At 32.2% G+C, this 127,758-nt stretch overlaps 6 protein-coding genes across 7 annotated transcripts; 3 read left to right on the plus strand and 3 right to left on the minus strand.

Annotated features, from left to right (window-relative positions):
• Positions 1-2,114: 2,114 nt before the first annotated feature.
• Positions 2,115-9,252, minus strand: Alg11 (ALG11 alpha-1,2-mannosyltransferase). Its single transcript, XM_072526520.1, has 5 exons — positions 9,031-9,252; positions 8,745-8,975; positions 7,856-8,088; positions 7,457-7,674; positions 2,115-2,913 (listed from the first exon to the last, which is right to left on the minus strand). The coding sequence occupies exons 1-5, from the start codon at positions 9,051-9,053 to the stop codon at positions 2,170-2,172; spliced, it is 1,449 nt and encodes a 482-aa protein (XP_072382621.1). The 5' UTR covers positions 9,054-9,252; the 3' UTR covers positions 2,115-2,169.
• Positions 9,253-14,032: 4,780 nt separating this feature from the next.
• On the plus strand, positions 14,033-45,622 carry LOC140437173 (ciliogenesis-associated TTC17-interacting protein). 2 transcript variants are annotated; one of them, XM_072526522.1, is made up of 7 exons: positions 14,037-14,354; positions 28,274-28,492; positions 31,130-31,367; positions 36,886-37,141; positions 43,900-44,023; positions 44,084-44,244; positions 45,415-45,622. In XM_072526522.1, exons 1-7 carry the CDS (start codon positions 14,096-14,098, stop codon positions 45,586-45,588), a joined length of 1,431 nt encoding a protein of 476 aa, XP_072382623.1. In that variant the 5' UTR covers positions 14,037-14,095; the 3' UTR covers positions 45,589-45,622. The 2 variants fall into 2 exon arrangements, with proteins under 2 accessions (XP_072382624.1, XP_072382623.1); XM_072526523.1 differs by lacking the exon at positions 31,130-31,367 and having other exon boundaries at positions 14,033-14,354; positions 36,933-37,141.
• On the minus strand, positions 31,210-84,340 carry lt (vacuolar protein sorting-associated protein light). The gene is made up of 15 exons (XM_072526521.1): positions 84,211-84,340; positions 84,000-84,128; positions 83,554-83,836; positions 79,070-79,268; positions 78,860-79,014; positions 78,416-78,740; positions 73,380-73,589; positions 71,622-71,897; positions 67,170-67,356; positions 66,575-66,761; positions 56,564-56,704; positions 51,566-51,702; positions 47,467-47,611; positions 47,238-47,358; positions 31,210-31,347 (listed from the first exon to the last, which is right to left on the minus strand). The coding sequence occupies exons 1-14, from the start codon at positions 84,229-84,231 to the stop codon at positions 47,243-47,245; spliced, it is 2,511 nt and encodes an 836-aa protein (XP_072382622.1). The 5' UTR covers positions 84,232-84,340; the 3' UTR covers positions 31,210-31,347; positions 47,238-47,242.
• An 8,884-nt stretch (positions 84,341-93,224) lies between these two features.
• Positions 93,225-94,353, plus strand: LOC140437175 (splicing factor YJU2). The gene has a single exon (XM_072526524.1). The coding sequence runs from the start codon at positions 93,314-93,316 to the stop codon at positions 94,244-94,246; it is 933 nt and encodes a 310-aa protein (XP_072382625.1). The 5' UTR covers positions 93,225-93,313; the 3' UTR covers positions 94,247-94,353.
• Positions 94,354-96,516: 2,163 nt separating this feature from the next.
• BORCS6 (BLOC-1 related complex subunit 6) lies at positions 96,517-101,755 on the plus strand. Its single transcript, XM_072526525.1, has 2 exons — positions 96,517-97,280; positions 101,269-101,755. The coding sequence occupies exons 1-2, from the start codon at positions 96,890-96,892 to the stop codon at positions 101,643-101,645; spliced, it is 768 nt and encodes a 255-aa protein (XP_072382626.1). The 5' UTR covers positions 96,517-96,889; the 3' UTR covers positions 101,646-101,755.
• Positions 101,756-118,246: 16,491 nt separating this feature from the next.
• LOC140437177 (luciferin 4-monooxygenase) lies at positions 118,247-120,239 on the minus strand. Its single transcript, XM_072526526.1, has one exon. The coding sequence runs from the start codon at positions 119,958-119,960 to the stop codon at positions 118,323-118,325; it is 1,638 nt and encodes a 545-aa protein (XP_072382627.1). The 5' UTR covers positions 119,961-120,239; the 3' UTR covers positions 118,247-118,322.
• Between the last annotated feature and the right edge of the window lie 7,519 nt (positions 120,240-127,758).

Below are 127,758 nucleotides of genomic sequence, written 5' to 3' on the forward strand. Positions count from 1 at the left end.
CCAAGTATGTACATATATTGTCAGAAAATAAAACATTTTCATTTTTACAAAATGTTTTATATTTTTGACTCCCTATCAGCCCATTGTACTCGTATGAGTACACCTTGCATAAAACGCGTGAAAACTTTTAAATACCTTGGCACCACAATCAATGACCAATCGGATCCACAACAAGAGATAAAAACCCGAATACAAATGGCAAGACAAGCTTTTGTGAAATTCAGACCGCTTCTATGTAATCAAAACCTACATTTCGAAATACGCTACAGAATGGTCAAGTGCTACATATGGTCCATCTTGCTTTATGGCATGGAAACGTGGACTTTGAAAAAAACATCTATCAACAAACTTGAAGCATTTGAAATGTGGTCATTAAGAAGAATGATGCGCATACCTTGGGTGGATAGAGTTCGAAACGATGACGTCCTTAAGAGAGCCGGCGTGGAAAGAGAACTCTTTAAATTAATTAAAAGACGCAAGATTGGTTACCTTGGGCACATATTGAGAGGAGCAAAATATGAAATACCTCAGTTAATCCTACAAGGGAAGATCGAAGGTAGGAGAGGAGCCGGCCGCAAACAATTATCCTAGTTAAGAAATATTAAAGAATGGACAGGAATACACAATACAGGCGAGCTGTGTCACGCCGCCAAGAACAGAATTCTAGTAATGAGATAGTCGCCTACGCACTTTGGTGTATGGCATGTTAAGAAGAAGAAGAGTACACCTACTTTTTGCTAAAAATCGTGTAAATTTGTAAAAAAAAATAGTGAATGTTATTATTATATTAATGTGTCCATAGAGGTGTCGCTGTCTGCCTCGAGCTGGAAGTCTGGATCAATTTTTCTAAGAATTTGATTTCTTACTCGGGTGCATCTACATTTGATTTTTCGTTCATTTAGTTTAGAGCATATTTTTGTCAATAGATGTATGACTTCGGAAATTTCAGTGGTATACATCCTTGCAATGCTTAGTGCGTCAGAAGATCATGTACAGTTTTCGAAGAAATCGATTAATTTTTCACAGTTGTGATAACTGGAATTTTGGTAGCTAAATAATTCATCTGTTAATTTTAGCATTTCCTTTAGCGTCTTTTTTGGTTTCTTGCATTGCTTTAATTTACTTTTTCTCTTTGTTTTTTGGTAATGCAAAAATATATTCTGATGAAACTGTGAGTTTTGTGGTACTGGATATTTCTATTTGGTTAGTTATGAGTTTTGTGCTTAGTGTTTCATGTTGCACATGTTTTACATGTATATCTGACTCTCCACGTAGCGTAAATGGACTCTTCTAACTGTTTACAGCGCCTTACCAAGGCGCTTCTGTAGTAGAAGCAGCTACTACGAATACGCTATTTCGTGGCGTCGTGTCGTAGCGTTACTTCCGTGATGCTCGCCTTAGCATTTTTCTATAGAGAAAAAGTAATACAACGCCAGTATAGATGCTGCACTACAAAAAAATTAATAATTCATACAAACCCCTCAGAATTTTCCAAAAGTCCGCCAGTCAGTCTTAAAAGTGATTAAAATAAGAATCGGATATTGTTAATAATTTTTTAACAGTATAATAATCCAATATCGAATGAAATTTTATGAAACCACACCAACCAAGAAAATGTCATAAAACAAATAAGGCGAAGAAAATGAAGATGGCTGAACCACACACTCCGTAGATCTCTAGATGGCATTCCCAGGCCAGCCCTAGATTGGAACCCTAAAGGCCGACGGAAAGTCTAAAAAAAAAACTTGGAAAAGGATAGTGCTGCATGAAGAGAAAAAATGGGAAAACCCTGGCTTGAAATCAAACCACGGGCGAGAAATAGAGCTTTTCTAGGAATGCCATAATGGTCTAATTTCATAGTATCATTAAACTTATGTTGCATGCTTACAATGATGGCCAAAAAACGACTGAAAATCTAAGGCTGAAAAATCTAATAGCAAAACAACTATGTAAAAAGTGTAAGTAGAGAAAAATCAACTTTATAAACCTAACTCCAAATTACCAACATTCAAGCTACAATAACATTGACGTTCATAGAGTAGAAATTTAAAAAAAAAAACAGAAAAATAAAATAGAAATACAATATGGAGTAAGTAAAACACATGTAATTCATATATCACACTTTATTATGACTTATGCTATATGTACATAACGCTATTTGTCTAAACTTCACTTAAACAGAGGTTCAATAGCCCTCAAAAATTCTTCATGAAATTTTTGATTGCTAAAACGGTCGGTTGAAGCCCTTGCCTTCGCTCTAATCTCATTAATCTCGGCATCGTCCAATTGCAAAATGAATTTAATTATGTGAGCAAACTCGTCAGGAGTTTGAGCTAAAAACCCTAGTCTGGATCCTTCTGAAGTTTCTATAATATCCAATAAAGGTCCGCCTGATCTATGCGCCACCATTATGAGACCTGCTGCCATCTGTTCGACTACGCCAATACCAAAGTGTTCGTCGAGCATAGTGTGGATACCTATCCAGGAATTTTTTAATTCCTCTAGTAAATCACCATAATTAATGTTAACCTTAAATTCTACGTTGTTTTCTAGGCTTAAATGCTTACTAAAGTCTTTTAAATCTTTCACTCTCCTACTGTCTTCTGCATTTCTACAACTACCACATAAAACTAAAGTTATGTTGTTGAATACCTCTTCTGGCACTATTTCACGCAGCTCATATAATGCTTGCAGTTGTAAAGGATGGTCCTTCTCAGGTCTAAATTGAGCCAGAGACATTATTCTAATATTTTTTGGTCGAGTTTTATCTCTTTGGAGTTTTTTGAGATGATCAGTCTCGCAAGGCGGATATACAAGGTGAAGGGGTCTGTTCCAAAGTGAGTTAAGATGTTCCATGGTGAATGTTGAGTTTACTAAATTTATATCAGATGATTGGCCTGCTAAAGAATACGCCTAAAATGGAATAATAAAGATATTAAAAAAAAGTTTTTAGCAAATATTAAACAACTATGATTTTATAAAAATAAATTAACATTATCATATACAAGGTGTCTCATGGTAGATTTTAGTTCTCACTTTACGTCGATCTTGTTCGAAGTTCCAGGGAAACGGTACCTATTTCAGCAGTGTAGTCGACACATGCAGATTTTAATTACCATGTAACAATGGACAAAGACTCAACGTGCCTAGATAGTTGAGTTAGCAAAAACTATTCGAATGTCTCCCAATATTGAGAGAGTTCGATATGCTGTGAATCGTAATCCTTGGCGTTTACTTTGCAAACATGCACAAGCGCTTAATTTGTTTCGTGCCAGTGTCTAGCGTATTTTAAAGAAGAATTTAAGTTTTCACCTCTATAAAATTCAGTTAAGCTAATAATTGATCACTTACTGAGGATAATTTTTTCTAAGATGACTGGTTTTTGGGATAAAGGTGGCTTATATGGGATTACTTTTAGTGACCATGCTCACTATCACCTTAATGTATATTACTCCAGTCACTCGGGGCTATTCACCTTCCAATTTTGTCGGACTGAACCGATTCACATGAAATTTAGTGAATTGATGAGAAAGTGCTCAAATAACAAAAGTTATATAACGCTGATCTGTGCTTGCGTCCCAGGGGTGGTAATTACGGTAATCGATAGAGCATTAGGTTTTTTAAGTCAATACTGTTTGAGCTATTTTGGTTGAAAACATCGAATTTTCATTGAAAAAAATCACGTTTTTAAACGGTTGTTTATGAATAACTCCAAAAATATGCCTTTGATCGAAAACATATGAAAAAGAAAAATGAAGCTCATAAAACAAGAATAAGAAATATTTTTGACGAATATATGGATCAATATTACAACGTTAAATTGTAAGGGTTGATTTTTCATAATAATAATATTATAAACGTTTTTTATAGTCCATGAAAAGACCTTTAAAATGAGCACCACAAAAAGTCATTTGCATGTAAACTGAATAAGTTACTACTCATAAAAGATGGACTCTTCAAATATTTTAAGGAAAAAAGGGCATTATTATTTTCCTAAATTAATCGTTTTTCTTCTACATTACACTTTATTTTAGTGTTCTTCATTAGATCCAGGACTTTGACAGGTTTAAAATGCATTATTTTTTAAAAAAAGTTATATTAAATTTGACAAGTTTACATCCAAATTTTCATCTAAATCCATGCAGTCAGACAGAATTGGGAAGTAAGGTTCTATTTTCTGCCCGAGTTACTGGACTATATATCAACAAGCACAATGCTAACTATTGGTGTTCTGAAAATCCAAACGGACTACACCAGAAACAGTTACATTTAAGAAAGGTGACAATTTGGTGTGGCATTTTTGTATGACAGGGATCATCTTACTTTCTTGAAGATGCTAGGGGGCACATGCTAACTTTCAACAGTGCACAATACACTGCCATGTTATGAAATTGGCTAGGTATAGAATTGGTTAATTTTCCAGGATATAATCCAGGCAACACATGGTTCCAGCAATACGGTACTATGCCACACACAGCAAACGCTTCAATAAACACCCTGACAGATATGTTTCCAGGCACACTATTTTCACAAAAAGCGATATTCGTTTTCCTTAATATCTCCAGATCTTATCCCTTTAGGTTTTTTTCTGTGGGGGAATTTAAAGAACATCACCTATGTTAACTCACCAGCCACCACCAAAGAGCTGAAGCCAAATTTTTGCAACACTATTAACAACATTCCAGTGGATACATGTGAGTGTGTCTTTCTCAATTTGTAATCCATATTTGCAAGAGTGTTACATGCGAGGTGATCAACATCTAAGAAACATGTATTCAAGAAATAAAATCAGCATATTCTGTTTCTCTAATTTAATTCTAACGGGTTCCTAACCATGTTTTATTGATTTAAAAATTAAAATCTACTATAAGACACCCTGTATATTAAATTAAAATAAACAGAGGGACAGTATATACTAATAAAAATAACTTCCATAATTTACAGTTTATTATACTCTAAGTATTTAATACATATATATTTAAAAATATCTTTTTGTATAAAACTGGAAATCATTGCAATACTGTTAAAAGTAATTAATGTTTATAATTTTTGAGAGGTTTCATCCGTCGATATTACTTTTGGCAATCATTTAACAATCCAAAGTGATTAACTATCATCTTGTTTTATAGTACTAACTTGACTTTTAAATTAAAATTCCAGATAGAAGGTATGTTTTTGCTCTACTAAGTTAGTAGAGCAAAAACATACTTTCTATAAGTTTTAAACCTTTTTCTTCAAGAGTTCATCTTTACTGTTACAATATCTGCTCTAATTATATTTTAATATTTCTTATTAACACATCATCAGCATACATTAAACATCAAAGAATGTTGACTTTCTCAGATAATTGTTAGATCATGTTAGAGACATCTAGTGAAATGTGTTAGATCATGTCAGATAACTGTTAGCTTATGTCAGAGACATTTTACTAAACCAGAATTAACCTTAGGTTTTTGACATTTTCACATAAGAAATGACAGGGTGCATCCACTAATGTGCTAGAAACAGAATAGCTCTTTTGCTTTCAAAAAGAAAAATAATCCTCTATAATAACCCAAAAAAAAACGGAAGTAGAAAATGCAATCAAACAAAGCAAAAATGGGAAAACCCCAGGCCATGACCAAATATCATTTGGCTGGCTTAAACTTCTAAATGACGAGAATATATCAGAGCTAACAAACATTTATAACTACATTTACGAAACTCAAAGAATTTCATTAGAAAATAGTCACCCTAATACATCATCATGTAAAGAATTTATACTAATTAGTCTCATGAGTCACTCTACCAAACTGCTTCTCAAGATAGTTCTCAATAGAAATAAAGAGAAATATGAAAAAACAATTTAGTTTACATGTTAACATTACTCTAATGATCATGATCATGGGAAATGCAGAAACCAATTTATGCCTGCCTCACAAGTTTTCGATGTGTCTTTGATTTAGTTCAACACAATAGGCTATTTGAATATCTAGAGATAATGAGAATAGATAATGGAGATTTAAGGCTTGTACCAAATTTATATTGGAAACAGAAAACCTTTATTCCAGTAGACTATAATGAGATCAGCAAAATTTTCATTCAATGAGGAGTCAGACCAGGTTGTGTTGTCCCCAACTGTGTTTAATATATATTCAGAAATAATATTTAAGAAGCTTTGAAGGACAATGTGGAATTCAAATTGGGGGAGAAACTAGACTAAAAGTGGTTGGTAAACAAGACTTTGATCCTATGAAAATAATATTCAACAATGAGCTTATTGCAAAAGTTAACCATTTTAAATACTTAAAAATCTGGATAAATATCACACTAAATCCTGAAGAAGAAATTACAATTTTCTCAGCAATTCCCAGCTGAAATAACAACTAAGAATTAAGTACCTAAAATATTATGTGTATTCTGCATTACTATACGCATGTGAAACTTGGAGCATGGAAGTTTTTATGATGAACAAGTTAGAAGCCTTCGAGATAATATGGTCTTACTGTAGAATGATAAAAATATCGTGGATTCAACCTATTTCAAACATAGAAGTATTAAATAGAATAGGTCAAGGCAAAGATGACTTAACAAAAATGATAAAAAGGAGAAACCTTGAATACTTGAAATATATAATAAGAGGTAGTGTCATTGAGTGCCATAGTCTGAGAACTAGTACGCACTTTGATGCGCACTGCCTCGCCTCGAATTTTCTTATTGGCTGGTTAACCTGAAAATACCATATAAATAGTTAAACACTTATAAATATCGGTGATTTTCAAGCCAGCCAGGTCAGTCCTTCTCGGGCTCCCCTAGAGCATAGCGCTCTAGGGGCTCTACTTACTGTTTTCTTAGACTCTATGGCTGAGTTTCGTTCTACTGTACCTATTGTTTTATTTCTACCCTAGTAGTGGTTATATACATAATACCTTGTCTTTTTAAAGACGGGGTAACATCAAACAGAGCGTTTTTCGTGGTTTTTAAGGGTTTTAAACCCTTATTTATCCCCGAAAAGATGACAGTAGCAGATACTAGAATGCAGCTAATACTCAACAGAAAGTTAGAGGGAAAGAAGGGAATTGGTAGGAAGAAAAATATTCGTGGCTCTGAAATCTTTGTCAGATTAGCTTATCAGTAGATCAAGTATTATATGCCGCACAAGATCAAGAAAATATCTCAAAATGTCATGTGGCTTCTTCTTCTTAAGGTATCTTTTCCCTTACTGAAGGTTGACGATAATTACAGCAAATTACTATCTATTTTGAGCTGTTCTTAATAATGAATGCGTGTTCATAATTGTCCTAATTGCTTCAGAAATGAGCATTTTCTCCTCCATTTGTACTATTATAGTAGTAATTCCATCTTTAAATGAACATTAGATACACTGTTTTTGTTCTACTAAGCTTTAAATATTTTTCTTAACAAAACTATACATTAGAAAAAATGTAAATACAAAATGTTGGTAGTCTACACTTACCCAAGCAAATATATGATAATATACCAGTTTTCCCATGGTAAGAATAGGACTTCTTGCTATTATACTCCTATTGTTATATAAGGACTGCCTGTTGGACACTCTTTTCAACATGTCATTTGTAATAATTGGATAATGTATGTAGCAACCTGTCTTGCAACCACCAATGTATTTGAAGATTGGAATGACAAATGTAAAGCCTGTGGTTTCAATAAAAATATCTAAAAGAAATAATAAACATATAAGTAGAGCATTGGTACTTCAAAAAATGAAAATAAATGTGCTTATTTTTTTATTATCATTTGTTAGATGCTTTTGTTTGTTAGGTAGAAAAAGAACCATGAAACAAGAAATGGATTCAAAAAATCTAAAAACAACATTACAATTAAATTTTTATATTACCTGGATTTAACCTATTCAAGGCTTCAAAGCCTAAGAATACAGACCCCAAAGCCTGTCCCAAAAGAGTGAAATAGGGGTACATATTTGCCTCAAGCCATTTTCTCCTATGGAGATAAATAAATTTTATATTTTTTTCTAGATTCACATTTAATCTGGTTCTAACTTTATCTAAGATTTCTTCTGGAGTTGCTTCTACATCACCTGTGTAAATATAAAACTCTGCTTTAGGATACCTAGAATACAGAATGACATAATTATAAATTACATTTAATAAGTGGGAGTATCAGTTATATTTGCAAAAAGCCACATATAGTGTATTAACCGTAAATTCACATTAATTGGTTCTATATTTCTATGGATTTAGAGGCAATGTGTTTAATGGCAATATATTGACCAAAACATGAAAATATATATATAATTTTAAAAAGTATTGCTAATATTTATGCTGGTAGATGGAAACAAGTTGTGACAGTTTTAGGAAATCTTTGGAGTAGTTTTTGCAACTGATATATGGACATGAAGCATTTAATTTTAAATTATATACCCTATAGAGCCACAATATATCATAACATCAACTGAGCTGAAACACTTAAGGACAAAACTGAGCTTAAGTAATAAGTAATAAACTAGAAGGCCAAAACTTAGATTAATAAGTACTTAATGTTTTCAACTTGAAAATTGAGTCCCAAAATTTAAATGATGTAAAAAATGTTTGAAGGTGGTGATATAGGTAAAGATGATAAATTCATGTTCATTATAGATTAATAGAAGTTTATGTGAAATTATTATAAAGTTAATAAAAAGATACTAAACCAATGCGTCTTAAGGTAAAGTAAGTATATAATTTCCAAATTACTTAATAATAAAATAAATATAAAATTTTTCATACTTTTTCTGAAGTGCTTGTAATGCTACCCATAAGACTTTTTCTCCTCCACCTCCCGCATTACAGTAGGGATGAAATATGCCTACCCTTAATTTACTGGAAAGATTCTTTAATTTATCTACACTGTATTTTCTTTTTAAATATAAGTAATACACTGGAACAACAATTCCGACAGAAAGTACCACAAATATTACGGCAGCAAGTATTAACTTAATAATAAAAAGCAGGAACTGTCTAAAAAAAATAAGAAAAATAATATGAAATGTTTAAATTGTTAATGATTACTTACATCATTTTAACTACCCCACGCATCTTGCATACGATAAGATTTACAAAATTACAAAAAAATTATAGGTATGTATGAGTCATATTTAACAAAATATTGTTAAAATAATTTTTGTATAAGTACATCAGTCTTAAAAATATTGACGTGCATATTTTCCATAGGTAAAATATCTAATAATTTGACACACTTGACACTGACAACTTGTGCACGTTGACTGACGTTGACCTTGATTGACAGAAGTCTAAATGTTTGACAATCAAGGTTGCAACTCTTCCCTGCCTTCAAAATAATCCAGATCAAAATCATCATCCACTGATCTTTTACTGGTGATAAACATTGAAAGTTATTTTAAAATTTTCTTCAGTGTGCTACCCTTAAAGAAAGTAATAATGTTAGGCACGCTTGGATTACAATTTAATAGCTCATTATAGTTTACAACTCTATAACAATTAATGTTTTAGATCAGATCTCATAGAAATAACTCTTCAGACTATGTACCAAACAGTTTGCCTTTTATGAGAAGGAAAGATTAATAAGGAGGCCCAATACTTGGTTTGCATTTACGCAAAATTCCACGCTCTTAGAAGAACTAATTATTATCATCGACTAACACAGAAATAAAAACTTATCTACTGTTGGCGGTGAAAACGTTATTATTATAACAATATATTTTCTGCTTATGGTATTGAGTGACATTGCAGTATCGTAAATATTCTATCATTTGTTCATCGAATATTAATCTTAAATTTAGTTTAATGTAGGATTGTTTCAGTTTTCAGTAATAAGTCAAATATTTTACCTAGGTTGGTACTCTTTCTACATCGGCAGACATATTTTCCCAGAGTCATAGTAACAAAGAATATATTTTTTTATGGATGCATGTTACATAATGCGCCTATAATCTTTGGCCATAAGATAGAAGAATGAAAAAGATTTACTTTACAAATTGAAAGTAAAAAACTAAAATAATAAAATATATTGAAATATAATACAAATACTAATAAAATTAAAAAGAAACAAAAAAAAATCGGTTGCCTGTAAAGTCGGTTTTACGGGCGAAGATTTTACGTGACAACGTCTTTTTCTCGGTAGAATATTTATTGATATGAATATTATTAAATTGCACAATAGGAACAAGGAATTGAATGTAAATAAGAATTGCACAAATTTTAACTATAGAAATATATTTTGTTTACTAAAACATTGTACATGTAAACTTAAACTTAACTAATTTCTATTTGAGTGATTCAACGCGCCTAATTCTCTAGTGCTGCGCGCGCAGCGGACCGATCATGTTTGAGTGGGAGAGAGACGCAAGGCATTCGCCGGTCCGGCGGGCCTCTCTCTCGTTCGGTGACTCATCGTAACAGACGTGAGCGGGCGTTACACTTTTTCATGAGTGACTCCGAGCCACAACCTAATTTAAGACGTTGTCACGTCAAAAATAATGTAGACCTAGAAAAGCGTAATATACTTTTAGTCGAGTCGTCAGAGATTTTACCTCTAAAAATTATAGAAACCAGCTGAATTTTCTCTAAATGTAAATTTTGGGACCTCAAAAAATATGAAAGAAAGTTTACCACTCTTACCCCCGGATTCCCCCTAAAACCACCCCATAAGGGGGAAAACGGAAAAAACCGATTTATCAAGAATCTGTACGCAGTAGACAACAATGTTGTAAATAAAAAATGTAGCGTGATGTAGCTAAAATAATTCTAAACAGAAATGTTCATTTCTATATTTCAATAAAATTTGTATCAACTCGACGGTAAAAATTCGATATCTTTTGATCAGAGTATCCTATCGACAAAAATTTAAAATGTATTTTAAAGGCGAAGAGCACAGCTTTCTTATGCAATATTTGTATTTTTAAAAATTAGGTCAAATAAATAAACATGGCGCGATTTTTCCCATTTTTTACGATTCTCATGAGATCAATAAAATTACTGGGTGCTGGGTGAATTGAATAGCTCTGTAACTATTCGGTAGCTCTGTAGTGCCGGTCCAAAGGACGGATAAATAAGGAAGGTTAAAATCAGGAAGGGCATCCGGCAGTAAAAACCTTGCTAAAACCATTTAAATATAAAGGAATATGGAAAATAGTTGAGAAACTAGGGCGTTATCCGTGGGCGACGCGCAGTTGCAGCCTCCCGTGACCCCTGCGAAAAGTGAGCTAGGGCTATCCCTTAGAGGAAGGAAGGGACCAAAGAAACTAGTGCTGAGAGTTACAACTCTCAACGTCGTAAGCATTGCAGGTAAAGAAAGGGAGCTCGCCGATTTCATGCAGAAAAAAAGGATTCGTGTACTTTGTGTGCAGGAAACTCATTGGAAAGGTAATAAGTCAAGAGACTTTGGAGATGAATGCAAATTAATATATATAGTAGTTCGAATAGTCACGACAGAAATGGAGTACAAATTATTTTGAACGAATGGAAAGAATATCTTGTAAGGGTAACCAGAAGAAGTGATAGAATAATAAGTGTCCAACTAAAAACAGGCAATACCAACGTGAACATCATATGTGCATACGCCCCACAGACAGGGTGTGAAGAACAGGAAAAGGAAGAATTTTGGAGGGCCCTTCATTGCGAGATGCTCGAAATTCCTATAGATGAAAAGTGTTTTATTTAAGGTGATTTGAATGGACATATTGGTAGAGAAAGAGCGGGAATAGAAAGAGTTCATCGAGGTGTGGGGATGGGAATAAGAACTGATGAAGAAAATAGTGTGATTGACTTTGCAATGACATGGGATTTGGCTGTCATTAATACGTTCTTTATGAAGACTGAAGACCAGTATGTTACTTATGGTAGCGGGGAAAAGGAAAGTCAGATAGATTTTGTGCTATGTAGAAGTCAGCTAAAAGAGGTTACCAACTGTAAAGTGATAAAGGGTGAGTGTGTAGCTAGTCAACATCGACCGGTGATAGTGGATACGGAGATGAAGGTGAGGCGAAAAGGAAAGCAAGTAGGAAACGAGAAAGTAAAGTCGTGGAAGTTAAAGGATAAGGATTTGGCAATAGTCTATGAGTAGAGAGCTGGAAGAGCTTGAGAATAAAGATGAGGTAAATGACTGGTGTAAAACCAACAGTAAAGTTTAGATGCGAGTGGGAGAGGAAGTGCTAGGAAAACCATGGTAAAGAGCCTGTTAGAGAAAGAGACTTGGTGGTAGAACAATGAAGTGCAACAGAAGGTTGAAGAGAAGAAATAGGCTAGAACGAGGTATGAAGATCTTTATGAAGAATTGGAAACACCCGAATGGATGAAAAGATTGTACAGCATTGATAAAGCAAGGGATTAAGTCATCAAAGAACTTGACCCACGTGCAACAGATTAAGAGTGCGGATGAAAGAGTGTTAAGAACCGATGTTAAGATAAAGCAAAGATGGTATGAGTACTTAAAAAAGTTGCTAAATGAAGAACACTAGAGGAGAAACAGAAAAAACGGGATCCCAAATGAGAATATAATACCGGGGATAGCGAAATATGACTGAAATATTTAACGCCTTGACCAACTGGTCAAGGCGTTAAATAAGATAAAAATGGTAAGGCAGTAGGACCTGATGGTATACCTGTGAAGGTTTGAAAGGCTGTAAGAGAGGAAGGGATTGATATTTTGTGGCAAATGATGAGTAGGATAAATAAGGAAGAAAGGATGCCCAATGCATGGAGAGAGCGTGTGATGGCATCATTGTTTAAATATAAAGGGGACATTCAGGACAGTAAGAACTATAGAGGGACAGAGAAAGTAAGCGAGGGGGCTCCTTGGTCAATGCTCTTTACCGATAATATCGTGTTAGGAGAGGAGAGCAAAGAAATGTTGGAGAGTAAACTAGGATGAGTAGGAGAATTTAAATACCTTGGCTCCAACATAACGAAAAATTGGACACAAGATAAAAAAATAGCTCACAGGATACAGGCTGGTTGGTTTAACTAGAAGCGAATGAGCGGGATACTTTGTGATAAAAAAATCGGGGAAGGGCTGAAAGGAAAGTTATACAAGATTGTGGTAAGACCTGCATAGGTGTGCAGCAGTGAAGTGTGGCCTGTAAAGAATATTCAGAAAAATTCAGACTTGATTAGGGAAAGAGCCAGGTGACTACAGTCTTAAAAAAGATTCAAGAACAAAGACTGCAATGGTTTGGTCATATCAGACGTAGAGATGAAAACTATGTGGGACGAAAGATAGAGCTGTTAGAAGTTGATGGAAGGGGAGGTAGAGGAAAACCGAGAAGAAGATGAAAGGACTGTGTGGCAGAAGACTTAAAAGAGAAATGTTTAAGTGAAGAAGACCCGATGAGTAGAAATGTGTGGCGACGAAGAGTAAGAAACAGAAACCCCTGAAAAGGAAAAAGCCGAGGAAGAAGAAGAAGAGAAATTAAGCTGAAGCAATACAGAAAACGAAGTAAGACACCAAGCTACGAAAGGTTTATGCCATTACATTCCATACAATACATTCCATTATAACGAACACTGCAGAAACAAGACCTGAAACAAATAGAACGAAACAAATCATGGGAACAACAGAGATGAAAATATCAAAAAGAATAACCGACAAAACTTTATATGATAGGGTAAGAAGTAAAGACAGAAGGCTTAGATTAAACATATTTACAGAATGACATTCTTCATAAAAATAATACTAAGGGAGAAGATTCGGATAAATATAAAAGATTTGGCCGCTCAAAAAGTGGTCAAAATTACACTTTACTTGATATTCTAAAGAGGACCTCACCCAAGAAAAAGATTCAAAATGTGTTTGATCTTAGAATAAGTATATGCCCTCATTTCTTCTATAGTGTACGAAAAATGTTTATTCATGAGTCAAAAGTATCTGCCATCTTAAAATAGTAAATACACTGTTCTAGATAAATTTAATCATCGCGTTTATTCCATATACAGTACCATGATGTCATATAACTTATCAAGGCGTAAATATTTGAACTTCAAATAAATATGTCATTTGTTAAGTAATTATGTTAGCTCTAATTCAGTAGCTATCTTCAAATAATTAGTTTACGTCAATTAGATTTGACATTTTAAAAATTAAATGAGGTAAAAATTCTACCATGTCAACTTTAGCCCAATCTTTTGAAGCACGAGTTCTTTCGTATCTGAAAGCTCAAGAACACCTTAACTGGGGAGAAGCATTCGAAGAGATCGAGGAGGAGGAATCACCCGAACAGCATGTTCAAGCTATCTTGCAAGAAATTTTGTTAAAATTAAATAAGAAAATTGTATGTCAAGATCGATATGATAACTTGAAAGAAAATCACAACCAGTTTCCTTTGTTCAATTTGGAAGATATAATACCAGACTTTTGTATTGGTAAGTGATATATTTTTTATACTTTTTTATACAAATTTTTTATACAAATTTTTGAAGCGGTTTTTCACGTTAGACACTAAAAAAATCAGAACCAGAATGATTTTGTTATTATAGGTATCGCTTAACTACAATAATTTGCTTATTCATAAAACCCTGATGGAACGTTTTGTTCTGAATTCCATAAATTTCCTATCTCATTCATAACTATATTTTCGAGTTTAAATAATCAATTTATTGATTATTCTGATTATTCTTTATTACCTTCATTTGAAAGATATGTAAAGGGTTAACTGCTTTGATGCAATGTTCACGCATTCAATATTCTTCTATCAACTTTCCACATTTTCGCACACTTTTCCCAAATTTCAGGAGTAGTAGTATTCAATGCCTCTTACCATGTTTCCCAAATTGCTACATCACTGTAACCGTGATGATGAATATAGATATCGTAATAAATTTTGCATTCGTATTCCCAAATATGTTCAATGGGATTGAATTCGCAATGGTATGTCCAAACCTATGTATATTCTTGTCTACTATAAATATTTTTGGTTTTTCGGTACTCGTTAACCATTCTTTTATTTTATGTATTGTCCAGGAATTTGTTGGTTGCTTATTTAAAATTTCCGAATTGTATTTGGCATTAACCAAAACTATACAAGATGGTTGATGTAAACTTGGAAGCATTTTTTCGTTCAACCATTTCACAAACATCTCCGTATTCACGGTATCGTGATATTCAGCCAATTTTGATTTTGACGAAAACACAAGATCTGCTCCATCAATAAAACCATGTTTTCCACCCGCATGCAGTATAATACATCTCTTTTCCTCAGTATCGGTGTGTTTTATGGATTTTATACTCTTGTCTTGCCAAATCCGTTTAATTCCATCTTTATTAGCAAAAATCCACGTGTCGTGTAAATAAATAACAAACGAAGCCTTTTTATAAAATTATTTTCTTAAAAACTCGATTCTTTTATGAATAACACTAGCTTTTTCACACAAGGCTTTTGTCTTGTCTCCCATTTTGAACCTAAACCCAATCTGTTTGAAAACTCTCCCTGGGATCATATTTTCGAATTCATTCGAGCATATTCCGCATACGAAATTAGAAGATATTCACTCGAATTCCAGTTTTTTTTTTGTATTTTCAAATACTGCGTGTACGAATTTTTTCATATACGGCGACTCGAATGGATCTGAACCATTGTAATTTCGATGCTATGTAGTATACGATCAAAGTAATTGTTGTCATTTCAGTTGTCACTGAGCCAGTATATATCATAGTTTTTTTTTATGTACTATGGTATATATCAGATAAGATTTCAGCTGATAGTTTTTAATTGTTGTTGTATACAATATTTTTACATTGAACTTTGTTTTCAATGGCTGATTTTTACCCTGGAAATTTCGAATGTATTTCTATCTTTTAATTATTTTAACACCAGCTCTACCGAAATATGTTCTTTCTTTTGACGCATACCTATTATATACAGTGGTCGGCAAAAGTCAGACAACAAATTTGCATCAAGAGAAAAATGTAGCGCCAAAATGAATTTATTTAAAGAAATTACAAAGGTATTCGAAAAAGGGTTACTGTAAGTGTTTATACCCAAATCGGGTATTTAAAGTTCTCCCGATAGTCGCACTGCAGATTGGTTAAGCTGCTCAACAAACCCAAGCGCTACTGTTTACAATTTTCGTTAGTTGTTACAGATACCGGTCGTACACAACGCGCGCGTTGGCAACAGAGCCCGTTTTTAAGAATTTCTGGTACAGTCTGTCCCAAACCTTTCCCTCTATTTATATTTTTGGGATAAGTACGAATTTCTACCACTTCGAGAACTTTTACGGAATAGAAGTGGGGATTTTTAAAAAGAATATGAAATGTTTTAAGTATTATGGAACGTTCTTTATCTTGGCCGAGTTCTGCTACCACGAAATGACGTCGCGGCTATTAAGTCCTTTATCTCTTAATATTTTAATTTGCTTGTAATGATGTGCTGTATCAAATGCCTTTTTATAATTAATAAAAATGGCGCAGACACCTTTGCATTGATCTCCACATTTCTGTACCAAAACATTCATTGTAAATGAGCTTCTCTAGTTGCTTTTCATACTAATTCAAAAATACAATAGAATCAGTTTAATCAGCATTAAGTCTGTTAATCAGTAAAATAATTTTCCAGATAATACTGGATATCAAATATATGTAGACGGTCCCATTCAACACATTTTGTATTGTAATATCATCATCATGGTGATACAGCTCTTAAAGAGTCTCGACCTTCTCAAGCTTTCTGACCTATTCTGCTTTGTCCCTAGCTTGAATTTTCAAGTTGCCAAAACGGATCTTATCAGCATCCTTTGTTACCCCGTGTATCCACCTCAACTTTGTACTGCCCCGTCTTCTTATTCCCACCAGCTGATGTTTGATTCCGGGGCCCGGGCTATATGTCCTGCCCACTGCACGCAGACGGTTTCGCTTGATTACAGACGTAATATATTTTCCATCAAACTTATGCTTGTAGATATTCTGCAGTTCAAAGTTATATTTACGCCTCCATATTCTGTTTTCACAGACCGCTCTGAATATTTTGCGTAGTACCTTTCTTTCAAAAATCGATAGAGGATTCGCCTGTTTTGGTTAGGGCTGAGAACGGGGACTAAACAGTCTTATACGAACTTTTTGAGACAGACGTTTTTAGCTAAGTACTTTGATATAGAATGATAACACTTATTTGAAATTATGATCCGCCTTTTTATTTCGTCTGATGTGTTTAGTATGATTGGGATTAATCGATGCTCCTAGATATATTAACACTTTGACCGCTTCGAAGTTTGGGTTATTAATAATTAGATCTGTATCAATATTTCAGTCAGCATGAATTTGGTTTTATTTTGATTTGTCCCCCTGGTTCTTGTTATAATGTCCACGTCGTCAGCATATGCTAGAAATTAAACTGATCTATTAAATATTGTTCCCCTGCTATCTAAATTAGCATCTCGTACGAATTTTCCTAAGACTATGTTAAAAAGCTGACACACCAGAGCGTCTCCCTGTCTTTAACCCCCTACGTATTTCAAATAGGGTTGACGAGTCGCTCTGAATTTTTACTGCTGATAGCATCTTGGCCATTGTCATATTTATCACGCTTATGAGTTTTTAGGAATTCCTAACTCATTCATAGTGTTGTGAAGACATGATCTTACGACAAGATCTAGGCCTGAAACCTGCCTGATATTCTTCTATTAACGCTTCGGTATAAGGCTTCAATCTCTCGTGCAAAATGTTTGATAATATCTTGTATACTTACTTTATTCAGTAGTTATTTCGCGATAATTATTGTATTCTAATTGGTTTCCTTTATTGTGTAGCGGGCCTATAAAACTAACGCTCATTCCTCAGGCATTTGTTCCTCAGACCAAATTTTACAAACTATTTTTTGCATTACATTGGCGGTCTGCTATCCACAGTGTTTAAATAACTCTGCCGGGATACCATCATTTTTTTATACATATTTTTAGTTCTTCTATTGAGAAGGGTTCCACAAATTCCTTATTTCGGTACTCCAGTTCTATGTTCTTAGTGGGTTCCCCTTCCAGTAACTCTCAAAAGTGTTTTAACCATCATAACAAGATATCATCTTTGTTGGTAAGCAATTTTTTCCATTAGGGAGGATTTCCATGCAGCCGGAATTATTAATTATATTGTTTAAATAAAAGGTTTTAACAGGGATTACACTCTTCTGGCCCTGGGGTCGATAAGGACATTTTTGTTGACAACACAAGGTAGACCTCGGATACTGTAGGTATAAACATTTAGGAAAAACATGAATAGTAAAATAAAGATAATCTTATAATTGAATTTTCGCTATTTTAACGAAGAATAACAAGCAATAATAAATCTCTTTTCTAACTAAACCCAGCAGATACATATTGTATGGGCTTTTGATTTTTAATTTTAGAAATATCCTGAAGAGTTCAATAAATTGCGCTCTATATTGTATGCACCAAAAGAAGATTTAGATCTAGATCTCCAGTTATGTTACAAACCTCACAAAGATCGCTCTGGAGTATTTTGATCTTATGCAAATGTGCTGAATAATGTGCGTAACCAAACTTCATTCTACTGATAGTAGTTCTACTTCTACGGTTGTAATACTATTTGCTGTACCAAGGATTTCTTCTTAATTTGGTTTCTAGTTTTGTATATCGAATTGGATTTGTAAAACAGCACTCTTGCCATAAGTATGTCCACTTCTTCAACATTTTTTGTTTTGATAAATTTATTTGTTTTTCTATTGATAATTCACAATTTATTTCTTCCCCGATTTGTATACTTTCTTTGACAATGTTATCTACGACTTCATTGTTTGTTATGCCTGCATATGATTTGACCCAGTAAAATTTAATATTTTTATTACGATTAAGTAATTTTTTAAGTATATTTCGCATGTTAATTATAATTTGATTGGATGTATTGGAATTGGATTCTAAGTTTTTTAAACTGAAAGTGAATCTGTAAAAATAATTAATTTTAGTAATCTTCTTGTACATGTTTTAAAATAGTTTTGTATTGCTATAGCTTCAACTGTAAAAATAAATATATGTAACTTGAATTTTTTATATCTGATTGGGTATTACAAAGGCGCAATCTGTGCCGTCAGTATTTTTTGACCATCGGTATAAATTATGTAGAAGTTCTGATGCTGTGCCAAAATTTGGCGTATAACTGTATCATTATATGATGCTAATTGAGAGTAATCAGGAATATTTACAACACATAGAGCAAAGTAGCTGAATTAATCAATTTGTATTTCTGTTGTTTGTTATGAAGCCACATTTCTTGGTCCTTCACAAATAGGAGGAGAGTTTTTTATTCTCCATAAAGGGTTAGTTAAATCACATTCATTTATCTTGAATATATTGCTAATGATAGGTGACTCTTTCCTTTGTAATTGAATCATCATTTTTTCAGCTAAAAATGATCTAAGTCCTAAGGGAGGTTCGTTGGCTTCTACTCTAAGGGGTTGGTAAGCAAGTTGTCATCCTTATCATTACAGATGTTGATTCTCGCCTTGAAATCTTTTCTAATAATGTTTATTTTTTGATAGAACTTTCTTGTTTCTCCTTAACTCATGACTTTCGAGCCGTCCTAATATGTCGTTTTCTGATTTTATCTTCTTTTTTTCGGTGTATAGGTTTCTCAACTCTCCTGAAGTTTTTGTACCTATCTATTTTTGTCCTAGTTCTTCCTTGTTGCGTGGTCCTAGATGCCACGTTCTTCTCATCTGTTATTTTTTTGCACTCTTGGTCGAACCAGTCGTTTCCCTCTTGGCTTCGGGATATTCCCAATGTACTTTCGCCTGCTAATTTCAAAGCCTCCTTGCAATTGATCCACATTTCCATGCTTGACTCGTCGACTGTCCAGGTTCGCTCTAGGGTTTCTTTTATAAGTGACACAATATTTGTGCCTCTGTAACTTCTAACGTCCATTAGGTTTGTATGTAGTAACATGGTTCTTCAAATATTTGACATCTCTGTATATAATTTCATTTTAATGATGGTTTTTTAGAAGCTTTTACTAACGCAGTTATGAAAAAACAAATACAAAGTATTATATTAATATATATTCAATTCAGTACCAAAAAATAAAACAAAACGGTTATAATTTACATATCACTTGGCTTAAAAACTAACGGCTACATACAATCGAGATACAATTCAAATAACGTAAAAGTGAAATAAAAATCATATACACACTAAAACAGTAACAATTATTGTGATTCATATACAAGACAATAAAGTAAAAATTACAAAGTGGTTTACAGTCTAACAAGATGATCACTTACTGTCATTTGAACAGTGTTAGAACTAACAATATACTAACGGTGACAATTCATAACAAAATATATGACAGAACAAATATTTAATTTAATCTTTATTTTATTTAAAAACTTGGTGATGTCACAAACATACATTATTAGTTATTCACTTATTAATTTATCTGTATAATATGAAAAAAATTTCAACTAATATCTTATTTAGAGTACACATATTTATTATCGTGTACGTTAATGCAGTTTACCCGCATCATCTACCGTCGTTTAGTACCATCCACATAAAACGATTCCACTAAAAGTTTAATAAAATTTCGCCCTCCATTTATAATATATAAAATATATCTATATTATTCTGTAACTAGTTTTTTGAAACCATCATAACTTGACATCTTACTGATACAGACTTTATTTGAGTGTAATTAGGATCATTTCCGGCATAAAGATGGCGATATTATTCTGTAAATAGTTTTTTGAAACCATCATAACTTGATATCTTACTGTTACAGACTTTATTTGAGTGTAATTAGGATCATTTGACGGGCAGAGATGAAGCAAGAAGACACTCTGTACACCTTACTATTTATAGATGATCAAGTGGTTATAGCCAACGATGAGTAAGATATCTCTTTTATGACGAGGAAACTACTGGAGGAATATTCAAAGTGGGGTTTGAAAATAAAATTACAAAAAACCGAAAACTGACAAATCAGAACACGTCAGGAATATGTATATCTAGGAAGCGTTATATCATGTGAACGAACGAACAAACGTGAGATATACAGAGTATAATATCGAAAGAGAAAGCGGCAATCCAAAGACTAAACTCAATAGTTTGGTCAACAAAAATTAGATGGGAAATAAAATTACCAATATACCGCTCCATTTTAGAACATATAACAACGTACGGTTCAGATTGATGGGAACTTAGCAAGACAAATAAGGAAAAAAATGAGATAGTGGAAATGTAATTCCTCAGAATAGCAGGGAGAAGATCAAAGCTGGAATATAGAAGAAATGAAGACCTTATGAGAGTGACAGATAAGATCACCGATGGAATAATAATCTGACAGCTTCTATGGTATGGACAAATGGATCTAATGAATCACACTGGATGGTTAAACAGAGCGTTAAAAATATCATCCTGTAAATAGAAGAAAACGTGGACGATCAAATATCACATGGAAAACGGGAATCGAAGATGCAACGAGGGAAATAAACCTGGAAGAAAGCGGTTGACAGGATAGGAGATGATGGATGTTCAGAAGTGTATCCTTTTCATGGAAGTCAATGAAGAAATAGTATTGTATTTCAAATAGATCGGACTTATTGATTATAAAGAAAAGATTCCTGTAGCTGAAGGTATGGATGCAAAAATGGAGATTATGGGGATTCATTTACGATACGAAAAGTAAACTTATAAAAATCCCTTGGCAATGTAAACATTGTACCGAAAATCTACCGTTATATCTGTATTTGTTTCCAAATATGCCATGAAAACTTGCACTAAACTTATTTTATTTATATTTTATAGAACCCTGTGAAAGAAATGGTTATATTTTTTCTTGATACAAATTCAATTTTGCCTAAAGCCCAGGCTGAATTAAGAATGGAAAGAGAATGTGCAGACAGTATTTTACTTTTAACGCAATATTCCAAATGCATTTATGATGAAAAGGCAGAAAACTATGTGACATTTGTAGACTATGAAGGTATTATATAAGCAGATAGGACATTGCCACAATAATCATCAAATGTAATAATAATTTAAGTGAAAGACATAAAATTACTGTAGAAGTATACAAGGCTACTTGTTACATCCATACTAATTTCTTAATTGATCCGGATTTAGAAAATGATTCTATCTTGAAGGTTTCTCCCGTATGTCAATAATAATAGTATTGTCGAATTAATTATGCTATTATACGCTAATTATGTAATTATAATTGTAAATCTTCCCATTGATCTAGACATAAAGTTGGCTACTTTAATTTTTAACCGTAATTACAAATATGGAAAATACTAAAAAATGAATTAATTTTTAATAACGGGGCTTTGGATTATACAAAAAACTACAATTTTTACTATGGTAGTTACATATTTTAAATGGTGGCTAATTTTACGTAACGCAACCGCCAATTAGGAGGAGGTGAGCGGTAGATTTGAACTATTCGCAGATGACCTCATTGTATATTGTCAATGAAAATCTACAACTGCAACCTTATCTATATTACAAAATGCTGTCGAGTCCCTTACTAATATGGTCAGAGAGAACTGTCATCAGGTTCTTTCCAATACATATAAAATAATTTAATTCACCAGAAGGTACAACTGCTCATAACCAAAATAACACTAAACAGAGTAAATTAGAGTTAATTGATCATTACAAGTTTTTAGGCCTAAATGTCTATATCAAACTCACCTGGTGTCGTCATATCGATGAAATAAAAGGCAACTGTTTAAGCCAAATGAATTTGTTAAAAACATTGTCTCGCCATCAATCCTTGTGCCAAGATACAAACTTATTAAATCATCAACAAACAAATAATATCATTTTTCGACAAGCTTTCAAGGATATTGTGAATTCATCCTATTATGATAAGCTGCTTTAAACCGATGCATCCCAAAATACAGATGGTGTTGGCTGTTCTGTAACTACGATTGATACAGTAATAGGACCATGCAGATATCTAACGTTTGTAGCGTGTTTTCCGGGAAACTCTTCAGTATTTCAAAAGCTCTCGAATTCCGTTTCGACAATCATCCTTATCCGCAATTTACTCGATAGAAAATATTTTCACTCAGCTACACTTAGTGCAAAAAATACTAGAATCAATCCATCACCACACTTACCAGGGGACTACAATAACAATAAAATGGATGCCTTCTCATTATCGGCATCTAAGGATATAAGATGGCTGATAGCGCTGTAGAAAAAGCATCTACATTCAACTTACCCATGTAAAACATACAACTTGAAGAAGATATAAAATCAAAATTCAAAAGAAATGTCCAATACAAGTGGCAAGAACTCTGGATATCAAAAAACACAAAACTCAGAGAAATACAATCAAGAGAAGATAACAATACGAAGGTTGAGGATAGGACACACACGTTTGACACATGGTCATCTTATGTCCTCTACAGATCAACAGTTATGCTTCCATAGACGATATTCCTATTATTGTCAAGCACATCCTTACAAATGCCAACACTACCAGGCAACTCGTATTGCCAAAACATGCGAGCCGATTTAAAAGCCTAATATATTTTTGAAAGACTGCATAATTGTTTAACAATATAATGTAACCGCTATAACGTAAATATACATAATTACTATTGTAAACCTCTGCTTCCGTGTCCATCACCACAGACATCGAGACACGTTAATTCAAAATAAAAAAATAAAACCTTTGGAATGATATATTCAGGAATACTTCAGCGTGTCTAAAAACATTGGGACAATATTGCAAATATACATGTAGTTATTAAAGACGGTTATTTTCAATTGCTTGTCAACGTATCTTTTCTATAGTCCTTCACTGTCCTTTGACGTTGAGAGAAACTACATTGTTCAATTTATACTACACGCCTAATAGCCCGATTCAGATCCTTGTTTAAAAAATTGTATTAAGAGATTCTATGTTCAGTTTACAATTTACAACACCATGAAACTCTGCTACAATTAGTTTTTCGCTGCCTAATCCAACTGCAAAGATCGATGTAAGAGATATGGGTTCTAACATGAATGACTCAGTTGTAATATTAAAATATACTCTATTTAGTAATTATGAGAATATATTCCAAATAGTGTAGTTTTAAATCTGTGGAAAATTAGAGAAATTTGAGAAAATGAGTGTCTTTTGTGAAATGGGTGATATTTATTTTTTCTTTTCCATTTTTCTGTACTTTGACTTTGGAATTTTATTCTTGTGTGGAATTTATAACTTAATATGTTTTATATAGATGGTACTTACAACAAACGTCTTTTATGATGAGGTGTGCGAAATGAGGTATTTTCACCTCGAGTTAATATATTTTTCCGACCGACAATAGCATCTTACAAGATTGTTTCGTCGACATTCATTCCTTGGAGTATCTGCAAGATGTTACTTTGTGTTAAGTGTTAGTCAGTGGTATCTGCTATTTAGGGCTAAACTGGACTAAAATAATACTTCAAGTAACTGACGTTTGCAGTATATGTAGGCATTGTCATATATACATTGAAAATATTGTTTATCTATTATCATATACCATAAAGCAAAGTCAAAGAATAAATAAATTGTTATATTCAATGTTACTCTCAGTTTTATTTTATTATGTACGTCTTAAGATTTAAGTTGAAATTTTTGGAATCTAATGTATTTTTAAAGCAGGTAAATTAATAACTGTTGTATTACCAGAATAATATTGGATATAGTATTAAGGATATTCTTTCTTTTCATACTTCAATTTAAGAGTTAAATTCAATCCATTTGGGGCAACGCTGCTTATTTTGTAATCGTGGCATCACCGCAGATTTAATGTAAATATATGTGTCAAAAATTTGTTTTAGATTAAACAAAAAAATAAATTTATTATTGGTGAAAAACTATATTTACATATACAGCTGCTTTTGAGCAAATTGAAATATATTTATTTTGTAAAGCACACTCGCACACAAGTTTGATATTTAATATTTCTGCCAAATGGAAGGCTACAACAAAACTTTCCCTCATCTTATTTTTATTCAAGTAAGCCTTATGTTTACTACTATCGCAGGTATAAGTAAAATACAAGCGAAAATGTCAAAACCTTGAATTTGTTTTATAGAAGACGAGACTCTAGATATATACAAATCAGCCGATTAAAACAAACTGTTTAGTCCGTTATTTATATGTCTCTGTTCCCCAGCCAATTTGTCCACACTCCTGTAACTATCGAATATCTAGTGACCAAATCAAGTTAGAGATTATTTATTTTGTGTAACCAACAACGTTTTAAAACTTGAATTTATATATTAAATATATCATGAACCGATTCGTTTGATTTGGTAAGACCAAACTCCGCTACTATTCCGTCCATGGTAGACACATATTTTTGTTTATTTTTTTAGGTACTAAAAGGCGATGTGGTTAATTTCTCGGCTTCGCTCAGAGTTTGCACACTACTCGCATGATTTTTCCCCTTACATAAAACATTAGTTAGCAGACGCCATGTACACTTACAAGTCATGCCAGGCAGGAGTTGACTATAGGCAGTGGATTAGTTGTAGGCAGTAGATCAGTTGGGATGCGCGTGACGTTGAAACTGGAAAACATTGAGTAACGTGTAAAAGAAGATTTACCACCGAGCAAAACTAATTTGTGTGTACTAAATATGTATGGCTACCCTTAAACACATCTAGCACCAGGAATTGAACATAAAAAAGCTTTGAGTAACATTTGCATGTGATTTTCCGACAAGTACAACACAAAAGTTTTAAGAAAAATAAAACTTTTGCATCTACACATTACAATGGATGAAACATGAATTCACTACTACACATGTGAAATCAAACCAGTCTAAGCATTCTTTTTTCCGATCGACTATATCGAAAAAGGCACAACCGTAAGTGGAGAATACTATTCCAAACTTCCAAAAGAAATTAAACGTAACCATTCGAGAAAGTTGACCCGGAAAAAACATTCGTTTTCGTGAGGACAGTTCACCATACTACAAAAGTGTTTTGTATATGGGAAAATTATGGAATCTACACTCTACTTTACAGATTTGGTCAGCGTTTTCCGTCCAATCAAAAAATCACTGCAACTGTAGATGAGTACTTTGGCACATTTCCAGGGCATCATTACACAGTGGAATAATGGCATTGGTACGTCCCTGGATGATATATATTACTATGAGAGATTATATTAACAAATAAAACGCCTAAAAAATAAATTATCGTTTTCACTGTCAGGTCGAGAACCAATTAAACCACAACTGTATTTTATTTATGCATTGTTTCAGTTTGTGCAATTAATATTTTCCTTGTTTATTTTTGTTTATGTCTACTGCTCTTTAGCTCTTTTAGTCCCACTGTAGCAAGTTGAATTTCTTTATTACGTGCCTGTATTTTTTGTTAACTATGTCTTGGGATTATTAATTGTTATCGCTTCGAATACGTATAAGCGTTTAAATGACCCTTGTTCTTAAAATACCTTTTTCGTAATAAATTATGTTTGGGGCTATAGTATTCCATAAACGAATGTTTTCTTTTAAATCACTTCATTCAAGTATTAATCACGCATAATTCCTCTTAAAGTTTTATTGGTTTTTAGTTAAAACGTAAAACAATTTTAGTTGCCAGTTATTATTTGTATCAAGTTGAATTGAGACGTGCATATTTGTAGTTTAGTTACGATCGAGAAACTCACAATTTTGTGGTTTTTAATTAATTGCAATAGTAAGAGAACCTCTTTTTTTTTTCGTTTATTTATAGAGTCCGACTGGCAATTCAATTTTTTGCCTCTTGCATTCACAGAATTATTTTATATCTGATTTCTGCCGACTGGGTTAACCACCCTTGGAGTATGATGTAATTCACTACTTGTTCCTTTGGATTCCAACATCTGTTTTTCTCCAGGCCTCTGGGTATGTTTTCAAAGGCCAACAAACTATTGTAGAGTGAAATATTTTATAATTATAATGTTTTTTTGCTGTTAGAGACAGTAACTTTTATTATTTTTTGTTGAGAGTTTATTTTTAGTTTTTTTTTAAGTATGTTACTAAATGTAACGTTAATTTTAGAATAAAACGGAACAATTTCCAATGAAATTCGTTCAGATTACAGTCAAATATTTGATTTTAATTTTTTTGTTGAGATATTAAAGTTTTAAATAAAGTAATTTCCGTATTTTTTATTATTTAAATTATATAAAAGAGTGCAATATGTTTAAAGTATAAGATTATTGATGACAATATGTGTCATTATTTGTTTTTTTTTATTAATGTGTATTTATTAATCAAAATTTTGAGTATTTTGAGTATTAATAAACAATGTTTATTGTTTATTTTTTACAGTTTATCTTTTTACTTCTGTTATGAAAGTTTTCTTTCTTTTGTCTTTTTGTCTTGTCTTTAAATGTTTAGTGTAATTCCTTACACTTTCATTTTTGTCTTTTGTGAATTCTAGGAATACATTTCCTGAATTTTGTTTAATATTTAGTATCTTTTGTCTTGAGATACATTTTAGTTGAGCTTTTTTGTAAGATTTATTGTTTTAATAATTCATACGACGTTGTTGAGAATTTTATTACTTTTTCTTACGTGGAATGGATATGACTATTGTTGAGTATCTATTAAAGGAATAAGAAATTACGCATTGAAGATTTGTTGCATGCAGTCACAAAGAGATTGTACTTGTTTGATTTGTTACGCTTTACTTTTCTTTTGTGAAGTACTTTATATTTTTGGTAATTTATATTTCGTCTTCTTTCTTTATCATCTATATCCTTACCCATCCCCAATGAAGCTCCCTGACTTAACGAAAAGCTTTTTATTATCAACTTGTGTCAGCTTTTTCGCGACATTACTCATGTCAAGTTAAAATTGACTTCTATACGTTGTAATATCATTAGAATAAATTAAGTAGAAATTATTAATAAAGTAAACTGCAAAAATTATAAATATACAGTAGATCCAACACTAATTTAAAATAAATTATGTATAGCTTTCATATTTTTTGCTTTTAATTCTGTTTTATTAATCAATTGCAGATGCATACACATACTTCAAGATACTTAATTGTGTTGTACTTACTCATTCCTAGGAATATTTCAAAAATAAACGAATTTACAAAATTTAGAAAATATTACATATTTACAAAATAAATATTCACAAAATTGTTTGACATATCCTATTTTTCAAAATAATGTTTAAAAATTGTCAAGTGTCACATTCCAAATCAATGAGCGTTTTTAAGAACTGATAAAAATATATGAAACGAGAACCAAAAGTAAAAATTAACAATTAATCGTTTTTTATTCCCAATTATCGTTTTTGTACTATGTCAACTTTTACTTAGATTTAAAATGTTAACTGTAATGATTTCAGATGAGGATATGATTAAACAACTGACCTTTTCCGAAACTTTAGTAATTAGCGAACTAGATGGCTACGAAAATTCGGAAGAGACTGTGCCAAAAGCAGTCGGATCCCTAGTTTTAAATATACTGGCTGAAGATGCAATTTTACCCCATAATATTAAGAAAAAAGCAATAGATGCTGATATAGAAAAGGAAGTAACGCAAACATTGCAACGGGCAAAGCAAGGTAAATTTTTTGTGTTTGGTATAACCTCAATCTACAAAGGAGTTGTTTAGACGTACAGTGATAAAGTTGGAACAGATAAAAGTCAAGTCATAATAAACTCTATTAATGTTTTTCTTTTAGTTCAAAGAACTGTTTGTACGTCTTAAACATATCTATAAAATTTTATTTGAAACAAGAAAATCTCATGTGAATGAATTTTTTTGCTTTTTCTTTTTAGTTAAGTAATTAGCTCAAACGAATTTTGATTGTAGTTACGTAAAAAGATATAACACACGTCAAATATTATCAATGACTGGGCAAAATTCTTGAAATATGAAACTATTAGTGTTTGCATTAACATTAATATAATTAACAAGAATAAAATAAAAGGACCATGGAGGAGCAAAACCAAAAAATAATAAAAAACTGTAATAGAACAATAGTTCAGTGGATAAAGTTGTGCCTCATGGCATGGAGACCTTCAGTCAAATTAAATATATATGTAGTACAGACGCTTATAGAGGGGTACCTTTTATGAAGACGATGTCCTCCATTTTAAATGTAACTAAACAAAGTTTGTAACCCGATCAAAAGAGTGCTGTTAATCAAATTGTTGCACAATTCATACAAACTAGGTAAATTATTGTAAAGAAATTATTGTAAAAACAAGGTTTGGTTGAGTGGTAAAACACTCTCTTATAGATCTGCAATAAAAACCCAGATCAAGGAATTTTATTTTATACTGTTTTATTTTTATATTACAGCATATTACAACGATATTTATTATATTATTTTATATGTACGAATTTATTAAAAGTAAATTTTATGAAATATATTTCTTTTCTTGCACTAAATTTCATATGATCTATAAAGTAACTCCAATGATCAGATAGTCAATATTGTCATGCATGCAAACAATCGCGATCAACATTCACTTGTTTCCAATCATTAACTTTGGTCGATATTCATTGCTTTATTAATCATGCAATAATTTCAATAAAGCAAAGCTATTTGATTTATAACTTTATAAATGAAATTTATATTTATTTATATATCAAATTAACCATACTATTATAATTAAAACTGAAATATTAAACCAAAAAGTAAAAAAAAAATGTTCATGTGGGTCTCGATCGTACAAATAAGAGCCGAGCGCCCCGCGAAACCTTCATCTCACAACCATTACCAAAAGTTTATATATGAACTGCATATAAAATTGCCTATCAGCGACTGTATCGACCGGGTTACAAACCTTGTTTATTTACATTCTGACACCGTCTGCATCGAAGGACACTTTTTTCATAAGGATTGGCCTTATATAAGCGTTTATATTAATTTGTAAACCTATTAATGTCAACAAGATTATTTTATATAGTAAAAGTGCGGAAAAAATGTATAATATTGTACGTAAATTGTAAAGTTACGAAAAGTTAAAACGTAGTTTGATTATTCTTTATGTTTTGTCTTATATTTGGCCGATATTTTTGTAGAGTATTGGTAAAATTTTATCTTTCCTTAATGCTAGGTACTTTTTTGCAGGGATAAGCAAAAAATGAGCCTTTATTCGGATATTTGTAAAAAATACTTTTGTCACAAATTTAACAGTGAAGTAACATTTGATTTAGTTCTAAAAAGCGACTTTACGGATCACTGAGATTGATTTTCAAGTGTCTAGTGCTGTAGCACGCCACTACGAAGGTTTCCTCCCGAAAACTGTCATCATAGTGACTTTTTTGCAACACAGTAATTGCACTCAACAAGAAGTGATCAACTGTTCAACGTTTCCCAGAATGTGATTAGTCGGAATTGAAGTCGTTTTCAAGAAACTATCAGAGCTAATATACGGCACGGAGGTGATCGAGAACTGACTACACCTAGAAGACAGGACCATTTTGTTGTTATGAGATACAGAAAAAATCGTAGATTATCGGGTTTTAGGCTTCAGCCACACACTGGCATCACTTTCACTTTACACCGCTATTATTGTGTTACTTTTTATTTTTGAAGTTTTAAGTTCTACTAGACAAATTTTGAGTTATATTAGATATCTTCCACTTGGTTGGTTTGTTGTTGTCTGAGTTTAAAATTTTTCACACATGAGTTTCACACGTATTACCCAGTATCCATAACATGGCAACAAAATTTCACATTAAAAATTAAAAATAAAATGAGATACTAGTTTAAAAAATAAACTGTATTGGGAATGCAATTTTTTTAAGTCGCTGATTTGAAAAAAATAGAGTAAAAATTATATAATTTCCCTAGTGCCTATTTTTTCCTTTTGCTTTACTTGGCCTCGTCTGAAAGCACTTTCATACAAAATTTTAAATTTATAATTGTGAATATTACCCCACTAAAATTTCATCATTAAACGATTAAATTGAAATTTGGTAACACGTTGGTTGCTTTATATATTAACAAAGTTTTGCCATTGCCAGTTTATAATAAATAAACTTTATTGTTATGCTCTGAAATTAAAATATCGAAATTTTGTTTGCCAATGTGTATTTGTCAATGGTATTTTCATCCTCTTTAAATGTTAAAATATTCAATTATTTCTCTTGGTGCAAAAATTATGTTTTCTACTACCTACACACAACTTTTAACTCAATATAGGCAAACAAACGGTTGACCTATATAAGTTTGAAATGGTTTTAGTTGCTGGACCATTGATTAAAAAACCTGGCACAAAGCTCGTCGAGGTGGACGAAGTAGAAGAGCAGTTGCGAAAAACTCTCATCGAATACGAAAAGTCCTTGAAAGAGGAAATGATGGCAAACGCTACAAAGTTTACGGTGCATGTTTCGTCACAGTTCAACTCAGGATTCAACGGAGGCTCCCGTATAACGGCTTGGGTTGACAGGAATTTTCATACACTGGAAGAAAAAAGAACAGAGTAATTACAATATTTAGTCTTTAGAAAATAATATTAAAAATTTTTAGAACCAACTAGCTAGCTATAATTTGACCATATTTCATAATTTGAAAAGTTATTTTAAAAGGACCGATTTTAGCCGCATTGGCTAAGTAGTTAATCACCGTAGTATATATGTTTGTTGGTACACCATAAACATTAACTAACATCTCGCAGATACGCCACTGCAAGAATTTCGAGCTTCTCATCATTCCGCTAGTCGCAGGAGATCGGTAATTCGAGGAGAAAATTCGTCACTCTCACTTACTTACTCCGTAGCGTTACAACCCTTCGTCGGTTTTAGCCGACTTAGAAACATTCCTCCATTCCTCTCTGTCATCTTTCTTACTATACCAGCTTTGCTATTCTTTTGTCACAATGCCTTTTGAGGAGTCCTCAATCCACTTGAGGAATCCACTGGAGTCTTCTTGACATTATTTCTTTTATTTTTAGCGTCTGGATACAGTTCTTCGGGCTCTTTGTTAGTTTTTATTAGTATCAGTCCTTGCAGGCCCAAAGATCTTCCTTAGATTTTTCTTTCCCAAACACGTAGTAGCTCTTCGTTTGCTTTGTTATCGTCCACATTTCACTACCATACATCACTAAGGATCGTATGACTGTTTTATATAGTTGTATCTTTGTTGGTTGTTTCGATTTTATCAGGTTTTGAAGAACATCTGGTGCCTGCTTTTATCCTATTGTTTATTTCTTGTGATCTGTTATTATCTTCAGTTATTGTTGGTCCAAGATACTTAAATTCTCTGACGCGTTCAAAGTTAAAGTTATCGATGGTGATGTTCTGTCCGATTCTATCTGTGTGTTTTTGGATTGTGTAATTTATGAAAACTGCAAGGAAATCTATAGTACTCATCCGTTATGGATGTTAGATATTAGCATCGCTATTCTGACGTTTTTGACTTCTGTCCTAAAAAGTCCTGTATTAATTTAGTTTCATATGTTGTGCAGCGAGAATATCCTTTTTCTTCCAGGCCCTCTTCTTCTGTACACCTTACCCAGCAAAATGATTTGAAGCAGGTTATATAGTTATCCTTTGCGCATTATATGGCCTAGATATTCCTTCTTCTTTGAGTACCGTGCCGAAATTAGGCGTGGGTAGCTTTCATCACTATTTGCTGATATTGTTCTCGATCTTGCGAGGCATGTAACAATTCATCTGCTGATAAACCAGTCCATTGACGAAGATTTCGGAGCCATGAATATTTCTTCCTACCAATTCGTCTTTTTCCCTCGATCTTTCCGTTAAGTATTAGCTGTAGTATCCAGTATCTGCTCTCTCTCTCTCATTAGATGACCCAGATATTCAAGTTTTCTCTTTTTTATCATCTTTGTCAAGTCACCTTCGCCTTGACCTATTCTGTTCAAGACTTCTATGTTTAAGATGCGTTAAACCGATGATATTTACAGCATTCTACGATACTACCACATCTCGAAGGCTTCTAATTTATTTATCATATTAACCTTCATGGACCAGGTTTCACATCCATATAGTAATACAGGATACACGTATCTCGTTTATCCAACTTCCAAGGTATTTAAAATGGTTATTTTTTGTAATCGGCTCATTGTTGAGAATTAGTCGCATAGATAGATATTCCAGACTGCGTCTTTTTATTATTTTGATTATTTCTCGATATTTTCCTAGTTTTTTTTTTAATCTAAAAAAATAGGACACATTTAATATGCGTGCATAGCACCACGCTTCTAGTTTTTTCATCGATGCCTCAGTTGAAGTTCACAATTCAATTCCATGCAGAACAACAAGGAAGACGTAGTACCTCAAAAAAATTATTCAATTGTATGTCTTGACTTTTAAAGATTTTTTCATATTGGCGAGTGTTCCTCTTATCTTTATCTTTATTTCACTCAAATGTTCCCATTCGTACCCAAGTACCAAACAGTTTGTGGTCTGTGTTACCGATTGTTGATTAACTAATAGTTGTCCAGGTGTTATCTTATTTTTATTTATAACCATCATCATCATCTTTGGCTCGACAATCCTCTGCATCTTGACGTGCTTAAAGATTCGTCAGCATTCTGTTAGCTTTCTGTTGCAATCTTCTGATTTTTAATACCTTAAGTCGGTTTCAACTCCGTCTAACCACCTAGTTCGTGGTCGGCCTCTGTTTCTTGTTCCTACACATATTCCTGTGGTTAGCTTTAGCAATTGTGTTGTCTGGCATTCGTATTATGTGTCCAACACTTATAAGGTAATATTTTGTTTTTTATATAACTAGTGACGGAGTCTACTAATTTCTTCTAGTGTACAATGATTTCCACTTCGGAAATCGTTCTAAAAAAAACATCATTAATATGCGGAAGAAGTCCACAATACACGTTGTATATAGAGACAGCTTTACATCTAGGCCATGCAATTCTCTTGCTGTGCAAGTTCGTCTTGCATGGCACATTTTTTGCCTAGCCTAATCTGTTTACATCAGAGCTATTTTTGTGCAATTTTGAAATACCACTTTCACTGTTCCCAACAAAAGAAATATATCAAAGCATTAACTTTGGATATTTCATTTGAAAATTTCAGTCCAGCATTAAATATGTTCAAATATAAATCAAAAATTCCCACTACTCTGAGCCGCGTAATGTGGGTTACCTAATATGAATTTGAATCGGGAAAATTACTGACAGACTTACGCATGACGTCCGACATCGGATAATCATTTTTTACTAAAATAGATGTTATAATAATTATTTCTCTTCTAAAAACGGGTTGTCATTAGAACAGGCAATTTTAGTTCTATCATATAATGATTTAATGACTCCCTTTTTAACATTTATGTTGGGATTTGATTTATAATTTAGATATATGTTGATATGCGCAACAAAAAATATTAAAAGCCAGAGCTTTTCGAGGAACTAACCATCATTTAATAAATAATTTTTATAGAACTGTGCTGAATAATGTATTTCGAAACGGGGAAATTATTCATTTATTGATATTACAAAGAAAAGGTCTCTAAAACGTTTTTAAGCAAGCCAAAAAAATCACATTACAAGGCATGAATGAATCAAATATGTAGCACATTTTTTTGTAGATGTATTATTCAAAAACAAACTGAAGTTATTACTATAAACAGGGATGTGTATAGCTGGGGCTAAGCTTAACTTAAATAAAACAACGATTAGATAGAAAAAAAAATCACAAATTTCATTAAAATTATCTATATTTTTTAAATGTTAATATAATTTGGTACATTGATTTGTATAATATGTAATATTTTCTAAGTTTTTATACAAATAAATAGTCTATGTATAAATGTACCATTAGATGAAACTTTGAAAACATTTTAGGACCAAATTACAAAATGATAGATTAACAACTAGAACCAAATAAATGTGTCAGCTATAACGGAACTATTGACATTATCTACTGACAACACTTATTTTCATCTAAACAATGATTTCTATAAACAAAATTTTTAGGCTGTGCTTTAAATCCATTATTAGCTAATATATTGATGGAAGATTTTAAAACAAATATTCCTAATCAAAATTTAAAGTCCACAATACGTTGGAAATATGTAGATGATCTGTTGGACACACTTCTGATTAATATACATAAAAGATGTAAAAGAGGAGTCAATAAAACTTACAATGGAAAAGAAATAAAATTAATCGTTGCCTTTTCTGGATGTTTTAATCTCAAAGAAAAATAGTGGATATGGGACTCATGTATAAAAAAACCAACACATATGAACATATATCTAAATTATAAATCAAATCACAACATAAATGTTTAAAAGGGAGTCATTAAATCACTATATGATAGAACTAAAATTGCTTGTTGTAATGACAATTCGTTTTGAAAGAAAAATAATTATTAACATCTATTTTAGTCAAAAATGATTATCCGATGTCGGACGTCATGCGTAAGTCTGTCAGTAATTTCCCCGATCCAAATTCATAATAGGCAACCTACATTACGCGGCTCAGAGTAGTGGGTCAGGCTCTAGACATTAGTAAAATTATTACATCCACTAAACTATAAATTTTGTTATATTGGCAACATGAATTTTGGCGATAAATTGCATCAAAATAGAATAAAACATAGAACACGAATGGAAATATTGCGTGTGCATGCGCAGTTGCATAATCTGTCTTACATAGCGTAAAAATTCCATAATGTAATGTCGGATTAATAGATTTTTCACCTCTGAAAAATTTTGTCAACGACGTTTCCTTTGGCTATTTTCGCCTTCCATATTTGTCAGAACTTTCTAAAAATGTATTAACCGCTTCAGGTTAACTATAGTACTGATCAGTAATATATCAGTAATCGCAAGAACAAAATCGTTATCAATAAACCAATAATTGTTGATAAACCAATAATTGTGTTTGGGAGCAAACTAAAGCATCCATTGTTTTATGTTTAAATGTAGAGTTTGAGTGTTAATAAAATCAATGATTTATTAAATGACATTGAAGTTTTTATAATTTTTTTTTGTTTGAAATATGGAACCCTTCAGCGTCGATCATTCATTTCTATATATCTGATTTTTATCTAGCGACCAATTATTGTCCTCAGGTATTGGAGTGATACTGCAATCTGGGTAAAAAACACTTTGTCTTGTAATGTAATAAAGTCTTGAAAAATATTTTACTGATAAGCATTTTGAAATAAATGGTATTTCAGCTAAAGTATATTTAAATAAAAAGTTAGTATGTATTGTTAAACTTCTATAGATATCCTTCTGGTAATATTAATAGTTTCGTAATGTTAATAGTATCGATCATGTTTTCAAATTTTACTTGGTAAGGTTAGAGTTATATGAATTGCTAATTAACTTAACTAATTAAAAAACAGATCTTATGTTCCAGGGTTTATCACAAAATTTTTAATTGATGCCATAACTTCCCCTCTAACATATCTTCACGTAAATTTGATTTTGATAAGTTTAGCCTAACCTAATTATTTATTTAATTTGAGCATACTGTATGCATATTGTGCCTTTTGTTAGTCCATGTAATCCGATATCTAAATTATTCATATTGTTCTGAAGCTATTTTCTTGTAGCATGTTAAAGTTATTACTATTTAAATGGAATAAGCCACAATTAAAGATTAAACTACGTTTATTGACGTTTCAATTTCCACTTCGGAAATCTTTCTCAAAATACAAACCTTTTTTTTTGTATTGTTTGTATTTTGAGAACGATTTCCGAAGTGGAAATTGAAACGTCAATAAACGTACTTTAACCTTTAATTGTGGCTTATTCCCATTTAAATAGTAATTACTCTAAATTATTCAGTTGCATTATGGCCCATCCCACATATTTGTGTAGAAATTTCTTAGCGCTGGGAGAGAATGGTAGTACATACAAGTAGAGCTACCTCTAATTCTTAAAAAAAATTGTAAGCCACTGGAAGACCAAGAATAACTCAAAATGATCATCACCATTTCCTGGAATTTGGTGTCTACAATTTCGAAACTAAACTATATTTATTAACACACCGCGATTTTCAACAGGTATTTCCAAGACGAGGGAATAATCAATGAAAAATCTCTTTACGTAGGTCTACAACATAGAAAATACTACGTCAGACATTGTAGTTCAAAGGAAGAAACTGATAATCGGAGATATTACAGTCTAGCGAAGTGTCAAGATCTTATTTGTGAAGGGGCGAATTTTATCTTAATGAGATATTTAGCCATCACAAGATATGAGGGACAATTCGAATTAACTACAACATATATTAATGGAGATCTATGCAGAAACCATTATGTAAGTACTTTTAACAATTAATAACATTTAAGCGACTGTCGAAAATTTCACGACAATAATTATGCGCCAAGCACATTAAACTGTTACACTACATTATGAAAGGAAAAATTATTAAATTTACCTGATCTTGAGCACGTGTTTTTTAATGTGCTGTCTTTCTGACGTTTTTATTAAAAACTTTGAAAGATTTTTAAATTTTACTTTTTAAATTTTAACGTAAGTTAAACATTGTAACTATATTGTAAATAGTTACTTATCTACTGTAGCATAGCTCTGATGATGGCTTTGTAAGCCGAAAGCGTTCAGCTAGGAATTAAATATTTTACACACTTTTAAAATACCTTTCTTTTCAATTCATTCGATTGTCACAAGTGCGTACAAAACATATCAGTCTTTTCCACTATTATTTACTTAATCTGAAAACAGTGTAAATTCATCGAATAGAGTTTATCTTCACTATTACACTTAAAGTACTATTACCGTCTAGAATGCTAAAAAATAACACATTTTCAACAATTTTTTTTGTAGCTTATCTATTACATATGGCAATCAAACTTTTTTTATATTATTATACAAATTTTGAAAATTACAAAAAATGTGTGTAATCTTTTTTTTATTATTGCTGTATTTTAAAGATTTCTCTTCCAAAAATTACTGCTCCATGGCGGATAGTTAATCTCTGAAAGGGCAAATGTGAAAAATAAAATTCGGCAAGCAAAAAAAGTGCCCTTACGTGATAGTTTACCAGAAAAATAGAAAATTCTTAAAAAAATCAAAATGGCGGACATTTGACAAAGTTCAATAACAAAAATTTTAATATCTTTTTTTGTCAAATTGTGGTAAATTACCATAAGGAAAACCAAAGCAAACAAAATGTTTCAAGGTTTATTAAAATCGACCAATTTAATTCCGAGATTACTGAATTCTTTTACGAAAAATTTTTGGCGCCATCTTTAAAATAAACGTACAATTGAAAATAACAAAAAAATTTTTTTATAATCTTCAAAAGTTTTGTAATGATATTAAAGAAGTTTAATTGTCATATATAATAAATCAGATACAAAAAAAATTGTTAAAAAGGTGTCATTTTTTTAGTATTCTAGATGGTAATAGTACCTTAAAAAACAGTCTCTATTAAGTCCAATGAAAATTTTCAAGAAAGTCATTTAGAGCTAAGTCTTATATGGGAAATTCAATTATTACATGTTTTACAGTTAATGGCAAGATTACAACTTATACATATTAGTGGACGATCTTTCTTGATGAGTTTTGTGAGTACGTTGTGTCCTAGTCATCGAGCAAAAAGACAAAAGAGGGAATCTAATCGTTATGAAAAGGAGACCAAAATTCATAAAAGTCCGCCTCTTAATATGGCGGACATATCCGGAAATGCAACGGCGCCAAATTTAAATTTTACGACATTTCAAAATATTCATACTGTGGGGTAGGGGTTCTAATTTATCTAATGGAATTAGTACAAAGTTTGAAAACTTTAATATAATGATTGTTTTAATTAGGAAAATATTTCATATTTCAGAATGAGTCTTAGACGAGAAAGTTTCATTTAAATAATAACGATAATAGTCTAAAATGTGACACAATTGTTAAAAAACTTCAATATAAATAAGCTTTCATGTGACAGTTGGGACAAACAATGACATAACCCAACTAAATTTGATTTCTTAAACAAGGAAAGTGACTCTCTTTCCTTGTTTAATGTGGTCTCTCAAAATGGCACTTCCCGTCTAACAATATTTTTGCCCCCACTACCCTTACATTCCCTCTTCTGTCTTTTTGCTCGATGGTCCTACTTGAAGTGTTTTAATTGTTATCTGTGAAAAACGAGTAAGATAGTTTTTACATCATTGTCCAAAATTTGTTTTGACTTCTTCTAACTTTAATGATTTTTCTTCCCAATGCTTAGTTCACTGACTGATTAATTTATGTTTAGAATATAGCTTGAAAGACTCTGCTAATGTGTTCTCTGCTCTCGGTTCTTGGTCATTTCTGGGGCACTTTTAAAAGACTATTCATTTCCTTTTATCCTTATATGGAATAGTACCCAATTTTTCGTTTTTCAACTGCTTTATATCTTGCTTATATTTCTCCAGTTAGCACAGTGGATTCTGCAGATAAGTTGAAACTCTGTATGGAAATACATTATTGTTATTTTATAAATTCCTTTAGTGTTACTATTCAGGATCGTATGATAAATTTTTTCTATTATTAGTAAAAGTTTTTTATATTGCTTCATTCTTATTTTAAAACTTCTTTATATTCTAACATTATGATACTACTATGTTTTATGCGTGCGTCTGCCATAAGACTAACACTTTAATCTTCATGTGAATTTTGCTGTAGTTTACTTAGTAGGAACTGCTATAATGGTTTCAATTTCATTCTATTTTTCTGTTCTACATGATGACTATATATTTTTTAATTAACGCGTTCCTTAGATATGTATTTTATCTTTTTTAACTTGATATGTGATGATAAACCCCTGAGAATAAATGTATGTAACACAAGACCACCTCTTCGCTTCTTCAGTTTCTCTATTAATAGGCTATTGCTAGTGTCACAAGCGACTTGTTTCTCTCGTTTTAATTTTTTTCTGAACCATATTTCTCGAGTTTCATTACTCTATTAGCTTGAATAGTCCAATTTATGGCGTTTATTATTAATATACTACAGTAGAACCTCGATAAGTCGAAAACCTCCAAAACTCTAAAAAAATGTTTTGTTCCCTTCACATTAGGCCCCAAAACCTCCATTACTCGAAATCTCAACCCTCTATTAGTTGAAATAATCAGTGAGTCCCTGCAAGCCATTTTGGTGCATATTTTTCCTCTATTACTCAAAATATTAAATTGGACCTCTGTATCTCGAACATAGCAATGTTTTATTTTACAACATTTACAACTCGATTATTTGAAAGTTATTACATACCTCTAGAGTTCGGAGAAAAATAAGTAACCGACTTCAAACTATTTTAGCTCTGCGTAATCGGGTGTCTATACAAATATTCCTACTGTATAAAATTTGTCTTTTGTAACACAGATGGTGCTGTAGGTCGCTTCAGTGAGATTGTCGGAACACGTGTTTTCTGATCTAGTTTATTGTGAATTTACACGTTGGCAAGAGACGTTCGTAAACAGCGAATTTCTGTGATTACATTCAATTAAAGTAAGTATTTGGATAAGTTATAATTTTTTCGAGAAATTTCGTAATAAATATCAAACAAACAGTTGAAACTTTAGTAATAATGTTGTAAAATACATCATCATCATCATATAACGGGGGTCCTACGGCGATTGCCGCTTCCCGCATTTCAGCCTCCATCTTTTCCTATCTCTCCAATCTCCCTCTTCTAAGCCTCTAGATTGCATTGTTTTTGTAATTTCTCTTCTCCAGGAATTTGGTGGTCTTCCCCTTTTCCTTCTTTCTGGTGGAACATACATTAAGGCTTTCTTTGGCCACCGCTCCTCCTCCATTCTCATCACGTTACCATACCATTGTAATTGCCTTCCTTGTATTCTATCTGAAAGAGTATCTCTAATTCCTGTACGGTTTCGTATTTCCTCATTCCTGATTCTTTCCATTCTCGATACTCGACATGACCTTCTAAGATAATCCATTTCCACAACGTCTACTTTATCTCGTTCATTCTTTGTCATCGTCCAACATTCGGCACCATATGTGGTAATTGGTTCTACAATTGCTCTGTATACGCGAAGTTTGGTATGCATCTTTATTTTATTAGACCACGGTAATGAATTCAGTATTCGGATGCATTTTTTCCCTTGGGTTATTCGGTTTTGTACATCTATCTTAACTCTGCCATCTGCTGATATGATGCTTCCTAGATATTTATACTGGTTGCAGCCTTTTATGATTGCGTTTTCAAGCCTCAGATCTGTGGTATTTCCTCCAATTTTTAAATATTCTGTTTTGCTTATGTTTACAGTAAGCCCCCATTTGGCATATTCCTCAAATAATTTTCGATTCATATAATTTATATCTTCCTCATCGGTTGCAACCACCACCTGATCATCTGCAAACAACAATGTATACAGAGTTTCTTGTCCCACTTCGATGCCCATAAATCTACATTTATTTCTCCAATTCCTCAATGCTTCTTGGACGTATATTTTAAAGAGTGTCGGTGACAACCATAAACTTATTATTTGAGGTGTATTCATAGTGACTGTGATCTCAGTGTTGCCATGTGGTAACGCTAGGTTAATACGCTACTATTTAATTATTTCTACATAATTTTTTTTCAGACGGGGTTTGACTTTAAGAGGAAGCTCTCCAAATAGCATATGAAGATGATTTAGATGTGGATCAGGTATTCATTGAACCTCCTGATCCCAATATTTTAACAGACGAAGAGTCGGGAGGGGAAAAAGATGATTTCGATATAAATCCATTACCAGGACGGCAACTCTCTGCAAATGCTGAGGTTATATTACACAACAACCAAAGAATAGGTGTTGATATTGGCATCGATGGTAGGGTCAACAAAGAAGATGAGTCATGTACTACTCCGTGCATTAAGTTAGACAAAAACTTTTCTTGGATATCTGGGGATTTAGAGATTTCACAAAAATATAATAAAATAATGATTCCTGATAGTAAACATGAACTGTACAAAAATATGAGTCCAACTGAACTATTTGAACTTTTTTATATAAGAATGTGATGAATTTGTTTGTAGAGGAATCAATGAAATATATTTCTTCTAAAAATGCACCTGATTTTGCTGTAACCAAGGATAAAATAAAATGTTTCTTGGGTATCTTACTGGCGTCTGGCTACAATCCACATCCAGGTAAAAGATTTTATTGGGATTCACAGGCTATCACATCAGGCTATTAGTCAATCAATGAGAAGAAACCGGTTGTTTGAAATAATGAAATACATCCATTGTGCAGATAATAATAACATGGATGTAATGGACAAAGTTTATAAACTAAGACCTCAAATGAGTCTACTAAAAACAACATTTTTAAACTGTTTTATTTCGGGTGAGAAGCCAAACTATGACGAGTCCATGGTGACGTAATACGATCGCCATGGACGTAAGCAGTTTATTCGAGGTAAACCGATTAGATTCGGATTTAAAAGTGGTGCATAATGCTGCTTCAGGGTACTTACTCAATTTTGATATGTATCAAGGCAAAGACCGTAAGTCTACGAATGTAGACAAACAAGTTTTTGGAAAGTGCTCTGAACCTTTCATCTCTATGCTGGATGAAATTAAAAAAAAAAACAACTTTCTATTTAATTTCTATTTGGAAAAGCTATTTACCAGCATGAATTTACTAAAATATTTAAGAGTAAAAGGATACAACGCTGCAGTAACTATCAGAGAGAATAGAGTACCAAAGACCTGCCCTCTTACATCTTCAAAAGCTTTACGTAAAACGAAACGTAAAGGAGAATATTTTTCTTCGATTGAAACGAATAATGGCATTATATTGAACAATAATGCAGTGACAATTGCTTCGAATGCCTATGCGGTGACGCCTTGGTCTCAAGCAAAAAAAAAAATTCTAAAGCCGAAAACAAACATATTCAAGTAGAAAAACCTTTTGCCATTACTCAGTATAATAGTGCTGGTGGGTGATATTTACATGGTGGATTGATGTATCGATTGTAAATGCTTGGATTATTCAACGACCATATATGTGGTTACAAAAATGTCACAACTGGACTTCAGACGTAAAATTGCAAATATATATCTATCTTGATATGGAACTGCGCCTCAAGGTATGGAAGACCAGCTACATCAAGAAATAGTATTTCCTTAAACAAAATTAATGATGATTTGAGGTACGATGGAAGAGATCATCTGTTGAAACCCACAAAAAAAAAAAGAAGGTGTGCAGGTGGTGGATGTTATGTCGGGTTATGTTTGGAATGTACTTTTATATTTCATCAAAAATGAGTAACAAACCTAAATAAATGTTTTTAGCATGCATGTGTAGTAATTTTCTGAAGTAGTCTGTGCGATCTCATAAAGACATATGGCAACATGCATTTTTGAAAAATTACAAATCTTTTTTTGAAAATAATAAATATTATGGTTTAATTCAACTCAATGGGAATTGACTTCAGCAAAAAGTAACACCAAAGTAAGTAGACCAAAATTAGTAAGAATGAATCTCAACCTCGTTATGTCGAATCAAAAGTCGAAAACTCAATAACTCGAATTTTTTGGCGTCTCTCTTGATGTTCGACTTTTAGAGATTATACTCTATTTGAATTTGAGCTTAACTTGAAGAGTGCAAGGATCTCATTTTTACAAATGAATTCCTTTGATTTTTTAACAATTATTATTGTGTTATTTTGCGAGATCTCACGTAATCAATAATGTTTAAAAATATCTGTTTTTAACAATAGCTGGAAACGATTTCTAGGCATATTCTTCATAAAAATGTGGTATGCTTCAATATTTTCAAAGTTATTTGCTGATATTGTTGTTTGAGAAAATGTTATCAATTAATTACCTTCAGAGCTTTATAACTCATTCTCACTTGCAGAAAGCAGTTGCTCCCATAATTTAGTAATTGTTTCTTGTTGTTTCTAATTGTTTCTAATTGTTTCTTGTTGTTTTTCATAACTCAAAGCCGTGGAAATAAAACTGCCCGCTTGATAAAAGCAAACTTCACTCAACGTAACAGCGAGTACCGTGTCTTGTCTTCAGGCCATAGCGTATAGAGGTCATCAATTAATATCTACATATTATTTTGCAGGAGTGTACTGGTCCCATGAAAGGGAAGGTAAACAACAAAGAAACCGAGATTTGTAAAATATATAGATACATCGTTGAAAAATGCGGTATAGAACATCTAAGTGTCACAGTAATGACTGTCTATGGTAAGGTATTGTATACAATATAGTATTCGATGTTCTATATATACATTCATTACTTTTTAGGAAGAATAGTAACACAAGAATGGGATGGTTGTCGTTATATATTAAATATGAATCCTTTACAGTTTGTAGGTACTGGAAAACCAACCCTTTATGACAGAAAAAGTCTTGAAAATACGTGGTATGATGATTTGGAACTATTCTCAAAGTATATGGATACGAAGGTAAATATTTAAATAAATATCTTGGTAAAGTATCGTAAAGACACAAAAATAAAACAAGGTCGCTCAAAGATCCTGGAAAAGTTCGACTTTAACACTACTTGAAGTGATAATCGAGTAGCTGCAGAGGTTGAACTAAACAGGAATACACGCCATAATCAGTGTCCAGAAATGTCACAGTACAGATATACTTATGGTAAAGATTCTTAAATTTTTTACTCAAGAGTCACAGCTGGTTTGGGACTAGAATGGGTTTCTTAAGAAACTAGCAGTAAACAAAATAACTTTATAATCATGATCCACAAGGAAACAAAGTTCCTGTATTTGGCTGTATACCATATATTAAAAAATTTTGAATAAAATCCTTTATAAAAAGGTATATAAAAAACCCAGTTGGGCTATGTTGCATTGACAAAACGTTTTCGGAATAAATATTCCATCATCAGTGTCAAGTTAATACATGGATGTAGCCACTAAATATGTGGGTAAAAACCCTTTAAAAATTATTAAATAAGATTTGATTTACATTATGTCTAATTTACAGTTAAGATGTTAAAGTTACCGTTGGATTGGTAACATGGTGACATATGACTCTACATTAGTTGCGAGTCCTGAGACGGTATGTCTACGAGGACTTTGTCAAAGCAACTGATTGAAATGACAATGATTGTCATTTCAATCAGTTGCTTTGACAAAGTCCTCGTAGACATACCGTCTCAGGACTCGCAACTAATGTAGAGTCATATGTCACCATGTTACCAATCCAACGGTAACTTTAACATCTTAACTGTAAATTAGACATAATGTAAATCAAATCTTATTTAATAATTTTTAAAGGGTTTTTACCCACATATTTAGTGGCTACATCCATGTATTAACTTGACACTGATGATGGAATATTTATTCCGAAAACGTTTTGTCAATGCAACATAGCCCAACTGGGTTTTTTATATACCTTTTTATAAAGGATTTTATTCAAAATTTTATAATCATGGTTTTTCGTACACCCTTGATAAGATTTTTTGTTGTGGTGTCGGAGGAGATCGGGAATTACAATTACTTTGTACAAGGCAATGTTGCCGATTTTAGAGCTTTATGTAGTGTACAATATCTAATCCAAAACTTAACGTATTGTATAACAAAACCTTGAATAAAAGAAATTTTTTGTTTTAGACCGAAGCTGAACTAAAAATGAAATCATATATGCACGAGCACCCAGAAGTAAAGAATATTATTGCAGATTATTTGAACAATATCCTACTTTTAAAGCCGCACAATATTTTACCGTTCACTATGGACTTCTTCCAAAGTCTGTGTCCTGTGAAAATTGCTAGAATGAAATATTAGACAAACATTTACAGATTAAAAAATAAAGGCAATACAACAATCCAAAATTTATGTACCCTTCATTTTTATATTACTTTTGACAAACATTTTGTCCTTTTGTGTTGTTATGTTAGGTTTTATATTTAATTTCTTATAATTGAATATTTTTATGTAAGAGTAAGGCTTATATTGATTGCCATGTAAAAACAATTTATCGAATCTCAATTTAGTATTCGAACACTATATCAGAAATGGCTATAACAAAAATGTAATAAACAAATTTTGTACCCTTTTTAAGGGTTTTTACCCTTTTATTTTAATTAGTGGGGTGACTTATGTACACCTGGTGAGTATTTAAGCACATTGCTTTTTTAACCTTAGTCCAAATTTAACCTTTACGTTTGCATTCACTAAAGTGGTAATGATCGGAACATTCTTTTACATTAGGTTTTCGATATTGTATTGAATTTGGATAAAAGCCATTCTTAAAGAATAATACAGGTACTGTATATTGTGTTTAACAGATGTAATACTATTGTAATAGATTTGTTGTTCATGCGTTTTAACATTTCTGTAGGGATTGTTGCTTTTCCATTTTTAGCATTTTTTATTGCGTTTTCTACTTCTTCTTTTGATATATCAGGATCGGTTTCACTCTTTAGTTGTGGAAGGTTGTTTTTATTGTTGAAAATAATTCATTTATATATTCAGTCCATCTCTGTAGTTTACTGTTGAGATCTGTGATTATCATTCCATCTCTGTCCTTAAATACACCGATGTGGCTTTTCTTCCGAATCCTTCTATGCCTTTTACTTTTTTGTACATATTGAAGCTATCCTATTTTCCGTTATAGTTTTTCATTTCTTTGCTTTGGTTTTTAATCCATAATTCTTGGCATCTTTTTATTCTTCGTTTGACGTTTGTGTCTAATTCTTTGTACTTTTCCTGATAATTTTTTACTGCTCGCCTTTGGTCCATCAACTTGGTCGTCCACACTTAATTTTTCTTGTGTGCTTTGGTTCGATATTTCTTGTCCACTGCTTTTATCGTTGTATTTATACAATTTAACTCTTCACCTATGTCAGTTATATTGTTTATTTGATCTTTTATATTACTGAAAATTTGAGCCAGTGGGGCGACTCTCTGTGATGTGCCGATTGAGCACAAATAGTGTAGGTATATATGTGTGTATGTGTATGTTGTGTTGCTGCATGTGTATTATGTTCAATCAACAAATCTACAGATAATGACATAGTTGCACGTATATCGTGTTCTCAATTGATCCGAGGGTGTTTATTTGGTAATACCTTGATCACACCTATCATATGATCCTATATACCCATAGGATGTTTTGAGTCTGCTCTACATGGAGTATTGAAGATCTCAAACCGGCACGGGCAGCATGACTTAAATCTGGAATGAGTGTATAAAATATTGTATAACAATAATGATTCTATAAAATATTTAGGATTACATATAGACAGTAAAGTGAATTACGAGCCACACAGGCATATTGGGTCGATCTGCAAAATAGCTAAATATGACGGCAATCTCGGCTAGCTTACACTGATATGGAGCAAAGCAACACAGACTACAGCATCTCGTAGTTTTTTAACATATGCCGTTTTACAAAGGTGGTATTTTGTTATTCTGCTTACATATATACTTACTTTTATTACTTTTGCTCTGTTGTATAACAAATTCCACATTTACTCATATTTTCAGGTATACATTGCAAATGAAAAGTATGCTTGCAATTATAAACAGCAATATCTACAGCTCGAGATGGATCTAGAAGTAAATAAAAAAGTGATTATTCATTTGGACAATAAGAACAAAATGTTTATTCAATGAAATGATGGATTAGCGATTAAAATCATAAAATGTATCAATCCGTACCTCTCTCAACTATTTTTCTAGTACAGCACGCGCAAACCAAATCCTCCATCACAGCTAGACCTCTCTGATGAACTTTTACAAGTTTCTTTTGTAGATTAAAATAATCAGAAACTAAAATTTTCTTACAGCCTTCTTGTACAGAAACCTAAAACAAACTCTTTTTATTATTTTCTGAAAGTATTCCGTTCTAAATAAACTTGAATGGTAAGCAAATGAACTGAAAATGAAATGAAATGAAATTAGTAGTCGAACCTAGTGATACAATGGTCCCGTCTTAGGTGGTTTAAGTGTCTGAAGGACTCATAAATGGTCCCGATCTACCATAACCATACGAACCTATTTTTTATACACACTCACTCCAATATATATAAAAATGTTGATTTAAAAGTTCTCTCTAGAAATTATAACGGAACAGTTTAATAGCATCTTACAGATACAGTTCGAACTTTATAACAAAGAACGGTGTCTTTTACAGGTACCGGCCACCACTTAACGATAAATTGAACTAAGTGGGGTGACTTCTCTTTGCTTTTATACAGCAGATTCACAATTTCAAAAAAGCAACAGTATTATTGTCATAGACATAATAAGAATAGACAAGGCATAGTGAGCAAAATAGTGTAACGCGGAGCACTCGATCGGTAGTATATCTATCTCTTCAGTAACGCTTGCGCATTACGCATATGCCGCTTTACTCTGTTCATAGATATAATAGTACGGGAGATAGCGTTGTGTTTTTGTAGGAATTTATTACTCAATAAATATTCTTTGTAACAGTTAAATAGTGTTCGATATTCAGCAAAATGGACGCCTGTGGCCGCACCTGCGTTGGAGTTATAAGTACATCTGAAGAACGTATAAAAAATTTTGTCTTAATAAACAAAAATTTATGTCAAAATTTCTTTATAAAAGGTATAATATTAAAAACCCTATCGGGCTACATCGCAAACCGTTTTCGGAATTAATATTCCATCATCAGTGCTATCTAGATGTACATCTTAAAAGCCACTAAATACATGGGTAAAAAGCCTGTAAATGTTGTTGAATTAACTTTGAATTACATTATTTAATTTTATAAACTATGATGTTTAAGTTACAACAGGAATGGATAAGATGGCAACGTAAGACTTCACTGGAGGTTGATAGTCCTGAGACGAAGTGTCTACGAGGACTTGTTGATAGCAACTAATTCCGAAAACGTTTTGTGATGTAGCCCGATGGGTTTTTTAATATTATACCTTTTATAAAGGAATTTTTAAATACATTTTTTGTGATACATAGCATACAGCCAGCTAGAGAAATTTAGTTTCCTTGCGGATTTTGTCTTAATAGTCCAGTCGTGATGGCATTTGACATTGTATGGCGGGCTACCCCAAAATTTATTATTCTAACCTTTAGGGAAGATTAATGGTTGTGTAAATTAAAAATTCACGAATGATTTCCGCCACATTGAGTTTAAAGGAGAACGGTTTTTGTTCAATATCTTCGCCATTTTCAACTTTTCGACAAAGATGGTACTGAAATTGTGGCAAATGTGATTTACTACGATTTCCTTTTTACAATTTTTTTTGTGCGGTCGATATTTTCCGAGTTAAAATGAAAAATAATGTTGCGATTGACGCCCATTTTGCTGACTATCGAACATTATTCAACTGCTACAAATAAAATTTATTCCGTATCAAATTCCTACGAAAACACAACGCTACTTCCCGTATGATCTGTTCATCGGCTATTTCACGTTTTCTACCACTGTAGTCAAAGTTCATCTCGAATATTAGTCATAGACATAATAACAAGATTCTTATTATATCTACGATATTAATTTGCTAGATCAGGCGCATATGACAGACAGACAAAGATATCCAGACCACTCAAAGTGATCATCGGCGTTACACCTCTATTAACAGTGAGACCCATACCTTACCTAGTCTATTCCTCATATGTCTATATGTACTACTATTTAGTATAAGAATTGGAAAGTATGGTTGGTCTATTTTGAAGATTATGGGTTTACAATAAAAAGGATCAAATTTTTGTCATAAAGTAGACAACTGTTTTTTTATGGGATAGTCCACTATTGCGCTCCTAGCCTCATTTAATAGGAGTATCGCTATAGCTATACAGAAATGTGTGAGCATACATCGCCAGCTGACTGGAGATATATGCGCGCTCTCTCTCTCTCTCTCTCTCTCTCTCTCTCTCAAGACTAGCAAACGTGCAGCGGTGGACAATTGTTGTACCATGACGAGTGATAATCTTCTTTTTCAATTACATTTTCTGGTAAGGTTAAATCTTTTTACTTTAAGCTATGTTTTTGGCGGATCGATAACGTCTAGAGACTTTTCTGTAAAATTTTTGCAAGAAAACCCAGAACAAGATTTTCAACAATTATGGTAGTTTTATAGAAAGTTTGAATTGCTATTAAAATAATTATCTTTTTTTTGTTGTAAGATTTTAGGATTATAGAAATTATATAAAAATATTTTGTAGTAAATAAAATAGTCTTTATTTTTTATATCAAAAATATAAAAAAATGTATGGCAGAATGGCGAAGAATGCTTGAAAACGTCGAGAAATTTTTATGTTCAATTTAAAATATACAGTTTCATTTCCGGTCACAATATGAATACTCGTACTGGGTAAAATACCATAATGTATGATATTAAAATCTTTAACTTCGAAGGAAATTTCTAGGATCACAGATTGACTCGTACAATAAAGTAAGCCAGGAAATCTCAAAAATGATTATGGCAGGAAACGGGGCGTATTTTGCTAACGTAAAGCTATCAAAGTCCACATTGGTGTCCAAAGAATCCAAAATTTAGCTGTATAAAACTTTGATAAGTCTAGTTGTCACCTTTGCTACTGACACCTGGTGCGTGTCAAAGGCGGATGAGTTCTAGCTTGGAATTTTTCAATGGAAACTATTTCGAAGGTTCTATGGAGCGGCGAATAAGAATATCTCGTGTAAAATTAGAAATAATTTTGAACTTTAAGAGTTGGTAGGTGAAAGGCATATTTTTTAGGTTTGTATAGAAAGTCATGTAAGTCAAGAAGACTGACGTGACTTATGGAATATGGAAAGAACGCCCCAGAGAGCTCCAGAGAAAAATTAAAAATTTTTGTAGCCGTTTATAGATTTATATTTTTCACTTTCATTAGTCATCTTTTTTCATTAAAAGAAATCTGCAATAGGAAGTTTATTTCAGCTATTGACAATGAGTGGTAGGTATTTTTATGTAGTTTGTTTTCGAAAACAACTCTGTTAAAATATTCTCAAGCTCAGTAATTCGACTATATCCATATACTTCAGAACTTTTGAAAATACTTGTAATAGATCACACACAGTCGAATAAGGTTTAACTTTGAATGACCTTGTTAATGAATTTTTTACATTATTGGCAAATATGTCTCCAACATATGTTCTACAAAACTGGTCAAGAGGTCCTAAACATGTCGTAGATTATCTTATTTTCTTATATTTTGATTTAAAGCAGAGAATTATAAATATTAAATTGGGTAGTGTTATATTTGTTCCGAATTCTTGTGTGGGTATGACTAAACTTTCAACGAATGGGAGGCTTATTGGTGGCTTGCTCTAATTACGATTTTTTCGATAACTCGATACTATATTAGATAAGGAGTGAAAATAGACTTACTACACGAGTTGTGTACCATTATTTAAATACAAAGTATAAGAATGATAGATTGAACTTCGCATTTTCGCAGTTTCAGATTATTAGATGAAAACACTAATTACATCAGAACAAGTGGTTGCCTTTTTATTCCCTCGATTTAAAATTCCATATCAAAGTGAATGTATTTAAAGCAAAAATTTAAAATAATTTGAACAAAAAATTACATTTACAATTTAACAAACTCTTTATTTTTTAGTTGTTATTTAAAAAGTTTAAAAACGTCAAGGTAAAATATATTTTAACCTTTCAAACAAATGGCACTAAAAGTCGAACCAAGATAAAATTAATGCGCAAAACATTTTGGTAACAATTTGGTTATTTATTAGATAGAATTTGACTTAGTGTAAATATTATTGGTTCCATTATGGATTTCTTAATAATATACGAGTAGAAAAACGTACCTGTAAATTATATTGATTTAACATTTTAACCAAGGAATTTTTAAGGCCTGGAATTTTGGTGTCTTTCTTGATTTTTAAAATCAGCATAGTAGGATCTACGTATGACCCAATACTTTGCAATAAAAATGTCACAAACTCTGTAAGAAAAATATTTATATTGTAAATAGACAGTTGAAAAAATTTACCATAAACTAAAAATAAGGTATAAAGACAGAAATACTTGTGATTAAATAAGCAAATACTCAAAATGAAAATAAATTAAATTTCAGGAATACACAAGTTTATGGACCAACACAATTCTCAACATGAATTCAAAATAATAAACTTAAATGAATAACCCATAGTTAGCTTGGTAAAAATATATGGGGTGATTCTTTGGGAGTACCAATTAGATGTTTTAGAGAAACTTGACATAATTAAAGGGGTATGTTCACGCCGCAGTTAAAATGAATGGGATTCAAATAAATTAACGTTTAACAATTCTTTGAGTAGATGACAGCACATACATCATATTCTAATATTTTAATTTTCCCGACATTTAATTCTCTGAACAGCGACGTTGTTGTCAACGTCAGGTACTGGAACTTACGATCGGTACAGTTCGCTTTTGTTCGCATTGAAGAATACTATCGGCAGTATTCTTCAATGTAAGTTATTAGCCAAGATAAGTTAAAGTTTTACAAATTCTAATTTTTGGATTAGGTGATTGGATCATTCGATATAATTTTTGCATCGTGTTGTTGTTTATTTACCTTTGAGGTTAAGTTGCTGTTTTGATTTTGAATCTTGTTTTTTTAGTTTTATAAACATTTTAAATAGTGTATTATAATTATAACAGTCTTGCTTCCTAATATTGATTGAGTGAATATTTTTTAACAATTCTAAGTATTGCAAATAGATGTAAACACTAAAAAACGTATTCATTCTTCTATACACATTTTTAATTTATTTCAAACGTTAACTGATTTTTCAAATTAAAATTTAATAAAAATAATCATATTTTTCTTCATTCTCTTTTGTTAGAAAATTATCAGAATAGAAAAAGCTAATGTAATATAAACAAAATTTTACTAATCTCTCTAATCAATAACAAATACCTTTTTTGTATTATTGTACTGTTCTCATTAGTCAAACAACATTGTTAACGCTTAATTCTTTTATTGTACATTACCACTTAACATAGATGTATCATCCGATCGACCACGTCGTCTCCTTTCTTCACTATCAATTGTCAACTAGTGTTACCAACTCACAATATTCATAGCTTACTATACTACATCTCCCTAATTAACTTGAATCATAGCTATCACCACAATCAGTCACAAAGTCTTTTAAATAAACTGGTTGTCTTCTTATCCGAGTACCACGACTCAATGTTTCATTGTTATTATTAATATTTTCCGCACTACCTATGTCACTATATAAAATATTCTCAATATTAACATTTTGATCTTCATCATTTATAATAATAGGTTTATATGTGAAATCTCTTCCCAACGTTTGAACATCTATTAAAAAGGATTCAAATGGTTCATCTATTCTTTGTGTAGGTTCATAAAACAGGTGCCTACAATATAAAATATTTTTCTTTGGGTTGCATACCTCTTGAAACTTATCTAAAACAGCTGCATAGGTCTCTTCATTTTCTTCGAACTTGAAGTTGTTATATGTTCTTAGACCGTCGTCTCCAATACAATTTAGAAGGATCGCTATTTTAATATCATCAGTTTTCGACATCTGCCCTGATGCTCTTAGATATTAATAGACTGTTTAAAATTCTTCCAATTTTCACTCACATTTCCCAACATTTTAAGCGGTTTCGTCAAATTAAATCCAGACATTTTGGCGGACTTGCTCCACGTGTTGAAAACTTTCCACACTAACTTTTACGTTATTTACACAATTTATATATATAGTTTCACTGACTGCGCCATGTATTATTGTACTGTTCTCATTAGTCAAACAACATTGTTAACGCTTAATTCTTTTATTGTACATTACCACTTAACATAGATGTATCATCCGATCGACCATGTTGTCTCCTAACTTCACTATCAACTGTTAACTGTCAACTAGTGTTACCAACTCACAATATTCATAGCTTACTATACTACACTTACTATACTATACTTACTATAATAATTTGATGACCATGGTACTTCAACAAAAGAGGTTTTTTGATGATGTACCTAAGGGTAAATTCTCACTAATAGATACAAAACGTTCATTCATTTGGAAATATTTTATTACTTATTGTATTTAGACAACATTCAGATGGCAATTCTTAATTCTTTACCTGTTCTAAAATATGTATTATTGATCATTATTTACTATAAAAGTAAATACTGATCAAAAAAGGGATATAAAGATTGAGTTACTATTTGTTTGTAAGAACAGTATTTCTAAGAAATCTAAAATATGTGATTCATTTGAAAAACAATGTCACTACAATATCAATTTTTTCATATCGAATATCGAACAGAGGAAATTTTTTCCTCAAAATATTTCACATTTTCATGTCATTTCTAATTATAACTCAAGTAAATTTCAATCATTTTTTTCACTTCGGAAATATTTAAATGTACTGACAAAAATTAATCGATGATTACATATTGTTTTCTCTATAAAAATTAAATTTGCCAGATAGTGAATAATACTGGAATTGTTTTTAGATAATCCCCACGTGCCATGCTAGAGCTTATGTAATCTATGTATTTTGTAAAAACCAGTATAATCCCCCAGTAAACATTTCGAGATATTTTGGGCCTTGTTTGACTTTCAACCATCATTATATAACGTCACGGTGCCAAGGATAAAAATGGTATAATTGTATTGTTAAGAGACTATGGCGTTATACAGTCATGATTGAAGTTCAAACGGGGCCAAAATGTTTACTTTGCTAAACAAAAGCTCCTGATTCGTCTTTCAATGGTTACTGTATAACCACAAAACGCGTTTTCAAGGTTTTGCAGATTTTTCTTAAATTCGGCAAACGCGCATCTGTCGCCATTTAACACATCACTGCTGCCTACTATTAAATGGCACGTGAACTTATTTTCCCATCTATTAAATGTCTAATTTCTCTTAAGTTTCTCTAAAACGTCTAATTGAAACCCTCAAAGAATCAGCCGTAACAGTGTATATAATAGAACGGTATGAGTGTATTATAACGTAACAATACTTTTTCCCTTTTCCAATTTTCGGGCATCTTTCACTGTGTGGCTTATTGGTATACTGCAGAAAGGTTCATGCTTCAAGGCTGATGGAAGATGTAAAGCTTTTTCTTTAGCAAGATTTTCAGCAGTCTTACTTTGTGTTTCGCCAGTTGTTTAAGAGACGGTTCATAGTTCCATGGAGTCATATTGTAGATTTCCGGAGTATTTTTGAGGATCATTGATAGTCTGATATTAGAACTATTTCTTGAAACTTCACAGCTGTCCTGAATAATTAAGAGAAACTCATATTAAATCACTCTCTTAAATTTCGAAGCCAATAAATTCTCATTATTTCCTTCCATTAATAGTCGTATCATTGAATATCTGGTTCCCTTCAATGTGTGACAAAGCACCACCTTTGGAACACGTCTAATTTATGTAGGTCGGATTTTTTCAACGTCCATGCTTCAACTTTATGCTTTATATTATAATTCTAATGAGATGTATCTATTAGTTTGTATATTGTCCTACTTTTTCTACTATTGTAATAATAAATAGTGAGACTCGTAAATTTTGTTTTCTTTAAATTCATATTTATTCGAATATGGTTTTCTGGAAAATGGCCTCGCTATATGCATTAGATAATATGGAAGATAATATACAGCCCTGTCTAACTCCTCTTAGTACTTTTATATCTAAATTTATATCCAAACAATGTCTCTCTTGCTTCTGTTCCATTTCTGGGCTCTAGTTGAGACTCACTTATTTCTAGATCAATTTTTTGCAGATCCGATAACTTTCAAAATAGTTTTCAGTACTTGATTCACCGGACAATCGTTTGATGTTTTGCTCATTTTTTAGAAGTATATTCTTTCTCGATATTGGAATAAACGTTGATATTAGCCACTGATTAGGTACCTATTATGCCGGTCGAACATATAATTGTAAAGTTCGACTAATATATCTAATGACTCATCAATTTCATCTTCATGTAATGAACCCTTGAAGTCTCCAGATATCCAGTCAGGTCGCCGGGTTTTATAGATGGAGCCTTTGTTAGCCTAAGGCTCACATTTTCTAGAGCGATCCTCCTTAAATATATATGTAGAGGGGTAGATCTATCATTACTTCTAAGACTGCATTGGGGCAAAACCTAATTACAGTATGTCTTCAGTAAATCGTCACTACGTAAAGTTGCCTTCACTGATTTTACAAAGACTCGTTTATTAAATCATAATATATGCATAGTCTCGAACGAGTACCGATCCAACACACATTATAAATTCTTTTAATAGAAAAACCCCGTGTTCTGTCAGATTCTAATCCCATTCGCTTGGAAGGTTAGCGTTCTGTCCACTGTACTTACTACCGGATCGGTTATTTGGCACTAAATAACTTAAATTGAGCAAATATCACTGGTATCATTCTTCCACGTGCATCTTCAATTATAAAATAAAATATGGTATTCATATGACTTCTTCTTCTTCTAAAGGTGCATATCTTCTAGTGATGTTGGCGACCACAATGACCCATCTTATTATATTCATAGTAGCTCGAAATAGATCAATTGACGTTACACCAGTCCATTTCCTACGATTAGATATCCAGCTAGGATATACGTCTACGTCCAGGACCTCTCGTACCCTCAATCTTGCCTTGTAGAATCAACTGTAGAAGTCGGTATTTATCATTACGCATAATGTGGCCGAAGTAAGCCAGTTTTCTGTTCTATACGGTGTTACACTTTCATACGACACTTTCAGATAATCTTTAATACAAGAAATTTTTTTAAATATAAATGAAATGTACTACGGGAAGCTGCATATTTGGAATGTATACATACCTGGTTCATTAACACATCTATCTATAAGATCTTCCCACAAATCAGAATCATCATGTTCTTGACAAAAAGCAACGGCATGTTGCATATCCTTTAGTTCATTTACTATTAATGCTAATGCCTCTTTTGTATCACCTATCCTTCCTGAAAAATGTAATAAAAATTAAATATTTCAATTCATTGACATAGTACTGCAAAAAAACTGCTTTTTCCAATAAGATGATCGTCATTCCAAATACATGTTAATAGATTCCATTAGTATGGCAGTAATAAACGACAGTTTTAATTGGTGTGTTACGAAGATTGATGAATAAATTAAAAGAGAGAAAGAATAACAATAAGCTGCGTGGCTTCTAAGGTAAACCAAATGAGCTTCACTGAGTTCTCACGAAATTAAAAAAAATCTGTATTACTTAAACAAACAAAAAAGAAAATGCCATTCTATTGTTATTTACCTATTGTCATTTATTACATGACCAAGATATTCGAGCTTGCATTTTTGAACTGTTTGGAAGAAAGACTTCCGTATCTTTATATAGTCTCCTTAATACTTCTTCATTGGATATATGATCTTGCTAGGGTATCCTTTTATAAAGCCAAATTTCAAAAGCCTTCATAAGAGTACATCTGTGAGAGTACATCTTCCAACACCGAGAAGTGCTGACACAGCTTTTAAGTAGCTGAACTTTTATTTTTTTAAGGCCATGACTGCGAAATAATTTTGACTATTCCAAAATGCCGGTCTTGTTTATCTATTCTACACCGGATCGCCAGAATGGTCCCATTACGAATTTCCCGCCGTAAATAAATATGTATATGTTGAATGGGTTGCATATGTGAGTACATTTCAATTTAGGTAATAAGAAATAAAATAATAGACTTAAGTACTCACAATAAATTTAATCTACCTCGGACGACCGGTGTCACATACTACAATTTACTATGCATCTTCAGGTCTCCGGTAAGGTAACAGTAACCCCAACAACTATATGTTCGAACAAGCAGTTATTTTGTGAATAAAATGATAATCTACCGAAATTCTTTTATTTAAATTTTTTAATTTTAAATATGAAATTAACAACATTTTTTATTATTTATGGAATAATTTGCACGGTTTAATTATATATTTTATGTTGATTACTATTTAATTAATTGTTTGATAATCGAAAAATGCTGACAACAAAATATTGGAACAAGAGATTTTTAACAAATTAAAATAAAAATTAATAAGGCGTAAGATCACCCTTAGCTTGAATAACAGCCTAAACTCTATTAGGCCGTATCAACTAGGCCTTCACAAAATACAGGGGTGAACGTATCCCACTTTCTTGCAAGTGCGCTGAACTAATTTGACTTGGCAAGTGTGACCTTGCCGAAACGTCAAAACATATTTGGAAATTTTTTTACGGAACATGGAGTTTTTAATACAATTATTGAGATTCTCTGATTTGCAATTAACCAATGTAAATTTCAATACAACGTCGCCATGGTTTATAATCAATATGTTTGTTCCACTGGATTGCTGCTCTTTCGCGATTTGTAGGAGCGTATTTGGCACGTGTACGCCGACAGTGTACCGTCTACCGATATTTTCCTGAAATTGCGTTTGGAATATTCGTAATTCTGTATTTTTGTGCAGATAATAATGTTTTATTAACAACAATTTTGTTTGTGTTCATTAGGTATTATTTGAATTGGTTAATTTATACTTTAATACATTTATTATTCCAAATCTTGTTTATAATTTAAAATTCAAAAGGGTGTATATTATGATATATCGAAATCTACCGATTTTTGCCGAAGGTATCTACCGATTTGGCAACAGTCCCAAGCAACATCACTGGCCGAGCAAATCACATATATTTGCTTCTCATTATAACGCCATAAGCTGAAATTAAAGTAGTGTTTCTAACCATGTATACCAACGAAGAAAAAGTACAAATTTTAAAATGGTATTTTGGGGGCAACTCGTACCGTAACATTATAAATTTATTTACTTGTGCTGGCCAATACCGACACAATCAACTATTAGTCGTAGTATTAAAAAATTTGAATCGTTTGGTTGTGTAAAAAACTGTCGAAAATGTACGGATCTACCACGAGAGAAAATAATCAACAAAGCTCGGCAAAATAGGGAAATTGATGTTTGTAGTGTTGCTAAAACTAGTGATCCTTGTTCAAGCAAAACTATTGCTGAAGAAGTTGAAATGACTGATAGGACTATCAGGAATATTTTGAAAAGAAATGGTTACCGTTGTTTTAAAGTTTCAACTACTCAAGAGTTATTAGCCGAGGACAATTTCAAACGCATGGAATTTTGTGAACTAAAGATGAATAAACAAAATGACAATAAACATTTTTTTTAAAAACAGCTTGTTTACCGATGAATCGACATTTTTTTTACATCGGAAACACAATCCTTCTGTCGTACGATATTGGTCTCGGCATAATAAACACTTGAGTATTCCAGTACAAACACAATATCTCCAAAAACTTGTTTGGACAGGTATTTTGGGGGACTATATCGTCGGTCCATTTTTTATTGATGGAAATTTAACGGGAAATAAATACATATTTAGAATTGTTGCAAAAACAAATTATTCCAGCAGTTCAATTACTTCCTGTCGACTTTGAGGATATTTGATTTCAGCAAGACGGCTGCCCTGCTCACAATACACGAGCAGTTCAAAATTATTTAGAAACCATTTTTGGAAATAAATTAATTTCTTCTCGTGGTACGATCAAGTGGCCTCCCAGATCACCAGATTTATCCTCAAATGATTTTTTCTTTAGGGATATTTGAAAGCAAGTATTGATCGACATGGTTTTAAAAGAGCCCGAAATTGAGCGGAATTGAGGGACAAAATAATTCGTCTTTATGGAAGCATTAGACCGGAACTGCTCAGAGATATGAGAGTATCTTTGTACAACAGATTTGGTTTTTGCTCTGCAGAAAGAGGTGGAATATTTGAACCTCTATTACGTTGAATTTTTGTTTTTAATATTATTATGTTATTTTTGGAATCATTTTTTATTTTAATTTTTATAAATCTACTTTTTTTTAAGTCATTTTGGCAATAAAATATAACAATTTTTTTTAGTAAAATAATATTTGAATTCCATATCTACGTAAAATTGTACATTTTTGGCGAATTGACATGCACTCTACCTGTGTTCCGTTTTTACATTGGCGGCTTGCGTTGCGGCTCGATTTAATTATACGATGATCATTTGCGTTTGGTAACGTGCGCAGCAGAAGTAGAATATCGACTGGAGAGGGAGTCCAGTCGAACAAATGAATTAATTATAAAACATCGCGACGTTATATTGAAATTTACACTGGTTAATTGCAAATCAGCTAATAATTGTATTATTATAAAAATCCTATGTTCCGTAAAATAAATTCCAAATCTGTAATATAAATCTATATATATATATATATATATATATATATATATATATATATATATATATATATATATATATATATATATATATATATATATTGTGACGATTAGGGTTTATAGAAAATAATTTATAAGTTATATACTACATAATATTAGATATTTGGTTGTTTTAAATAAGTTATATACTAGAGAATTTAATAAAAATTATTTATGTGAGGGCATTTTTAAGAAATTAGCATATAATAATTGTAAAAAGTTGTATTTTAATGTTGTAAATATATGTAAGTGAGCCATGTGACTAGGCAACCAACTATACAGTGAGTGATTGACAGATAGAAATTAATCATAATTGGGAATATAAAGTGGGGTTATAATAATATATTGTTTGAATTGTGTATTTTATTAAATTAGAGTGTTAGTTACTAATTTGAATGTTTATTCTGATCTGAAAAGCCTAAATGTCAACAAAATTATCAATGGAACATTAACGAATTCTCCAGAGTGCAGAGTGTGACCATTGTTTACGGTCGAACATTCTGGAATAATGATTATGTCGGTGGATGGAACATGATCTCTTACCAGATGATTCTGGAATATCCAAAAAGATATAAATACCCGTGATTTGGATTCAAGAGGAAGTTTTTAGTCAGAAGTCAAGCAGTTTATTATGAAAGTTAGTAGATTAGTTAGTGAAGTCAATTGTTCACAGTTTTAGTAAGTCAGTCAAGCAGTTTAATAAGAAATATGAAAGTTAGTTGGAGATAGTCCAATTGTTTAATATAGTGAGTTAAATGAAGATTAAAAATTATGCATATATTTAATGCACATTTATAATTATACACAAATAATTATTGAAGATTATAAAAGTATATTAGAAGAATATTGGATGGACATTGGAAGGAATTAAAATTATATTATGATTGGAGATTAGTATAAATCAACTTATAATAATTGGATATTGGTATATTGAAAAGAAGAATAAATATAAATGGTGTTTGCTGGTGGTGTATAAATGCTGGTGAAGAAAACTATATCTTAAATTGGTAGAAGCTGATAATTGGAAAAAGTAATTTCACAAAAACAAGGATAACCGAAGTACGAAGACATTCAGTGATGATTAGAATCTATATAGTGGAAAACAGTTCATTTAGGCATTCAGTGAAAGAAAGGTACAAAATTTTGTTAATATAATTTAGTTAGTGTCATAACAATTTCAATTTTGAAGATAGTTTGTTTAAATTTTACATTGTCTATAGAATTTAATTAGTTTTATAAGAATATCAATTTAAAGATAGTTTATTTTAAATTTACATTGGCTAGGTTAGATATATATGTGTGTTTCATAATAATTATAATAAAGATAATTTAAAAAAGTACTTACAAGCTAATTCTTTGAGAACCGCGATAAAAACCCTATATATTATATTATTAAAAATACTCATTGCTCATCATTCAAACAAACAATACATCATAACAATTTGGCACCCAACGCGGTGGCTCTCTATTTAAAAGAATTAGTTTGGGAAGATAAGTGCTCTCATATAATTAAATTAATTATCAGTAGAAAGGAAAAATTATAGATTTTATTTTAATTATATTTGAACAAGTAAAGTCTCAAAATGTCTCAAGGAAAGAAAGGTACAAGAAGCAAAAAGAATGAAGAAGATGTGGAAGTAGAAACACAACCTATACAAGAGGAGAGTTTAGTTCAAGTTCCACAAGATACTGCAGAAATGAATCCAGAAAGAGAGGAAAATGTCAATATGGCAGCTTTGATGTCATTAATGATGCAGATGAACAAGACAATGGAGGAGAATACGAAAAAAATAGAACGCAAAATGGAACAGAATTCACAAGAAATCAAAGAAGACATAAAAAAATTGGAAGAGAATTCAAAAGAAGTCAAAGAAGACATGAAAAAAATGGAACAGAAATTTTAAGAGAATTATAGAAAATTAGAAAAGAAAATAGAAGATAATAATAATAAAATTGTAAAACAAATGGATAAAAAACTTGAAGCTGCAGAGAAAAAAGTAGCAAATGAAATAAAAAGTATACGGAATGACTACAAAAAAAGGATAGACAATGAGAGGACAGAAGTAAAGAGGATTATTCAAGATAATAAGATAGATATAGAACAGAAAATAGAGTTACAGAAATGTAACTTAGAAATAAAAATTAACGAAGACAGGAGAAACACAGAAGAAAAATTAGACTATATACAACAAAATATCCAAATAAATAGTAATCAAATAAGAAATGTGGAACAGAGAATAGATGATATTTCACAAATGAGAGACATAGGGAGACCTTACTTAAATTTAACAAATGAGACTGGGATTAAATTCTCTGGTAATATAAAAAATTTGCATCCTAGAGTATACATAAATAGTTTAAAACATAAATTAAGATTTGTGAATAATATTAATGATATTAAAGATTATATTAGAATGACATTAAATGACAATGCAGCAACTTGGTTTGCTAGTATTGAGAATGATTTAGATAATTTTCAAACATTTGAAAATAAATTTTTAAATTATTATTGGGGTGAATTAGAGCAAGCCAAGTTTAGAGAAATTCTATATTTTGGAAAGTATAATCAAAATTTAAAATCAAATATGGTAGATTATGCATTAAAACTGATAACAGTTGCAAAATATTTAGAACCACCACTTAGAGAGGATGAAACAGTCTTAAATGTATCTAGACATTTTGATGTTGATGTTGTGCAAACAGTAACTGTACAAAATATTCAAACAATAGATAGTTTTATTAATTTTATTCAAAGAATACAAAGAGGCAATATGACAAGTAATAATAACAACAGAAAAAACAATAATAACTTTCAATATAATAAAAATGATAATCAACAATATAGACAATCATATAACAATAATACTAGGTATGGTAATAATTTACAAAATTTTAATAATAATAACAGTAATCAAATTAGACAAAATTGTAATAACAATACTAGTTATAATAGACAACATTTTAATAACAGTACTAATAATAATAGACAAGATTTTAACAATAGAAGAAATACAGAGCGACCTAACTATAACAGACAGGTAAATTGTGTTCGAAGGAATAGAAGCTGCGAAGACAGGGAACGAAATAGTACAAGGCAAGAAAATACGAGTAGAAGTCATAGTAGGGAAAGACATAGGACATCAGATCCAAGTGGTCAGATACAATCTGACAATTCTAATAATCAAAATTTTGTGCAGTAAACTTTCTGAATTACAAGTTAGGCCATTGCTATTATGAAAAACCTTCTGAATTTATTTCTTTAGATGAAGAGAAAATTATTGAATCTATTAATTTAATTTATATAAATGCTTTGGCCAAAAATAAAATGATTAAGATTATGATAGATACTGGTCAGAAAGTACTTTAGTCTCGGAGAATTTTATTTTTAATACATTAAAACTATCAGATATAATAAAGATTCCAAAAATTAAAATTATTGATGCAAATAATAAGAAGTTGGGTGAAGTTGATAAACTAGACAATTTTAAAATTAATATTCTTAATAAAGAAATTAATATGCAAGGATTTATTGTCAAGGATTTATGTGTTGATATATTAATGGGAAATGATGAATTGGAAAAGAAGAAAGTAAAGATAGATTTTGAAGAAAAAATGGTAACTTTGGAAGGGCAAATAATTAAATTTATGCAGAAAGATGAGGTAGAAGAAGGAATAAGAGTTGATAGGATATTATTAAAAGAAAATAATGATGTTTATGAAGAAGAAATGTATTTTGATGATAGGGAAATGTCCCAAAAGAATGTAAAGAATAATTATTGTAGTGAATATTTAAGGAATGGAAATTTTAAGCAGATGGATGCCTACGAGGCGGAGTGCGTAAAATTGGAAGCAAGGAATAATGAGTACATAATGAAGAATAATTTTATTTGTAAAGAAGAAGATATAATGAAAGTTTTAAATTGCCCTGAAGAATATAAATCAATAGTCATTTCCATATTGCAGCAACACAAGGGACTTGTCAATAAAGAAAATAGAATTGCACAAAATTATATCCATAGTATAAAAGTTAAAGAAGAAAAAGATTTTAAAACAAAATCATACCCAATACCATATAAATACAGAGAAGAAGTAAACAAAACAATTAATAATATGTTAGTAGATGGAATACTAGGAAGAATTACAGGAATGTCATTTTTCACTAAAATCGATTTACAGCATAGTTTTTGGTTAATACCTCTAGAAAGAAAAAGTAGACAGTATACAGGATTTCAGATAGATGGAGTAGTATATCAATTCAAAGTAGTACCATTTGGACTTCAATCATCTTGCAGTGCTCTATGTAGATGTCTTCATGATATTTTGGATCAATATGAACAATTTGTAATTCACTACATTGGTGATATATTAATTGTTTCTAAAACAGATGAAGATCATGAGAAACACCTAAAAATTATAATAAATAGATTAGACAAAGTTGACTAAAAATAAATCAAGAAAAATGTACAATTTTTCAAAAAGTAGTGATATATCTAGGTTATAAACTTAACACTAACAGCTTACTGATATATCCATTTTATTCAATAGACTTGATTTGTTAAATAGATGGTAGATTTCATTATTTTGAATCAATTTGACATCATACTTGTTGAATTTTGTATATATGGAAATTAATTTGTACCCTAAAAATCATAATTTGGGGTTAGACACAAAATTGATACTATAATTGCTATAAAAATGTCTTTCTAATATAGTAAAGTTAAAAAACTTACCAATTTATATTGATGAAAGTTATTTTAAATGGAAATAATTCCTGGATTTTGTCTATAAATAAACAGAACACAATATCCATTATATTTTTAATTAAGGTTATATTTTATTCTCTCCATTTGACATGACAGTTTGACCATAGAATAGCCGAACTGTGATCCGTTATTCTCTGCTTTGACATAGACAGCGAACAGGGATGTATTTAACACATTTTAAATAAAAAAAAATTGAATTATTAATTTATTAAATTTAATAAGGTATGAGAAAATTAATATTTAAAAAAATAATAAGTAAATTATTTATTTTAAATATTATTTTTGGGGTATTGTGACGATTAGGGTTTATAGAAAATAATTTATAAGTTATATACTACATAATATTAGATATTTGGTTGTTTTAAATAAGTTATATACTAGAGAATTTAATAAAAATTATTTATGTGAGGGCATTTTTAAGAAATTAGCATATAATAATTGTAAAAAGTTGTATTTTAATGTTGTAAATATATGTAAGTGAGCCATGTGACTAGGCAACCAACTATACAGTGAGTGATTGACAGATAGAAATTAATCATAATTGGGAATATAAAGTGGGGTTATAATAATATATTGTTTGAATTGTGTATTTTATTAAATTAGAGTGTTAGTTACTAATTTGAATGTTTATTCTGATCTGAAAAGCCTAAATGTCAACAAAATTATCAATGGAACATTAACGAATTCTCCAGAGTGCAGAGTGTGACCATTGTTTACGGTCGAACATTCTGGAATAATGATTATGTCGGTGGATGGAACATGATCTCTTACCAGATGATTCTGGAATATCCAAAAAGATATAAATACCCGTGATTTGGATTCAAGAGGAAGTTTTTAGTCAGAAGTCAAGCAGTTTATTATGAAAGTTAGTAGATTAGTTAGTGAAGTCAATTGTTCACAGTTTTAGTAAGTCAGTCAAGCAGTTTAATAAGAAATATGAAAGTTAGTTGGAGATAGTCCAATTGTTTAATATAGTGAGTTAAATGAAGATTAAAAATTATGCATATATTTAATGCACATTTATAATTATACACAAATAATTATTGAAGATTATAAAAGTATATTAGAAGAATATTGGATGGACATTGGAAGGAATTAAAATTATATTATGATTGGAGATTAGTATAAATCAACTTATAATAATTGGATATTGGTATATTGAAAAGAAGAATAAATATAAATGCTGTTTGCTGGTTTGGTTGGTGGTGTATAAATGCTGGTGAAGAAAACTATATCTTAAATTGGTAGAAGCTGATAATTGGAAAAAGTAATTTCACAAAAAACAAGGATAACTGAAGTACGAAGACAGTCAGTGGTGATTAGAATCTATATAGTGGAAAACAGTTCATTTAGGCATTCAGTGAAAGAAAGGTACAAAATTTTGTTAATATAATTTAGTTAGTGTTATAACAATTTCAATTTTGAAGATAGTTTGTTTAAATTTAACATTGTCTATAGAATTTAATTAGTTTTATAAGAATATCAATTTAAAAATAGTTTATTTTAAATTTACATTGGATAGGTTAGATATATATGTGTGTTTCATAATAGTTATAATAAAGATAATTTAAAAAAGTACTTACAAGCTAATTCTTTGAGAACCGCGATAAAAACCCTATATATTATATTATTAAAAATACTCATTGCTCAACATTCAAACAAACAACACATCATAACAATATATATATATATATATATATATATATATATATATATATATATATATATATATATATATATAACTGGTTTTTATGATTAGGTTAGTTTTTCATGAATATTAATTTAGGAAATATAAAATTAGAACTTACCTAGTAAGTATACCATTTCGGGATAATATTTTTCCTTTTGGCAAATATCCAAAGCTTCTTGAATCGGATAATGATCAGATTTTTTTAAAAAGGATAACAATTTATCTTTAGCAAATACGGCATATAACTGTACTAGTTCTTTGTGATATTTTCCTTTAGGATTTTTCTTATCGTATTCATCTAAATACTATAACATAAAAAAATATATCGAATGACTACATTACATCTGCAGTAAACTGTAATACTAAAATCATGAAGATTTATTTTGAGAACAGGATTTCGCAACTATAATAAAAACAATGCAACCTACGGAAACTGAAATACAAATTCGACAAGAAAAGAGATAGAGAATTTTCTTATTTAATTTAATGAGAACAATTAGAAAATGAAGGGAAATATACCATGCAGGGACGATGCAATAAAAATGAATTGATGAATGATGCAACAAGAATATGAATTGTTTGTGTAATTAACGTTATACAAAAGGATATTAAAATATGTATACATTTCAATGTATGGTGTGAGACTTAAGAACTAGCAATAAATTTATTTGAATTATATGATAAACGTATTATTTTAAATTAACATAATTTACCCTATATAGATGTAGCGGGTTTTCCTTTAATTTCTCCACTATCTTGTCTGAGGATATAGTATTTTTTTGTAACAGAAGATCAATAGTTTTCTTATGATCTAAGTCCATCAGATCTAGCAACATGTCTTGAATCACACTATAGAGATTATGTTTTTGAATCAATACAAAAACATCTTTATGTTTTAACCTAGAATATATAAAAAAATTAAGGTAGGTATGTATAAACATTAGCATATATATATTAAGGTATTTTATCGTAATGTATGTACTTTTGAAAGAACAAAATCGTGTTTTTTGTGTTTTAATTTGGTAGTAATTGTCGCAGACGTCTCAGTCAGGCAGAAAACTCCGACCATTACGGTGTCGCATGATAAGGTCTGCTCTAGCCGCAAACGAAACATCAAGAAGAAATAATTCCGCATAAAAACCCAAAAAGAATATATCATTACAAAACAGCGACCGTGAGTCTCTTCTATCAAGAATAGTCAGCGAGAACTTCTGGATGTTAACATTTTATCAACCGAGTATTACACTGTTTTGTGCCCAGTACGCAGTCCTGTGATATAAATGTTTTATCGATATTTCTTCTTCTTTTGGTAATATATTTTTTTTTATTTTTTTTAAAACGCCACATATTTAGCTGCTGATAATACCCTTCAATAATTTTACTATTATTATTTATGCCTGCTGAATTGGAACACGACATTTTCGTAAATCGAATTAACGGTTTCTCGTTCGAGGTTTAAATTAACTAATTCTCGTCAAAACCTGTATTCCCAATTTCTTTTTCTAGACCACAATTTAGGTTGTTTGTTTTAAGTATATACTGTGTAGGAAGATGAAGAACCGGACATATAAGATTTAATATGATATTATATATTGAAGAGAGTTTTTATTTTCAAGTTACTATTCCGGTTTTTTGATTGGACTAATTGGTAGTTTTATATTTCCGTTTAAAAATCAACCCATTCCCAGTTGTACTAAAATTAGTTAAATAATGTGCCACAATTCGAAAAATCCTTACTTCAAATATTCCTTGAACGGCTCACATGACACAATGAACTATTGATAAGAGTCATCAAAAACAGAAAATTATAAAAACTGTTGACATGTAGGAAAATAAGGTGCTTATTATTCACCTTTTCGTAGAAATAGTCGTCAAAGTGATATTCAATATTGTGACGTTTCAATTTCTTCAAACTGAAAACTTTCTACGAGACTGCATTTTCAGTTAACTCTGTCTAGAGATTATTATTTTTATAGCTTCGAACGCGTTAAGTGAGTGTACTTAAAAGTTGCCTTTTCGTAATCAATTCTGTTTGGGGTTAGAGTATTCATAATTTCAGAAGCACACTTGCACGGTTCTTTTTTAATTTAGTTCATTCTCAGTTGTCAGTTGTTATTTGTGTATCAAATATGGATTTTGTCTAAAGTTCAGTGGTGAAACCTGCATATGATGTGGTAAGCTTAATAATTATTCTTTGTCAATTTATCCTTAATAACTTCGATACATTATAGGCTTTAACAGACCATCTCTTTTCCAACAGCGCCCCGCACATTCAATGCCAGGTTCCATAACGTCATTGTCCTTTGTCATTATTTTACTGCTTTATTTTGTCGACGAGGTCGAAGTCACTTCAACTGAACATATTTTTGCTGATTAGAAAAGGAATTCCGATCGGGATACACTTATTTCTTTGGTTTCGACATCTGGTATTTTCTAGACCGATAACGTGTAAAGTGAGTGTAAATAAGTTTTATTGATTATTTTTGTTTTTACGGTTAATTGCAGACGTATTTATATATTACATCTTATGAGTTAATTAATTAAAGTATAAGATTTCATTTAATATATATATATATATATATATATATATATATATATATATATATATACCTATATATATATATATATATATATATATATATATATATATATACCTATATATATATATATATATATATACCTATATATATATATATATATATATATATATATATATATATATATTTATAATAAAATAAAGGTACAAGATATCGGCATAGCTCGCAACAAAGAAAAAAAAATATAATAAAACATGTGTATAAGATGGAAGGCAACCGTATATACGTATTTCTGACTATTGGTCGTCTTCAGTACGGTGCAGCCAAGTTAGAAAAGGAGCATATTAACTTAGGAAAGGATCACTACAGGAGCAATGCGACCAATTTGTGGCAATAATGTTAGAAGACTCTGAGGTTTCCAGAGCAACAAAAAACACATCCACGGAGGAAGCTAAGCTACCTGAGTTATAGTAGTAATATATATATATATATATATATATATATATATATATATATATATATATATATATATATATATATATATATATGTGTGTATATATATATATATATACATATATACACACATATATATATATATATATATATATATATATATATATATATATAAATATATATATATGTATATATATATATATATATATATATATATAGAGTTATATAGTAATAGATCTCCTGTAGTGATCCTTTCCTAAGTTAATATGCTCCTTTTCTAACTTGGCTGCACCGTACTGAAGACGACCAATAGTCAGAAATACGTATATACGGTTGCCTTCCATCTTATACACATGTTTTATTATATATTTTTTTTCTTTGTTGCGAGCTATGCCGATATCTTGTACCTTTATTTTACTATTAACTCGCATTAACCTTTTTCTATATATATATATATATATATATATATATATATATATATATATATATATATATATATATATATATATATATATATTAAAAAGTAACACATTTTTTTGTTATTAAAAGAATATTATTCGTCATTCTTGTATGTATCATATGTTAGGCAGAACTTAAAAACTTTTATGTTTCTACTAGATTATAGCTCATATTTATTTTCGTTTAGTAATTTTTGAGACATTTTAAGAGATTTTTAATTTAATTTGTGTTTAAATAATTTTTCTCATATTTCAAAAGCTGTAATCTGTTTAGTTATAAGATTATTTGACCTTTGAACTTCATTTGGTATTATCTCCGATTAAATTACTATTAATTATTACTGTTCTTTGTATAAAAACTCTCTAGTGTTCATAATTTGATCTCAATTTTCAATGATTTGTCCCTGTTCGTGTCCCTTAGTTTGGGGATGGTTTTTCTTCCATTGGACCTGTTCTGTTTGAGTACTTTTAAACATTTGGTTTGTTCTATTTCTCTAGATATTTCCATCCTGTTAAACCGTCTCAAATCCTTTTTAACCTCATTTTTAATTTTATTGTTTAATATTATTAGTTCATTTTTGTTATTATCCTGATTTTCTCTAAGCGTTATTTTTTCCAGTAGAAAAAGTTTTGTGCGGTGGGTTAATTTTTTGTTTTTGTTTTCAGCGCGAGGACAGCATTTCTTTTTAACTTTCAATGTTTGAATAATATCATTGTTCATTTCATTTCCGCTAATATCTTCTAAGTAATGTGTATCTAGTGTTAACGTTTTCTTCTTCATTTGAAAGATACCATAACAATTATTGTCAAAATTAATTATTTTTATCGAACATACAGGGTTGGAACCAATATACCTTGAAACATTGCACAATAGTATTTCTTAATGTTTTTAAAACAGTCGAAAGCTAGACTAAATGTAGAAAATTTTGAGTAGGTTTTTGAAGGGTATAAAAACCGGAGACCTAACTGAAAGATAGTGCGGATATATTAAACGCTTAAATTGTTTTAGTTCCATTTTTTCGTTTCAATTTTAATGAAAATCTATCAGCTATCAGCTTATTTCAGTATTATCAGTTTGCTATATCGTCTCCTGTCATATATGATGCAGTGTAGCGTTGTTGCCGATATAAAATATGATCTTTATCTGTACCACTTAAAAGATATACATTAAATGCTATATTAAATAGCGCACGTTCACCTATTTGTTATATCTGCTCCTATAAATATGTTTTATGTTATTAAAGATATATATTGTAATAACTAATTGATTAGCATAAAAATTGTTAAGTTTATAAAGATAAAACAAATTTTCTACTTGTGGATGTTTTTTTACTATTTCTATCCAGAAAATTTACCAAGTAACCACTATCCATTCTCCTTGTATCTGCATAAAGTGTATTCCAACCATATGAAAAGATTTTGAATTTTTTTATGTTTAATACAGCTACTATTTGGTAGGACGTTCTATAATATTTTGATGCCAGTAATAATTGAAATTTTCATTTATCTTTTTTCGTTTTAAATATTGATTATTTAATGAATATTTTCCAGTTGATTACTCTTTTTCTATGTTTTGTATATTTTTATCATTCAATTAATTTTAAACTAGACATACTGTAAAATTACAATGTCGTCTATAATAAAGATGCAAACTATTAAGTAATAACAGTTTTTTAAAATGTTCACCTATATGGGCCAAAGATAAGCTAATACTTACTTAAGGTACATAGATAAACTCTTGTCATATTTCTTCTCGTAGCTGTAGAGGATGGCTAAAGCTTCTAAATATAGATTTTTGTCTATCTCGCAGTTAAGCAAATGCTCCAAAACGGCATTAATCACAGCTGCAATATTATAAAGACCGGAATCCCACTCTTTTACTAAATTTAAGAAACCATGTGCATCTAGTTTCAGGTACTCATATAAGATCATTTCGTAAATATGGGGATTCAGTTTTGATTCAACACTACGAGGAATGTAAGGGCTGACGGACCTAAAAGACATACATATTTGAATAATTTGAACAAAGACAATGAATTAATTTGTACATGTGTAGAATATCTGCATACCCATGCATTTATCTATCTATATCAGCTTTAATCGCCTAATATTTTTTAAAGCATTATGCAAAACTACTAAAAGTTAAGTAAAATTGTGAAGAAACAGTCATGCACTTCCCAGGAAACGAACCCGTTTCTAAAATAAACCAAATGGAGTATTGTAGAAATCCGACCAGGAACCAAGCTTCAATGGTCAAACACATATACATCACCAGCCGAGTGGAATGGGCAATGGTACCTTCTAACCATAAAATCCCCAGAAATAGATGAAATCTTATAAGCCCTGTTAAAGCTACAAGAGGAGATTCTGCTGAGTATCACAAGAGTCAACCCTAGTAATTTAAAACTGGGATATATACCACAAATGTGGCAAAGTGATCTTCATTTCCAATGTAAAGAAAAGAATACAATACATCCAATATCACTACGACCTCACATGATTTGCTTTAAAATCGATGGAAAAAGGTGGAGATAATTATATCAGAAGAGAAATTCTAGTCCAGTTTATACTAATGGATCAAAAACACAAGAGGAAGTAGGAATAAAGGTTACTGGTCCTAGTACTGATGAATACCAGACTGTCAATAGCACTCGGAAATGATGCTACAACATTTGAAGCAGAACTGCTAGCAACCGATGTTTGTGCTCAAGAGTGTCTAAAACAAGCCTCAATTCATATTTCATTCATTTACTATGTTTTGGGAATTAACTGAAATTTTAGTTTAAGGATACGTTTATTTTGACGTTTCGATTTCCATTTCGGAAACTGAAACTGAAGGCATTCCGCTCCGATCTTCATCTTCAATTTCCGTTTAGCCTTCACTGAATCCTCTACACCATTTGCAAATATGTTGAACAGATATGGACTATTCTCCATAAACTTCGATTAACTAATGATAAATGTCAATTAGGTGAAATCCATGATGCATTTAAAAAACGTATCACAGCTCGAATTTCGCATCTGGCGGTAACAGCGATCGGGTGGTCCATCTTCGAAGGCTGCTAGGCCACCACTGAGCAATGCAGAGGAGCGAGAGTGGTGGGATGAGAGAAAGGGAGAGTTGACGAGTAAGACAGTGTTGCCAGATTTGTCTCAGCACGTCGCATTCTTTCTCAGCGGTATAGGGAACCTTTTTTATATACACAATAGACAGCATGAAACAAATATAAAAAGGATAATAAAATAAGATAATGATCAATGAGATTCAAATCACACACATAGATCAAAACGCGTGCAAATGCATGAAAGGGTATCTGATAAAACAAAAAATATAATTTTCATTAAAAAATGAACTTGTGATGTTTCGTGAGGATAATTAATTATACATTTTCCTTTCTTTCTATACACTTTTCTAATGTCATTTCTATTACATTATATTTATTGGAATACTAGATACTATTTTATTATTCTTTACCTCAGCTGATGTACACTAGCAAATTTGTAGATTTGATCCTCCCATAAAGCTGGATTCTTTCCAAATATTCTTAATCCCAATCTACCTGCATTATCATACATCCCCCTGCTGAGCAAATGATCCAAATAATCTATTCCTACAGATTGGACGGTATGTCTGTATATATTTCTAGAGTTCTGCATTAAAATATCTAGAGCATCATCAAATTTACTAAAAATTAGAAAACAATGGTTACCAAACAATTGTTATGAAACTTTTCTGTTCGTTTTCTAATTGGATTATACAATGTCGATACGATAATTTGATAACACTGTTAATTTTTAACACATTAGCTGCCATGAGAAGCATACCTAGCATCACACACTTTTTCATACTGGCCGCGTGAAGCCACCTAAGCAAATCGGACGCCTCAGCACGTTTGTGTCCCGTGAAGCCGCACTGGATATTATAAGCCATATATTTCATATGAATGAGTTATTGCAGGAGTCGGCAACGTTATCTAACGGTGGGTCATTTTCAAATAATTTTTATGCGGGTCGCACATTCAAATGTAACTTAAATAGTGCTTTTATATCATTATACGAGTATAAATATTGTTAAAAATAAATATAGAAAAAAATTTATTTTTTATTGACATGCTCTATCAATAATGCCAGAGAACAAAAATGTTACAATTCTTAAAAGGGAAAAAATACAATGCCAATCACGTAATATGTATAAACATGTAAAAATACAAATATAAATATGTAAATATAAAATATATAAAATACTAAGGAAAATAGTTTCTTTTACTTTATTCATTCAATGCGTTTTTTGATAATTGATAATCCAAGTCCGGATGTGTTTGGAATACTGAGATCCTCAACAAGTTTTGCAAATTTTCATCCGTCAACCTCGTTCTATATTTTGATTTTATGAAATTCATTTGTGAAAATGTTTGTTTCATATTTTCATCAAAATTATTTTTATATACAGTGTTAGATTGCGAATCAATTAACTCTAGTTCTAAATTGTATGATGCTTTTACAATATCAAATTTTAAAGGATTTTCAAATATTAATATGTTCATTCCTTTTGCATAAAAATCTTGAAACCCATGACGAATATATCCATCCAGTACTTTTTAGTTATTCAATAAAAATATTCGAAGAACACCGCTTGTCGATTTTGGTTAAAAATGATTGCAAAGTAGGAAAAGGACAATAATTATCATTCTCAAGTTGAGGAATAAACAATTTTATTTCAAGCTGGAAACTTTTGATTTCTGTAAATAGCTCGTTGATTAACTTTTCTTTGTAGTGTTATATTTAATTTATTAAGGTAAGTTGTAATATCCATAAGAAAAGCTAACTCGCTTATCAATTTAAAATTCGATAATCCTGGTATATTATTTCCTTTTTCTGTCAAAAACATTTCAATCTCGTCTATCAACTCGAAAAATATTTTTAAAACTTTCCCACGGCTGAGCCACATTACTTCAAAAAAAAAAAAAGATATCTTCATATTCTGAGTCAATTTCATTTAAGAAATTCCGGAAATTCGATGGTTCATACACTTTTTGCGAATATAATTGATGGACTTTACTAAAATATTCTAATATTCATATCATTTTTCAATTTTACAACTTTTACGCACAGTGCATTTTGATGGATAATACAATCGAGTTGTAGATGAGGCTATGTAATATTTAAACCTTCAATTGTTTATTAATCATGTTTACCAAACCAGTGTGACCCGTCACGTTCTTTGCACCGTCAGTTGTCACATTTATTAATTTTTCATCGTTTTAGCGCGCATTTTTGTCACCGGTCACATTTCGGCACGCTCACGCTCTAAAGATGCATCTAAACGAGCAATATTTTACCGCAATATGTGGCTGCAACACAGTAGCTAGCAATATTGCCAACAATAACGGCCAGTCTATGCAATATAGGAGAATATTTTAGTATGTCTCGGCTATATAGCCAGTCGCCCGAATTGATTGCCCGACGATCACTTAACGAGTAAAAATACTTACAATATTTACTTTGTTTTGGTGAATATTTGTTGTTTTGGAAAATTTTGGAGGAATAAAATGACTAATAACTGGTCCAATAAGCGGATTTTAGATTTTATTAACGAAATATATTTGCACCCTGAGTTGTGGAATGTAGAAGTCGTAACATACAAAGATCGAAATGCAAAAAAGTAGAATGGGCTGTTATCGCTGAAAAAGTTCGCTTCTAACTCTGAAGTATACTTTATACTAAGAATAACTACATCCTATTTATCTTTCCATTTTTGAACTACTATTCCGGTTGAACTTTCCACAGATGCTGACTCACCTTTCCTTAGTTGGTTCTAAACAACATGTTTTAGGTTCAATTTTCGATTGACCCTTAAAGTTCCCACTAGATGATATTTTGCTCCAATAATGAATGGACTAACGAAACACTGGTATAATAATTGTCAGTGTAAATATTCCGAAAGTAAATTTATGGCAATTTTAAAAACTACATTTTGAGATGACGCCACACCTTCAACTTTATCTTGCCCACAATATATTATAAAATTATAAGTATAGAATTTGTATGATTTATTGTGTCCCTCTAAATGAAATGAAAGTATCATCTATACAGACTGTTTCATTGGGTACAACATATTTTTGAAAATTGTTGATTACTTTGTTATGGACCATTATGCCTCTATACAAGGATATTGACATAATCTCATCCAAAAAAGTAAACCAATTTACTTTTTCATTTCATCTCTATCAGTATCGTACCACTTTCCAATACTTGCGTAAGGAGTTGTTTCCTTCGCTTTGCATTGAGCGACGTACCGATCTGTTTCTAATACCATCACGCACAATATAGAATCCGTTAAGAATAGGCCATAAAAATTCAATGAAATTTTACCATTAGAACTACTATCCATTACTTAGACAACCATATAGGAGGGACAAAGAGCTCTGAAGCCTGGAGAACTATAAAAACGATGAGAACAACGACAAAAAACCAAGTCATAATAAATAGAATACCAGAGAACACATGGGTAGAGCATTTTGAGAACTTATTAACAGAGAGAAGAGAAAGGTTTAAACAGACAAATGAACAAGTGGAAGTAGAAGGAAGAATCGAAATATGAATAGAACAAGTGAATGAAGCAGTTAAGGGAATGAAATTAAAAAAATCTCCAGGCCCAGGCGGAATACATCCAGAGTTGATTAGGTATGGATCATCAAAACTGTTTGAGATGATCCGAAAATTATTCGAAAGATGCTTAAACGGAGAAGAAGTTCCAGAAGAATGGAGACAATCGTATATCTCTCCAATACACAAGAAAGGCACAAAGATGGATTTTAAAAACTATAGAGGGATCGCAGTGATTGCTACTATAGGCCGACTATACTCAAAAGTACTACGAAACCTGATAGAAAATGATATTAAAGACAAACAACCCGAAGAACAAGCGGGATTTAGGGCCGGACGCTCCACTATGGATAATATCTTCACATTAAAAATTGCAATGGAAAAACGAGTGCAGAGAAATAGAGAAACTCATATAGCTTTAATAGATTTGGAAAAAGCATATGACAGTGTACCGATCTCCCAACTATGGATAGAAATGGGTAACTTAAAAATAAACCCAATTCTTATTACCGCCACTCAAAAATATTACGAACAAAACTTTGCAAGAATTAAAATGGGACAAGAAATCACCTCTCCTTTTCAAACAACAAAAGGACTAAGACAAGGCTGCTGTCTATCACCCACCTTATTTAAAATCTATTTGGACAGATCCTTAGTGAAATGGGTAAAAAAATGTAGAAACATGGGAATAACGATGGAAGAAAACAAGCTATATACACTTTTCTTTGCGGATGACCAGGTAGTAATTGCCGAAGACAGCTACGATCTTAGCTATATGGTAAGAAAACTGCAAGAAGAATATGAGGTGGCAGGTCTAAACATGAATATGACAAAATGTGAATATCTCTCAGTGGGAACAGATGAAATATGTGACCTAGTCTTGGAAAACGACAAAATCAAAGGCGTGCAATCCTGCAAATATTTGGGGGTCATTTTCAACAAGAAGGGAAATAGCGCAGATGAAATCAGGGAAAGAATAAACAAGGGCAGAGCAGCGACCCGTGCCTTAAACTCTCTTCTCTGGCAAAAAAACAATTCGACGAGAAACCAAAAAACACATTTACGGTAGTATAGTCCAAAGTATTACACTTTACGGTTCGGAAGTATGGGACGTCACCAAAGCTAATAGAAACAAACTTATGACGACAGAAATGGATTATCTGAGACGAAGCTGCGGTAGATCGAAACTGGAGAGAGTTAGAAACGAACAAATAAGAAACGAAATGAAAATGGAGAGAAATATCAATGATGACATAGAAAGAAAACAATTAATCTGGTTCGGACATGTTAAAAGAATGCCAGAGTACAGATGGCCTAGGAGAGTACTGGAATGGATCCCTCCTGAAAGAAGAAAGAGAGGACGACCACTGAGAAGTTGGCGCAACGATATTGATGAAGCAATGGCGGCAAGAGACTTAGAAGAGGCAACTGCATATGACAGAAAAAGATGGAAATTGGGGGCGGAGAAGCGGCGACAGCCGTAATAAATCCGTTATTATATATATACTAATATCCAATTGTTGTAATACCACGCTGGCTCCACGTGGTTCTAAGAATAAATCGTATCTATACCTTATGGCCCCATGAAGCACATGATGCACCTCATTAAAATGTTACAAAAAATAAAAAACCTTCCACAAATTAATTATCAAAATATTTCAAATATCATTTCTTTAAAAAAAAAAACTTGAGGATCTCAAAAGCAACTTTGTTTTATATTTGGCAGCTAATGTGTTAATATCGAAAGGTTTTATGCGTTATTAGTTATAGTTTAAAAAATGTTTCAATAAATTTATAAATTAAATGTAAAAGGTTTGAATACAGTTACAGACAGTGCTAAAAATGATTAAGAACAATGCTGAAATCTGAACATTTTAATTAACCTAGATAATAAATTTTACTTACTTGTGCTGAATAAACCACTGGATCCGATCATCTAAATCATAAGGACTTGCTACTACTACATCCTTAGGTGCTACAATGAAAAATCTGTTTTCTTCCAAAAGTACATCCAGATGATAATCATTGACACTGTACTCTTCATAGCCCCTTAATGATAAGCTGTCTGTACAAATGTCGGTATAATCATTGTCTCTATACTCAACTATGTATAGCTGAGGACGTAAGCTCTTTTGATTTTCATCTAATTCTTTAGGAAAACCCAATAAAACCAGTTGCTGGTCTAAGGGTGCGATCCCACTTATATAAAATTCTGTTTGAAAAGTGGATACTAAAATATAAAAGTGAAACTATGTAAAAAAAAAATATACAAAAATCATATCCTATCTTGAACTAGAAGGATATGCAATTAAAAAGCAAATATTAAAAAACACTTTGTCAGTCTCTTACCTGGATCAACTAAATATTCTGGTAAATCTCTATTAGCCAGTTCTATATTGCTTCTTTTTCTTATTACACACACTCTTACTGTATCTACCCAGCCAATTAACAGTGTTCTACTATCTGCCCACCTCAAATTGCACCTAAACTTGTCTATTGAAATTCTAAAAGGAAAGAAATACGTGATTTTGAACAAAATTTGTTAAGCACAGTTATTACCCTGGATGTTCTTCCCATTTGATGAGTCCTAAAGAACATCTAGCATTCATATCATAGACCCTCACACCAATATTACTGGACCAAGCCAAAAAGTTCTCGCCCCAACAAAGGCTTCTAACAAGTCCTTCACTTTCACATAGTACTGTAGACTTAAGGTTGCCAAGAAATGTGCGTTCATAGAGAGTCAGCTTGTCATCTCCTAAAAACAAATATAATTTGTGAAAGTAACAAAAAAATTGAATGAGTATGTATCTTTTCTTTTTACCCTATTTACCATATACATATATCCTATTCCTATCTTTTTGCATTTAAAAATATTAAACCAAACAAACTTCAAGAGTTTGCTAATAATTGTCAAGAGCCGCTTCCAAGGAGATTTATATACTCTCACGCTCTTCGATTCATTTTTTCTCCGTTCTGGTCATAAAAATTTTAAAATAATTGCTTAGTTCTAAATAAGGATCGATCAAAGACTGGTGAATCTTTTCACTACATAGAGGATAAATAAAGCACTTAAAATTCTTAGCGAGGTTCGTTGTAAAATGAATTTTACATCGAGGTCACTTTTAGTCTGGGGTTCTGAGAGTAAGGTGGTTGGAAACCTCGACATTGGTACTTTGCCTGTACAGACTGGGACCTATAGTATCAGAAATATCTGATAATAGCAGTTAATTAAATATGCAGTAAAATAGTCTGATTTAAAGTGAAGTATGTAGCAGCCAAACAAAAATGAAATAAGAAAAAAGTTTAAGTTAGTTCCATTTAGTTCATCTTTAATGGTGGTGAAAGCACACTTCCTCGTAATTTTTTACCTTTTTTTATAACCTGTCACAGCAGATTCAATTAGAATGCTGGATATTTTCTGATGGGTGAAAAAGGAAATATACTTACATTAATTTATTTTTTCCATATTTACTTGGTGTACTGCTGTGCCTCTGTTTTTTTATAGGTTATGTTCCTGATAACAAGTTCGTATTGTTTAATTTCTCACGCAATCTTCCTTTCTTTTGGGAAATAACAAAATAATTCTGACAGGAATGTAGAGCAGTCATATAAGGTAAGTGTGACTGTTTCCCCCTTTTTTTGGTGCTATGTACACATATTGGTTTTAAAGAGAGGTTTAGCATATTTGTAATTTTTTGTATCTTTCTTAAACCAATCTTCTTGCATGTCAAATATCAAGTTTTCCGTTTCCCTCAAAAAAAGATAAGGTAGTACCAAATTCTATCTACTTTCCTTTCAGTTTATATGTTTCAATTTTAAATTTTTTTATCTCAATATCCGCAATTCTACATATATAGCAGGGGCGGCTCGTGATAGTACAAGATGGTGAGGCACACTACACTTAAGGAAAATTATTATTATTATGGTTAGCTTCTCTTTGCTCCAGTCATACCCGGCTAAGGAGGCAGTGCTCGCGCCAGCAAACAATGACTTGGCGTGAGAAGGACTTCTGACGATACGCGCGCGGATCAACAAAAGTCATCCTCACCTCAAAGCTCTCCTAAGCCCTCCTCCACCCTCCCTTATGTGCACTGAAGGTGCAACATAAGGGCTGACTGCTTTTTGAAAAAGTCCGCGATTGAGCTGTATTTATGAGCACCATGTGTAATAGGGTGCTCATAAATGTAACTTAAATGATACCCAAGGTGTCGTTAAGCGACTTACTCCGGTTTATCATAATGAAAATCGAATCGATTAATTCATTTTGTATGGTTTTAGATGTCCCAGAAAAAACTGATCTAGAGTCATTATCATGTTCTAAAAATGTTTTTAAATTAGTGTCAAATTTACTAACAAGAACAACTAGCTCTTTGAAATTCCCGCGATTTAAAGATTCATTAGATTCATCATGCCCCCTAAACGGTAACTCTTGCATACAGAGGTGCAACGTAATATCTATAAGGCTTTTTAAAATTTGCCGATTTTCTTTAACCCTAGCATTGAAATTTTCAATATCTATTTTACGCGAATTGTCTAGTGCTGTGGCGATATTTTGCTTTTGTTTTCTCATAAGAGTAAGCTTGCAATTCGATGTAATATGTTGAGAACTTTTATTGTGTAACAATAGACTCCGAGACAAATTTTTCAAATCAGTATAACCACTTTTGAACCAAACTTTGTCGCTAGTATTAGCTGTGGCAAATAAAATGCATGGCCAACAAAACAATTTATTTAATGTTATACTACCCGTAAGCCAGTCAAACTTTTCGTACCATACATTTTGAAATCCCCGATTTGGTTTTCCGACGCCACCGATAGAAACAAGATGTTTACTTAAATCTGGAATAGGTCGTTTTACGACTTTAACTATATATAATTTATCTTCATATGAATGACTTGAAAAATTCTGCTGATTGACTAAAAAATTTACGAGATCACAAGTATTACGAATATTTACATTTACCTGGGAAAGTTGTGACGAAGTGCTCGGTGCTAAATCCATTTTTCACTAAAACCGAAAATCCTGCAGACAAAAACAAACCCACCAAAATTATTAAAAAAACTTAATTAGAATTGCACTTATTATATAACATGTAATCTTACTGTTTTTTTAATGAAAAACAACACGAGATACGTCAAACGTGATCCTGCCGCACAAAGAGGTCAACAGGAAGTAATTTAACTACTACTTACTCTTACTACAACAATTTTGCAGAAATGTTCCAAAATGTACCAATGTTGCCAATCTGGTAAATGCATAGAAAAAAAATATTTTTTGTTAAATCGGAAAACAATAGAACAATATGTATAGTACCATCTACTAAAGGAAAATACTCTACTACAACATAACAATGTTGTTACAATTTTCAAATAAAAATCTATGTTTTATTTAAAATGTACTTTTATACCCCGAGGGAAAAAATGTAGCGAATTGGGTACCTTTGTACCCAAACGGCAACGCTGCTAATTAAAAGAACTACACCAAACCAGAGCGGCATGCCTCTCTTGTTCGGTGAAATCGTGGGCAGAAAATAAATAAATCATGTTGAATTTCGCTAGATAATGTGATGTCTAATATGTCAGACAGAGCAATGCCGTGAGGCTTGCCTCGGCGGCTATAATTTTTAAAGAGAGAATGAGATGCACAGATGATATATTAGAAGCTGGCGCGGAAAATGGAGCCGTTGTTTATTTAATATTTTGTGGTTTAAGCTTGTCCCTTGTCCGGCCCGTAGATTATGAAGAAATATACAAAGATAAGACATCAGGGGTGTACATATTTTAATTTTTTATCATAATGAAAATAAAGTTATTTAGAAAATTCCAAAAAGTTAAATTGTAGTTAAAGAACGTAAATAGTCGATTGATACTGGTGAGGCACTGCCTCACCTGCCTCATAGGACCAGCCGCCCCTGATATATAGACACACATCCAAAAGCTTACTGTTGTGTCCTTCAAAACATCTGAGTGCTGGTTTGCAAAGTGAACATACTTGGACCTGGAATTTTTCATTTCTCTTTTAGTTCCAGAAATAAACTTCCCCCTTGGGTAAATTTTTATGCAACCCAAAATTATACCCAACTTCTGTTCAACCTCACTTTTCCATTCAGGTTTTTATTATACATTTATATATTTATACATTTATTGTTACAAGTCATAATAACCTATGCAATTTGGTAAGTTGCATACTTATAAACTAAATAAAACATTTGAAAAAACACCTTTTAATGCAATTTTTCATCGCATTTTAATTATGTTTAATATATGATACTGTAACTTCCAAGTCTCTGTGGTTGTTAGATGTCATGAGCTGATCGTGTTGGTTGTTATTTTGTGTAATCTGCCACACTCTGGGTATCATTTGTTTTATGAAGTCTCAAACTTTGGGAGCCATTTTATGTAAAGCTCAAAACTTCAATGAATGTTAGTATGTAGCTGAAACTATGAACTGGAGAAAACCCCCTAATAACCACTTGCAGCGAGAATGGTTGTGAATAAGAGATCCATCAAGATGTAAAACTGGGACAAAAAAAATCATAAGAGAAACAAATAAAATTAGGACACCACCTTGTTTTACTCAGGGTATACAAGGAAACCTGATGACATTAAAGTAAATAAGGAATAAGAACTGATCTAACTAGTCTTAAGCTTGAATAAAATGGTTGTCTGAACTATACTTCAGCATCCCATCTGTTTATATAAAAATTATATCTGTTATGTAAAATGTAAGACATATAGATATAGTAATCATAAGGAATTTTACAGGTTTAGAGCTCTTTTAAACATGTTTGCAAACAACTTTATAAATTCATTTCTACCACACAGCTACTAGCTAATCCTCTATCAGAATATTTAGTATTAACAATTTACATTTATATTGTGTCTATACTTAAATATTTAGTAAGTGAGTTCTTGTGTTTCTTAAGCTTTCTGACAGTTTGCAATTTGAAAAACAGAGATGCTTGAAAATAAATACACCTACTTAAATTGTAGTTTTTATACATGTCATCGTGTCATAAATATCGGCATAATAATCATACCTGTAATAAACCTCTTATTAATTCCAAATTTAAAATAAAGAGGATCTAGAGCCACTGTTTTCAAGAGCCTTCCAAGATTGAGTTGAACATCATTCTCCTTTGAGAATAAACTATGGATGAATACTTTGCCATCATCTGAACAAGTTGCAACAAACTCTCCATTGGAATCTATAGATATCTGATTAACACTAACTGTATGTGCCTTCAATTCCTTTCCCTGTATACTGTTACCTTGGTGGTCTAAGATATGGATCACACCCCAATGTGATCCCAAACAAATAAACTAAAAGAAATAAGAAGTACAATACAAGTAAAATATGAACTAAATCGTTTAAAAATCATTTAGAAAAAAAATTGTGCACTAATTTAAACTGAAAAATCATATTATGCTGAATATAGGAATTTATTATAGCTACAAAATGAAGATACATAGTAAAAGATCATACTTTTGGGTGTACTGCTATATACGTTGCTGAGGAGGCCAATAATATGTTTTGTACATCATTAGACAGCCTCACATATTTTAATTTTGGTTCTATTTCATCTTCTGAGCTCTCTGTATCACTGTTGTAGTTCTAGAAATATTAATAAAATTAAACAAAAATAACCTCAGACTATGAATTCAAAGGTATTATTAAGAAAATACATATTACGTACATTTAAATTAATATCAGACATTATTTATTTCTAATGAAGTATTGAAACTTATCATTTTCTAAAGAAAAAATAAAAAATATTGATGATTCATATAATATTGACATTACAACCAGTGTTCTGTCATTGTTTCTGACAGCAAATTATCTGTTAAAACTGGTGAGAAGATAGTAACGTTGATATAACTTTGGTATAGAAGATAACCATAGGCGGAGAATCTGAAGTAAAAAAAGAAATATACCTTAAGAGATCTTTTTTCCATATTATCAGTAGTAAGTTCAATCCGTTATGAAATCTTATTTTGTTAACATAATGAATTGATTGTTAAAATATTGTCATTTTTAAATACTTATGAATATTCTATTTTAATTTGTATTGTATTATAATATTGAATTATGTGGCAGTGTATTGTATTGTATTTTTATATTAATAACAAAATTAACAATGAATTTTACTGCAGAGTATGTGTAAACAATTTTTTTTGCATTCAACTCCTTTTATACATATATGATAATAAAAATATATATTTTCATTAAAATATTGATTCAATCCTTGATTTACTTACTATACTCCCATTACAGGTCAAATGTTTATATACGGCAAACGATGCACCATATACCTGTGTACCTAATTATTTTTCCACTTCTGCTCTCTCTTACCTATAGCATTACATATGTAATGATTGTGCAGATTGATTCCCATATAAATTTGTAAAGACGAACGCGTGTATAGAAGTATAACTTCTACCGGCAGTCCCACTGGACTGCCACACCCGTTTTTTTATCAATATTATTATCATGGTAAATTAAACATATGCGTAAGTTATGTATATTGTCAATTTTAAATACTGATAAATATTGCATTTTAATTTGTATTGTATTATAATATTGAATTATGTGGCAGTGTATTGTACTGTATTTTTATATTAATAACAAAATTAACAATGAATTTTACTGCAGAGTATGTGTAAAAAAATTTTTTTGCATTCAACTCCTTTTATACATATGTATATGAAAATAAAAATATATATTTTCATTAAAATATTGATTCAATCCTTCATTTACTTACTATACTCCTATTGCAGGTCAAATGTTTATATACAGCAAACGATACACCATATACCTGTATACCTAATTCTTTTTCTCTTTCTGCTCTCTCTTACCTATAGCATTACATATGTAATGATTGTGCAGATTGACTCACATATAAATTTGTAACGACGAACGCGTGTATAGAAGTATAACTGCTACCGGCAGTCTCACTGGACTGCCACACCCGTTTTTTTAAATTCTTGTTTTGTTTCTATTTATTTACATTAAATATTAATTTGTTTTATTGTATAATCCACTTTTGCAATAATTGTGACCTATTTGATTTAAAATGGATTCAGAATTTTTTTTATACTTTGGCAACTATGTCAACTTCGATATCTGTCAATGATAATGACGTGCAACCGTAAGTAAATTAGATGGACTGTATATATAATATATATATATATATATATATATATATATATATATATATATATATATATATATATATATATATATATATATATATATATATATATATATATATATATTAAAAGGTTAAAACTAGCCTACTTTATGGAGCTGAGACATGGAGAATAACCGAAAAATATAAGAAAAAGGTCGAAGCCACGGAAATGGATGCCATCAGAAGATCGATGAGAATATCAAGAGCCGACAGAATACGGAATGAAATGATAAAACAACAAATGGGTATAGAGGGCACTATAGTTGAGGATATTGAGAGAAAACAGCTCATATGGTATGGGCATGTGAGCCGAATGGGGGACGAAAGATTGCCTAAAAAAACGATGATGTGGCAACCCCCAGAGAAGAGGAAACGAGGAAGAAACCTGGGAGTTAGGAAAGCGATTAGCGCTCGAAATAAGAATACAGTGGCGTTTGGGAGTCGGACAACGTCGTAAGACGTTATAAAAAACCGAATATATATATATATATATATATATATATATATATATATATATATATATATATATATATATATATATATATATATATATATATATATATATGTATAGCTGTAACAGCCTGCAGTGGGCAGGACATGTAGCCCGGGCCCCTGAGTCAAATATGATAAAAAAGATTCTAACAGCGCAACCCGTGGGAATGAGAAGACGGGGTAGACCAAAGCTGAGGTGGATGGACGGGGTAACACAAGATGCCGAGAAGATCAGAGTCGGCAACTGGAAAATGCAAGCGAGGGACAGAATAGAATGGCGTAGAAAGCTTGAGAAGGTCGAGGCCCTCTAAGGGCTGTAGCACCAAGATGATGATGATATATATACATATACATATATATATATATATATATATATATACATATATATATATATATATATATATATATATATATATATATATATATATATATATATACACACATTTCCCTTGGATACGGTTATTAGCCCTCCTTCCCACGGGTGGGGTCCATCAGGACAGCTATAAATCAAATTGCTTAATTTTTCAATTTTTTTTTGTATTTTTTTCCTACACTCGGTGTACCTTTTAATGGCAATGAATAGTACACTTTAGCATAATTTGGTGAAATTGTATGAATTCCTTCAATTGCTACCTGTAAAAGTGTCCTGACAGACCCCACCCGTGAGTGGGCGTTTCTTGTTTTTGTGCTATGGCTTGGCTAACATTGCAGCTATAAATGCATTTATTACATACTAAGATTCAATAATACGAATGCAGAATTTCGGTCTTCTCGTCAATTGTTTCTGAAGTCTTTAGTAATTACGGTAGTCCAGAAAAAAATGAAAATACGAGCACCAAATATGCGTATACCGAGAACAACATGGTTACTTGCTGCAAAATTTTCTGGAATTGAGCAAACGACGAGGGATGACCCAGCCCCAGGAAAACGGGGATGTATAAGTATTGTAAAAAAAGAAAAACTAGATATTTTTGCCAATTGTGTAAAAACTGGTTTTGTATGGAACATATATAAGCGTGTTGTGCTGATTGTGTAGAAACAAAATTAACATTATTTAACCCCCTCTATTTTCTGTTTCAAATTTTAATTTTGGATATTTAGTTTTTACTTGTATTACTGTAAGTATATAGAGTAATAATGATGTCTTTTTTTATATTTTTCTTTTGTATTTTGCCGTTCATAATTTTTTTAATAAACTCTTGTAAAAAAATAATGGTGCTAGTTATTTCGCAGTAAACTATAGCAATACATATTGATACACATATTATATGTACATTTAGGTAGTACAACGTTATATCAGTAAGTTTCCTTAAAAATATTTAAAAAAAAAATTTTTTTAATGAGAAATAGGATGTTTAAAATTTGGTCCTGATAGACCCCACCCGTGGATTTGTGTCACAAGAAAGTCACCCGTGGAAAGGAGGGTTAGGCAAGGAGACAACATCTCTCCTAAACTGTTCACCGCTTTATTACAAAGTGGCATGAGAAACAATAATTAGGAAAATATTGGAGTCAACATAAATGGAGAGTTTCTCTTAAACATTTTCATAAACATCCATCAAAAGGAGGATCCAAAAGAAATCGAATTCCTGGCCTAGATTTAGATTAGAAGGAGTACCAATTGAACAGGATCCACTGGAAATCAACGTAATTGACAACAATTATGATATAACATTGCCACAACATAAACGTTATGCGTCATACAATTAATTTAATAGTACATACACTTAGTCCGCCAATCATCACTAAATGGAACTGCTTGTGTGATAGTATAAATCAAATAATTTCCAAAAAAAAACAAAGTTACCTACTATTTTTCCAAAATTAGACTTGCAATCGTCGTCTAACAACGAATTTCTGTACTTAAACAATACTGTAAAATTACTAATCTATTAGTAGAGACACTGTATTTTCTGCAAACTGAGAATATTTTAGAGTGTCTTTTGCCTAGCATAATTTCACTCAAACATAAATAAAAAGAAAACAAGTGCTAATACATTCAAATGGGGTAGAAATACAATATTACATTAATAGTGCAATTAAAGGTATCAAGAAAAGATTTGGAAAACTTCTAATATTGCGAGATTATTATGCCGTTTTGGATGCAATTTTTAATCCAGAATTTAAATTACAAGGTGAATTAACTAAAGAGGACTTAGCTTTTAATAACAGAATGTGAACTATAACATTCTCAAAATATACAATTAGTTTCACTGTACAATGCAATATCTTTAATTAAAAACAAAAATAGAGTACAATTGAAAGTATTAAAGTGTAAGCATTTATTTTCCGCAGTAAGATGAATCGCTATGCAACTTTTTGCATTCAATGTAGGAAAGTGTCAGGAAACTTTGTTAATTAAATTCATGGTTGTAAAATGAAAATTGCATTTTGTGCATAAGGAAAATGCATTTTCTTTATCACCAAACTTAAACATTTTATCTATTGTTCATGGTAAGATAAGTCGATATGTAAAAAATTAGCGATTTCCAATAAACATACGCAGCTGTTAACCTATTTTTACGAAAGCTATTGAAAAAAGCTGACGCAAAAAACATAATAAGGTATCTGACGTTTATTTAAATGAAAACGTGAGTTTAAAAATAAACCAAGAAAAATTCCTATTTAACGCTAAAAATAAAAACAATATCAGTAAAATGTTACAAATTAAATTGTCTGAAGTAGGCATATTAAATCTATACAATGTCTTCTTCTCCGAAGAAGTTTTTAATATTCTTCGAAAAGTTTGAATCACATCTTATCTGTTTTGGAGTAAATTTTATTTTTACACGCATTTACAGATTGCGATATACCGTTTCTGCAAGCTTCTTTTAAGGGAAAATTATTTTTGTTTCACACTTTTCATTTCAAAACAATCTCGACCTTGCCCAGGACACAAAACACTTCAAAGAAGTTGGTTTGTCAGTTGATAAAATAGTTGAGCATCTTTCACAATTACTTTTAGCCATGTACGGTGCCTCACTTAATTTCAGAAAGCCTAATATACCGTATGGATATTAAATTTTCAATTGACTACGGACGGAGAAGGTGTTCTGAATGTAAGACGCTAGTGATGAGAGCTCAATACTATTATCCAGTAAAAACAATACAGCCTCCTGGTCAACCAAGTATTATAAGTTTAATTTTTTGCAATTGCAAAATAGAATACGGCAGCTCATGTGGATGTAGAAAGAATGGCTTGATTTGCAATTTGGCACGTAAACATTGTGCTGGTTTGCACGAATATGGAGAATTATGATGAAAATCAATTATTTGTTAGGTACAGAAGATGATGAGGAAGAAAAATAAAAACGGGTGTGGCAGTCCAGTGGGACTGCCGGTAGCAGTTATACTTCTATACACGCGTTCGTCGTTACAAATTTATATGTGAGTCAATCTGCACAATCATTACATATATAATGCTATAGGTAAGAGAGAGCATAAAGAGAAAAAGAATTAGGTATATAGGTATATGATGCATCGTTTGCTGTATATAAATATTTGACCTGTAATAGGAGTATAGTAAATGAAGGATTGAATCAATATTTTAATAAAAATGTATATTTTTATTTTCATATATGTATTAAAGGAGTTGAATGCATAATTGAATTACAGGAAAACTTAACTGCATAAAATGGGATGTATTGGGACTTTCCAAAATACGAAGAAAAGGAGAAAACCAATTAGTTTTAAAATCAGGACATCTGCTACATTCCATTGGAGAAAACGATAAGGCAGTTGGCGTTGTAGGCTTTCTCGTGCAGAAGAAACACCTAGATAAAATTATAAAAATATAGAGTGTAAGCTCAAGAGTTGTGTACCTCATATTAAAACTGAACGAGAGACGCTCTATTAAAATTATCCAAGTATATGCACCCACGACGAGCCATAGCGATGAAGAAATCGAAAACTTTTATGAAGATATAAATAGAGCTATAGAAAAAGATAAAACCCACCACCTAATCTTAATGGGCGATTTTAACGCTAAACTTGGATTCAAAGAAGATAACGCAGAAGTGGCTATGGGCTCATTTGGATACGGTAAGCGAAATGATAGAGGAGGTGTGGTACTACATTTTTTTTGTTGCAGTATCAGCTCTATGTGATGAACACATTTTTCAAAAAGAACCAACAACGTAAGTGGACGTGGGCTAGTCCAGATGGCATAACAAAGAACGAAATTGATTTCATCATCACAAATAGAAAAAATATTGTTACAGTAATTAATAAAATCACTGTTGGGAGTGACCATCGGTTGGTTAGAGCAAAAATAATGATCAACATTAGACGAGAGAGGACAGCAATGATAACAGAGAGGGATTCTAATAAATGGAAATCGATAGAAGATAGAGTAGCTTATAAGAATCTCATAACTTCAGAACTGAAAGAAGTAGAACATCTAAATGAAAATACATTAGATATAGAGGTGACAAACATGCGAATAAATGGTGCGATTCGAAATGTTCATAGAAAATATAAGGAAAAAGGAAAAAACAAGATGGATAAACTCACTCAAGCTACTAAAGATCTTATAAACAAAAGAAGAGAATTGAAAGACAAATACACAGATAATTTTTATGACACTTAGACAGTTAAACAAACATATCACAAAATCCATTCGAAAAGATGTCAGAAATTACAACACTGATTACATAACTCAAGCCATTGATAAAAATAAAAGTTTAAAAGTTCTGCGCCGACAAATGACTGAAGGATCGAAAAATATTTGTAAATTTGTAAATAAAAAAGGAGAAACTACAACAAATAAAGAAGATATTTTAAAAATTGCTCAAGATTTTTACTCAGAATTGTATAAGCCAGAAGAACTTCCAGATCCTGATCAAAATCAAATACCAAAAGTTCAAAATGTAGGCTCAGAAGACATCCCAGATATCACAACAGAGGAATTAAAATCAGCTCTCTCTGAGATGAAAAACAATAAATCACCTGGAGAAGATGGGATATGGTCATTGAACAAATCAAAGAAGGAGGAGGAACGTTAGTAAATGTGTTGAAAAAGATGTTCAAAACTTGTTTGACAAAAGGCGTAACCCGCTTCCAGTGGCATAATGCAATAATAACCATAATGCACAAAAAAGGTGACTATCGATTGACTACCGATACATCGCATTGATTAAAAGTATTTACAAAACTGGTACAGCTTGTGTCCGCCTTCATGAAGATACCAAGAAGTTTCGAATAGAACGTGGAATTAGACAGGGTGATACTATCTCCCCTAAATTGTTTACAGCTGTTCTTGTATACATGTTCAAGCAAATGGAACGAGTGAATAACATGGGAATTAATATAAATGGGAAAGATCTGAACCACCTAAGATTTGCCGATGACATCGTTTTAATATCTGATAAAGTTGATAAAGCTACAAAAATGCTGCACACGCTCTATAAAGTGTCAAAAACAATTGGTCTTAAAATTAACACCTCAAAGAAAAAATTTATGACCAACCTTGTAGTCAGCGGTAAAATTCTGATTGAGAGCCATAGCATCGATCAAGTAATAGCTTACAAATATCTAGGGCATGAGATTCGCTTAAGCCGAGATAATCAGACAACTGAAATACAAAGAAGGATAGGTCTCACATGGGCTGCCTTTGGTAGATTGAATAACGTTTTCAAGTCTGTTATCCCAGTTTGTTTAAAAAGAAAGTTTTTCTGCACCATATGGTGCAGAAACACTGACTCTGACAAAAAGAACAATAGATAAAATAAGAGTTACACAACGCGCTATGGAAAGATCAATATTAGGTATTACCTATCAGAGATAAAGTACCAAACCTAGAAATAAGAAGAAGAACAGAAATCACAGATGCAGTTGAAAAAATAGCCATGGCTAAATGGGCTTGGGCCGGACATGTTGCCAGATTAACGGATGATAGATGGACCAGAAAGATTCTGGAATGGCGACCAAGGCAAGAGGCATATCGAAGCAGAGGACGACCACCGACTAGATGGACGGATGATATCAAGCGCATCGCTACAAACTGGATGCAAGAAGCTCAACATAGAAATAGGTGGAAAATTTTACGGGAGGCCTACGTTCAGCAGTGGACAAATATAGGCTAATTAATGATGATGATAATGATGATGATGACATTTGTTTACTTAATAAAAAAAAATTGGTATTTATATTCAAGAAATTATATTTTAATTTTGATTTGACAGCACACCTTAAAATAACAAAACTCCAGGAGGCGAGGTCTATCTGAGCACCAGGTAGCTCGAGGATCATCTCCGTTCATAATATTTGTATTCAGCTAGCTCGAAGAAGATCGTCGTTATCATATTCATGTTCAACGAACTCAAAAACCCCCGAGTAATGACCGTAGACTAATTTATAAAATGAAATTAACATACTCCAAACGACAAGGTCCACCCTGGGCACCAGGTAGCTCGAGGACCAACGTTGTTATCATATTGAATACCACCATGAATGTTGTTTACAAAGTTTCCTGACACTTACTAAAACGAATGCAAAAGGTTGCATAGCGATTCATCTTACTGCGGAAATTAGTGCTTCGTTTCTTCGCCTACAAGTGATTTTGTCGAACAAAATCTTTCTCTTTTAATGCTTTATATGCTTTGTATTTGTGTGCTTTATTATTTTAGTAGTAGTAAATACATAATTTTTAATTTCACGCGATAAAAATAATAATTTTCGTGTAATTAAAATTCTTTATAGTGTGTTAAGTTTTTTTAAGAAAGCATTTATTGTAATTTTGTAACCTGTAATTTTGAAAGCTCTGGTTATTTTGTTTACTGACCATTGCAAGACATTTTTAACTTACTTTATTTATCTACTTTAATATTATCTTTATAAATATAAATAACAAATTTGTTTTAATATCTTAATAAAAATCAGTAATCTGAACTCCTTTTAATTAAAAAAGTGCTCCGCCTATGTCAACTATTTTAAACAAACCTGAAAACGTTTAATGCATAGATAAATATGGTTTAATGTTCCGAAGTACTGGATAGCCACAAAGATAAAAGGACAACATTGAGTAATAAACATTTTTGACATTTCTATTTTTATTTGTAGTTTAAGAGGTTATATTTGTAGTTGTAAGAGTTGTAATTATTTATTATTAACATTAAAAATGTCCGAACGTAAAGTTTTAAATAAATATTACCCGCCGGACTTTGATCCTTCGAAGATCCCTCGTATGAAATTACCAAAAAACAGGCAGTACACAGTGAGATTAATGGCCCCATTTAATATGAGATGTGCTACTTGTGGAGAATACATCTATAAAGGAAAAAAGTTTAATGCAAGAAAAGAAGACGTTGAGAATCAAGATTATCTAGGCATTAGAATATATAGATTTTATATTAAGTGTACTAGATGTTTGCAAGAAATATCTTTCAAAACTGACCCCAAAAATACTGATTATGAAATAGAAGCTGGTGCAACTAGAAATTTCATGGCATTGAAGTTGGCAGAGGAGCAGGCTTTAAGGGAAGAGGAGGAAGCAAAAGAAGAGGAAGCTAATAATCCCATGAAACTTTTAGAAAATCGTACACAACAATCTAAAAATGAGATAGAGTTACTGGAATCACTAGAAGAGTTAAAAGATTTAAACAAGAGACAGCAAGTTGTAGATTATGATACAATGTTATCAGCCTATGATACTAGCATTAGTGAAAAAGAAAGAGAGGAGAGGATGCAACAGTTAGATGAAGAATATATTAAATCTGTCAAATTTTCATCCAATTCTAAGAGGAAACTAGTAGTAGAAGAAGAAATAATTGAAGAGGAACATCCACTAGTAAAAGCAACTAAAAGTAATGATGAACCAGCAAATCTCATTTCTAACCAAAATCCAAGTTCAAGTTGGGCTAAAAGTGAAGTGAATTTGAAACCAGCACCAAAGAAAAAAACATTAATAGGCTTAGTCAAAACCAATAAAGTTAATCAAAGTTCACAAGAACCAGATAAAAATAAGAATAATGACCCTCCCCAACAATCTACTGCAGGTGGACTTTCATTACTATGTGCTTATTCTGATAGTGAAGGTAGTGACAATGAGTAATCTTTTATTTTACAGCACATAACCCTTTATGTCTAATTATTTGTACTAAAACTATAATAAGAACCAGTTTTATATTTTGAAAATAAATTTGTTTAGTTTTATCTGAAGGTGTGTAACTTTCATTTATATTATTAATTTTACTACATATTCCATTTCAGAATAATGAAATGCAGAGAAACTAAGTTAATTTATGCAAATATTATGTTTAAGTAACATAATTATCTATCTTAACCACTTAATGCATTATCTTGTGTCTGAAACGTTCGGCTGTAGTATAGCACTATTTAAGCCGGATTTATAAACGGACATAAACATAATTTTAGTCTTTAACCATAATCTTATTAAACTACATTCGTTTTACACATTTCCATCCGTCAACAAACGCACATGAAATCCAAACAGAGTCGTACTGAGGTATATTATATGATTTTTGAAACTATTAGTGTAAGAATTTCTTGAAATTTAATCACTGTGAGCAAAATTTAATGTTCCATTGAAGGAAAATGTGCTAAAATAAATTATTCAATAACTGAGAGATACATAACAAAGTAAACATTTTTAATAAAAAAGCAACACGCTACAATTTGAATTTAAACAGACTGGCAAGTTTGGATCTGTAATATGAGAATCCGTCCAGCTTAAGGCAACAAATTATATTTAATAGCCTCTTGATGAATGAGAGGTTGAATATCAACACATGCTCATGTTTACAGATGGGAATTTGCTAAATGAATAAACTTTATATAAGCATAATGTTGAATGTTAATAAATAAATGTACCCATTTAAAAGCATCCATAATACATAAATTTAGTCCTTAAAACGTGACCTTCAAAGTTGGTAACTTTCAACATTTATGAATTAAGTATTAAATATTATGGAATTGTTGGAATATGCGTTTGTAGAAATGCGCATGCGTTGCTGGCCAAAGCAACTTTTCTATTAATCTTCATATTTATTTAAAATTATTTCACTTTTCTATGTATCTAAAGACCAAAAAAAAAAAAAAAAATTCTTTAAGCTCTATAAAAATTTGGTAGGTTTGTATTTTCTGAAGTAGTTCTTAAATATTATGGTTGGGTATTATGTCTAGTTATAAACCAATCTTAAATTTTATGAATTACGATTGTGGTTAAAGTTATGTTTATGTCTTATGATTATGTACTATGTCCGTTTATAAACCTGACTTAACATTTTATGCCTGTTTCTAACCTATTCATGACGAATTTATTTATTTTATTTTTATTATTTTGTTATTTTTTTCTGAGAATAAGAATTATTCTTTTTTTTAATCCACTAGGAAACTAAGTTCCTGTAGCTGGCTGTATACCATGTATCACAAAATTTTTATTTCAAATCCTTAATAAAAGGTATATAATAAAATACCCAAACGGGCTATATCACAAATACATTACAGAACGTTTTCGGAATGTAAATTCCATCATCAGTGTAACGAAGTATATAAATATATATAGTCTATAAATTAATAACATTTAAAGGGTTTTCACCCATATATTTTAGTGGCTCATAGCATGTATACTTCGTTACACTGATGATGAAATTTACATACCGAAAACGTTCTGTAATGTATTTGTGATATAGCCCGTTTGGGTATTTTTTTATATACCTTTTATTAAGGATTAGAAATAAAATTCTTTTTTTGTTCTTTTCGCAGTTTATGCTAGGTTTTAGATGTAGCTTTATATACTTTTTAATTTATTTTCGTTTCTGTCAGGTAGTAGATATTTTTGTGTGACACTTGCAGTTTAGGTTATTTTAGTAATTCAAATTTTTTCTGACCTGTTCAATGAATTTATTATATCACTATTTTTTACCAGGTAATAGATATCCCTAGTGGTAGAATTAGAAAATTCTTTTTTTGTTCTTATCACAATTTATGTTGAGGTTTCGATGTAACTGTTTAGTATATACTTTAGTTTATTCTCGTTTCTGTCAGGTAGTAGATGTTTCCTGTGTTATATTTGCAAAGTTTACAGTTCATATTACAGGCCAGTGTACAAAATATTTTTTAACTAAATTTTACAAGTTTATCATCATAAATATATAATAGGTACTAAGAAGTTTTTGAAACTATATATTTATTTTTTTATTTATACCCTTACTATAATTCTACTTCCCTGATATGATGTTGCTTTTAATTATACATAAATATAAAATTTTCTAAAGTAAAAGTACTTAAAAACATATTAACTTACTAAATTAAAAATACTAAAAAATTTTTTTAATACGCTCCTGTCACGAAAAATACACTTACTACGCCCCTCTAAATATATATATTTTTAATTATTTTATATCCATAATCGAATTATTGAATAAAAAAATAGATAACTTTTTTACAGTAAACTCGAAATTAATCTGTGTATTAAGTGGTTAAAGAACAAAAATCATTTTACAAACTTGAGTGTTGTATCCACGTTGTCGTCACCTTATACATAATTTTTACGTAATGAATGACATTTTGTAATAAGTGTTGTCTACATCTATTGTTTATTATAGGAAAAAATTGAAAAATAGTACCTATAAAATGGTAAGATTTTGTCCCTCAAAATAGCAAATTAAAAATTCTAGCATACGTGTAAATTTAGACGTATTTTAATACAATTCTTAGCAATAATTTAGAAGACATGGAATTTAAAGAGAAGCACGTTCCAACACAACCTTCAACAAAAGTACCAGATAGACCATTAACGGTTTCAAATTCCTCTGAGCCTCAAGCAGAGGGTGAAGTAGATCTAGACGAAGATGAAATATCTCAACAAATGACACAATCTTACAGTGAGATTTCATTTAAATCTGGTCTGAGTCCTGAAAACGAAATTCCTATGTCTTCAACACTAGAGTCACTACAAATTGGAGAGGAGATTAAAAGACCAATGACTTTGCCCTACACAAACCCAAAACCGTTAAATTTGGAAGGTTCTGTTCACATTGAGGGAAACATGACACACTTTGTAGCAGAAGAGATTGAGCAAAAAATCAGACTGTCTAGCCCTGTTTCTAAAAAAGATACTCCAGGTATGTATTATGTATATATAGTCTATATAGAATCGGAAAATAGTGATATTGTCATTTGCGAAATATATTTTCCCTTACTAAATTAACTTCAGGTGATTATACCCTTTTAGCCTTTTATTTTTTGTCCTTTGAGTCTATCATAAAAAGGCATTCATTTCATGTGCTGTTTGGGGTATGATATGTTCTGTAGAGATAGATATAAACGTGTTCCATATTTAACTTTGTATTATGTGGGAATTACAGATAAGCATACAAATATCTATATTTAAGCCATTATTTTAGTTGAAAGCTTTATTGATTTTGTTTGGGAATTTATGTAAAATACTTGACTACAACTTATATTTCGTTGCCATTCTTTTACTTATTGTTTAAATTAAGAGTTTAAGTATTCATCATCATCATCAGTAGCTCAACAACCCTTTCTGGGTCCTGGCTTGTTCTAGGATTTTCCGCCATTCTGTTCTGTTCCTTGCTTTGTTTTTCCAGTTGGTAATCTTCAGTGTTTTCAGATCTTGTTCCATGTATCTAAGTTTGGGTCTCCTCTTTGACCTTATCCCTACTGGTGTTTGCCTCATTATATGTTTAGGTGTTTCAGTCTCCAACATTTGTTCAACATGGCCCATCCAGCGCAGACATCCGATCTTTATGGATGTTATGACCTCAGGTTCATTGTATGCTGTGTATAGTTCAAAATTATATCTTCTGCACCACATGTCATTTTTTTTTCACCCCCTTATATATTATGTGTCTAAGGATTTTTCGTTCAAACGTACCTAATAGGTTCTCATCGCTTCTCGCCAGTGTCCATGTCTCTGATCCATATACAAGGACAGGTTTTATCAGGGTCTTGTATATTTTGCATTTGGTTTTTCTTGTGATGTTAGATCTTAGATGTTTAATTAGTCCATTATATGTTTTATTAGCGATATATATTTTTCTCTTAACTTCTTCACTGACATTGTTATGTGCAGTAACTAGTGAACCTAGATATGTAAAATTGTTCATGTTTTCGATGTTATAGTCTCCTATTGTCAAATTCTATAGGTTTATTTAGCCTGTCGATTTGCTGGCCTTCATGTATTTGGTTTTTATTTCGTTAATGTTTAGGCCACTGTTTTGTGCCACTCCTTCTATCGCATTAAATGCTTCTATCATCTCTCTTTCGCTTCTAGCTATGATATCAACATCATCTGCAAATGCCAATATTTGTACACTTTTTGTTATTATTGTTTCTCTGGTGTTGACTTTTGACTCTCTAATTATTTTCTCTAATGTGATGTTGAATATAATACAGGATAGGGCATCTCCCTGTTGTAGGCCCATTCTCACAAGTATGTGGATTTTATCTGTTTTTGAGTTTTGAATTCGAATTTTGCTTTGAACTTTAAGTGTTTCTTTTACTATACCAATGAGTTGAGTTGGAATCTTAAACTCTTTCAGTGCATGGATCAGAAATTCTCGATGGATGCTATCATAGGTACTCTTAAAATCAATGAAAAGATGTTTAAGTATTACATAACGCAATTTTTGACCCCCCCCCCATGTAAAGCACTGTAACGTTTTACAAGACCCCCTTTCCCCACCTAAATGTTATCTAACCCCCAAGTGACAATTTTTACCTAAAGGCAACAATTATGTCGGGAAAAGTATTGGAAAGTCAGTAAAATAACTTTATTTAAATTGCATTTGCAGTAATAATAAATAAACCAAGAGATTTTTAACTCACAATAATTAAGTTTTACTGCTAATCTTACAATTTTTTACATTTTCCTTACTCCATCCTTACATACATTATTATAAATGAAGTTTTGTCATGAGGTTGGTAACTGAAATCATAAATTTTGTTCTAGAGACATTTATTTTTATACCTATCTCTCTTTCTGTTGCTTTTACACAATGCAACAACTCTTGAATGCCCTGGAGACCATTGCATAAGATAATAGTGTCATCAGTGTATCTAAAATTATTAATCAGTTCACTACTAATTTCCACTCCCACAATCTTTTTCTTGCAATGCATGTTTGAAAATTATATCCAAATAAATAATAAATGACAATGGGGATAGAATGCATCCCTATCTGATGACTCTTTAAATGTAATATTCGTTGGTTAATCTCCTATTGACTGGTACAACGGCTTCCGATATAAGTTTTCTATGATATATAAATCTCTACCATCAATGACTTTGGTTCTTATTATGTTCAGAAGCATTCCAGGTTTCACTCTATCAGAGGCCTTTTCATAATTGATGAAAGTCACATAAATATCAAATATTTTTATGTTGTTTGTGACATTTTTAAAGAAGTACATTTTAGCCAAAAAGTGGCTCATGGGTACCCAGCGCATTCCTAAATCCAAACTGGGTTTCATCTAGGTCTACTTCATAATGAGTAATAGAAGAAAAAAAATTTTTATGTGTAGCACATCTTTTTGCTTGCTGTTTCTTCGGAATTGCTATAAAAATAGACTTTAGTAATTCCTTGGTTATTTGAACCAATAGTATATGCATAATAAAAAGCTTAACTGTAGTACTGCTGTGGTCCTCTTGTATCATTTTTAAGAGTTCAGCTGGTATGTTGTCTGCTTGCTTTCTTGGTTTTGACTGATTTTATTACATGAAGAAGTTCAGAATTTCAGGTCCTTAATTTACATTACTCTGTATGTTTGGCCTGTCATCTTGGAACCATTCTGTTATATAATTACTTCATGTTTCAAATATTTCTCATTTATCAATCACAACTTTTTCTGCATGATCTACTAGAGTATTGCTGGTTTTCTTATTATACGGACTAGATACTTCACGAACTTTCTTGTGCTGCAAATTGAACATGTCATACTTCTTTTCTAATTCTTTAATTTCTGAAGCCACTTTAATTGTCAATTTTTTACATCATTTTCTATTTTACTTTTGTTGACATCTGAAATAGTAAATTATATTTGTTTAAGCCTAACTCTTGCAGCAGCGACTAAAAGGTTGTGATTAGATAATAGAATGATAATAGAAGATAGAATGATAATAGAAGAAAGAGGTAGGTATTTAAAAAACAATTCAATTGGAGTTACTTCTCCTTTATCCATAGCTTTGTCAGTCATTCAGATTCTTTCAATACTGGCATCTGGAGAGTAGACGAAGAGGGTTACAAAATTATTAAACCACTTGCTTCAACTTCATTGAGTCAATCGTCATTCTCAGACGTTTCATTGTAGCGCACAATGCAGAGAAACTCATTTGCCCTTTTGGCAGCAAGTCGCTGTGGGATGCACTCTTGTGGGATGTGAAATAGATCCTAGTGGTTGCACATATTCTGTTCTTGAGGCCACATTGTAGTGATGAACAAAACAAATCATAGAGCACCTGCTTAAATCCTTTCCGTGGAGACGACAGGTCAACTGACAACCTCACAAGAAGTGGTGAAAACTTACATGATCCTTTATCTGACTGTCTAGGCACCACAATCTTACTTGGAATTTGAAGGATTGGGTAGGCTGGCTGCAGGAAATCTGGAAAGGCAGATTTCAATGCACTCCTCGAGCAGAAACATCAGCTTTCATCCACTCATTTAATCACTTGCAAGAAATATTGCGATTTATGGATGTGAGTACTATACCATGCCAGATTAGGTTCTGGTGGATCCTGCAAGCTATCTTGGCTTTCTATATTCCGCCGAAACATCGTTGTCAATTTTCAAGTTTTTTTTTCAACTTTTGATGATACTACAGTATAAATTCAATTTAACATCACAGACTACAACATGTTTCGTTGTTAAAAAACAACAGTTTTACATAATGCATTGTTTGAACCCCTCTCCCTGCCCTGTAATTCCCTCCTTCACCCTAATTTCGTTATGTAATACTTGAACGACTCCTTATAAACTTAAGTAAAATAAAATTTAAACTTCAAGTAAAATAAAAATCTATAGTTTACATATATATTTTTATCATAGTTTCTAAGATTGCATTGGTAATTAAATTATGTTTTATTTTGTAGGTGTCAGTACTTCAAGGACATGTACCCCCAGTCCTCTATACCGCCAGCTGTTAATACCGCAGGTTGGCCAACTTGATTCTGCTTTAATAAATGATCTAGAAGTAGAGGCGCACAGAATGGCAACATCTGTAGATAGCTTGATTGAAAATTTATGTGAAATTCTACATTCCATCTCTTCAATAACTGCTGACAATGTTGATGTATACAAAAATGCTGTTTCCAAAATGTCTGATGCCATGGATGGTAATATTAAGAGTATGTACACAATGATGGCCAAAGCTGAAGAAGTGACACAATCTATGAAGATCGTGGAAGGCTTGTCTATTCGTATTAAGGAAATAAAGAGATTAGTTGATTTGTTTGAGAGTTTTGTATAAACTGTGATATAATTTATATGGTTATTTATGTATTATACTATTTTATTTATTGCTTCAATGAAGTTGGGATAGTTTATAAGGCAGATACTGAATTATGTAATTTGCAAATATAATTGCAAAAATAATTGATCCTACAATCGATTAAAAAGATGAGATAATAAATTCGACATAATAATATAAATTGAAGAATTTCCATATGTATGTATAACATCGTAGCTCTCTGAAATTATTAGACTAAAAATCTATCAGGACAATCTGGCTATTAATTTATAGTACTGCTGTATGCCTGCTTTTGGTTAAAGTTTTAACAATTGATATTTTTATTTGTTATAAACATTGTCATTAAGTTTTTGATGTATGTACTAATAAAGTTACAAGTTCATAAATTATAGTCATTGAAGAAAAAGTTTTTAAGATGAGCACTATTTTCGCTCATACTTTTTAAGCAGACTTCTTCTTCAGGTCTTATCTCCTTGACGGAGGTCGGCAGTCATCATAGCTATTCGGACTTAAGGGATGTCTGTTCTGGTCACATTTCCAGAAGATGGTTGGTTACTATCTGCCGTAGCGAACCATTTTAACGTAAGCAGAACAACAGTTTTTAATATTAATAAAAGATGGAGAGAACAAGAAACCCTCGAAAGAAAGCAAGGTTCTGGAAGACCAAAAATATCTACCGCTCATGAAGATCGTACGCTTTTGGAGAGATTAGAAGAGAATTTTATCTCATCACGTCTTAGGTACCGAACTGCAGCAAAAAAAAAAACAAGCTCTTACACCATAAAAGAAGCAATCAAGACATATTTGCTTTAAACCATCAGCTACAAAATCAAGATTTTTGGGACAGGGTACTATTTACAGATTTGAAAATTTTTCAATCTTTTAAAAAGCGCAAAATTGGGGTGAGCAGATAATAATAGATTTAATTTTCTTATATTTTGATAGATATCGAGCAGCTGGTCATTTTAGCGCCAATGTATGAGGATGGATTGCATTTAGAGGAATAGGAATGGTATGGCGTATTGATGGCAGGTTTGTTGGGCAGACTTATCTGAATATTCTAGAAAATATCATGTTTCCCACTGTAGAACAGTTGTGTACAGAAAATAATTTTATCCTCCAACAAGATAATTGTCCTGTTCACACTGCAAATATAATAAACCAGTGGCTCCAGAATAACAACTTCGAAACATTACCATGGCCCATTTACAGTCCTGATTTAAACCCAATCTAGAATGTGTGGGTGGTTATTATAAAATGGTTGTATCGGCGTAATTTTATACCTCAAAATGCTGAAGAACTTTCTGAAGAAGACAATTTCATAGTTCCTTTCACGCAGATGGACCGAAGAATACAAGCTGTTATCAATGCTGATGGAGATATTACAAAACATTATTTTTATTTTTACATACCTAAATTTAGTATAGTTTTGGTCTTCCAGACTCACTTTCTTTCGAGAGTTTCTTGTTCCCTCCATTTATTATTAATAGAAAAACTGTGGTTCTGCTTATGTTAAAATATTTGGCTGCCTCTGATAGTGCCCAGTTATCTTTTAATTTGGTTACAATTCTTGCTTTAATATATTGTTGAGTTAAGTAGTTTGTTTTATTCCTTAATAATAACAACAACCCTATTTTATTTAAAAACTATCATTTATATATTCTTTATAAAATGCAGGAATTCAAAACAATATCAAAATTTACACCTTAATAATTATTACAATTTATGAATTAACATATGTAACCAATTGTTTGTTGTTTGTTTGTTTATTTTATTATTTGTCTGTCATAATAAATATAATGTAATGTCAGACCAATCAAATACACTGCTCAAAATGATCAAATCTTACTAATAGTCGTATCGGTGTTTTTGGAAACAAGTGTATATAATCTATTCTATATTAAACTCTTGCGCTTTTTCGAGAATTTGTCGTAGTGTGAAAATCTGGTTAATATTCTCCTTATAATGCTTGGGTATGAGGCCTCAATCTCTCATGCAAGATGTTTCAACTTGTATGCAGTATTTTCTAGTTTTGATTGTATATATTTAAATTTCCATAGAAATGCTCCAACAATTAGGTCGACAAAACGTCCCGTGTTGAGACTGGGCGGAGGTGCTATTATATACTAAGCAGCATTCCATGCAGCCAGACTGGGTGGGAAAGTTCTCATCTCCGACACGGTGCGTCCCAATGGCTAATATGAAGGGATCTGTGAGTCTACAGGATAGTTGTCAAAAATGTATTAAGGTATAACCAAATCCTGCGGATCAACTGAGAACATGACATAGCGACCGGAACGGTAGATTTGTTCTGCATCGATTAGATAGGAAAGTTTATCAACAATTGACGTCTCTACTGAATTGGTTAAAGAGGTATTAATTTCTTTAAAGACTACTGCCTCTCCTTGTGGAAATAAACTCCTTTCGACTAATTAATCGACCGGTAACAGTTCCATTAACATCAGTTAAAATAATGGAAAAATTAATAGCTAATAAATTAGAGCACAATGTGATTCCAGTCTTTCAACACGGATCTCTGCCGAATCGTTCTAGCAACCTCCTTTTCCCTCTTAATGAATGGTCTTTATTTTTGGACCGATATGAGCCGATTGATATTATTTATAAAGATTTTTCCCCTGCATTTGATAAGGTACCTATAAAAAAATTAATACTAAAGCTAGAACATTACGACGTGCGTGGAGGGTTGTTAAGGTCGCGGCATATTATCGTGCACGTATAGTTTTCGGCACGTAGCGTTTCCACTCTAGCAATTGGGCTGCGTGTTCACATTTTCATACATAGAACGTTTCAGTTTGGTTCGGTGAAGATATGATCTCGCTTTTCTCGACAAAAATTATGTGCAATTGCTCTTCTACTTAACGATGAAGAATGAAAAACTGTGTTAAAAAGAAGGTTTGAAGTACATCCAATGCTAAGAGAAAGGAAGAAGGAATGTGAATACTGGACTTTATACAGATAATTAATTGATGACGATGAAAAATATTATGGATATTTTAGAATGAATAGGATTCAGTTTAAATATGTTTTAAATTTAATTTCACCTTCAGTTAAAAAACAAAATACTACATTTAACGAAGCCATACATATCAAACCAAAAAGTATTTTTAAAAAGAAGAGGTATCACTTCCGTACAAAAGTCCTACTTGTTTATCACTTCCGTGATTAATTGTCACAAAGCAATAAAAACACATGCATAAATGACAAAATAGCCTCGAAAATTATTTTTTTAAATACTCTGTATCAAAATCAAACAAATACCTAAATAAACAACAAGGGGAAAACGACGGACATCTAATTCACATTATCCTTACCAACCGGTTACGACTCATTACGTAGCCGTCGTCATCAGTAAAATATTGTTTTCGAATATACTGAACGGAAACGTTAAGTGTCTGAAACGCTATGTTCCGGACAGTGTGCGTTGTTCATATTTAAAACCATTTAACCTCTTCAAGGACATAAACACATTTGTGTACGTTTCGTTTAAAATATTGTAATAATACTTTAAACGTGGTTCTCATTTACGTAGCGGCAACCGTTGTGGACGTCTACAATCCCCCCTCTCAAGTTACAGCGAAATAGAGATCAAAATCGCTTGACTTTTGTATCTCGTCATATTTTTATATTCACGTGTCTCCTTGACGGTGTTTTGAGGTTATGAGAAGAAGTCCAGGCACTGTATTTTTTCAATTTGACATAATTTTGTGCAACAAAAATTGGTGAGTACAGAATACATATCTAATATACAAGATCGTACAATAAAATCAAATATATTATTTTGGTGTCTTGAGTAAATTACGTGAAAATAACCGTACACATTTGTGTACGTGGTGCAGAAATGTCAAAATAATTTTGTTTTTATTTTCATTTTAGAATAAGGCACCATGTTTAGAGAGATACCTACATCATCATTTTATAGCAGAAAAACAGAGAAAGTAACCATTCTAAGTTCTGTGCAAAATCCAAACAATTCAGATTTGGAGGAAATTGAAATTGAGAATGATGGCCAATCAGAAAAAGAATTGGATTCCTTATTGGAATTGCCAAATAACAGAGATACCATGGAAGAACTTTCCGAATCAAATGGTAGCTCTGATACTGATAGTGACTATAATGACATTCCTCTGGCTTTGAGATACAGACAACAAAAATACAGTAAGAAGAGGGCAACCGATTCAGCATTGTCATCTGAGCCTCCTGTACCAATACAGAGTTCGGAAATCTGGTATTCAGAAAAGGATAATGCCTTTATAAACAATCCACCAATTTTTCGAGGTAACTATCAAGTCAATATAAATGGCGATACGCCATATTCCTTCTTTGTGAAACTATTTCCTGATGAAATTTTCGAGCTAATTACTACAGAAACAATTCGTTATGCGCTTCAATCTGGAAAACATTCATTTTCGGTTAGCATTGCTGAAATGAAACAATTTTTTGCTATCAACATCATGATGACATACATAAAATACCCTGCCTATCGGATGTATTGGTCATCCGTTCCAGGTCTGAGTTTTTATCAAATTGCTAACACTATGTTCCTAAAAAGATATGAACAGATAAAAAGATATTTACACTTCAACAATAACGATGAAATTTCTGAGAATAATGATGACGCATTTATAAAAGTACGACCTTTTCTTGATTTACTGAGTAGAACATTTGCTGATGCTGCAACACGAACTGAGTATATAGCTATTGATGAGATGATAATTCCATTCAAAGGAAGAAGTAGAAATAAGCAGTATATTAAATCTAAACCCAAGAAACGGGGATTTAAAGTATGGGTACGAGCTTCAGCAAATGGCTATGTATCAAAATTTGAGATGTACCAGTCCTCAAAAAATCAAAATAAATCAGAATTGGGTATCATTGGTGATACAGTTGTGAGGCTGTGTTCAGGATTAGAAGGTCTCAATCACAAAATATTTTTGGATAATCTATTCACTTCTATACCATTAGTCATCTACCTAAAAGATGCAGATATACATGTAGTAGGAACTGTCAGAGCTAACAGAATACACAAAGCTAGCGAAAAACTGACGGATGGTAAGATTCTTAAGAAAAAAGGTAGAGGTTCATGTTCCGTGACAACATCTGAAAACAACATTACAGTGCTACGATGGGCAGACAATAACCTTGTTCATATGATTTCATCTTTCGCTGGTAAGGATCCTCAAGATACTGTAAGAAGATGGGATAGGAAAACAAAGACTTACATTGAGGTTCAAAGGCCACAGGCTATTATTCAGTACAATCGGTTCATGGGTGGCGTAGATTTATCAGATAGAATGATTGCTCATTATCCACATGCCATCAAAAACAAGAAGTTCTATCTGAGAATTGTTTTTCATTTCATGAATGTTGCAATTATAAATGCTTGGTTGTTGTTCAGAGAAGCCAAATCGTCAAAAATATCTTTACTAGAATTTAAAGCATCTATTGCTTCAACTTTAATTGAGTTAAATGGAAATGCAAGAAAACGAGGAAGACCCTCATCCGAAAATTCTGCTCCAAAAAAGAAAACGACGTGGACAAAAGTTGCACCTGAAGTTCGTTTGAATGGATTGGGACATTATTCAATGAAAATGGACTACAAAAATCCACCAAGATGTCATGACAGAAATTGCAAACGCAGAACAAGATATAGATGCAAGCAGTGTCAGGAAAGTGTGTGCCCAGAGTGCATGGAATCGTTTCATCAATAGATCATCCGCCCATTGGCAACATATGTGTACGTTTTCATTTTTGACTTTTACAATGTCAAATTTGACAATATTTTTTTTTTGCAATTTTTCATGTATCCGGATGTTAATAATTAAAATATAGAAAAATATTGGACTTTTTATTATTCAAAGAATTAATTCGTCCCTGAAGAGGTTAAATTATATTTTTCGGAAACTAAACGCTATGTGCTGGAAACGCAACTTGCATGATAATATGCCACGACCTTTATTGAGATCAGAAAACTTCCTCTCTGAAATAACTTTTTCGATCAAAGCAGAAAATGACTGCAATGTTCTACGTGCAGTAGAGAGTGGTGTCCCTCAGGGATCAATATTGGGGCATGATCTGTTTTTGTTGTACGTATCTGATTTAACGTGTAGATGGCAGTCAAAATCGGTTTCATATGCCGACGATTTAAAGGTATATTACTGTCCAGATATCAGAATGACCTTAACTAGCTATCAGAATGGAGCATAAAATGGGCTATTAATAATCCATATATAACATATTTTTTGGATGGAGTTCCTCTGAAATCGGTACAGGAAGTTAATGATCTTGACCTTACGGTCAACTAAACATTAAGTTGGTCTACTCAAACAGCAAAAGTAGTTAGTAAAGCGAACTCTGCTTTATACTTTATATCAAAAGCTTTCCATAGAATGTATCCTTGTTTTCGAAACTCTACAAAACTTATGTCAGACCTCACCTAGAATTTGCAGTGTCAGTTTGGTCACCTAATTTGCAAAGGGACATTAATTTATTAGAAGGATTACAACGAAAAGACACTAAGCTACCTTTTAATTATTGAAGATTAAACCCGACTAAAAAAGCTTAAGTTGTCTCCATTGACTCATAGACGAAAGAGATGATGTCATATCTACTTATAGAGGATCAGTACATGGTCATTCAGAAGGAATCTAAGAACCTTTACTGGAGTGTACTCTATCACTATAATCGTCGTGATAGTGGTTAATGGTTTTTTAACACAGTTCTAAAGAGAAGGATTTTATGCTCTGGGCTATATAGATTATCGATTTAGTTATAACAGTTAAAGGTTAGTGGTATTAACGTTGATAGCATACAAAGTGTATCAAACAAACAAACTATCTAGGATTCGAAAGAGCTTTCAGTAAATCATGAAAGAAAAGAAGTGTTAACAAATTAATCGCCGATCATGAGTTGAAAAACAATATTCTCGGAAAAGATTAAATATGTCTGAGTTATTCTTGATAGGAAACTAACTTAAAATGCTCACCTCACAAATATATCCATAACACAACAATGGCTTAATAGACATGACGTAGATTTTGTGGCAAAAAATGGCGTCTGGAGGCCAAATTAATCTATGCTGTGCTGGTTTGATAAAAAAACAGCGCATAAGAGAGTTACAAAACTTCCTCTTCATTCTAGAAAGTTAACTTTATGTTAACACAGGCTCATTCTCTTACAGCCGGCGATCTAACTGGACAACTAGAGATTTAAGGTTTGAATAACGCAATCCAATAACGTGAAAACGAAATCACTCAAGTCTTTTTACCCATTACTCCTCCAATTATATCATATATCTAATACCGACTAAAAGAACCGACTAGTGGAAGTCGAAATACTAGTCGAACGCTTTAAATAAACAATTAACCAGAGAAATAAACAACGAAAAGAGAAGGTGCTGGAAAGAACTATGTGAAAGCCTGGAAAATAACATATAGGTGACGTATATAAGAAGATAGCAAGCGAATTCAAAGGAAACATATTTAAGATAGGGGACAACCGTAGAGTTGGAAAAACTTTATAAACTCGAAAAAAAAAAAAAATAAGAAAAAAGGGACCTGTCGGACCGACGGTGAAGGCAGATCTGAGAGAATCATCAGATTATGAGAAGAAATGGAAATATCGTCATACCTACAGAATTTGGTGATGGATGATTTCACAGACACAGAAGCATTATTATGACTAAAATATGACAAAATGAATATATTTGTAAGAGTGCCACAGAGCTTCGGTAAAAACATAATAGACATATGTCGCGAAAAAGCCGATCAAAGAAGAGCAGTGCTGACAAAAATCATGCCAAACGTACGAGGTCCAGGGGAAGGTAGGAAAAGAATTCTTATGAAAGTGGCCCACTCTACCATACTAGACGCAGCATCAGTATGGCAGCACGTAATGCGTAAACCAAAATACTGGAGAATTCTAGAGAACAGCGCTGTTGAAAGTCCTCTGTACATAAAAGACTACTTCGATAGTTGCCTAGCAAGTGATAGTAACGCTGCTACCAATTCACCTACTAGTGAGGGACAGAGCGATCACGTATGGCATGAGTGAAAACGACAAAGCATACGAGAGAGGGGTGACCAATACGAAATGACAAGAAGAGTGGGAAAACGAACATAGGGATGAATGGATAAGAACACTCATATCAGACATGAGAGAGTGGGTAGGACTTGACCACATGGAGACTAACTATTTCTTTTCACAGTTCCTCACAAGGTACGGCTCCTTCAAAACTTACTTGGTAAAGATAGGGAAGCAAGAAGACCTTGACTGCGGGGTTAACGACAAGGCGTGAACATTTTCTGTTCAATTGTAAAAGGTTTACGAACGAGAAGGCAGAGCTATACGAAAGAGGGAGGAGATCAGGGCGAGTAATATAATGGAAGTGGCTGAAAGAGGGGAAAATAAATGCAAAGAATCATGAGAGCAATAATAACTAAGAATCATAAAAAGGAAAGAGATGCTAGAAAGAAAACGACAACAGACATAAACGCTAAGGGGAAAAAGAGAAAAGGAGGAAGCCGCGCATGCATGTTAGGATGATCTAAACAAGACCAGCCGCGCGTGCGTGGTTGAGGATGGCTTTAGTTGGCAGGCAGAGCATTATGAACGCATGCGAGGGCACGGCTTCCAAGAGGTGAAATGCACTCGGGTGTATATTTACTTTGAATCCAAAACACTCTATCTCGTTATCAATTTCGGGAGACTCAACTGGGAAGGTCTTTAGAAGATTTTACATCTTCAAAAAATTATTGATATGTGAAAAAGAAATAGTGTTTCCCACACACGTGTATAAAATTCATGTTGTCGAAAATGATCGTTGTCAAAATTGTGGTAAAAATGGTTAATTCGGCCAATTTGTTTTAATTTTCTGACAGCCAAGTTGTAGATACTGAAGTCTACAACTTAGGGTCAGTAACAGTATAAGAACAAAAAGCTCCGTAGTTAAAGATACCGAAAAAATGGGGAAAAGAATTTAGTGTAAGCTACTGAGAAAATATTACATTTCAAAGACAAATAAAAAGGTTACTCCATATTTTACTCACCATGCAAATATACTTTAAGAGCTTCAGAAAACTGAATTCAGAGTAATCACAGGTGTTCGCCCTAGACACTACTTACTCAGATATTACTAATTTGCGTAAGATGGTTAAGGTAGGCAGAGCAACACACAGATTCTACGAATATTTACAGAAAAGGCCGAATATATTATCTTTAACTGCAGATCATTGATCGCAAACGCATAAATAAATACAACACTTTTTTAGAAACTGATTAGGTAACAAACGCTTCACGGAAATGGATAATAAGTTTTCTTGGAGGTTTAAATCTATTGGACTAAAAAAAATGATATCTAGAGTATACACAAAATATTTTTCAGTTCGCAGTGTAAAACATCTACAAGGTCAAACATCCATTTGAAATCTACAATCTAATGACAGAAATTCTCATACAGTACCTACTATCGAAGGGAAAAACCTCTATACACGTACTCTTAAGTGGATATCTCAGCACAAAACAATTTGGTTCGATGAAAGAAAATATTTCTAACTAAAAGAATACCTATATATATATATATATCGGTTTCAAAACGTCTTGCGTCGTTGTCCGATGCCTAATTTCCACGAATTTCTATCATTCCATTGTTCTTCGGTCAAGTCTCGGGAGCTCATTGCCTTTGTTATTCCCTCCTTCCATGTTCTTTTTGGTCTTCCTCGTTTCTTACGATTTGGTGGTATCCATTTCATGGCGATTTTTGGTAGTCTTGTTTCTGGCATTCTTTGAACATGGCCACACCATATAAGTTGTTTCCTTTCTATGTCTGTTGCCAGTGATCCATCTACCCCCATCCGATTTCTTATTTCATCGTTTCTAATTCTGTCTGCTCTAGATATTCGAGCTAAAAGAATACCTACCTATTATATATTCTATTCAAGAAAATGAGCTAAATAGTTATTATTAATCAGTAATTATTTTGTTTATAAGGCTGGAAGAGACAATGGACGGAGAAAAAAGAGTCAGTCTAAGGTTAATGAGTTTATTAATTTATTGTGCATATGAATTAAGTGTTACTCTAGTGTTACGTGTGTCCCGATAATCAAATAAAGAATCTTATATTGTTCAAGGTAATCAATTTTATTGTTTGCTAATTAGTGAATTGTTTAAACTGATTAAATTCACCTACATTAACTCTCGTTTAATCGCAAATTTATAAATTTTTAAATTCTTTTGATTATGCAGGTGCATAAATGAACAAAAACCGACTTTATACATGGATGAAACTTATATTCATAATAATCATACTATGGATACTGGTTGGAATAATGATTCCAATGAAGGATGATCAAAACTTATATAAGGACAAATATTAATAACTACTGTTCACGCTGGCAGTGAGGCTCAATTTATTCTGAATGCTAAACTTACTTTTGAAGTCCAATAAATACAACAAGAGATTATCACAATAAGATAAATTTCTAAAAACATTGTTGATGTTGGGAAAATAATTTCTATCTTTAAAAGTTTAAGATCTAAACATTCACTTTGATTTTAGTATTTTAATGGCTAGTAGATCTACAGATTGATGACAACGTAACAATCAAAGGAAAGGATAAATTCAAATACTTGGGGTTTATTATCACGAAAAAGGTAACAACAGAGGAAGAAATTACACAAAGATTAGGACAAACAACAACTTAACTCAGTATGGTGGGGTAGACACCTAAATATGAAGAGAAAAACACAGATTTATAAAACATTAGTGCGAAGTATTATGACATATGGGGCTGAAAATTGGATCATAAACAGCAGTAAGATAATAGCAACAGAGATGGAATGCCTGCGAAGATGCTGCAGAGTAAGCCCCCTTTCAGACGAGGATACTGTATCCGAGATACGCGTATCCGAGACGCAGATATTACATAGACTCAAATGGAGTTTTTCACACGAGACGCGCGAGAGATACAGTATGCGAGATACCGAATTCAGTATCTCGGACCCTGCTGTCGCCGACGACTGAATGCGTATCCCAGATACAGAAGAAACATTACGTTAAATGAACGCTTTCAGACACGAATACGTTTGCACCACATTCCATAGACGCGCGATTTTCTGTCGAATAATTGTGAATGAGCAACGAAAGAAAGACGGTGTTTTCTGAATATAGTTATACGTTCCCTTGGTTTCTCTTAATTCTACAATAGGATGAACCCACAAATTACGTCGTCTTTTCAGTTTCTTTTTCTTTTCATTTAATATGTACCACAGCATAACATACTCTTATACATCCATACTCCAAAAATATAACCGCACTGCACTGCTACTATTTTCATACTGACGAGGATGCCCGTGAATCCGATACAGTCGCCATCGAAAATTCTGTATCTCGCATACAGTATCCTCGTCTGAAAACCCTCTAACAAGAATGGATAGAAGTAGTGACGAAATAAAGCTTCTTCTTGTGCCACTCCTATCGGAGATTGGAAATCATCAAGGCTATCCTGATCTTGTTTACAGCTGACCTAAAGAGTTCATTAGTGGTACAGCCAAACCACTCTCTCAAATTACGCAGCCATGACATTCTTCTACGGCCTAGATTCCGTTTTCCTTCTATTTTTCCTTGCATTACATTTTGAAGTAATGCGTATTTATGTTCTCTCATCACGTGACCCAAATATTCGAGTTTTTATCGTTTGATCGTTGACAAAATTTCTGGGTCGTTTCCTATCCTTCGCATTACTTCAAAGTTTGTGACTCAACCCAACTTATTTTCAGCATTCGACGGTACAATCACATCTCGAAATAAAGCAAAGAAGTTCAATAGAAACAGACATATTAACATATATAGAACAAAAAAGACTAAGGTGGTATGGACATGTAAGAAGAACTAGCGACAGCAGATGGATAAAGAGAATAACCGAATGGAGCCCCATAGGAAGGAGGAAAAGAGGACGACCCCGAAAATCCTGGAGGAACGAAGTAGACGACGCCATGAGTAAGAGAGGCCTATACGATGGAGAATGGAACAACATAGAGAGATGGAAACGGTTGAGCGAGGGAAGGAAGTGAATACTGTAGAATCCCTGAATATATATATTTTAATGGCTGATTTATATAATATTATTAAACTCAATAAGCCAACGTTTAAAACATTAGTATTAGATGAAATTTTAACACCAACATGGCCATGTAATTTTACGATTGCCTCAGTACCATTCAGACTTAAAACCAATTGAGTTAGTATGGGCATCTCACAAAGAATATGACACAAAGAATATATCTTTTAATATTAGACATGTTCAACGTTGATTTATTTATTTATTTAGAAATCTCGGAAGGAGTATTTGCTGACGATTTGGCGCTAATTGCAAAAACTGAAAAAGAACTTCAGAATAATTTGGAAAGAAGTACTCTCTGAAAACGGAATGAACATAAATATTAAAAAAAAATTGGCAGATAGGAGAAACAAGAGAACTTAATATAGAAATTGAAGGAACAAAAATAGAAGTTTAAAATTTTACATACTTAGGAGTAATAATAGAAGAAACAGGATCTCTAGAAGCAGAAATCAATAATATCAGAGTCGAGAAAACGCTAAAACTGTATTATACAACAAAAAAAATGTATATGCAAAAAAGAAATATCACAGAATACAAAAATGAAAGTTTTCAAAGTAGGTTATAGATTTGTCCTCACTTTTGGCAGCAAATCATGGGAATCACGGCAAAAGAGCATGATACAGGCCGTAGAGATGAAGTTTTTAAGAAGAATTAAAGGCTTTACCAAAATGGATAAAATAAAGAACACATACAAGGAACGAACTGAAAATACAATCCACATTGAAGTTTATAAAACAGACAGTTGAGTTGGTGGGGTCATTTAAATTGGATGAAAGATACGGTACCAGTGAGAAGCAAAAATAATGAAAAACCAAAAAAGGGAAAGACCACGGCAGACATGGGATGAAGTATTCAGGAAGATATTGGAGAAAAGAGAAGTAACATAGACAGACGCAAGAAGATTGACACGAAACCGCAAAGAATGGAAGAAATTTGTTAAGAAGTACATTAAACATTACCTCATCATCATCTGTCAGAAAGGTTTTTATTTATCACAGAAGTTCTTGTGTCATTGCCAATTTCTTTAAGATAATAGACACACTTTATACATACTACTGTCTCAAAATATGGAGTTGAATCCACAATAAATATTTTAAATTTCTTACTCAGGGTTTTACACTGCAGGCATTTGTTTAAATGTATATGTAGACAGTTTAATTTGGGTGATGAATCCTGAGTGTAATTCTTCAAACAAGAAACACTTATGTGAACTAAAGAAGGAAGAAAGATTCCATTTGGTCATATTTTGATGTTAAAGATAATAACAAAAAATCAGTGACTGCTAAATGTAAAGTTATTCTGGCTGGACTAGTGCTGCGTATGAAGAAACATATTCAAAATTCTGTTTCATCTAAAAATATCAACTTTCTATGATTCCGAGTCAGATGAGGATTTAATGCTAGATAAGATATCCAAAACCCAAAAATATCGAAGGGATGCTTACCTTTAAATTTTTATATTTTTGGTATTACGTACGGTGTTGTTTTTAACGATGGTACCTGGTACGAAATTGTTTTTTAGTTTTTAAAATTTCTTTAATCTCAGAGATTCGTATTTTAAATTCACATCCTATATATTTATTGACCAACTATTATGCATGATTTATGGACATTTAATATGTTTTAAACGAATTTATTTTTTCGAATGCTGAGAAAACTAATAAGGTATTTTTGAAAAATTTAAAACGCAGAATGAAATATTGCATTGTTAGCGAGGGCCGAAGGTCCCTGAAAACTTCTATGTTTATTTTATAAGTTACAGGCATAAATAAGTTAGTGTGCTTTTTAATTTCAAATATTTCATTCAAAAAAACTTTTTGGTTATTTTAAGAGACTTCCGGCCCTCGGTAATAATGTAATCTTTCATTCTGCGTTTCAATTTTTCAAATATAGGTACTTATTAGTTTTCTCAGGATTCTAAAAAATTGAAAGCATTTAAAACACATTGGAGCGAAATTTTGCGCCTACGCCCTTAATTAAGATTTTTTTCAGAGTTTATGTCAGTGTCAGCAATATCAGTATCAACAATCTTTGATAACACTAATACAGATAGCACAATTGACCATGTGGTGACTCCAAAACTATCTACTTCTAACAACAGAATTTCAAGCACAGACCACTAATATCTTCAAGCTTTGTTATTCGAATCAGCCAATCAGAAAAGAATAAGTTGGATCTCCAAATAGCCCGGTGTTTATATGCAACAGACACATCATTTCGTGCAGTTGAACATCCCTCCTGAATTTAAAACAATGATAAAATGCATTACGTTCTGGATATAAGCCACCAAATAGGAATTCTGTTTCAACTGACTTGCTTGATAAGGTGTATAATTCAGTACAAACAACAATTAAAGAAAATTTACAACAAGAAGGTTTGTTTAGTGCTTGACGACTGGAGCAACGTTCATAATGAACCTATGAGAGCTACTTAAAAATTCAATTAAGGAATGTGATTATAAGGTAACTAGTATAGTCACAGACAACGCAGCAAATGTGACCAAAATGAAAAGAGATCTGTTTGAGGAATTAGACAGGAAAGATATAATAACTTGTTGTTCAGCCCATATATTGAACTTACTTGCCAATGATATAGAAGTGCCAGGAATAAAGAGTAATATAAAAAAAAAATCGTAAATATTTCAGAAATGTACATTTTGCTAGCACAAAATTCCGAGAAGCTGGTGGTTCTGCTCTTGTATTGCCTCAGGATGTTCGTTGGAATACTTTATCGACTGCTTAGGCAGTTACTTGAAAAACTGGCCAATATTATTTGACAATTTCTCAAACAATAGAATAAGTATTGATAAAGTTATAATAAAGCTTGTAAATGATACAAATTTAAAGACAAATGCCAAAGACTATTAAAAAAAGATAAAATATATTGCAGTTGCTTTGGAAAAAGTCCAAAAAAATACTTGCGCTATAGAAGAGGCTACAGAGATATTGCTAGAACTTCTGGAAGCATTCGAGACTGAAAGAGACATACAAATGGCGAGTTTTCAGTAAGTGATACAAATAAAGTCAAGGAGCACATGGAAATGGCTTTGACCCCAGCTCATTTTTTGGTAAATTTGCTTGATCATCGCTTTAGTGGAAATAAACTTAGTCAAGAGCAAATAGAAAGTGGCATGTAATATGTAGAAACTTATCATCCGGAAGCATCGCTCATTATTATAAATTACCAGGCGAAGCGTGTACCCTTTAAACCATACATGTTTTCTAAATATCTAATTGAGAATGTAATACCATTGGCATGCTGAGGTTCTATTAGAAATATAAATACTTCAGCATTGGAACTGGCTCAACAGCTTCACACATATATTGCATCGTCAGCCAACATCGAAAGACTTCTCATCCTATGGTTTAGTCCATTCCAAACTATGTAGTTGGCTAGGCAATGTCAAAGCTACTAAGTTGGTTTCAATTTTTAAAGACCTCAATTCCATCAATCACGACGGGACTGATTAGTTATGAGTTTGATGAATTAGATTATAGGATTATTAAGAGATTGAAACAGTTTGAGAAATTTATTAACTCTTGTATGTAAAATGTTTAAGTTTTCCAATTTTTGTTGTGTTCCCATTATTAATAAATAAATAATAATCATCATCAACCTGTATTCGTCCACTGCTGGACATAGGTCTCCCTCAGCTCTTTCCATCTGTCTTTGTCTTGTGCGGCTTGCATTCAGTTATTTCTAACATGCTTCTGGTCATCAGTCCATCTAGTTGGTGAGTATCTGCTGTATTGCTTCTTGCCTCAGTTTCCATGGCGACGTTTCCTACCCAATTCCATTTTAACAATGCGATTTTTTTGATAGCATCTGTTGTTTTTGTTCTACGATGTATTTCCTTGTTTGGGATTTGTTCTCTTAGAGAGACACCTAACATCTGGCGCTCCATAGCCATCTTGGTCACGCGAATCTTATTAACTGCCTTTTTTGTGAGTGAACAAATAATATGTGTTATTATATTAATAAAGAAAATTAAAAAAAATCGCTTGATTAAAAACAACCCTGATTTTTACCTGATTTGGTAATTGCTTCTAGTTAATTAAGTATTTTAAAAAAATAAGTTTGATGCTATATTTTAACATAATGTATATTAAAAGATAATAAAAAACTCTTGGTATTGCACCCAGAGTACAAAGAACTTTACAATCAGAGAAATTATTTCAATCTATCATAATCTCAGTACATTGTGAATAATAATAGGGTACTTGACCTTGGTTGATGTTTAATATTTAAATCTCATCTACATATTCAAGATAATCTTATTCTTGAACATATAAATAAAAATTCTAAGTGTCCCACAAGATGATATTATTGTATTATCATATTTATCAAATAATGGTAAATAACATGATCTCACACACATATTATGTTGGCACCTAAAATATGTTTCAAGTTCTCTACCCCATCAAGTTTAATGGATATAAATTGCAGCATAAATTAAACAAATATCTGACACAAACTTTCAAACATTTATTATTCATCACATATTTGGCATATAAAATCTACATACTACATAATAAAAACATTTACAGTTTTGATTTATATTTCACAGCTCTTTCTTTCAAAACTCTTCTAAGAATTTTTCCTGTTGGATTTCTTGGAATTTCATTTAAGAAGATAACCCCTCCTCGTAACCTCTTTTGGGGTGACACATTATCTTCTATGAACTTTTCAACTTCTCTTTCTGTTATATTTTTACCTAGTTTCTTCACAATGAAAGCCATAGGTAACTCTCCAGCTTCTTCATTTGGTAAACCAATCACTGCAGCATCCTGAATAGCAGGATTTGTTAACAATAAAGCCTCTAATTCTGCGGGTGCAACTTGGAAGGCTTTGTATTTAATAAGTTCTTTTATCCTATCAACTATGAAGAAATAACCATCACTATCATAATATGCTACATCACCTGTATGCAACCACCCATCTTTATCTATGGTGCTATGGGTAGATTTTGGATCTCCTACATACCCTTTCATTATCAAAGGACCTTTAAAGCACACTTCACCTTCTCCATAAGCAGGTAGAGGGTTTCCATTATCATCTATTACTTTAGCCATCATTCCTGGTACTATCTTTCCACATGATCCAATTTTGCCTTTTCCATGTGGAGAAACAAGTACTCCTAAGGTTGTTTCTGTCATTCCGTAAGCTTGAGAGACATGTCTTACATTAAATCTTTCTTTTAGTTCTTTTTCCATATCTTTACCCATAGGAGCAGCTCCACTACGCATTTCTTTTATGCTAGATAGGTCATAATTCTGTACCATAGGACTTTTTAATAAAAATAATAACACAGGTGGTGGTACAATCATCCTAGCTACTTTATATTTAACTATGGACTCTAGGAATATCTTTGGCTTAAATCTTCCTAAAACCACCATACGTTTACCCCTTAATATGTTCAGAAACATTAGCATAAATCCAAAGGAATGAAAAAATGGAATAAAACCCATCATAGCATCACTTGGGTCATCATTTTCTACCATATCACCCATTATCGAACGAGATATATCTACATAAGCTGTCATATTGTCATGTGTACACATGACACCTTTAGGTAAACCAGTTGTACCAGAAGAACACAAAATAGTTGCCACAGTTTCTACTGGATCCAATGAAACACTGTGAAAATCATCATCTAATTCTTCTGATTCAACTCCTCTTACAATATCAGCATATCTAGTAACATTTTGATATTTACAATCTTCATTACCAAATAATATTAATTTTTGAATGTATGGATGCTCAGGCAAGATTGATACCATTTTATCAATAGTTTTACTGGAGCAAAATATGAATTTTGGTTTTGAGAGACTAAGTACATGTTTAAGTTCAAGTGGAGTATAATCTGGATTAAGAGGAGCAAATGTAGCTCCAGAAAATAGAGTGCCAACTGGAACTGTACAAAATTCTAATCGATTTTCACTATTTATTGAAATGTTATCACCTACTTTAATACCTTGGTTTGTTAACCATTTTGACAATCTAATACTTCTTTTTAACAACAAACTTGCTGGTAATTCTTCCCCCGTTTCTCCATCAACTTGAATCACATTATCTTCAAAAGTTTTTAGAACTAATAGTAATAATTCTCCAAGGGATGTATCTATTATTCTTTCTAATTCAGGTCCAACCACTATATTTTTTAAACTCTCTGGAGCCATTTTTCACTTTAAGTATAAAATAATACTGTAAAAATCAATACTTTACTACTGGATAACACTTTAGACTAGAGTAGATGAGTAATAACACACTTTGTTTGAAATAATGCTCATGTTATAATTTGATAACGCGTAGAAATGAATCCTTGAACATTCTATAGAAAAGCTCAAAGTTTAAGTGAAATAAAAATGATAATGATGTATCAAGTTTTTGGTTTTAACACCCAATGATATTGGGCGAATTTTGTTTTGGTGCGATCATACGATATTGATCAACATATCACATCACAGCATGCTTAACTGACAGCTGTCAATTTGGTATAAAGTCATTTGTCAATAAGATGTTTTTAGATTTTTTTCACATAAAATTATAATATACTTTTAATGACGTCATTGTTAGATAACAAATATAAATATAATTACAATAAATTACGAAAACAAATATAAATGGACATTTCTAATACAGGGGAGTATAATATTTTCTTCAAAATTTTTTTTATTGTCAAATAATCAATTCGAAATTTTGGCTTTTTTTCGAAATTTGTTTTAAGTTCTTACCATAGTTGTAAATAAATTAAAACCAAAAATAGAAAATACCGGTCAAAACTGCTTTAAACATGGTAAAATAAAATAAACTATGAAATCTTAACAAAATGTTTTACAGGTGGGCACATAAAATAGTCTTAGCAGCTTTACATCTAGGCCATGCAATCCATCTTGCATGGCGTATCTCTTGCCTAGCCTGATCTGATTACATCAGAGCTATTTTCGTGCAATTTTAAAACACCAATTACTGTTGCTAATAGAAGAATTATATCGAAACATTAACTTTAGATATTTCACTTAAAAATTTAGTCCAGCATTATAAATCACAAATTGTTACATCCAATAAATAACAATTATACTTACAAAATAAGTTTTATTCTAAATTACAAATTTTATTACATTGGCAACATAAGTTTTGACGATAAATCTTATCAAAATAGCATAAAAAATAGAACACGTTCCAATTTTTTGTCTAGCACAGATATTGTATGGAAATACCGTGTGGGCATTCGCAGTTTCATAATCTGTCTTGCATAGCATGAAAATTACATAATGTAAAGTTTTTGCTAAGGTTCATTCTGCTCACTTTTTGAGCGTTTTGTGGTAGTGGTGAGGGTAGAATCGTTCGTCGGATCGTGACGTATGATATATCATTGGAAAGGAGAGGGGGTAGCGAATACGCTGAGACAAAAAAAAACACACATTGCGGCATTGCCAAAAGGGCATTATTACATCATATCTCCGTTGTTATTGGTCGGATTGGAACGTGTGCTGCGTTAAATGAAAGGAAAGGATATAACGAATATATTAAGATAGAAAAAAACAAACAAGGTGACTACCAAAAAGGCACTTCACAGTATCATCATTTTTAATGAACGTATAGTGACATACGAGATATCATAGGGCACAATGAATTTCCAATTTGATGAGACTATAAAATTTGTCGTTAGCTAGAACATATATGTTTCAATGACGATGTAAAACCAACAGTTTGATGTTATGTGCCTCTTGTTTTGGCCTTCAAAAGTTCCTCAGAATGATTTAATATGTTCTGCATAGCTTGGCAGGGACTGGATATATTTTTAGAGGTAATTGGTTATTTCTTGCTTTCGTTTGGCATATGAAAATATACCTATATCTGTGAGATTAAGAATATTTAAATTGTATGTCCAAAATTGTCTTTTTTTAGAGTTTTTAGTATTGCGCCTTTTTTTTGTTGAGGGTATAAAAATTTTCTAAAGACGTGTGTTAAATTCAGAGTACGAACAAGTGCATTGTCTCCCTTGGAAGTCGTGCTCTCGGGCGCATCCATGATACCCTGCCTACGAACTAAAACTACCCTCAGCCCTCAGCTTCACTAGCGCGGCTAGTCTTCTTTAGACCGCCCTAACACTCGTGCGCGGCTTCCTTCTCTCTTCCCTTTTTATTATTCTAGTTATTGATCCCAGGATTTCTTTGTAATACATTTTCTCCTCTTCCCGCCAGTTCCATTAACTTCTCCCACTCTTTCGTATAGCTCCGCCCTCTCGTTCTTAAACTTTTGCAATCGAACACACAGTGTTGCGCCGTGTCATTAACCCCGCCGTCAACGCAGTTGCCGTCTTCTTGCTTCCCTATCCTTATTAGGAAGCCTCTGAAAGAGCCGTGCCCCGTAAGAAACTGTGTGAAAAAGTATTTAGTCTCCTTATGGCCGTGTCCTACACAGTCTCTCACGTTCGGTATGAGTGTTCTTGTCCATTCAGCCCTGTGTTCGTTTTCCCACTCTTCTTGTCATTCCGCGTTGGTCACACCTCTCTCGCCTGATTTGTCGTTTTCACTCATGCCGTACGTCCGTACGTGATTGCTCTTTCTCTCACTAGTAGGTTAATTGGTGGCACCCCTGTTAGCACGTGTAAGGCAACTGTCGAAGTGCGCCTTATATGAGCAGACTATCTATAGCAGGGCCTTCCTTTGAGCTTTCTCCAGAATTCTTCTGTATTTTTGTCTATGCATTAGGTAGTTAGGTATCTGCTGCCATATCGGTGCTGCGTAGAGTATAGTGGAGTGGACCACTTCCAAATGAATTCTCCTTCTACCTGTTCCCGGATCTCCTATGTTTGGCATGATATTTGTTAGCGCCGCTGTTCTTGATCGGCTTTTCCGCAGCATATATATATCTGTTCACCGAAGCTCTGTGTGGTGTCCAGTATTACGCCCAGTTTATTTAGGAAATAGTATTAGGCGTTGACATAATTTTTTTGAGATCAAAACATACTTATTAAAACTATCTTTAGATGTATGCTAGCTGTTGGTTTTCTTTCAACTTTTAATCTTTAAATTTTGGTCTTTCTCAACTAAGGTTTTTTTGGTTCCTTACTAAATATTTTTGTATTCCGTGGTATGTAAGATTGACATTTTAACTATGTCACAAGTTACATATATATCTTTTTTATACACTCATATTTTATTACATTCGTACTTTTATCATCTTGTAAATACAATACATTTTGGAGACAGCTATCCGCTATCCGGAAACCGCCGTATTCCGGTTCTCCTCCGCCAATCCTCCCGGTTTAAGGCATGCTCCTCCTCCAAACCTCTTGATTCCATCGCTCTTCTAATTTCTTCATTCCATGAGCGTCGAGGCCTACCTCTTTTTCTTCTTCCAGGGGGCTTCTATCTGTGAAGTTTTTGGGGCCAACGTTCGTCAGGCATTCTCAATAGGTGTCCAAACCATTTTAAACCTCTTCTTTCTATTCTGTCAATGACCGTTTCTGTAGCATTCATGTTATTTTTTATAGATTCGTTGGTCTTCCTTTCCAGCCTTGATGTTCTAGCACTTCTTCTCAAATAATCCAATTCAACTGCCAACAATCTTCTCTTCAGGTCTGCATTAATTGTCCGAGCCATAACAAAGAACTGATTTAACCATGGTTTGCTCTATTCCTTTTTTGTTCCTTTTGGAAATGTTGCGATCCCACCATAAGAAGTTAAGACATTTTCGGTTTCTCCCAAAGAGTTCTTATCAATGAGAGCACCTAAATATTTAAATTTTTCCACTTGATTTATTTCCACGTTCTCGTCTATCAACACTTTAAACCTTGCATCTGAATTAATAACTCAATATTCTGTATTCTTCATGCTGACTTGTAACCCCCATGTTACATATTCTCTGTATAGACGATTTATCATAAATTTTAGATCATAAGAATCTTGAGCTAGGACGATTTGGTCAGAACAGTACGTCATTTCCTATGGGGATTCCCGTTCCCTGGCAGTGGTTTTTCCAATTTTGGAGGGCTGCCTCAATATATAAATTAAACAGCAAGAGTGACATACTGCATCCTTGTGTTAGTCACTTAGTTACTTTTATTGGCTCTGATAATCTATTTCCGATTTTTAGGTAAGTAGTGTTATCCCTGTATACTTCAGGAGATTATTCCTAAAAGGTATGGACTAACGCCGAGTTGTTGTAACAACTGTTATGCCACAATTTAAGTCTTTTACGCCTTTTCTAGGTCGATGAAGGCTAGATGTTCCAACCGCTATTCTTTTTTCTATTAATTGTTGGAGTATAAACAAGTTATCAGTGCAAGATCTACCAGGTGTAAAACTTTGTTCTTAGTCAAGAATTGGGGAAGATGGAGAAGAAAATTAATTAACTAGACCCCCAACGCTAGAGGAGGTCCAAACGGCAATCCATATACAAAAAAGCCATAAAGCACCGGGAATAGATAAATACCGGCAGAACTACTCAAGCAAGGAGGAAGGAATTTGACACAACAGATGTACCAGCTAATACGAGAGATATGGATAGACGAAGAAATCCCCCAACAATGGAAGAAAGTATAATCTGCCCTATTCATAAAAAAGGAGACAAACTGTTGTGTAAGAATTATAGAGTCATCTCTTTACTTTGTTCGGGATACAAAATACTCACAAACATCATTAATCGAAGACTCCAACCTCTCACGGAAAAATCATCGGGGAATATCAAGCAGGGTTTAGGCAAAATAGATCTACCATTGACCAATTATTTACAGTTAAACAAATACTGGCCAAAGCATGGGAATATGACATGGACGTTTACAATCTCTTTTTAAATTGTAAACAAGCCTATGATTCAATAATAAAACAATTCTACCTAATACATTGTAAGAATTTGTCATAGCATCAAAATTAATACTAGTACAAATGATAGTTACAGAAACAGAAGCACAGGTATGTATTCAAGGACAGATCACTGATGCGTTTACGATAACGCAAGGACTGAAACAAGGCGACGGACTGGCCCCAACGCTCTTTAATCTTGTTTTTGAATATGCAATTAGATGGTTGACGGTGAGCGGAAATAACATACTTACAAACAAATCTACCCAAGTAGCAGCATACGCAGATGATATAAACATAATGAGCAGAACAGTGAATGTAGCGGAAGAAACCTACGTTGAGTTGAAACAGAGTGCAGAAGCAGTAGGGCTAGCAATAAATAAAAATAAAACAAAACTACTCATACAAACTAAATCAAATAGACTGGCGCAACAACACTTTATTGGCGATATAGAACATATGAATAGATTCACATATCTAGGAATGGATCTGGTCGCAAGCAATGAAGAAGAACCGGAAATAAATAGAAGGCTTATGCTGGCAAATAAAGTCTATTTCGCGATGGGCCACATATTCAAATCGCGAGACGTACAAGGGAAAACAAAACCCCGGGTCTATAAAACAATAATCAGGCCCATAGTAAGTTATGGTTGTGAAACATGGGTGGTGACACAGAAATCTGCCAATGCATTAGATGTGTTTGAAAGAAAAATATTACGTAGAATACTGGTCCATTAAGTGAAAACAACAACTGGCGAATTAGGTATAATAGATAAATATACGAGCAATATAGCGAACCAACTCTAGCACAATACACTAAACTGCAGAGATTACGGTGGGCTGGGCACTTGGTCCGCATGCATGAGAATAGAATCCCCAGAAAATTACTAAATGCAAGAATGCAGGGAAAAAGACCTGTTGGAAGACCTAAAAAGAGATGGGAAGACGAAGTCGATGAGGATGCCAAGAACTGCCTGGGAACGCGTTCATGGAAAAGAACAGCGGTAAATCGAAATGATTGGAGAAGCCTGTTAAAGGAGGCCAAGGCCCGATTTGGGATGTAGTGCCATTGGATGGATGAATTACGTCTTTTCTAGGTCGATGAAGGCTTTTGATTCTTTTTAACTGTGGTCATCAGGAGACTTACATTTTCGGTTACATTTTCTTTTTCTTGAATTATTTTATAGTACTGGCATTGTTGTTCTAAACAAGGTCACCTAGAAAGAATATCGGCATTGTTATGGAGACGCCTTCTTCGATAAACTACGTCGAAGTTATACTCTTAGAGTCTCTTTATCCACCGAGTAAGTTGTCCTGGCTTCTTAAAATTCATTAGCCACTACAAAGCGCTGTGGTCAGTTCTAATTATAAAATTTTCTATTATAAAATAAATTATGAAAATGTTTTAGGGCTTTTATAATAGTTAGGAAATATTATAAAAGCCCTAGAACATTCAGCTCTCAGCACGGTATTCGCCAATACCTCACTGAGATGTCACAATCCAACAGAAAGTTTCCATCTTCTCGAGTATAGGCATTTTAACAATCCGGTTTCCAGTCAACTTCAATGCTTTTTTCGGTTAGTCGATAAAGAGGCTTAGCAATGCGGCCAAAATCTTTAACACATTTTTAGTAATATGAACAGAGTCAAGGAAATCTTCGAATTTCCTTTTTACTTTCTGGTTTAGGCCAATATTTAACAACTGAAATCTTCTACGGATCAGTTTTGATTTCTTCTACCGAAACGATATGTCCTAGATAGTACGCCTCTGTTTGAAATTTTATCTTTAAATTGGCATTTCTTAATCTGTCAATACCTCGCTTAAGTTTTTCGGATCCTCATCAAAGGTTTTGGACATAGTCATTATATCATCAAGATATACCAGATATGTTTTCCAAGTAAGTCTTTCAAACGTAGCTGGAGCATTACAAAGACCAAATGGTAGAACTTGGAAACGGTAGAGATCACGGCCAGTTGAAACAGCTGTTTTGTCTCGATCATTAGGATATACTTCTACTTGCCAGTAACGGTTTTTTAAATCTAGGATCGAAAACCATTTTGCACCTGATAAAGTGTTTAGTCTATCATCTACTCGTGGTAATGGATAACTTCTTTTTGTGTAACCTGGTTTAATCTTCTGTAGTCTGTCTACAGAAAAGCGAGTAGATCCATCATCTTAATTACTAAGACTACTGGGGAGCACCAGAGGTCCGAAGCTTCTTCGATGATATCGGTATATATCACGTCTTGTATTATATTTTTAACTTCTTTTTGTCTAGCAAATGGTCACCTATGCCGGTCTTAACGAGTTGGTATTGCATCTCCAATATAAATTAATTATATATGTTGAACTAGACTAGTAGACCCTGTAGATTTTCCGGATTCAAAAATGTCGTAGTTTTCGTAAATAAATTTATTATTTTTTTCTAATTCTTTAGTTGTTAAGTGATCAATATTTTTGATTAGTTGTTTCACGAGGTTAGCGTCAACTAAGTAATTTAAAGCTGAATATTTTTCTTCAAATATTTGTCGTACTTGATTATTTCTTCTATTGGCGTACAAAATGGTAATTTTTGTTCTTTCTCCAATTTAGCCCTTTAGACAAATTAGCAACCCTTTGGTGTTTACCTAGAGCTGAAATTGAATCGGAATTCCGAACAGAAATGGAATGTTCTTAAATCCTTTTTTTGGATTATGCGATTTGTTTGGCCTATATAAGATTGGGGGTAGTCTGCAAAAGGAATTTCATAAACTCCGTGCTGTTCATTTGGAATGTTGTCTTTGATCTATCGGACAAGAGATGAAAGTTTTTGTTGTTGGATAAATATTGTCTTTACTCCCCTTGATTAAGAATTTTGTCGATTTTGTCAGTGACACCTTTGATGTAAGGAAAAATGGCTTTCGTATGATGAGGGTCTGAGTCTTTGGGTTGATATTGAGTGGAAGATTGATGTCTGTGGATGCTTCTATTGATTGATGTCTGGGATTGGTTTTTTTATGATAACGTCGAGAAACGGTAGTGATGAATAAGTTTCAACGTCCATCGTGAACTGCATACTACGATATATACCATTCAGATGGGTTTGAAAACAGGCCAAAGAATGCCATGGGTCCAAATGAGGAATGTATCGTCAACATATCGTAGCCAGCATGTAGGTTTAAGCAT

Source organism: Diabrotica undecimpunctata, chromosome 3 (assembly GCF_040954645.1).
Source record: "Diabrotica undecimpunctata isolate CICGRU chromosome 3, icDiaUnde3, whole genome shotgun sequence".
NCBI classification, from domain to species: Eukaryota; Metazoa; Arthropoda; class Insecta; order Coleoptera; family Chrysomelidae; genus Diabrotica; species Diabrotica undecimpunctata.

Coding starts and splice junctions, on each gene's coding strand:
- Alg11 (XM_072526520.1), bottom strand. CDS start 9,053: ATGCGTGGGGTAGTTAAAATGAT. Junction 7,675..7,855: donor CTTGAATAGGTTAAATCCAG/GTAATATAAAAA, acceptor TATTTCTTTTAG/ATATTTTTATTGAAACCACA. Junction 2,914..7,456: donor ATTATCATATATTTGCTTGG/GTAAGTGTAGAC, acceptor ATTCCATTTTAG/GCGTATTCTTTAGCAGGCCA.
- LOC140437173 (XM_072526522.1), top strand. CDS start 14,096: ATGTCAACTTTAGCCCAATCTTTTGAAGCACGAGTTCTTTCGTATCTG. Junction 28,493..31,129: donor ATTGCAACGGGCAAAGCAAG/GTAAATTTTTTG, acceptor AAATGGTTTTAG/TTGCTGGACCATTGATTAAA. Junction 44,024..44,083: donor CACAGTAATGACTGTCTATG/GTAAGGTATTGT, acceptor ATTACTTTTTAG/GAAGAATAGTAACACAAGAA.
- lt (XM_072526521.1), bottom strand. CDS start 84,231: ATGTCTGATATTAATTTAAAT. Junction 83,837..83,999: donor ATATAGCAGTACACCCAAAA/GTATGATCTTTT, acceptor TATTTCTTTTAG/TTTATTTGTTTGGGATCACA. Junction 47,359..47,466: donor TAGAAAAATAGTTGAGAGAG/GTACGGATTGAT, acceptor ATTTACTTCTAG/ATCCATCTCGAGCTGTAGAT.
- LOC140437175 (XM_072526524.1), top strand. CDS start 93,314: ATGTCCGAACGTAAAGTTTTAAATAAATATTACCCGCCGGACTTTGAT.
- BORCS6 (XM_072526525.1), top strand. CDS start 96,890: ATGGAATTTAAAGAGAAGCACGTTCCAACACAACCTTCAACAAAAGTA. Junction 97,281..101,268: donor TTCTAAAAAAGATACTCCAG/GTATGTATTATG, acceptor TTTATTTTGTAG/GTGTCAGTACTTCAAGGACA.
- LOC140437177 (XM_072526526.1), bottom strand. CDS start 119,960: ATGGCTCCAGAGAGTTTAAAAAATATAGTGGTTGGACCTGAATTAGAA.